This window comes from Staurois parvus, unplaced genomic scaffold (assembly GCF_062004578.1).
Source record: "Staurois parvus isolate SC_StPar_1 unplaced genomic scaffold, SC_StPar_1.0 ptg000132l, whole genome shotgun sequence".
In the NCBI taxonomy this organism is placed as follows: Eukaryota; Metazoa; Chordata; class Amphibia; order Anura; family Ranidae; genus Staurois; species Staurois parvus.
This window is the reverse complement of record NW_028317928.1, coordinates 4,066,988-4,175,000: the sequence shown is the minus strand read 5'-3', so window position 1 is coordinate 4,175,000 and position 108,013 is coordinate 4,066,988. Positions and strand designations below refer to the sequence as shown.

General features: G+C 44.0%; 4 protein-coding genes across 6 annotated transcripts in view; 1 reads left to right on the top strand and 3 right to left on the bottom strand.

Annotated features, from left to right (window-relative positions):
• The window catches only part of MRPL16 (mitochondrial ribosomal protein L16), an 11,820-nt gene extending 7,224 nt beyond the window's left edge, over positions 1-4,596 (bottom strand). The window contains exons 1-2 of the mRNA XM_089672879.1: positions 4,453-4,596; positions 1,774-1,845 (exon numbers count right to left, since the gene is read on the bottom strand). Of these exons, the coding sequence (XP_089529005.1) occupies positions 1,774-1,845; positions 4,453-4,507 (127 nt within the window). The 5' untranslated portion in view covers positions 4,508-4,596. The remainder of the gene's footprint in view (positions 1-1,773; positions 1,846-4,452) is intronic.
• Positions 4,597-6,790: 2,194 nt separating this feature from the next.
• On the top strand, positions 6,791-19,142 carry LOC149466200 (uncharacterized). Its single transcript, XM_089672759.1, has 5 exons — positions 6,791-6,847; positions 9,032-9,177; positions 10,539-10,727; positions 10,814-10,937; positions 12,257-19,142. The coding sequence occupies exons 2-5, from the start codon at positions 9,100-9,102 to the stop codon at positions 13,969-13,971; spliced, it is 2,106 nt and encodes a 701-aa protein (XP_089528885.1). The 5' UTR covers positions 6,791-6,847; positions 9,032-9,099; the 3' UTR covers positions 13,972-19,142.
• Positions 19,143-25,233: 6,091 nt separating this feature from the next.
• LOC149466199 (uncharacterized) lies at positions 25,234-53,217 on the bottom strand. Its single transcript, XM_089672752.1, has 5 exons — positions 52,655-53,217; positions 42,152-42,275; positions 35,918-36,100; positions 35,708-35,831; positions 25,234-33,606 (listed from the first exon to the last, which is right to left on the bottom strand). Exons 2-5 carry the CDS (start codon positions 42,227-42,229, stop codon positions 31,643-31,645), a joined length of 2,349 nt encoding a protein of 782 aa, XP_089528878.1. The 5' UTR covers positions 42,230-42,275; positions 52,655-53,217; the 3' UTR covers positions 25,234-31,642.
• Positions 53,218-62,636: 9,419 nt separating this feature from the next.
• Positions 62,637-103,930, bottom strand: LOC149466198 (uncharacterized). 3 transcript variants are annotated; one of them, XM_089672741.1, is made up of 7 exons: positions 103,794-103,930; positions 89,605-90,315; positions 75,866-76,009; positions 75,289-75,426; positions 75,079-75,202; positions 72,210-72,617; positions 62,637-65,407 (listed from the first exon to the last, which is right to left on the bottom strand). In XM_089672741.1, exons 2-7 carry the CDS (start codon positions 90,307-90,309, stop codon positions 64,086-64,088), a joined length of 2,841 nt encoding a protein of 946 aa, XP_089528867.1. In that variant the 5' UTR covers positions 90,310-90,315; positions 103,794-103,930; the 3' UTR covers positions 62,637-64,085. The 3 variants fall into 3 exon arrangements, with proteins under 3 accessions (XP_089528867.1, XP_089528869.1, XP_089528868.1); XM_089672743.1 differs by having other exon boundaries at positions 72,303-72,617; XM_089672742.1 differs by having other exon boundaries at positions 72,210-72,614.
• Between the last annotated feature and the right edge of the window lie 4,083 nt (positions 103,931-108,013).

The following is a 108,013-nucleotide window of genomic DNA, read 5'->3' as shown; positions in this document are numbered from 1 at the left end:
TGCTCCCGGAACAACCCTCTTCAACCTTCACTTTGGGGAGAGTTCTTCTCATTTCCTGTTGCATCTTCGGGACAAGAAATGAAGGGAAATCTCCCCAGTGGAACAGAGACTGAAAAATATAATATCTAAAAATTAAGGTGGACTTTTTTTTTTTACTTCTCTGCATTTAAAGTGTCACTAAACCCACAACAGTACAATCAGTCTCTATATGCAGTAAAGCATGCTGGTTATACCCACTGTTGAACCTCAGGGGTTAATCCTCCACATTGTGTAAAAACACTGTTTGATCCTGTCTTCTCTGATCGTCCCCTTCTTCCAGTGTCCCTCTCTCATCTCCTGATAAGACATATCGTGTGGAGTCACTCTGCACATGCTCAGTTTGGTGTATATTGCTAGAGAGGTTTTTTTTTTTTACTTGGAAGAGTGCATATGATCAGCACAGGGCCAATCAGCACTACCCAAACAGAGGGTCAGGGGTCCTGCATCCTCCAGCAGCAGAATAAAAACTCCTCCTACAAGCTTTAACCAGTGCTCTTCCGGACGCTGATAGAAGTCCGGGACCCACAACAATTGGCGCCCTCCCAGAACTGGCCGGCCGCAGTGAAGCCGTCATTCGGCTATCTGCGGTCGGCCAGTGGTTAAATACCACTCAAAAGAAATCTCCATTTGTGTGGAAAAAAAATGCTAAAAATGTCATATGTGTACAGTGTTGCATGACTGCGCAATTGTAATTCAAATTGCAACAGCGCTGAAAATTGGCCTAGGCAGGAAGGGGGTGAAAGTGCCCGGTAGGCGAGGGGTTAAAACATCAATAGTGGGATAAACATACATATGTAACTGTATCTTTGCTACAGTACATATGTTAAAGGTTATAATTTGTACTCTTCCTCTTTTATTTTGATTATGTTATTATTATGATTTTAAGGACAAAATGAAAAGTGCAATAAAAATATAAAAAAAAAAAAGAAAGAAAAAAAAAAAAAAGTGGTTGTAAACCTCAGACATAAAATATGAACAAAGCATATCCCTCTATAATGTGTATTTGTCTCAATCCAGAGCACTTATCCAGTGTCATCTCTGTCTGCTGCCTCCTTCCTCTGCTACCAGCATGAGTCACAAGATTTCCTGACACCAAGAAAAGAGTGGTGACAGTGGAGGGTCCTCCAGCACACCGCCTGTGATTGACAACCCCAGGTTTGTTCCTGTGAGCTGAGTGGAGGGGGGCGGTTCCCTTCCCTCCAATCAGCTCTCAGAGCTCTCCTCACTGAGCTCTGCAGAGTGTAATTGCAGCTCTCAGGGCCCCCCCCCCCCCACTGTTTCTGAGCTCTCAGAAAAGCTTTATAAATACTGCACTCTGAACAGATGTAGAGAAGAGAAGGCTGCAGATGAGTCACTTTTGACACCAAGAAAAAAGTGGTGACAGTGGAGGGATCTCCAGCACTCAGCCTGTGATTGACAGCCTCAGGTCTGTTCCTGTGAGCTGTGCAGAGGAGGGGGGTGGGTGGAGTCCCTTTCCTCCAATCAGCTCCCAGAGCTCTCCTCATTGGGCTCTGCAGTGTGTAATTTCAGCTTTCCGCCCCTTTTTTTCTGAACTCCCAGAAAAGCTTTATAAATACTACACTCTGAACAGATGTAGAGAACAGAAGACTGCAGATGAGTCACTTCTGACAAGTTTTCCTGACACCAAGAAAAAAGGATAAATTTAAAAAAAGAAAAAAACAAAAACAAAACAAAACAAAAAAAAAGCAAAACATATTTTAGTTGCTTCAATACCTCTAAAATCCGGTGGCGGGTCATATGACTTCAGTCCGGCTGTGACAGCTCTGTATGTGTTGGGCACACGACCTGGGCGGGGAAAAAGATCAAATTGGTTTGTTAGTGACTACAGAAGATCTTCTCCGATTACAACGCAGCAGGTTATCAGAGACACGCTTAACCGATTCCCCGCCACCCTACGGCACAAATACTGCTACAGGGCGGCAGGGCTGTGCAAAATCATGTGATTGTGCATTTCCGGGTAGGGGGCGTGCGCGCACCCTACACGCACCGCCATTGGCAGTTACAGCTGTCAATCACCGAGTCCTGGCCAGGAGATTCCCCGCCGCCATCCGGTGATCGCCGACTATCACTGACGGGAGAGAGGTCTGTATGTAAACAATACACATCTCTCTCCTGCCAGCAAGGACATGTTGCTGTGTATCTCTCTGCACAGCACATCTCCCTAGTAAAACAGCACACAGTTATCCCTTTGATTGCCCCCAGATGTTAACCCCTTCCTGTCCAGTACAGTGTCAGTGCTTTTTATTAGCACTGATCACTGTATTGGTGTCACTGGGGATGTCAATGACACCAAGTCAGTTCTCCCCAGTGTCAGAAAGTCCACCGCAGTCCCGCTATAAGTCTCTGATCACCGCCATTACTAGTAAAAAAAAAAAGAAATCCCAGTATCTATACCGCCATTTGTAGACGCTATAACTTTCACGTGATTTACACGTATTGGGATTTTTTTTAACAAAGACACTGAGTGGGATACATTTTGGCTGAAATTTATGATGAAATTAGATTTTTTTTATTTTTTTACTGGATATATTTTATAGTAAAAAGGCAAAAATATTGAGTTTTTTTTTTTTTTTTAAATTGTAGGTCTTTTTTGTTTAGAGCGCAAAAAATAAAAACCGCACAGGCGATCAAATACCAACGAAAGAAAGCTCTATTTATGGGGAAAAAAAGGACGTAAATTTAATTTTGGTGCAACTTTGCATGACTGCGCAGTTGTCAGGTATTGGGATTTTTTTTAGCAAAGACATGGCGCAAAATACATTTTGTCCTAAATTTATAAAGAAATGTTTTTTTTTTAATTTTTTTACTGGAAATGTTTAATAGCAAAAAGTCAAAAATATTGTTTTTTTCTCAAAATTATCTTTTTATTTGTTTATAGCGCAAAAAAATAAAAAACGCACAGGCGATCAAATACCACCAAAAGAAAGCTCTATTCGTGGGGAAAAAAAGAACAGAAATTTCATCCGGGTGCAGCGTTGCATGACCGCACAATTATCAGTTAAAGTAACGCAGTGCAGTATCGCAAAAAATGGTCTGGTCAAGAAGGGGGGGAAATCCTCTGGAGGGCACGTGGTTAAAAAAAAAAGATCATTGTATTGGTGTCACTGGGGATGTCAGTGACACCAAGTCAGTTCCCCCCCCAGTGTCAGAACGCTATAACTTTCACGTAAACCAATTAATTTACACGGATTGGGATTTTTTTTTTTAGCAAAGACATGGAGCGGGATACATTTTGGCTGAAATTTATGACGGAATTAGATTTTTTTTTAATTTTTTTACTGGACGTTTAATAGCAAAAAGTCAAAAATATTGTTTTTTTCTCAAAATACATATTTTTTTAATAGCACAAAAAAATGAAAAAACGCACAGGCGATCAAATACCACCAAAAGAAAGCTCTATTCGTGGGAAAAAAAAAAAAAAGGATGGAAATTTAATCCGCGTACAGCGTTGCATGACCGCGCAATTGTCAGTTAAAGTAACGCAGCGCCGTATCGCAAAAACTGGCCTGGTCAGGAAGGGGGGGGGGGGGGAATCCTCTGGAGGGCGAGGGGTTAAAGTGGGCCACCGCCAATAAATATGACCCTCCCCTTCCCTTACCCTCGGTTCACGCACCAGCGTTTTCTGCAGCGTTTTTCAGAAACACAGTACAGTCAATGTAATATGATCTCCTATGGGACAGGCTCACATCTCCGCGTTTTCACCCGGTGCGTTTTTTGGAAAGGGGCGGGGACTATTTTCAAGGCAAAACGTTGCGTTTTTGGTTCTATAGACTTCAATGGAGACGCTGCAGAAAAGCATGTATTGCGTTTTTGATTTGTTTTCGATGTGTTTTGCGTTTTTAATCTGCCTAGCAACAAGAAAAAAAAATGCAAATGTATCAGATGCGTGGCAAAAAACGCAAAACGCACTGCAGAAACAGATCGAATGCAAACTGCAGAGGGGATCATTGGGCTGCAATGAGGGCAGCACAGGGCTCTTTGGACTAGTAAACAGGGATTTTTATTAGCAATTACCAGGGAAAAGAAAAAAAAAAGAAGATAATGGGTGGGGTTCCTCTTTAACTGCCACTGAGATGTTGCCATAGGCAGGACAGCACCAAGAGGGCCTCCAGCACATTTCCAGCAAGCCAACAAGAAACACTCATCTAATCTGTTCCAACTACTCAGCTTTTTTGTTGCAGATCAGTATATAAAGCAAGCTATACATTTCTGTCCCCTGTAAAGGAGCCATTTTCCTATACTTCATAACTTAATACAGAGCTACAAGAAAATGGCGGCTATCATACAGAGAAAGCAGGAAAGTGGAGACAAACCAACAAGCAACCCTGCCTTGTAGTGGACTGGTTCTGTCCATGTGCAGTCATTTAAACTCGCGGGCCGGGTGTTCCATACCTGTCAGCAGGAGACCTCGGAGCCCCGACAGGCGGCTCCATAGCGGTAGCGCCATCCTCCCGCCACACGGACACACAACGTACACAGGCCTCCGGCAGGCAACCAGGCTACCCTGGATGTGACGTCATTAGTGTGGGTGGTGCGAACAGGTCAAGGTCAAAACTGGGCGCTCCGCCTACTGCGCCTGCGCAATACGTGTGAAATGATGGAGATGTATGCCAGCTTCTGACCCATTAGGGACAAGAGGAGGGAGCGGGGCCAGAATAGGAGAGGGGAGGAGATACAGTAATTTTCCTGTATATTGAATTAAAATTCAGGGAGATGCGGTCACTAAAATCTTCTGTGTAAGGTCTAGAAATAAATGTCCTCATTAGTGTTCCCCCTCCAGTGTGATTTATTACATTGGGTGCCACTGTCAGAGTACCCCCATAAATCAGTTGCCACCATCAAAGTACCCCCTTATGGCAGGCGTTCCTATCAGAGCACCCTCTTAAGTAATGTGTTCTTATCAGACTGCCCCCTTACATTGGGCAGTCCCATCAGAGTGCCCCCATACATCGAGCATTCCAATCAGAGTGACCCCTTACATCGAGCATTCCCATCAGAGTGACCCCTTACATCGAGCATTCCAATCAGAGTGACCCCTTACATCGAGCATTCCAATCAGAGTGACCCCTTACATCGAGCATTCCCATCAGAGTGACCCCTTACATCGAGCATTCCAATCAGAGTGCCCCCGTACATTGAGCATTCCAATCAGAGTACCCCCTTACATCATGCATTCCAATCAGAGTTCCCCTTTACATCGGGCATTGCCATTAGAGTACCCCCATACATTAGGCATTCCCATCAGAGTGCCCCCATACATCAGGAATTCCTATCAGAGTTCCACCATACATCAGGCATTTCCATCAGAGTGCCCCCATACATCAGGCATTCCCATCAGAGTACCCCCGTACATCAGGCATTCCCATCAGAGTCCCCCCATACATCAGGCCTTCCCATCAGAGTGCCCCCATACATTGGTGATTTCCATCAGAGTGCCCCCATACATCAGGCATTCCCATCAGAGTGCCCCCATACATCAGGCATTTCCATCAGAGTGCCTCCATACATCAGGCATTCCCATCAGAGTGCCCCCGTACATCAGGCATTCTCATCAGAGTCCCCCCATACATCAGGCATTCCCATCAGAGTGCCCCCATACATTGGTGATTTCCATCAGAGTGCCCCCATACATCAGGCATTCCTATCAGAGTGCCCCCATACATCAGGAATTCCTATCAGAGTTCCCCCATACATCAGGCATTTCCATCAGAGTGCCCTTATACATAGGTATTCCCATCAGAGTGCCCCGTACATCAGGCATTCCCATCAGAGTCCCCCCATACATCAGGCATTCCCATCAGAGTGCCCCCATACATTGGTGATTTCCATCAGAGTCCCCCCATACATCAGGCATTCCCATCAGAGTGCCCCCATACATCAGGCATTTCCATCAGAGTGCCCCCATACATCAGGCATTCCCATCAGAGTGCCCCCGTACATCAGGCATTCCCATCAGAGTCCCCCCATACATCAGGCATTCCCATCAGAGTGCCTGAAGAAATACATTATTATTATTATTATTATTATTATTAATAATAATAGTTAAACTCCTGAACAAAAAAATGCATTATTGATGATAAAAATAAAAATACATTTTAGTTATTATTAAGGTTATGGGTTAATTATTAATTTATTATTACAAGTATTTATTTATGATTATTTGTGTATTTATTTTAAATGTATTTATTATTATTATTATTATTTTATTTTTTGTTCAGGTTTAGGTGTTTATTTTGTTTATATTTGTTTAATATATTTTTTACGGGTTGGGGGTTAAGGTTAGGGGTTAATTATTATTTATTTATTATTACATAGTATTTATGATTATTTTAATTTACTTGTGTATTTATTTAACATTTCTTTATTCATTTATTAATTATTATTATTATTACCCTAATGAAAAATGATAAATAAATAATACATTAATAATATAATAATGCGTTATTATTATTATTATTAGGCCAGAGCATGTGCCTTTCCCATGCAATCAGAGCTGCAGACAGGGCTCCCTATGTCACCTATCAGGAGAAAGAGCCCTGAAAGCGGTATAAAACTACAACTCCCAGAGTGCTCCTGGGCAGCAGAGCACGTGATGCCACGCTTCTCCAATCCCCGCGCGGGGATTTCGGCTATGCTAAAAGATGCTTGAAACGCACAGCTGTGCTAAGGATGTTTGGAACGCACGACTGCGGAAGCGGCCTGTGAAACGCAAGCTCTGCACTTCCGTCGAGCGACTTCCGGCCAGTCTGCAAATAGAAGAGCTTAGGCTGGGAGGAAGCAGCTGCAGGTCAGTGATGGATGGATGGATGGTGGGGGGCGGTGCAGGAGGGATGGATGTGTTTGTAGGATGGAGGATGCTGTCAATGTTTATATCCTACTGATTCTATCAATAATGACACCAACAGGGCTATACTAAGAGGGACAATGTGCAGCAGCCAATCAGGTTTCATTTTGCTGAAGTCAGAGCTGAGTTTTGATTGGCTGTTATCGGTTTTTGCCATCTTTTGATATAAAATGAAGCCATGCAAGGTACTGCGATGGCCTCGCTTAATAGCAGTCCCATTCCTCGCCTCCTCTTCACCCTCCGCCATTCAATTGCGGCTTTGCGGAAGGTCCAAGTTGGGTCTGTGACTCTTCCCCACCCTCCCATGTGACAACCATTGACACCAAAGCAGCCAATCAGCAAGCACTTGTGCTGTCATGTGGACGGAAGTGGAGGGGGTCACAGGCATCCCCATACCTGGAAGTGCTGGGTGTGTCGTTCCACTTCCCAAGGTGGACAGACCAGCAGGGGGCCCTAATGAAAGATATGTGCTGCCCTCAGGATAGATTTTGGAAGAGAGTTCCCATAGATGGGAGAGGCTCTGAAGAAGTCCTGGAGGCAATGATATGCCTCTCTCTAAAGTGAAGGGTTTTTCGGGATCGCCTAAAAGGAGACAGAGTAGAAGATAGTCGAACAGATTGGGGTAGGGAGTAACAAAGGATGCAGGCAGCTCAGGAGACATCCTGGAGATAGTCTACTCTAAACAGAAGGTTTTCAGGGATCACCTAAACATCGGCAGAGTAGGAGATGATTGAACAGATTGTGGTAGAGAGTTTCAAAGGATGGGAGAGACTCTGGAGAAGTCCTGGAGGCAATGATAGGTCTCTCTAAAGAGGAAGGTTTTCAGGGATCGCCTAAATGTGGACAGACTAGGAGATAGTAGGACAGATTGTGGTAGAGAGTTCCAGAGGATGGGAGAGGTTTGGGAGAAGTCCTGGAGGTGAGGATAGGCTTTTCTAAAGAGAAGTGTTTTCAGGGATCACCTTAAACTGGATAGAGTAAGAGATAGTTGGACAGATTGTGGTTGAGAGTTCCAAATGATGGGAGAAGCTCTGGAGAAGTCCTGGAGGCAATGATATGCTTCTCTAAAGAGAAGGGATTTCAGGGATTGCCAGAGTAGCAGATAGCTGGACAGATTGTGGTAGAGAGTTCCAAAGCATGGGACAGACCCTGGAAAGACTCTTAAGAAGTCCCGGAGGTGAGGATAGGCTTTTCTAAAGAGAAGGGTTTTCAGGAATCATCTTAAACTAGACAAAGTAGGAAATGTTTGGACAGTTTAGGGTAGTGAGTTCCAAAGGATGGGAGAGACTCTTGAGAAGTCCTGGAGATGAGGATAGGCTTCTCTAAAGAGAAAGGTTTTCAGGGATTGTCTAAAACTGGACAGAGTAGGAGATAGTCAGACAGATTGGGGTAGGGAGTTCCAGAGAATAAGAGAGGCTTGGGAGAAGTCCTGGAGGTGAGCATGGAAGGAGGTGACAAAGGAACTAGAGAGCAGGATGTGGAATGAAATGAGTTCTGAGTTGCGGTTTTACCAACCTCCAACACTAACATACAGCTGCTCATGGCTGTTCATATGTCGCAGCAAAACTTGTCACTTCTGTCGGGAGGGTGCTGCAGCTAAACACTAATGCAAGTCTGTGGGGCTGCACTGCAGCGGGGTGGGCGGAGTCATTTAGAGTGGGGAGTTCAAGAAGAACAAGTGCACTTTGTCTGAAAATGCTTTATGGAATTCCCCTTAACCAATGAATGGCCCTAAAATCAAGTCTGTAAAAATGCAGACTAGCATGTTTCCTGGTTCCAGCTCCACCCCCTCTCTTGGCAGCCACTCCCACACACACTAAAACAAAAAAAAAAAAACAATGGGCAGCACAAAAACATGTGACAAGAGCTTGAGTGCCGTCTCATACATGTGACAGGCTTGCTGAATCTGAATACCCTGGTTTTAGCTCAGCAGCAGTGCTTTCTGAGGTGGGGGGATTCTGTTTTATTTTTTGCTTTCAGTTGCTTTTCTTTTGTTTCACTGAGAAATGTTTTACAGGAATTACAAATAAAGTTATTTTTTCTTGCATATTGGGAATTGTTGTTTTTTTTTTTTGTACCTGAACTGATTCAGTCCAATTATTTGCTTATGTGCTTATTTCATACTAGTACGTTGTGCATCGTCCTCATGGTGTCATTGGGATACGGGGCCCCAACATTGCCGGCATCATCCAAGGATGGAGAAAGATAGGAGTCACATGACCAAGGAAATATTAAACCTCACCCTGGAGATCATCTACCTGCTGACCGGAGAGGTGAGGAGGATTCTGGGAGGTCACATGACATCACTCTTATCTCTATTAATAAAACACAGAGCTGACTGGAGAGGTGAGGAGGATTCTGGGAGGTCACATGACATCACTTCTATCTCTATTAATAAAACACAGACATGACCGGACAGGGGAGGAGGATTCTGGGAGGTCACATGACATCACTCTTCTCTTAATTAATAAAACACAGACCTGACCGGAGAGGTGAAGAGTATTCTGGGAGGTCACATGACATCACTGCTATCTCTATTAATAAAACACAGACCTGACCGGAGAGGTGAGGAGGATTCTGGGAGGTCACATGACGTCTCTCTTATCTCTATTAATAAAACACAGACCTGACTGGAGAGGTGAGGAGGATTCTGGGAGGTCACATGACATCACTCTTCTCTTAATTAATAAAACACAGACCTGACCGGAGAGGTGAAGAGTATTCTGGGAGGTCACATGACATCACTGTTATCTCTATTAATAAAACACAGACCTGACCGGAGAGGTGAGGAGGATTCTGGGAGGTCACATGACGTCTCTCTTATCTCTATTAATAAAACACAGACCTGACCGGAGAGGTGAGGAGGATTCTGGGAGGTCACATGACATCACTCCTGTCTCTTAATAAAACACAGACCTGACTGGAGAGCTGAGGAGGATTCTGGGAGGTCACATGACATCACTCTTATCTCCATTAATAAAACACAGACCTGACCGGAGAGGTGAGGAGGATTCTGGGAGGTCACATGACATCCCTCTTATCTCTATTAATAAAACACAGACCTGACCGGAGAGGTGAGGAGGATTCTGGGAGGTCACATGACGTCTCTCTTATCTCTATTAAACAAACACAAAGCTGGCCATACACTGATCAAAATTTGGTTGGTTCAGCAGGGACTGGCCAAATTTCAATAATTGCGTGGCAGTCCCCGCTTAACAGAAACCAATTGTTCGACCAACGTCTGTCTAAGGGACATGTTGGAATTTGTTTCTCGATCAGCGACTGCAGCCAGTGATCAGCGTCAGGTGCAGTTGTCAGAATACAGTGTTCAGTTAGGGGGATTCCCCCATCCTCTCCAGGAACCATTAGAAAGCCTTCTGTAGACACAGCTATGTTCAGATCAGGGGCGGACTGACAACTCATGGGGCCCTGGGGCAATAGGGTTCATGGGGCCCCTGTGTCCTTGCCCAGACTCAAAAAAGCCTATGAAAAAGGTACCAGGGGCATCTCATGGGGCTCCCTACTGACCCCAGGCCCTCGGGCAGTGCCCAAGTTTCTAAATGGTCAGTTCGCCCCTGGTTCAGATTTGATATGTTCTAACCGCTGGAACATTTCTATACATTTCTTTATGCAGGATTATGTACCTTTGAGCAGATCTGATGTGCATATCACAAGAAGCATTAGTTCACGTGTGTCAGGAAGATGCAGCAGAAGTCACAGTCCCATCATGGAGCTTCCATCTCTCTCCCCGATAACTAAGAATAACAAAAACCAGAAGATTCTAGAAGTCATCCAGAAGATCATGGAGCTGCTGACAGGAGAGGTGAGCAGTGCCGGGAATTCTGGGACATTATCCAGTAACAGACAAGGGATGTGTCTGGATGGTGACTGTATCATTGTGTGTGTCAGGTTCCTATAAGGTGTCAGGATGTCACTGTCTATTTCTCCTTGGAGGAGTGGGAGTTTATAGAAGGACACAAGGATCTCTACAAGAACGTCATGATGGAGAACCGGCCACTTCCCAAAATAGAAGGTGAGACAACTCCCAGTAAGTATGCTTTGGTTTAAATTAGGGTCAGGCACCAGGCGAATATAAAAACCCACCCTGTGGTCCGGCTGAGAATTCATCCAAATTAAAGAAAAATTAAGCGTGAGGGACCATCGGGCACCCCATCTGTGTGTCTCGGCCAAACAGTGCCTCCTGCCCTCCAAACCCTTCCAGAAGACCCATCACTAATAACAGCCCTTTACCCCAAACATCGTACACAGACAAGATGTTGAGGTAAAACCAAAGGAATTACTTTACTGAAGAGAAATACAGGCTTTTAAACACTTGAAAAATAGGGGCAGTCCCCTCATGAGCAATAAAAACAAATATTGAGATAAACATCCCACAATGGTCAGGTAATGAGGTAAAGTTGACACAAGACTAATCACATCCTGTAGGAACCTCCAGGAGGACCAGTGACCAGACAGAAACAATAGGTGACTCAATTAGCAATTCACACCTAGAAGGCACACAATTGGGAAATTACACAATGGGAGAAACTTGGTACTCTTAACTGAGACAAGTACACACTAGAGCAGGGGTGTCAAACTGTCGGCCCTCCAGCTGTTGCCAAACTACGATTCCCATTATGCCTCTGCCTTTGGGAGTCATGCTTGAAACTGTCAATCTTGCAATGCCTCATGGGACTTGTAGTCTGGCTGGAGGGCTGCCAGTTTGACACCTGTGCACTAGAGGGATATGCTTTGTTCATATTTCACGTCTGAGGTTTACAACCACTTTAAGAGCCATTCAACCCAAATTTACAATGTTCGTTTGATGCCGGAGAGCTGAACCTGTTGACATTTTCCTCTCTTACTCTTGGGGATGCTACTGGTGAGACCTCTTGGCTGAGTTGCCAAGTCTGACCACCTGCTGTACCCATTATTAGGTGTTCCCACCATGCTGGAAGCTGAAACACAAAGTTGAGCAAGAACACCCAATCTCACACTGAAATTGGAAGTTTCGGAAACACAAGCCAATTGGGCTGTCAAGATCACATGACTCGGGTGGCTTTGATTTGGAAAGGGGGTTGGTTTGGACAGCTTATGTTTTGAGGAGGTCACCATTGTGGTCATGCCTATTAATTGTAGGGTGACCATGCAGGCACCAGGGAGGGGACTAAATGGTGGTGTTACCCTGCTCTAGGCAGCCTAGGAGGGATTGCAAATCCTACTTTATTAAAAACTTTAGATAGATAGATATGAATATACAGTATTTATACATTTACACCCACACTCAGTAGTGGCTTCTACACTGGGCTGTCATTCTTTGACATAAAATTGTGCCGATTTTCTTTCTCATAGACTTGATCCCGAAGAAGGATTGTGAAGTAGAGAGTTGTGCATCGTCATTGATATCGCCGAATGTAAACAGCAATAAAACTCCTGTGCCCAATAAAACAACCAGCCTAAAAAGCTGTAGAAAGAAATGGCCCAGAAAACGGAAGCTCAGGTGGGTAAGAAAAGCCAAAGCAAGACCCTCCGCTGGTGGAAAAATGTCAGCATTGTTGACTCACGAGTGGTCACAATATGCATCTCCAACGAAGGAAGCTTCTCCTGCTTGTTGTACCGATGATAACTCTCCAGCAAATAGAAGCCTGCCCACCCCATGCAAGGTTGAAAATTTGGCCCAGAAGAACATCAATAGTTGTGCCCAGACACAACCAGTAGGTAAAAAAATTAAAGCAGAGTCCTCCTCTGCCGCCGCTGCTGGCCTCCCGACCTCTGATGTCTTTGAACCTACAGAATACATTGAAGCCAAGGTTCCATCTGGAGATAATGAAGACTTTGGGTCATACTTGACATCTTGTTACACAGATATTTATGTTCCAAATGACCATCCACAGTGCACCCCCCATATTATAAAGGAGGAGCCTGTGTCATGTGACGAAGATGGACAGATTGTCTCCCTATCAGCAGCTGACCATTGTGCAGCTACTTATTATACACCAGTTGAGTCCAATGGTATTAAAGAGGAACCAAGTTTATTTTCCATAGGACATATGGATGTTTATGACCCTGTAGACCCTGAACCATACAGATCTGGTTTTGTTAGGATGGAGCCTGCCTCATGTGAAGAAGGTTCTACACCTACAGATTGTTTGCAAAGACCATGTACAACCATGGAACCTACACCAAAACAATGTGCCACCTCTAATTCTAGTAGGACCACAAATCTTATAGCCAGAGAGTGTCAAACCTTAGCTACATCTCCAAGACATTATATAAACGAAGAGTTTTCACTAACGCAGTGCACAGCCATAAGTCATACACCAAGATATTGTCCAAACACAGATCTCACACAAAGACATCTTACAAAGGAAGAAGCCTTCTCCGATAAAGAAAGCTGTGATGATAGTACCTCTATGGAATATTCACAAGCACATTATGCGTTCGTTCCGGGGAGTCTGAATGAGAGAGATAAGAAACATATCCAGAAGAAGACCAAAAAGTTGTCTATAGCCAATGGACGCAGTTACAACAAAACGCACTGTGAAAAGGTGACTCCTTTGATCCACCAAACCTCCCTACTCTCCCAGACTAGCTACGTCTGCTCCGTATGCAAGAAAAGTTTCACCTCTAGCTTCGGCTTAGTCAGACACCAAACAGTCCACAACGGGAACAAGGTGGCCTGTCCGCAGTGCGGAAAGCTGTTCTTCTACAAGTCAAGCCTACTCATCCACCAGCGCATTCACACCGGCGAAAAGCTTTTCGGTTGTCCCGTTTGCGGGAAATGCTTCACCAATAACTCGAACCTTATTGTTCATCAACGTATCCACACTGGAGAGAAGCCGTTTTCCTGTCTGGTGTGCGGGAAACGGTTTGGCCATAAAGGCCACCTCAACAGGCACATGAGGACTCACGCCACTGACAAAGCAATGGAAAGCATTGGGGATGATGAGCCGAACAGTTGGGTGGCTTGTAAGGTGAACCAGCAGGCTCTCAAAATATACGACACCAGCTCATATTCTGCTTACAACAAAAGGTATCAGAGTGTAGATTCACCACCACGATGGTAAAGCCATCAATTTTCTAAGCTTTTGTTGAAAAGAGAATAAAAAAATAGAGGGCGCCACCACACGGTTTTTCATTTTATGATCTAATAAATATCTACACTTAGATGGTGGCGCTCTCTGTCCTTTTGTTCTCTTTTCAATACAGGAGAAAATGAGGACTTATCCAATACTATGATTCAGAGGAGCTGAAGTCATTTCAGGAGTGACTATACAGTGAAGGAAATGCGTATTTGATCCCCTGCTGATTTTGAATGTTTGCCCACTCACAAAGAAATGATCGGTCTAAAAATTGAATAGTAGGTGTATTGTAACACTGAGAGACAGAATAGCTTAAAAAAATTCAGCAGAAATGCTTGTCTACCAAATTGTGCACTGATTTGCATGTTCATGAGGGAAATAAGTATTTGATCGCCTATCATTTAGCAGGATTTCTGGCTACCAGGTGTCTTTCATACAGGTAACAAGCTGAGATTAGAAGCAGTCTCTTAAAGGGAGTGTTGATAATCTCATTTTGTTACCTCTATAAAAGACACCTGTCCACAAGAGCAATCAAACAATCAGATTCCAAACTCTCCACCATGGAAAAGACCAAGAGCTGTCCAAGGATGTCAGGGACAAGATTGTAAACCTACACAAGGCTGGCCTGGGCTAGCAAACTATCGCCAAGCAGCTTGGTGAGAAGGTGACAACAGTTGGTGCAATCATTCACAAATGGAAGAAACACAAAACAACAGTCAGTCTCCCTAGGTCTGGTGCACCATGGAAGATCTCACCTCGTGGAGTATCAATGATCATGAGAACAGTGAGGAATCATCCCAGAACTACACGTGAGGATCTTGTCAATGATCTCCAGGCAGCTGGGACCACAGTCACCAAGAAAACAATTGGTAACACTATGCCGACAAGAATTGAAATCCTGCAGTGCCCGCAAGGTCCCTCTGCTCAAGAAAGCACGTGTCCAGGCCCGTCTGAAATTTGCCACTGAAGATCTGAATAAGGCAGAGGAGGACTGGTTGAAAGTGTTGTGGTCAGATGAGACCAAAATCGAGCTCTTTGGCATCAACTCAACTCGCCGTGTTTGGAGGAGGAGGAATGCTGCCTATGACCCCAAGTACACCATCCCAACTGTCAAACATATTGGTGGAAACATTCTGCTTTGGTGGTGTTTTTCTGCTAAGGGGACAGGACAACTGCACCGCATCAAAGGGACGATGGACGGGGCAATCTACCATCAAATCTTGGGTGAGAACCTTCTTCCCTGAGCCAGGGCATTGAAAATGGGTCATGGATGGGTGTTCCAGCATGACAGTGACCCAAAACACACAGTCAAGGCAACAAAGGAGTGGCTCAAGAAGAAACATATTAAGGTCCTGGAGTGGCCTAGCCAGTCTCCAAACATTAATCTGATTGAAAATCTGTGGAGGGAGCTGAAAGTTCGATTTGCCAAACGTCAGCCACCAAACCTTAATGACTTGGAGAGGATCTGCCAAGAGGAGTGGGCCAAAATCCCTCCTGAGATGTGTGCAAACCTGGTGGCCAACTACAGGAAACGTCTGACCTCTGCGATTGCCAAGAAGTGATTTGCCACCAAGTACTAAGTCATGTTTTGTGAAGGGGATCAAATACTTATTTCCCTCATGAACATACAAATCAGTCATCATTTGTTAGACATGCATTTCTGCTGAATTTTTTGAAGCTATTCTGTCTCTCAGTGTTACAATACACCAAACATTCGATTTTTAGACTCATCATTTCTTTATGAGTGGGCAAACAATCAAAATCAGCAGGGGAGTAAATACGCATTTCCTTCACTGTATAATATCGGACTTTTTAATATTGGACTTATCCAGTGGACTATCATTAGAAGATTCCCCCTTTCCTGCCCTCACTATTTCTCCCCCCTCTCGTTACTCTGTTTCTTTGTGCCATAAACTTGCATTTTTTCTAAGCTTTTATTACCTAATGAGGGAACTAGCTACCTTGGGATTTTTTTTTTTCTATAAGAAGGATTACAACAGACAATCGGGTACCATAGTACCCAATTGGTGGCCCAAGGACTGCAAGTGGCCCCTTGGTACTTATTTTGTGTCCCTCAGACCCCATCAACCAGAGGTCAGTGGTTTCCCACCCAGCTATTCACTAAACAGAATGTCACCTAGTATTAGGCGCAACGTCCCCCTTTGTCACGTGATACGTAGGGACAGCAAGCAAGGAAGTGTTGCTTTGCCAAGAAGCCAACAGTGTCATTGTAACTTGAGACTCACGTCACCAATCTCTTACCATCTGCAGCACGTGCCCGGTGATCAACCACTTATATCATGTCTTCAGTCTCCGGCAATCTCCAGTAGCATATCAGTATTCTAAAAACCATGACTGTATCATAACAGTCTCTTATCATCTTCTGTGGTATATCCTCAGTAGCACCTCTGCAGTACCAAACCATAGTTTTAGCATGCTGTAGTCCTTTACCATCTCCAGTTGGATGTCTGAAGGCTCCAACCATCTTCTATAATATTTTCTGTATCTGACCTGTCCAGTCTAAAACCATACCTGTATCATGCAGCAGTGTCTTATCTCCTGTTGTATCTCTGCAGTGTATGTTTCAATAGGTAGAGGAAAAGTCGGAACCACTGTAAGGTTTTTATCCCTGACTTTGTCCCCACTGGGAAGACATTCTCTCACTTCCATTTCTGGTGACCATCTAAGAAGTGAAGGGAAATCTCCACAGTAGAGGAAAAGATGGCAATGCAAAACCTAACCAAAGTCCTGCCCTTTCCCTACTCTACTGGAAAGCTGAAGTTGGGCTTGAGACTCCTCCTAGGCTGAGATCACATGACTTGTGCCTAGGTATCTGATCATTGGACCTGCTGCCTTGGAAAGCCACATCAGCAGTTTCTCCAGACCAGGTCAACATGACAAGTCATTACTGTAACAGAAGGAAATAAAAAACATGGTAGATCACTTGTTCCACCTGTAATGTTTGAGGTGTCTTCTGCTATCTATTTACATGACGATTAGTGTAACTTTTGATTTACAGTTGTGATCCCGCACAAAAAAGCACGGTTACAATATTCCTGACAACACTTTGACGTGCCTCACCGGGCTTTTTCGTGGCATTGGCACAGTAAAGACTTCTTTATGGCAACTTGACCATGGAGCTAATTTTTGTTCAAATATCGTCATATTGTGCTCCTTAAAAACAACCATACCATCTTTTTACAGAGCAGCCTGTATTTCTCTTAAGATTACCTGTGGGTTTTTCTCTGTATTCTGAACAATTATTTTGGCAGTTGTGGTTGCAATTTTTCTTGGTCTACCTGACCTTTGCTTGGTATCAAGATATCCCCAAATTTTCCACATCTTAATAAGTGATTGCACAGTACTGAATGGCACATTCAAGGCTTTGAATATCTTTGTATATCCTTTTCCAACTTTATAAAGTTCCATTACCTTGTTACGCAGGTCTTTTTGACAGTTCTTTTCTGCTCCCCATGGCTCAGTATCTAGCCTGCTTCGTGCATCCACATGAGAGCTAACAAACTCATTGACTATTTATACACTGACACTAATTGCAATTTTAAAAGCCACAGATATACATCGCTAGGCACCAAACTATTGGGGATCATTACTTCTTTTCCAATGATCAGAGGGAATATGTTTCATCTTTCATGAGATTTAAAATACGAGGGTTGAATCAAAAGTAGTGCTCAAGTGGACATAACTTATTACCTTACATAGGTTGTTCAGATTTCACAAGCTGGTAGAAACTCTTCCTTTATAGCAGGGGTCTCCAGACTTTATAAACAAAGAGCCAGCTTACTGTCCTTCAGTCTTTAGGGGAGCTGGACTGTGGTCAGTGGGAAGGGATATCTCAGGCTTGGTGGTCAGTGGGTGTGAAAAAAATACACAGCACCCTTGTGATTAGAAAGAGGAATAGTGCCACACCATTGGTCTTAGCAGGAGGAATAGAGCCCCATTGTTAGTTTTAGTAGGAGGAATAGTGCCCCATGGTTGATATTAATGGGAGGAATAGTGCCTCATCGATGGTGTCAGTGGGAGGAGTAATGCCCCACTATTGGTCTTAGCAGGAGAAATAGTGCCTCATTGGTAGTTTTAGCAGGAGGAATAGTGCCCCATGGTTGGTATCAATGGGAGGAATACTGCCTCTTTGACGGTATCAGTGGGAGGAATAGTGCTCCACCATTGGTCTTAGCAGGAGGAATAGTGCCCCATGGTTGGTATCAATGGGAGTAATACTGCCTCTTTGACAGTATCAGTGGGAGGAATAGTGCTCCACCATTGGTCTTAGCAGGAGGAATAGTACCCCATGGTTGATATTAATGGGAGGAATACTGCCTCATTGATGGTGTCAGTGGGAGGAGTAATGCCCCATCATTGGTCTTAGCAGGAGGAATAGTGCCCCATTGTTAGTTTTTGCAGGAGGAATAGTGCCCCATGGTTGATATTAATGGGAGGAATACTGCCTCTTTGACAGTATCAGTGGGAGGAATAGTGCTCCACCATTGGTCTTAGAAGGAGGAATAGTGCCCCATGGTTGATATCAATGGGAGGAATACTGCCTCATTGATGGTGTCAGTGGGAGGAGTAATACCCCATCATTGGTCTTAGCAGGAGGAATAGTGCCCCATTGTTAGTTTTAGCAGGAGGAATAGTGCCCCATTGATGGTGTCAGTGGGAGGAATAGTGCCTCATCATTGGTGTCAGTTGGAAGAATAAGTGTCCCAAGGGCCAGATATAGTCAAGCAAAGGGCCTCCTCTGACCCCTCGGGCCGTAGTTTGGAGACCACTGCTTTAACCCAACCATCAGAACTGGTCCATATAATCAACAGCCACTTCAAAAGCAAGAACGTCATTTACACATGGCAGGGAACCACCCCTAAAGGTGTTTGGTCAAACGTAAAGAGTCCATCCCACATCCAAATGAAGAATGTCATTGGCCTGGGGCTTGTTCTGGCCAAGGTGGCTTTTCCCTTTTTCTCCCACCAACCGGATTAAACAATACTGCCCAAACAGAAAAGTCTACGTCAATTTTTTTCTCCCATTTTTAATATATAGCGATTGGCTAATATGTCTGTATGTCTTGCCTTTTGTAACTGTTACTTCTGTACATATCCGCAATTTTGGAATATGAAATATAAAGTGAATAAGTTGGTCCTACTGTGTGCTTATTTTCAGCTGGAACGCGGGGGGGGACGCAGTTCTGGTACCTCCAGCACTTAATGTATGTAATGATAAGGGGTGCTGAGGTGTGCTGAAGGGTCTATGGATGCTGGCTGCTGGAGGATCTATTGTTGATGGGGGGGTCAACTGTTGCTGGGAGGGATGTACGATTGAGGGAGGGGTCTATTGATGCTGGCTGCTGGGAGGTCTATTGTTGCTGGGGGTCAATTTTTGCTGGGAGAGATGTACGATTGAGGGAGAGGTCTATTGATGCTGGCTGCTGGGAGATCTATTGTTGCTGGGAGTTGTGGGGGGGCAATTTTTGCTGGGAGGGATGTACGATTGAGGGGGAGTCTACTGATGCTGGCTGCTGGGAGATCTATTGTTGCTGGGGATTGGGGGTATAATTTTGCTGGGAGGGATGTACGATTGAGGGAAGGGTCTACTGATGCTGGGAGATCTATTGTTGCTGGGGGTTGGCGGTCAATGTTTGCTGGGAGGGAAGTACGATTGAGGGAGGGGTCTACTGATGCTAGCTGCTGGGAGATCTATTGTTGCTGATGAGGTCTGTTGCTGCTGCTGGGAGGAAATATTATTGAAAGGGGGTGTACTGTTCCTGGCTGCAGGGGATATATTTTACATTTTAGCAATAACAAATTACACACAAATGATGTAGCACCATAAAACGATCCTTGGTTCTGTAGTCTCTAAATGAACCGTACTTGGCTGCTGGGGGTTGGGGTAAATTTTTGCAGGGGGGATGTACGATTGAGGGAGGGGGCTATTGATGTTGGGAGATCTATTGTTGCTGGGGGTTGGGGGGTCAGTTTTTGCTGGGAGGGATGTACGATTGAGGGAGGGGTCTATTGATGCTGGCTGCTGGGAGATCTATTGTTACTGGGAGTTGGGGTACATTTTTGCTGGGAGGAATGTAGGATTGAGGGAGGGGTCTATTGATGCTGGCTGCTGGGAGATCTATTGTTGCTGGGGTCAATTTTTGCTGGGAGGGATGTATGATTGAAGGAGGGGTCTATTGATGCTGGGAGATCTATTGTTGCTGGGGGGTACATTTTTGCTGGGAGGGATGTACGATTGAGAGAGGGATCTATTGATGCTGGCTGCTGGGAGATCTATTGTTGCTGGGGGTTAGGGTAGCTTTTTGCCGAGAGGGATGTAGGATTGAGGGAGGGGTCTATTGATGCTGGCTTCTGGGAGATCTATTGTTGCTGGGGATTGGCGGTCAATTTTTGCTGGGAGGGATGTACAATTGAGAGAGGGTTCTATTGATGCTGGCTGCTGGGAGATCTATTGTTGCTGGGGATTGGAGGTAACATTTTGCTGGGAAGGATGTACGATCGAGGGAGGGGTCTATTGATGCTGGCTGCCAGGAGATCTATTGTTGCTGGGGGTTGGGGGGTCCATTTTTGCTGGGAGGGATGTACGATTGAGGGAGGGGTCTAGTGATGCTGGGAGATCTATTGTTGCTGGGGGTTGGTGTACAATTTTTGCTGGGAGGGATATACGATTGAGGGAGGGGTCTATTGATGCTGGCTGCTGAGAGATCTATTGTTGCTGATGAGGTCTTTTTGTTGCTGGGGGAAATATTATTGAAAGGGGGTGTACTGTTCCTGGCTGCAGGGGATAAATTTTACATTTTAGCAATAACAAATTACACACAAATGATGTAGCACCACAAAATGACCCTTGGTTCTGTAGTCTCTAAATGAACAGTACTTGGCTGCTGTGAGATCTATTGTTGCTGGGGGTTGGGGGTAAATTTTTGCTGGGAAGGATGTACGATTGAGGGAGGGGTCTATTGATACTGGGAGATCTATTGTTTTTGGGGGTTGGGGGGTCAATGTTTGCTGGGAGGGATGTACGATTGAGGGAGGGGTCTATTGATGCTGGCTTCTGGGAGAACTATTGTTGATGGGGGTTGAGGGTCATTTTTTGCTGGGAGGGATGTACGATTGAGGGAGGGGTCTATTAATGCTGGCTGCTGGGAGATCTATTGTTGCTGGGGGTCAATTTTTGCTGGGAGGGATGTACGATTGAGGGAGGGGTCTACCGATGCTGGCTGCTGGGAGATCTATTGTTGCTGGGAGTTGGGGGTCAATTTTTGCTTGGAGGGATGTACGATTGAGGGAGGGGTCTATTAATGCTGGCTGCTGGGAGATCTATTGTTTTTGGGGGTCAATTTTTGCTGGGAGGGATGTATGATTGAGGGTTGGGTCTATTGATGCTGGCTACTGGGAGATCTATTGTTGCTGGGGGTTGGGGGGGGTAATTTTTGCTGGGAGGGATGTATGACTGAGGAAGGGGTCTACTGATGCTGGGAGATCTATTGTTGCTGGCGGTTGGGGAGACAATTTTTGCTGGGAGGGATGTACGATTGAGGGGGGAGTCTACTGATGCTGGTAGTTGGGAGATCTATTGTTGCTGGGGGTTGGGGGTCAATTTTTGCTGGGAGGGATGTACGATTGAGGGAGGGGTCTATTGATGCTGGCTACTGGGAGATCTATTGTTGCTGGGGGTCAATTTTTGCTATCGTATTTATGTTTTCTGTTGCTTTCTGCATACAGATTGTGATACTTTAGGTGTTATGTGATAATTTGCCAGCATGCTGGTCAATTTTTGTGATGAACTGCATCATCCAGTATCCTGAGTATCCTGATTTCTGACAGCATTTTATCCAACCAGTATCCACTTGATTAAGTCTTCCTGCAGTGTAACTCTGTCATCAGAAAGGTGTGGGGACTATTATTAGGCAAGAAAACCCAACTTGCCCCATTAAGGGGGATTCTCCTCTTACTTCCTGTCCTGTAGATTCAACAGGAAGTGAGACAAAATCTCTCCAAAGGGAGGGTAATGCCCTCTTAGTTGTCACCAGAACATGTGCTCCTGTTGGAAGATTTCCCTTCTAATCTTGTTTTGGTGACAACTCAAAATTTGGGATTTTCACTCCTTTTCAGGCACCTGTAGTCTCCAAGACAGATGGAGTGAATTTTTTAAACCATTAACCACTCTATCCAAAACTAAAAAAAAGTTGTAACAAGAACCATCAGGGTCCCCCCTGACCCCCAGCTGCCCCCCCAACCTACCCCCACTTTGGCGAAACACCAGGTCCCGGTCACAATTGCAACCTTTGCAAACATGGTAGTTCTGCCACTGGTGTTGGAACTCCATTGCCTGTGCATGCTCCCTGGAAGCGCACGGCACTGCGTACAGATTGCTGTACGGGATCTCTGTGTGAGGTCCCGATTCATGTGATCACTGATTGGCCAGTGATCACATAAATAGTAGTAAGCAAGATGTCACTTGTGACATCATTGCTTACTACGTGTGAAATCTGTGAATGATCGCAGAGATCACATGGTACAGGGCTATTCACAACAGGCTTGTACCATGTGACAAGCTGTGACCAATCACAGCTCTCACAGTATTTCTCAATGGCTGCAAGAATGCAGCCAGAGAGAAGGAGAAATGATTGTTTTTGCAGCCTTTATGAGCGTAAAAGCAATCAGTGTAAAAAAAAGAAAAAAAAATCTTCATCACCCCCCACAAGTAGAACAGTGTCACTATGGTGACACTGTACTGCTAGGGTGACAGTATGTAAAAAAACATAAATAATAGTGTAAAAAAAATAAAAAATGTAAAAAGTTTTTTTTTTTAATTATATTTTTTGGTTATAAACTAATTTGGGTTATTTTTTTTTATTTTTTTTGCTAAAAAGATAACTGAATACATTTTGGCCAAGATTTATGAAGAAAAATTATTTATTTGCAAAGTTTTATGAGAAAAACACTTTTTTTTCCAAAATGTTTCGTCTTTTTCATTTATATAGCAAAAAAATAAAAATCCCAGCGGTGAATACATACCAGCAAAATAAAGCTTTATCTGTCTCAAAAAAATGCTAAGCAAATTCATATGGGTACAGTGTTGCATGACCGTGCAATTGTCATTCAATGTGTGATAGCGGGGCGTGAGTGGTGAGGCCGAGCCGGCTGCTGATCAGGCATCTGGATGGATCCCAACACGGGCAGAGCCTGGACTGATTCTGCAACTTGTGAATCTAGGTCACAGGACTGACCCGCAGATGTATGGCCAAAAATCCTTGTCCTCTAAAGCAGGGGCAGACTGAGAACTCATGGGGCCCCCGGGCAATAGGGGATCATGGGGCCCCTGTGTCCTCACCCACACCCAAAAAAGCCTATGAAAAAGCCAATGAAAGGTAGCAGGGGCATCTCATGGGGCCCCCTACTGACCCTGGGCCCTCGGACAGTGCCCGAGTGCTCGAATGGTCAGTCCGCCCCTGCTCTAAAGCCAGACTAGGCAAATATAAATGGCACAAATGACCGCGACCCTTTATTCATGAATTCATCATTAAATGAATCAATTTATATACAAGCGCTGCAAGTACCTGATTTGGTATCAAGCCTCTGTACAGCAGAGCTCAGAGCGGGAGATGGAGAAGATGCACGAGGAGCCAATCACAGGCTGGGACAAGGACACGACCTGGTAGAAATCCTTTGACAGGCCCAGAAAGTAATGAAGATTATATTTTAAAAATTCTTTCATTGAAAAATGTTACAATTGACTCCTTCAAGAGCTATACAAAGCAGCATGTCTCCCTAGTAAAGCACACAGGTTAACCCTCTGATTGCCCCAGATGTTACCCCCTTCCTGCCCAGTGCCATTAGTACAGTGTCAGTGCTTTTTATTAGCACTGATCACTGTATTGGTGTCACTGGGGATGTCAGTGAAACCAAGTCAGTTCCCCCCCCAGTATCAAAATGCCCGCCGCAGTCCTGCTGTAAGTTGCTGATCGCTGCCATTACTAGTATAAAAAGATACAAATCCCAGTATCTATACCGCCATTTGTAGACGCTATAACTTTCACGTAAACCAGTTGATTTAACGCGTATTGGGATTTCTTTTAGCAAAGACATGGAGCAGAATACATTTTGGTTGAAATTTATGACGAAATTTGATTTTTTAAATTTTTTTACTGGACATGTTTAATAGCAAAAAGTCCAAAATATTGTTTTTTTTTTTTCAAAATTGTCGGTATTTTTTTGTTTACAGTGCAAAAAATAAAAACCGCAGAGGTGACCAAATACCACCGAAAGAAAGCTCTATTTGTGGGGGAAAAAAGGTCATAAATTTCATTTGGGTGCAGGGTTACATGACCGCGCAATTGCCAGTTAAAGTAATGCAGCACCATAACACAAAAAATGGCCTGGTCAGGAAGGGGGGAAAATCCTCTGGAGGACAAGGGGTTAATGGAGATAAGAGTGATGTCATGTGACCTCCCAGAATCCTCCTCACCTCTCCGGCCAGGTCTGCGTTTTATCAATAGCGATAGGAGCGATGTCATGTGACCTCCCAGAATCCTCCTCACCTCTCCGGTCAGGTGTGTGTTTTAAGCGAAGAGTGATGTCATGTGACCTCCCAGAATCCCCCTCACCTCTCCGGTCAGGTCTGTGTTTTATTAAGAGATAAGAGTGATGTCATGTGACCTCCCAGAATCCTCCTCACCTCTCCGGTCAGGTCTTTTATTAATAGAGTGACGTCATGTGACCTCCCATAATCCTCCTCACCTCTCCGGTCAGGTCTGTGTTTTATTTAGAGATAAGAGTGATGTCATGTGACCTCCCAGAATCCTCCTCACCTCTCCAGTCAGGTCTCTGTTTTATTAATAGAGATAAGAGTGATGTCATGTGACCTCCCAGAATCCTCCTCACCTCTCCAGTCAGGTCTGTGTTTTATTAATAGAGATGAGAGTGATGTCATGTGACCTCCCAGAATCCTCACCTCTCCGGTCAGGTCTTTTATTAATAGAGTGACGTCATGTGACCTCCCATAATCCTCCTCACCTCTCCGGTCAGTCAATAGAGATAGGAGCGATGTCATGTGACCTCCCAGAATCCTCCTCACCTCTCCGGTCAGGTCTGTGTTTTATTACGAGATGAGAGTGGTGTCATGTGACCTCCCAGAATCATCTTCACTTCTCCGGTCACGTTCTTTGTGTATCTCTAGTCGATTCACAAGTCAAGGACGAAAAAGAAAAATGGAAGCGCAGTATACATTTAACTGGTTTTATTTCAAGGTTATTCATTGTAAATCAGTCATCTATTTCTCCAGCAAACCATTTATCACACACAACATACAGAGAGGGGCTCTGCCATACCCAGAACCCCAAACCTCAATTTTTGCCTGCGAACCTTAAATAAATACCACCAAACATAACGAAGGTCAGGCTACGTCCACCTCCTCCATTGTCGATGAATTACCTCTCCATCACGTCCATATAATTTGTATTCAGGACAGTTTCATCACTGGTCTGCAGTGCAAAATTTGTAGCGTATCCCATGGCAGCGGGATTTGTCGATTCATTACAGTATAAGTTCGTTGTAGCCAAAAAAAAGGGGGATATTTTGGGTTTGCTTGGTGGCTACTGTATAGTTCGGAAACTTGGTTAAGAATAATGACAAGGGTTCAAGGCTCGGTTAGTTAGGTTGAGGTCCAAGAGTTAGGCTTCAGTTCCAGGGTTAGTATTTTGTTTCAGAGTGAATGGTTCAGCTGACCATAAACTGAGCGAATTCCCGCAAGCTCCTGATGAACCGGCTGAAATTTGCTTCCTGCGTTGCCCTGTTGGCGTCCTCCTTCCCATCATCATCAGATTGAAAAATCGAATGGCTGGACAGCAGCTGCATCCAATTAAATGCAAGCACTGTTCCGTTATACTGACAGCCGACAGAGCTTCAGATTTGTCCACCAGCACTATGTAGCATAGATCAGGGTTCTCCAAACTGGGAGGTCGGAATGTGGCCAGTGAGAGTAGAAAATGCCCTGGCATTGGTGGATGTAAAGTGGCCTGGTGGTCAGTGGGAAAAAAAAATTGCCCTATGGTTGGTGTCATTGGGAGGTATAGTGCCCCAACGCTGGTATCGATGGGAGGTATAGTGCCCCACCGCTGGTGTTGACGGGAGGTATAGTGCCCCATTGCTGGTGTTGACGGGAGGTATAGTGCTCCATCGCTGGTGTTGACGGGAGGTATAGTGCCCCATCGCTGGTGTCGACGGGAGGTATAGTGCCCCATCGTTGGTGTCATTGGAAGGTATAGTGCTCCATCGGTGTCATTGGGAGGTATAGTGCCCCATCGCAGGTGTCATTGGGAGGTATAGTGCCCCATCGTTGGTGCCATTGGGAGGTATAGTGCCCCATCGTTGGTGCCATTGGGAGGTATAATGCCCCATCATTGGTGTCATTGGGAGGTATTTTTCCCCATCGTTGGTGTCAGTGGGAGGAATAGTGCTCCATCGTTGGTGTCATTGGGAGGTATAGTGCCCCATCGTTGGTGTCATTGGGAGGTATAGTACCCCATTGTTGGTGTCAGAGGGAGGAATAGTGACCCATAATTGGTGCCAGTGGAAAAATTATTTCCCCATCTCCCGTGTCAGTGGAAGGAATAGTGTCCCTTTATTGGGGTCAGTGGCAGGAATAATGCCTCTCATCAGTGGAAGGAATAGTGTTCCAAGGGTCGGATAAAGGCAAGCAAAGGGCCACATTCGGCCCGCGGGCCACAGTTTGGAGACCCCTGGCATAGATAGAGGTATAGGGGCAAGCCAGGATGGTGAAACGCGTCAGTGAAGGTTGTTTTTTTGGGTGGAGATATTACTGCACATTGTCAATTATTTTTAGAAAAATACTGTAAGAGGAGCTAAGTGGAGTCAGGCTGACATACATTCATATTCTTCATGAAGAGTGGAGACAGACTACAATGGCCAACACCCAGGATGTCCATGTAGAGAGACAAAGAGACACCAGTATTGAGCAGGGCTATGGCTCTAAGAGAAAGGTAAGTTTTGACTACAGTAAAGTGAGGCAGGTATTTAATTGTTGCTCAATTGAGCCCCCTCCTTTTGTTTATAGTTTTCCTGCATGTTGGAGGGCAGGCAATTCAGGTAAGAGTCCATTCAGTAGTGTTAAGATGACCATTCAGCAGCAAAACACGACGAAAACTGCATGCATTAATGTCTCCACCCGAAACCACCTTCCTTGACGCGTTTCATCACTCAGACTTCCTCTATCCTTGTGAGCAAGCCAGCAGTGTTGAAAGGCGTAGAGGAAGGTGGTTTTCAGGTGGAGACATTATTGTATGCAGTTTCCAACTTTTGAGGAATTAAATAGAAAGAAGAGACAATTTTTGGAGCGCAGCTTTATATTTACTTTTGACAGAGTGGAAACGAGCCAGGACCTGGGTCATCCATGTGGTTTAAAAGCAGCATGTCTGGAGCTGTGATAGCCAGCACCTGGGTTGTCCGTGACGATTGAAAGGAGCAAGTGTGGAGCACAGCCATGGGTTTGGGTATATTTCTGGCTAAACACGATACTATCTCTTACAGTAATATTTCAGAATTGCTGTTCATAAGAAACTCTTAACCTGTAGAACATCAAGTGGGTCCCCAGTATGTAATTTATTTGCATCGACCTAAAGTGGAGGCCCGGTCTAAACCTTTCTAACCTTAAACCTGTTCCCACCCCCGTTCTAAGTCCTATACTAACTAGCCTGTAGAGGAAAGTGTAGACTTACTGATTCAGAGGTCACTCCGGTCAAGTGATCGGCTCCCAGTGCCAGCTTCAGGGGAGATGATGGACAGCCGACAACAGATGCCCTGTAGTAAGCCTATGGCAGACATTGTTGACGATCTCTCCTCTCCCCTGAAGCAGGTGCTGGGAGTCAATCACCAGACCAGACCTAAACCTGCTCCCACCCCCATTCTAAGTCCTATACTAACTAGCCTGTAGAGGAAAGAAGTGTAGACTTACTGATTCACAGGGCACTCCGGTCAAGTGATCGGCTCCCAGTGCCAGCTTCAGGGGAGAGGATGGACAGCCGACAACAGATGCCTATGGGTGATGTCAGCTCCCAGACACTGCAGCCGTTGTTGGCGTTCTCCCCTGAAGTAGTCACAGTTGATCACCGGACTGGACCTAAACCTGCTCCCACCCCCATTCTAAGTCCTATACTAACTAGCCTACGGAGAAAAGATGTCTATACCTACCTATTCTATGGGCACTCCGGTCCGGTCACGTGATCGGCTCCCTGCGCTGACTTCAGGGGAGAGGAGAGATCGTCACAACAATGGCTGCAGTGCCTAGGGGCTGATGTCACCCATAGGCTTACTAGGGGCATCTGTTGTCAGCTGTCCATCCTATTCCCTGAATCCAGCACTGGGAGTCAATCACTTGACTGGACCGGAGAGCCGTGTGAATCAGTAAGTATAGACATCTTTCCTCTGCAGCACTGGGTCATCAAACTTTTCAAACAAAGGGCCAGTATACTGTCCTTCAGACTTTAGGAGGGCCAGGTTAGGGCCAGTGAGAATGTCCTGGTCGTAGCATCAGTGAGAATAAACATGGCCTCAGGGTTGATGGTCAGTAGGAGGAGTAGTGCTCCATCATTGGTATAAGTGGGAAGAATAGTACACCATCAATCATCGGTTTCATGGGAAGAAGTACTGCCCCATTGTTGGTCTCAGTGGAAGGAATAGTGCTCCAAGGACCAGATAAAAAAGGTAGCAAAGGGCCACATCCAGCCCTCGAACCGCAGTTTAGAGACCCCTGCTCTACAGGCTAGTTAGTATAGGACTTTGAATGGAGGTAGGGACAGGTTTAGGTTTACATTAGGTTTAGAATGGACCTCCACTGTTTGAAAACAGCATGCCCAAGGCTGGGATACCCCCCATACACTATAACAGGCACTTCACCAAATACTCATTTTTATTGTTTTGGAGTTAAGAAAATAAAAACAACTCTGAGTATTTTCCAAGCGGCAATTCCTAGGCCTGCAAACCTGTGGTGGCTATTACAAAGTTGACCTTACATTATGGCAGGAATGGTGCCAGAAGCAGATTTGTGACTTTGGCTAACAGACTCTGCAACTGGTGGACTGACCTTGTTCTTTAGCTTCCTAGTTACATTGGCACATACATCTCCCAGCTCTCTTTCTTGCACATACAGAAAAAGAAGCAACTTAGAGATGGCTTCAGTAAGGCCTACTGGAGTTCTAACATGGCCATATAGCAAGTAGCTTGCCATAATTAGAAAGAAAAGTCTAAATACTTCAGGCCCCAAACCCTTGCTTGTGTCAGTCAGTTACTCCTAGAAACCATGCAAAGTGTCCCTAAAATTGCATATGCTCAACCCCGGGCCCTATCATTGCTGACACAAGCGTGAGGGTGGGGTAGACATGGCCCAGCTGCCATAAAACCTGTGATTAGCAATGGCATTGCAATTTCCCCTGTGACTGATTGGCTAACAAGTGGTCTATGCCCTCTCTCCCAACACTTTGTCTGGCCAAACTTTTTAAATGACGGCAGGCTCTTGCTGATATTGTGACGCCTGATGCTCTATTGGATCAGTTACCCAAAAAGAAGAGGTTTACGGTCACACCTGACACATATTAGAAGATTTTCTCATTTGCATCAACCACAAGGTTACAGAACAAATGGAACATGAACTAGTCAATACTTTCTTTCCTCTTTGAGCTATTGCTAATATACCGGACCAATGTAAATTTCTCTGTCGACGCACTGTAATTTGTTGCCCATCAGCAGGAGTAGCCAACACCACCCCATGGGCAAGCATGCGGATTTGACAACTTGACATGGAAAACTTGTCAAGAGACAGCTTGCAGCCCTTTGAAGAGACAACTTAGCAGAATGCAAGAGATGTCCACACCTCTATGAGGAGTATTTGAAGACACAAGGCTGTCTTATTGGCCCAAGACTTGCATTATCTATATTTTGTCAGTTGTCCCTAGAATACAGGTGCTTCCAACCAAAGATGAATTAAGGCAGAATAGGACCCTAGGCAAGGTAGCAGCTTTGGCCTTCCCATCTCAACAGAGATTGATAAGGATTGCAATACACAGACAAACTTCCCCATCTACACTGTCTTCTCCTGGCATGGTCCCTCACTATCACACACAAACGGCCTACAACTGCACTCCTTGTAAAGTAGCAAACAAGTGATGTTCTCCAGTTGCACAAACCCTCTAGTTTCCTGAAGGTGGTAACTGGACCCCCGGACATCTACCAGGCCCTAGGTGTCTTGAAAGTGCTAACTGGGCCCATGGACATCTACCAAGCCCTAGGTGAGCTGAAGGTGGTAACTGGGCCCCTGGACATCTACCAGGTCCTAGGCATGCTGAAGGTGGTAACTGGGCCCCTGGACAGCTACCAAACCCTAGGTGTCTTGAAGGTTGTAACTGGGCCCCTGGACAGCTACCAGGCCAGAGGCGTCCTGAAGGTGGTAACTGGGCCCCTGGACAGCTACCAGGCCCTAGGCATGCTGAGGGTGGTAACTGGCCTTTGGACATCAACCAGGCCCTAGGTGTCCTGAAGGTGATAACTGGTCCCCTGGACAGCTACTATGCCCTAGGCCTCCTGAAGGTGGTAACTCGGCCCCTGGACAGCTACCAGGCCCTAGGCATCCTGAAGGTGATAACTGGACCCCTGAACAGTTACCAGGCCCTAGACATGCTGAAGGTGGTAATTGGGCCCCTGGACATCTACCAGGCCCCAGGCGTCCTGAAGGTGGTAACTGGGCCCCTGGACATCTACCAGGCCCTAGGCGTCCTGAAGGTGGTAACTGGACCCCTGGACATCTACCAGGCCCTAGGCATGCTGAAGGTGGTAACTGGGCCCCTGGACAGCTACCAGGCCCTAGACATGCTGAAAGTGGTAACTAGGACCCTGGACATCTACTAGGCCCTAGGTGTCCTGAAGGTGGTACCTGAACCCCTAGACAGCTACCAGGCCCTAGGCGTCCTGAAGGTAATAACTGGGCCCCTGGACAGCTACCAGGCCCTAGATGCCTGAAGGTGGTAACTGGGCCCCTGGACAGCTACCAGGCCTAGGCATCCTGAAGGTGGTAACTGGGCCCCTGGACATCTACCAGGCTCTAGGTGTCCTGAATGTGGTAACTGGGCCCCTGGACAGCTACCAGGTCTTGGGTGTGCTGAAGGTGGTAACTGGGCCCCTGGACAGCTACCAGGCCCTAGGCATCCTGAAGGTGGTAACTGGGCCCCTGGACAGCTACCAGGCCCTAGGCATCCTAAAGTTGGTAACTGGGCTCCTGGACAGCTACCAGGCCCTAGGCAACCTGAAGGAGGTAACTAGCCCCTGGATATCTACCAGGCCCTAGGCATCCTGAAGGTGGTAACTGGGTCCCTGGACAGCTACCGGGCCCTAGGCATCCTGAAGGTGGTAACTGTGCCCCTGGACATCTACAAAGCCCTAGCCTTCTACCTAGGGTGCTTTGTGAATGCTCCTGCTCTGCTCCCACCCAATCAGCTAAACTGTACCATTGCTGTCTAGACCTCCTCTATGGCCACCAATTGGCTTTCCAATTGACATTCAGTTTCCCCCGGCATGCACATTGAACTCATTCAGCAAATGCCTTTAGAGTGTCCCTTACCCACCCATCACACATGAGACTCCAAGTGCTTCATTAGATAACCCTTCAGCACAAAACATTCCCCACATTTTGTACATTTATAGGGTTTCTCTTCTGAATGTTGCTGTTCATGAGCCATAAGACTTGTAAGATCAGAAAAGCTCTGACTGCACTGGGAACACGAATGCGGTCCATCTGCTTCCTGAGCATTTTGATTGGCAAATGGACTTGATGGTTGGTCTTCTGACTGATGGTAAAGCTCACCAGTAGCAATTTCCTGCTGTGGCTCAGAGAAACTTTTTGTCTGACTTATCTGGTGAGTTCTTATGTGTAGATAAAGAACAGATGGATCTTCAAAGCTTTTCCCACACTCCGGACACAAAAACAACTGGGGTGTTTCCTGGTTTTGACTGGAAAACAAATGTGGAGGGTAGCTTTTCGCTCCCGCAACTTGTGACAGCTGAGCAAAATGAGTCCGGTGATGCAAAGCAAAGGCTGCGACATCCAGGAAGACCTGGTCACATTGTGGACAGTTGAAGACCTTCTCCTCGGCATGGACGCTCTTGTGGTGCTCAAGACGCGTCCGGTTGTGAAAACACTTCCCACACTGGAGGCATTTGTATGGCTGCTCACCAGTATGCGTTCTTTGGTGGACCACGAGTCCTGATCGGTCTCTGAACCGTTTCCCACAGTCATCGCAAGAATATGGCTTCTCCCCCGTGTGAATCCTCTGATGTATGACCAAGCCCGAGCGGTCAGTGAACCGTCTGTTGCATTCCGAGCAAGAAAATGGTTTCTCCCCGGTATGAACACGCTGGTGCCTGTCGAGGTGGCAGCGGCTTGGGAAGCATTTCCCACATTCGGGGCACGAAAATGATCTCTTCCGTGTGTAGCCGCTGTAGGGAAAGCATTTGTTGGCCCCTTCGGAGGAGGGAATCCGCTTTCCCCCGTTGTGAATTTTTTTATGGTTACTAAGATGTCCTTTCCTGCTGAAGCTTTTACCACAAACAGGACACACAAAAGCCTTCTCTTGACGGTGAACTTTTTGATGCTCCTCAAAGGCGGAGCTGTTGACAAAAGTCAACCCGCATTCCGAACATACAATAAGGCCCTCCCCGGAGGAATGCTCTCTCATAGGCGCTCGAAGCTTAGCGTGAACCATCTGATGCGCAATGACATTTGCGCGATCAGCAAACTGTTTACCACATTCGGGGCAAGCGAACGGTTTTTCTGTGGCGTGCAGGCGATGGTGCTCCACCAGCTGTGAATTTTTGTGAAAACAATCGCCACATTCATTACACACAAATGGTTTCTCTCCATTAAAACTCGTCTCCTGCAGCTTAAACACAATCACGTCATTGAAAGAGGATTGAGCAAACCTTGGATCTTCATAAGGGTCTGCTAGGCCTTGAACATCCTCATCTGTTTCCACATCTTCGTACTCCGCAACGGCATGGTCTGGGGACACCTTAATGTTGTTCTCCATCAGATTCATGTGATTAAAAGGGTCGGTTTTACTGAGTAACTTGTTTTTAACCAGGGTTGGGCACATATCGGCATCAACGACATTTTGACTCTCTTCTAACTCAGATTTACTATTTTGGTTCGTAGATTCTGTTTTTGGATATAAATTCAAGTCTGCTAATTTTTCCTCAATACAGTTTTGGTCAATCTCATCTGCAGCCTTAAATGTGACATTGTTGAGCAACAACGACTCTTCTCTTGATTGAAAAGATGCCGGTTCCTTAACACAAGTATTACTTCTCTCCCTGGTCGGGGAATTGGAATCCCCCAAGGCTAGAGGTAGGCTTTGGCCTTGCGATGCATTCTTCCTATGCCTATAAACTCTTTCCAGACAGTCCACTATAGGGGCTATATCTTTACCAACACCCTGGAAATTTTCAAAGCGGAAAGCCTTGGAAGAGCCTTTGTCAAGTCCTCCATTTTCTGATAACATAATATCAGCATGGCCTCTGTCTGGTTTTTCATTCCCTGTGGGAAAGACAGAAAGCTAAAGATTATTATGTTGCAATTAAAACATCAATGCCTACATGAGAAAAGGGCAAAAATAAAACCAGCAGCTAGCAAGAAGTGTGTGCGTGGGTGTAAGGTACGAAAAAAATAGCTGCTCAGCCGAGTAATCATCAGGAGTAGGACAAACCCAACAAAACACGTGCACTGGCTCAAGCATCTCTGTGCTCCAACAAAAAATTAAGCCGGAATCCAGGTGTCATCCACAAATATGAATGCTTTATTGATTATATCACAGGTGTGAAAATGACTGCCCTCCAGCTGTTACCAAACTACAAGTCCCATGAGGCAATCCAAGATTGACAGTTACAAGCATGACTCCCAAAGGCAGAGGCATGATGGGACTTGTAGTTTACAACAGCTGGAGGGCCGCCAGTTTGACAACGCTGGACTATATGGTGGATATACAGTGTGGACAGCTGACGTGTTTCAGGTAAAATGTGTTGGCCTTCCGTGCTGTACATGTACCATGTAGACCAGGGGTCTCCAAACTTTTCAAGAAAGAGCCAGTATACTATACGGTTCTTCAGACTTTAGGAGAGCCGGATTAAGGCCAGTGAGGATAGAAAATGTCCTGGCCCCAACATCAGTGAGAATAAACATGGCCTCAGAGTTGTTGGTCAGTAGGAGTGCCCCATCATTGGTATCAGTGGGAGGAATAGTACACCATCATTGGTATCAGTGGGAGGAATAGTGCCCCATCATTGGTATCAGTGGGTGGAATAGTGCCACATCATTGGTATCAGTGGGAAGAATAGTGCCCCATCATTGGTATCAGTGGGAAGAATAGTGCCCCATCATTGGTATCAGTGGGAAGAATAGTGCCCCATCATTGGTATCAGTGGGAGGAATAGTGCCCCATCATTGGTATCAGTGGAAGGAATAGTGCCCCATCATTGGTATCAGTGGGAGGAATAGTGCCCCATCATTGGTATCAGTGGGAGGAATAGTGCCCCATCATTGGTATCAGTGGGAAGAATATTGCCCCATCATTGGTATCAGTGGGAGGAATAGTGCCCCATCATTGGTATCAGTGAGAGGAATAGTGCCCCATCATTGGTATCAGTGGGAGGAATAGTGCCCCATCATTGGTATCAGTGGGAGGAATAGTGCCCCATCATTGGTATCAGTGGGAGGTATAGTGCCCCATCATTGGTGTCAGTGGGAGGAATAGTGCCCCATCATTGGTATCAGTGGGAGGAATAGTGCCCCATCATTGGTATCAGTGGAAGGAATAGTGCCCCATCATTGGCATCAGTGGGAGGAATAGTGCCCCATCATTGGTATCAGTGGGAGGTATAGTGCCCCACCATTGGCATTAGTGGGAGGAAGATTGCCCCATCATTGGTATCAGTGGGAGGAATAGTGCCCCATCATTGGTTTCATGGGAAGAAGTACTGCCCCATTGTTGGTATCAGTGGGAGGAATAGTGCCCAGATAAAGGGTAACAAAGGGCCACATCTGGCCCTCGGGCTGCAGATTGGAGACCCCTGATGTAGACAAAGTGCATGTAAGCCTTTATTGGCTGGAGTACCATAGAACTGTAGCCTCCTCTATCCAAACCGAGACCTACTAGGTCTGTAGGTTATTAGTACCTACTTACTGGAGCTTCACAGTCTACTTAAAGGCTCAGTCAAGAAAAAACTGAAAATGCAGTTAGAGGTGGAGCCTTGTGGTCAGAGTCATCCCCTAGCGGTCTTAGATACTGTGGGATCTTCTTGCCGTAATTCCCACCTCCGTTCCTTTTCACCTGGGAGTTAGGAGTGTTTCCACCCAGCTTTGTGTGTTACAGCTCCTTCTTTACCTTTTCCAGAACAAAAGATATATAAAATCCAGCAGGGATGGCGGAAGCCCCTCATAATGGATGCAGCAAGTGTGTAGACCCAAAAACTCAGCACTGAGAGCACACCAATAGATCAAATGCTACTGCATAGGGATTTAGAAGTGTCAAATATTGTACAAATTTCAACCCGCAATTTGTGATACACAACAAAAACGATCAGTCATAGAGGAAAAGCAAGCAGCTAATGTCTTCTAATTCACATATATGGCCTCCACTTACCCTTTTTTCTAGGAGTCTCTTCATCCTCCATCATGACGTCCTCATAGACGTCCTTATGTCCTTCTAGATACTCCCACTCCTCCATGGAGAAATAGACAGTGACATCCTGACACCTTATAGGAACCTGACACACACAATGATACAGTCATCATCCAGACACATCCCTTGTCTGTTACTGGAGAATGTCCCAGAATTCCCGGCACCGCTCACCTCATCCGTCAGCAGCTCCATGATCTTCTGGGTGACTTCCAGAATCTTTTTGTTTCTCTCAGGTCTCAGGGAGGGGGGTGGAGGCTCCATAATGGGAGTTTGACTTCTGCTCCATTCTGACACGCTGGTAAGGCTGCTAGGTGTCGTATGCCGATTGGATGACTTCTGTACAGGTCCATAGTCCTGAAGAATAATGTCAGTATTATATCTCAAAATGCTCTGCAGGTGATGTCATGTGACCTCCCAGAATCCTCCTCACCTCTCCGGTCAGGTCCGTGTTTTATTAATAGAGATAAGAGTGATGTCATGTGACCTCCCAGAATCCTCCTCACCTCTCCGGTCAGGTCTGTGTTTTATTAATAGGCAAATAAAGGAAGGATAGTGCTGCGCTAAAATACCAATAAAAACTTTAAGAATGAAAATTCATGTGTTGTGTACAGCTATATGCTGACAAGCCCCTCAATTAGTATGAAGAGTGCTGATAAGTTAAAGGTAGATGTGACAGTTCTGTTATGAACTCCAGTGAGGTATCCAGTGAGAAAATTATAAGACTGCCCACTAACCAGAAGCGCAATCTTAATGCTTATATAGAAATCCAAAAACTGCCGGGAGTCTTATAGGGGTACAGCCAGGTGGAGTGATGATGTCCTCCAGGGGGTCCCTCTGTTGGGTGGTTAGTACAGGTCTGGTCTATCACTTCCTTCCTCTGGTCCAAATGGATCGCCTGGGGTCCTGGGCTGGGGTTAAATGCTCAATGCAGAGCAACAAATGTATGGATACCCAGAGTGTAGTAAGTCAAGTATTTATTGAGCATAAAAAGTATAGGTGATGTACATACATAAGTATATCTAAGCACAGGATGACTGTGGGTATAGGCAGAAGCGCAGCAAGAAAACTGCTGAATACACTGACCAGTATATAAATAGTGGGGGCTGCCGGACCTCCTTGATCCGGCAGCGTGACGTCAAGGCGTGCAAGGGCTCCTCCTAGACGCGTTTCGTATAACCATACGTCTGCTGTAGGGGTGATGCCGTGGCCCCCTGACGTCTTATGATTCTACCTATAGGCAGATGCGCGCGTAAATGAGCGTACGCCATCTTGCTTGAGATTCGCGCCACTGCGCATGCGCCATATTATTGGAGATCGTAGACATGGCCGGCGCGCATAGACCTGCGCATGCACGAGTGTCGTGATCGCCATTTTACTAGAGATGAAAATTGTGTGCGGACATAGGCACAAGCAGTTACAACAAAGCAAGTGAACATATAAAGTAAAACTCTACACTTCTCCTGTATGCAGTCTATACATAATGAAGGCAGGTTATATTAATAAAAATTGACATTGACATATATATATATGCATCAGCCCAAATGACTGGTGAATAATACCTCATACAAAAGTAAAAACTGAGTCCAATATAGGTAAATAAATGCTGACATATGCTAATTTACTAAACCTTCTGAGAAATGGTATCAGTAGTATAAAACCTCATAAAAGATATATGAAAGTCCTAGTAATATATATATACCACAATATAAATGTAAAATTTAAAAATTTATATTCACAATATAAAAAATTGTACATAAATTATACACATGAATACATAAAATAAATATTCTTAGACATAAGAATGGTACAACCAGGCTGCTGTACCCATCGTAGAGGTGGTACTTATGAAATAAATGGTGTTCATAATGTGTAAACCATCATAATATATAGAGTTGACCATTGACAATTTCAACTGTTATCAATAAAACAATTTACAGTGAGGAACAGAAGTATTTGAACACCCTGCGATTTTGCAAGTTCTCCCACTTAGAAATCATGGAGGGGTCTGAAATTCACATTGTAGGTGCATTCCCACTCTGAGAGACAGAATTTAAAAAAATTTCAGAAAATCACATTGTATGATTTTTAAATAATTTATTTGTCTTGCACTGCTGAACATAAGTATTTGAACACGTAAGAAACAGCAAGAATTCTGGCTCTCAAAGACCTATTACTGTGCCTTTAAAAAGTCCACCTCTACTCCACTCATTAATCTAACTTAGTAGCACCTGTCTGAGCTCTTTAAAGACACCTGTCCACCCCACAGTCAGTCAGACGCCAACTACTACTATGGGCAAGACCAAAGAGCTGTCAAAAGAAACCAGAGACAAAATTGTGGATCTCCACAAGGCTGGAAAGGGCTACGGGGCAATTGCCAAGCAGCTTGGTGAAAATAGATCAACTGTTGGAGCAATTGTTAGAAAATGGAAGAGGCTAAAGACAACTGTCAGTCTCCCTCGGACTGGGGCTCCATGCAAGATCTCACCTCGTGGGGTATCACTGATGATAAGAAAGGTGAGGAGTCAGCCCAGAACTACAAGGGAGGAGCTGGTCAATGACATGAAGAGAGCTGGGACCACTGTTTCAAAGGTCACTGTCGGTAGAACACTACGCCGTTATGGTTTCAAATCATGCATTGCACGGAAGGTTCCCATGCTCAAGTCATCACATGTCCAGGCCCGTCTGAAGTTTGCCAACGACCATCTAGATGATCCAGAAGAGGCATGGGAGAAAGTCATGTGGTCAGATGAGACCAAAGTAGAACTTTTTGGTCTAAACTTCACTCGTCGTGTTTGGAGGAAAAAGAAGGATGAGTTGCATCCCAAGAACACTGTCCCTACTGTGAAGCATGGGGGTGCTAACATCATGCTTTGGGGGTGCTTTTCTGCGAAGGAGACAGGACCACTGCACTGTATTAAGGATAGGATGAATGGGGCCATTTATTGTGAGATTTTGAGCAACAACCTCCTTCCCTCAGTCAGAGCATTGAAGATGGGTCGTGGCTGGGTCTTCCAACATGACAACGACCCGAAGCACACAGCCAGGATAACCAAGGAGTGGCTCCGTAAGAAGCATATCAAGGTTCTGGAGTGGCCTAGCCAGTCTCCAGACCTAAATCCAATAGAACATCTTTGGAGGGAGCTGAAACTCCGTGTTGCTCAGCGACAGCCCCGAAACCTGACAGATCTAGAGGAGATCTGTGTGGAGGAGTGGGCCAAAATCCCTGTTGCAGTGTGTGCAAACCTGGTCAAGAACTACAGGAAATGTTTGACCTCTGCAATTGTAAACAAAGGCTTCTGTACCAAATATTAACACTGATTTTCTCAGGTGTTCAAATACTTATGTTCAGCAGTGCAAGACAAATACATTCTTTAAAAATCATACAATGTGATTTCCTGAATTTTTTTTTTAATTCTGTCTCTCAGAGTGGGAATGCACCTACAATGTGAATTTCAGACCCCTCCATGATTTCTAAGTGGGAGAACTTGCAAAATCGCAGGGTGTTCAAATACTTCTGTTCCTCACTGTATGTCGATCTCGACATTGTGGCCTGCAGGGGTCAGGGTCTTCATTTCAAAAATCCACTTGGTTTCCATATGGGAGACCTGTCTGCATCTATTTGAACCACGCCAGTGGTGTTGTGCTACGTCTATCCCTACAAATTTGAGGGAAGACGGGTCTCTGTGGTGAAAATATCTAAAATCTTTCAATAATGAATGCTCACGAAAGCCTCTCTTGAGGTTATATATGTGATCACGAAATCGATCTCTTAATCTGGTTGTCCGGCCAATATATTGCTTCTGGCACAGGCATTCCAGAAAATATACTGCATAGCGGGTGTTGCAAGTAATAAAGGTAGGTATGTCATAAGATTTCCCCGTTGTGGATGAGGTGAATGTTTCAATTTTCTTTTTTGACATGTTGCTATGTTGGCCAATTCGACATTTCTTACACAGAAAAAAGCCCTTGAGAGGAGGGGGGTCGATCACATTAGGAGCAATTTGGTTCCTCAGTGATTGTGCCTTCTCGGGTAAGGCTTGAGAGAGGATTGGGTCAGAATTGAGCACATCTCAGTAATTAAGAAAAACTGGGATGTGCTCAAAGCTGACCCAATCCTCTCTCAAGCCTTAGCCGAGAAGCCCAAAATTGTTTTTAGGAAGGCACAATCACTGAGGAACCAAATTGCTCCTAATGTGATCGACCCCCCCTCCTCGTCCTAGCCTATTTTCTAATCTCAAGGGCTTTTTTCCATGTAAGAAATGTCAAATTTGGCAACATGTCAAAAAAGAAAATTGAAACATTCTCCTCATCCAAAACAGGGAAATCTTATGACATACCTACCTTTATTACTTGCAACACCCGCTATGCAGTATATCTTCTGGAATGCCCGAACATCAAGAGAGGCTTTCGTGAGCATTCATTATCGAAACATTTTAGATATTTTCACCACAGAGACCCGTCTTCCCTCAAATTTGTAAGGATAGACGTAGCACAACACCACTGGCGTGGTTCAAATAGATGCAAGTAGGTCTCCTGTATGGAAACCAAGTGGATTTTTGAAATGAAGACCCTGACCCCTGCAGGCCACAATGTCGAGATCGACATAAATTGTTTCATTAATAACAGTTGAAATTGTCAATGGTCAATTCTATATATTATGATGGTTTACACATTACGAACACCATTTATTCCATAAGTACCACCTCTACGATGGGTACAGCAGCCTGGTTGTACTATTCTTACGCCTAGGAATATTTATTTTATGTATTCATGTATATAATTTATGTACAATTTTTTTTATTGTGAATATTAATTTTTAAATCTAAAATTTTTTCATATTGTGGTATATATATTACTAGGACTTTCATATATCTTTAATGAGGTTTTATACTACTGATACTATTTCTCAGATGGTTTAGTAAATTAGCATATGTCAGCATTTATTTACCTATATTGGACGCAGTTTTTACTTATGTATGTGGTATTATTCACCAGTCATTTGGGACGATGCACATATCTATATGTAAATTTTTATTAATATAACCTGCCTTCCTTATGTATGCGGTGTATAGACTGCATACAGGAGAAGTGTAGAGTTTTACTTTATATGTTCACTTGCTTTGTCGTAACTGCTTGTGCCTATGTCCGCACACAATTTTCATCACCAGTAAAATGGCGATCGCAACACTCGCGCATGCGCAGTTCTATGTGCGCCGGTCATGTCTACGATCTCCAATAATATGGCGCCCGCGAAGCTCGCACATGCGCAGTGGCGCGAAGCTCAAGCAAGATGGCGCACGCTCATTTGCGCGTGCATCTGCCTATAAATAGAATCATAAGACGTCAGGCATTTAGGAGGAGCCCTTACACGCCTTGACGTCACACCGCCGGATCAAGAAGGTCCGGCGGCCCCCACTATTTATATACTGGTCAGTGTATTCAGCAGTTTTCTTGCTGCGCTTCTGCCTATACCCACAGTCACCCTGTGCTTAGATATACTTATGTATGTACATCACCTATACTTTTTATGCTCAATAAACACTTGACTTGCTACACTCTGGGTATCCATACATTTGTTGCTCTGCATTGAGCATTTAACCCCAGCCCAGGACCCCAGGCGATCCATTTGGACCAGAGGAAGGAAGTGATAGACCAGACCTGTACTAACCACCCAACAGAGGGACCCCCTGGAGGACATCATCACTCCACCTGGCTGTACCCCTATAAGACTCCCGGCAGTTTTGGGATTCCTATATGCGCATTAAGATTGCGCTTCTGGTTAGTGGGCAATCTTATAATTTTCTCACTGGATACCTCACTGGAGTTCATAACAGAACTGTCACAACTACCTTTAACTTATCAGCACTCTTCATACTAACTGAAGGGCTCGTCAGCATATAGCTGTACACAACACATGAATTTTCATTTTTAAAGTTTTTATTGGTATTTTAGCGCTGCACTATACTTCCTTTATTTGCTTGCTATTTGAAAGGTTTTGTGGTTCCTTTTTTGGTGCACTTAGCTGCTTATATATGCGCTCGCAAGGCCTCTATATATTTGATTCTGTGTTTTATTAAAAGAGATAGGAGTGATGTCATGTGACCTTCCGGAATCCTCCTCACCTCTCCGGTCAGGTCTGTGTTTTATTAATAGAGATGAGAGTGATGTCATGTAACCTCCCAGAATCCTCGTCACATCTCCAGTCAGGTCTGTGTTTTATTAACAGTGATGTCATGTGACCTCCCAGAATCCTCCTCACCTCTCCGGTCAGGTCTGTGTTTTATTAATGGAGATAAGAGTGATGTCATGTGACCTCCCAGAATCCTCCTCACCTCTCTGGTCAGCTCTGTGTTTTATTAATGGAGATAAGAATGATGTCATGTGACCTCCCAGAATCCTCCTCACCTCTCCGGTCAGCAGGTAGATGATCTCCAGGGTGAGGTTCAGTATCATCTCAGTAATACATCTCGGGTCTTTATCCATCCTCAGTCAATCAGGATTTTCTCAGTATGTAAAAATGGCAATGACCCTTAAGTGAAACACAAAAAAAAAAATTAACACACGTGTCATAATAATCGATAGAGGTGTATTCCTTGTTGTCTTCTCAGCCGGGGGATTATAATTTATCATATTTTCACATGATAAGAACCATTATAGAATATTTTCCGGCCTGGGTATTCTATGCATAGTTACACTGAACCAGGTGATTGGACGAGCTGGAGTGCGTGACGTCACCGCCCGCCTCTCCACCTCATCCAGTCAGAGAAAGCTTTGCATTTTTTCTTTATTCATAAATGAGCCAAGCGGTCGACTTTCTGTGTTCAGTAAGCAGAGGTTCGGCCACTCAGCACTGGACCTGGAAGTAAGTAGCGGTGTCTACTTCAGTGGCAGCTGAACGTCCTCCACCTGAGCCAAGTAACTCGGAATTTAGCCTCTCTATTGTACAAAGCAGCAGTCAATTTTTCCATCCTCCTAATTTTGTTGATTTTGGCAAACCACTGACCAACGGAAGGGGGCGCGGTTTACTTCCACAGGTCTGGAATACATACTTGGGCCTTATTCAGCAAGTGAGCAGTCGGAGAGGTCCAATAGCATGTCATAGGTAACCAATGGGGCCTGAACCTAGGTCTACAGATGTCAACTGGAGGATTAGTTTGAGAACCTTAGAAGATGTACAAAAGGGAGTTCCAGGTTGCTTTTGGCATCACTAGCAAACCTTAGGCCTTGTGGATAGTTTTGTTTAACATCACTGGAACTCAGTACTAGTGGTGCACCGAAATGAAAATTCTGGTGCCGAAACTGAAACTTCAAAATGCACTTGGCTGAAAACCGAAGCACACAGTTTTTTAAAAATGAATATATATTTCTTGGAAAAAATACACTTTGATTTAATAGAAAAAAAAAAAAAAAACAATGTAGACCGCAATTTTTTTTTTAATATGAAAGAGGATGTTACAGCGAGTAAATAGATACCAAACACGTCACTCTTTAAAATTGCGCACGCTTGTGAAATGGCGTGAAACTGCGGTACTTAAAAATCTCCATGGGTGACGCTTAAAAAAGTTCTACAGGATAGCAGTGTAACGTTACAGAGGTGGTCTACTGCGAGAATTACTGTTCTTGCTCCGACGTTCATAGCGATACCTCACGTGTGTGGTTTGAACACCGTTTACATATGTGGGTGTGGCCTACGTATGCGTTCACCACTACGTGCCAGCACGGGGGGACAGGGGCACTTTCAACTTTTTTTAAATTTATTTAATTTTTTTTGCACTGTTCCTTTAAAAAAAATTGTAATCACTTTGATTGTTATCACAAGAAATGCATACATCCCTTGTGATAGAAACAATTAGTGACAGGTCCTCTTTATGGAGAGATGTGGGGCAATGAGACCCCACATCTCTCCTCTGCAATGTAAAGCATTTGATAAAAAAAAAGCATTGATCTAGTGCTTTAAAAAAAATAATAATAATAATAACTGGAAGTGACATCGCTCCGGTCCTCCATGGGCATAGAGATGAGTGGAGGCCATCTTTCCTTCACTCATCTCTATGCCCAGCGCCGGGATCGCTCGATGGTTTCTCAGGTAAGGCTACCAAGTGGCATCGACGGGTGGGCGGCGGCAAGGTTTATTTCGGCACCTGTATCAGTGCTTTTTTTAATTTCAGCCGACTGCCAAAAGGGGTGTTTTTGGCCGAAACGTTTCAGACACCAACATTTCGGTGCATCCCTACACAGTACAACCGAGAAAGTCGTTTGTACCCCTTTTCCTAAAGAGCGATTAGCAATGGAAGACGTGTCTGATAGAGGAAGAAGGTCCATCAAACTGAGCTTCTGAAAGTGTCACCTGAAGATCGGATTCTCATTTTCAGATATATGGAGGAACATCATCCTCAGCTGGAGCCCTCAGATGTTTACAGAGAAGTGATGGGTTGTGAGGAACGTGGCTTCCATATGAATATTTATCAAACGGACATAGGGATCCGGTGTAAAGTCTATGGTCAGGTATGGGGTTTAGGAAATATCTACCTTGGCAGGCTGTCCAAAAGGAGGGTGGAGCAGATTTTGTAATTTCTGCTCTTTCATCCAACCATTTCGAGTCACCAATATGGAGACAATGGGATTTACCTATTTACCTCAGGAGGTGTAAAACGTAGTGATGCACCGAAATGAAAAATTCTGGCCTGAAACCAAAAATCAAGGAGGCATTTGGCCGAAAACCGAAACAGAGTTTTTCTTTTTTATTTATATTATATATATACAGTCAGGTCCATAAATATTGGGACATCAATACAATTCTAACATTTTTGGCTCTATACACCACCACAATGGATTTGAAATGAAACGAACAAGATGTGCTTTAACTGCAGACTGTCAGCTTTAATTTGAGGGTATTTACATCCAAATCAGGTAAACGGTGTAGGAATTACAACAGTTTGCATACGTGCCTCCCACTTGTTAAGGGACCAAAAGTAATGGGACAATTGGCTTCTCAGCTGTTCCATGGCCAGGTGTGTGTTATTCCCTCATTATCCCAATTACAGTGAGCAGATAAAAGGTCCAGAGTTCATTTCAAGTGTGCTATTTGCATTTGGAATCTGTTGCTGTTAACTCTCAAGATGAGATCCAAAGAGCTGTCACTATCAGTGAAGCAAGCCATCATTAGGCTGAAAAAACAAAACAAACCCATCAGAGAGATAGCAAAAACATTAGGAGTGGCCAAAACAACTGTTTGGAACATTCCTAAAAAGAAGGAACGCACCGGTGAGCTCAGCAACACCAAAAGACCCGGAAGACCACAGAAAACAACTGTGGTGGATGACCGAAGAATTCTTTCCCTGGTGAAGAAAACACCCTTCACAACAGTTGGCCAGATCAAGAACACTCTCCAGGAGGTAGGTGTATGTGTGTCAAAGTCACCAATCAAGAGAAGACTTCACCAGAGTGAATACAGAGGGTTCACCACAAGATGTAAACCATTGGTGAGCCTCAAAAACAGGAAGGCCAGATTAGAGGTTGCCAAACGACATCTAAAAAAGCCTTCACAGTTCTGGAACAACATCCTATGGACAGATGAGACCAAGATCAACTTGTACCAGAGTGATGGGAAGAGAAGAGTATGGAGAAGGAAAGGAACTGCTCATGATCCTAAGCATACCACCTCATCAGTGAAGCATGGTGGTGGTAGTGTCATGACGTGGGCATGTATGGCTGCCAATGGAACTGGTTCTCTTGTATTTATTGATGATGTGACTGCTGACAAAAGCAGCAGGATGAATTCTGAAGTGTTTCGGGCAATATTATCTGCTCATATTCAGCCAAATGCTTCAGAACTCATTGGACGCCGCTTCACAGTGCAGATGGACAATGACCCAAAGCAGACTGCAAAAGCAACCAAAGCGTTTTTAAAGGGAAAGAAGTGGAATGTTATGCAATGGCCAAGTCAATCACCTGACCTGAATCCGATTGAGCATGCATTTCACTTGCTGAAGACAAAACTGAAGGGAAAATGCCCCAAGAACAAGCAGGAAATGAAGACAGTTGCAGTAGAGGCCTGGCAGAGCATCACCAGGGATGAAACCCAGCGTCTGGTGATGTCTATGCGTTCCACACTTCAGGCTGTCATTGACTGCAAAGGATTTGCAACCAAGTATTAAAAAGTGAAAGTTTGATTTATGATTATTATTCTGTCCCATTATTTTTGGTCCCTTAACAAGTGGGAGGCACATATGCAAACTGTTGTAATTCCTACACCGTTCACCTGATTTGGATGTAAATACCCTCAAATTAAAGCTGACAATCTGCAGTTAAAGCACATCTTGTTTGTTTCATTTCAAATCCATTGTGGTGGTGTATAGAGCCAAAAATGTTAGAATTGTGTCCATGTCCCAATATTTATGGACCTGACTGTGTATATATATATATATATATATAATTGTGTTGCATTTAACTTGGGACATAAAATAAAATATATATATAAAAACATTTAAAAAAAACTTCAATAGATTCATTTTAGGGTAGTTAAAAAATCTGGAAAAAAGTGGGACTCAGCAAGCGTTTACAAACAGCACTAAAAAAGGAACCACAAACCTTCTCAATAAACAATAACATAGAAAGTGCAGCGCTAAAAGCAATAAGATTCAATATGTAAATAGTAAACGCACAACTGCAATATGGTAAATGCAGTATAAAACAAGGACGTAAATGTCACTACCAATAAATAAGATATAATAATAAAAGGTGACAACCCAAAGTTAAGAGATGACTTAAGCAATTAAATGGTTATGCCAATAAACATGCTCTGTGTAGGAAAAAACGTCCAAATAAAGTGCAAAAGTTGTTATATATCCCAAATAAGGGACTATATACCAAAAAATGGTAATAATATCAGTAGTTCAAAATGGATGTATCCAGATGAGTAACTTTACAATCCCAGTGTGAGAAGATAATACTCCGGTGACATGCGATAAATAGTAAGATTGCACACTCACCAGAAGCGCAATCTTAATCCGCATTTGTCATATAAATCAGCCAGAGGTCTCCTCTGTTGAAGGGTAGAATACAGCCTGGTGTGGAATCACCTCCTCTGTGGATCTGGGAATTTAGATGTCAATCAGAGGTCCCCTTTAAGGGTTAGCTGTGATGGGGTCTGGTCACAAATCTCCCTCCTCTGGTCTGGGATGATCACCTGGGGTCATGTAAAAAGTATCCTAACATGGATCTCCTTAAGTAGATGTAAACATTATAGTGGTAGACATGCAGGTTAAAAGCTGCTTGATACACTGACCAGCTGCTGGTGAAAGATGGCCGCCGGACCTCCGTGATCCGGCGGCGTGATGTCACGGCGTACAAGGCTCCTCCCATTTTAGCAATGAAGTTAATAGGGGATGTTTTTGCATTGAAGTCAATGGGACGCGATTCTAGTTCCTCCCTGACTCGTGATGGAAGGCACTGGCATGCCAGAGGACCTTATATAAGAATCAAAGTAGATCAAGAGGAGGATGGCATGTAAATACACTGCTCAAAAAAATGAAAGGAAGACTTTGAAAACCCATCAGATCTCAATGGGGAGGAATCTCCTGCTGGATCTCTATACTGACATGGACGGGGTAATGTGTGAGGAACGTAAGGACGCCCCATCGTTTGATGGAAATGAAAATGATCGACCTACAGAGGACTGAATTCAAAGACACCCCGAAAATCAGAGTGAACAAAATGATGCAGCAGGTGAGTCCATTTTGCTGAAATGTCATTGCAACAACTCAGAATGGTCCTCAGTAGTTTGTATGGCCCCCATGTGCTTGTATGCATGCCTGACAACGTCGGCGGAGGCTCCTAATGAGACCACGGATGGTGTCCTGGGGGATTTCCTCCCAGATCTGGACCAGGACATCACTGATCTCCTGGACAGTCTGAGGTGCAACCTGGCGGCGTCGGCTAGACCAAAACATGACATCCCAGAGGTGGTCTATTGGATTTAGGTCAGGTGAGTGTGGGGGCCATTCAATGGTGTCAAATCCTTCATCCTCCAGGAACTGCATGCATACTTTCCCCACATGAGGCCGGGAACCCCGGACCCACTACCAGTGTAGGGTCTGACAATGGGTCCAAAGATTTCATCCCGATACCTAATGACAGTCAGGGTGTCATTGTCTAGCCTGTAGAGGTCTGTGAGTCCCTCCATAGATATGTCTCCCCAGACCATCACTGACCCACCACCAAAACGGTCCTGCTGAACGATGTAACAGGCAGCAGAACGTTCTCCACAGCTTCTCCAGACCCTTTCACGTCTGTCACATGTGCTCAGGGTGAACCTGTTCTCATCTGTGAAAAGCACAGGGTGCCAGTGGTGGACCTGCCAATTCTGGTGTTCAATGGCAAATGCCAATCCAGCTCTATGGTGCCGGGCAGTGAGCACAGGGCCCACTAGAGGACGTCAGGCCCTCAGGCCACTCTCATGAAGTCTGTTTCTGATTGTTTGTTCAGAGACATTCACACCAGTGGCCTGCTGGAGGTCATTTTGTAGGGCTCTGGCCGTGCTCATCCTATTCCTCCTTGCACAAAGGAGCAGATACCGGTCCTGCTGATGGGTTAAGGACCTTCTACAGCCCTGTCCAGCTCTCCTAGAGTAACTGCCTGTCTCCTGGAATCTCCTCCATACTCTTGAGACTGTGCTGGTAGACACAGCAAACTCTCTAGAAATGACACGTATTGGTGTACCATCCTGGAGGAGTTGGACTGCCTGTGCAACCTCTGTAGGGTCCAGGTATGGCCATGTGCTACCAGTAGTGACACTGACCCTAGCCAAATGCAAAACTAGTGAGAAAAGATGAGTAGGGAAACAAATGTCAGTGGCCTCCACCTGTAAGACCATTCCTGTTTTGGGGGTCGTCTCATTGTTGCCCATCTACTGCACCTGTTGTTAATTTCATTACCACCAAAGCAGCTGAAACTGATGAACAACCCCCTCTGCGACTTACCTGACCAGATTGATATCCCAGGAGTGTCATGGACTTGATGCTAGACTCTGATTACAAAGCCTTCCTTTCATTTTTTTGAAATGTGTAGCTTCTGTAAGGCTCCATTCACACTTCCAAGTTGAGCGATTTCCATTGCAACTTTGATGAAACTTTGAACGTTGAGAACATTAACCACTTCCCATCCGGCTGCTGTATATAAACAACCAGAGGGTGGCAGTGCAGGGTCGGGTGGCCGTTTATAAATGGCCTCCCTGCACCCTGCTTGTGTGCGCTCCCAGGGAGTGTGCAGCACCGCGATCTGGTACCCGCTGTGTCCTTCACGCACAGTGGAACACCGATCGTCGTACGGGACCTCTGTGCGAGGTCCCGATCATGTGATCACTGATTGGCCAATTGTCACTTCCTGACATCATTGCTTACTACGTGTGAAATCTGTGCTATTCACAACAGCCTTGTACCATGTGACAAGCTGTGACCAATCACAGCTCTCACAGTATTTCTCAATGGCTGCAGGAATGCAGCCAGAGAGAAGGAGAAATGATTGCTTTTAAAGCCTTTATGGGTGTAAAAGCAATCAGTGTAAAAAAAAATATATATATATTCATCACCCCCCACAAGTAGTACAGTGTCACCATGGTGACACTGTACTGCTAGGGTGACAGTATGTAAAAAAAAAACAAATAGTAATATAAAAAAAAAAAAAAAAAATGTAAAAAAAGTTTAAAAATTATAATTTTTGGTTATAAACTAATTTGGGTTATTTATTTTTTTTACTAAAAAGATAGCTGAATACATTTTGGCCAAGATTTATGATCAAATACTATTTATTTGCAAAATTTTATAAGAAAAACACTTCTTTTCAAAATTTTTGGACTTTTTCATTTATGTAGCAAAAAAAAAAAAATCCCAGTGGTGAATAAATACCACCAAAATAAAGTTTTATCTGTCTCAAAAAAATGCTAAAAAATTCATATGGGTACAGTGTTGCATGACCGCGCAATTGTCATTCAAAGCGTGATAGCGCTGAAAGCTGAAAATTGGCCTGGACAGGAAGGGGGTGAAAGTGTCCGGACTGGAAGGGGGTGAAAGTGTCTGGACTGGAAGGGGGTGAAAGTGTCTGGACTGGAAGGGGGTGAAAGTGTCCGGACTGGAAGGGGGTGAAAGTGTCCGGACTGGAAGGGGGTGAAAGTGTCCGGACTGGAAGGGGGTGAAAGTGTCTGGACTGGAAGGGGGTGAAAGTGTCCGGACTGGAAGGGGGTGAAAGTGTCCGGACTGGAAGGGGGTGAAAGTGTCCGGACTGGAAGGGGGTGAAAGTGTCCGGACTGGAAGGGGGTGAAAGTGTCCGGACTGGAAGGGGGTGAAAGTGTTCGGACTGGAAGGGGATGAAAGGGTCCGTTACTACATGCGTATGAGGAGCCATCACATTTCCGTGGTCTGACCTCACGGTAAAGTAGAAGGTGAAGCCTTTCCTGGAAGAACCCATCATTCCTGTTGTGTAGCTCCAGCATTCTAGTGGTTTGAGCCACCGAGAGTTACGGTCCTCTTTTTGACCTTGCCATGTTGGATCTCGTGGGCCAGAATCAATACACCTGTGTGCAAAAGCCCTCATACCATTCACTGCCCGGTCCAAACGCGGTACGGACCAGACACCGAAGAGGGGAGGGTTTACACACAATCCAGTGGCTGTAGCAGAGGCCCTACACCAGGGTCCTCAAACATTGTAAACAGAGGGCCGGGTTACTGTCCTTCAGACTTTAGGGGGGGGGGCTGTGATAATCAGGAATAGAAAATATCCCATCATCAGCTGGAGCAAACAATGACCAATCTTTGGTGTCAGTGAGAGGACCATTGCTTCATCATTGGCGTCATTGGACCCCATTGTTGGTCTCATTGGGAGGAATTGTGGCCCATCATTGGTGTCAGTGAATGAAATAGCGCCCCAAGCTGCAGATAAAAGCAAGCAAAGGACCACGTCTACCCCCGGGCCGTAGTTTGGAGACCATTTTTCTACATCAGGGGTGTCAAACTGGCGGCCCTCCAGCTGTGGCCAAGCTACAAGTCCCATCTGCCTTTGGGAGTCATGCTTGTAACTGTCACTCTTGCAATGCCTCATTTTATGCTGTCCCTTTAATTCTAAATTGTATTATTTTATTCATTATTAAAGGGACAATGTAAATTGTCCCTTTAATATTTTTTTTTATTATTATTATATTGTTTTTACACTGTCCCTTTAAATTTTTTAATCTTATTTTGTTTTTACACTGTCCTTTTCTTTTATTTATTTATTTTACACTGTCCATTTCATTTTTTTTAGTTTATTTTTACGCTGTCCCTTTAGTTTTTTATTATATTATCCATATCATTTTTTTATTATTATTTTCACATTGCCCCTTTATTTTTATTTTATGCAATTCCTTTTAATTTTAATTTTTTTAATCTATTTTATGCTGTCCCTTTTTTAAATTTTTTTATTTTTCATGCTGTTGCTTTAATTGTATTATCTTTTTTTTTTTTAATTTTCACACTGCCCCTTTATTTTTATGCTGTTCCCTTTAATTTTTTTTAATCTATTTTGATGCTGTTCCTTTTATTTATTTTTTTAAATGGTTTTATTATTTATTTTTCACGCTATCGCTTTAATTCTATTATCTTTTTTTTTTATTATCACACTGTCCTTTTATGTATATGCTGTTCTCTTTCATTTTTTTTAATCTATTTTTATGCTGTCCCTTTTATTCATTTTTTTATTATTTCTTTTTCACGCTGTCGCTTTAATTTCTTTAATTTTATCTATTTTTTTTTATTTTCACACTGTCCCTTTATTTATATGCTGTTCCCTTTATTTATTTATTTTTAAATCTATTTTTATGCTGTCCCTTTTATTTATTTTATTTTATTATTTCTTTTTCAAGCTTTTGCTTTAATTTTTGTATTTTATCAATTTTTTTTTTTTCACACTGTCCCTTTATTTATATGCTGTTCCCTTTCATTTTTATCTATTTTTATGCTGTCCCTGTTATTTATTTTAAATGTTATTTCTTTTTCAAGCTGTTGCTTTAATTTGTGTATTTTATCTATTTTTTTTTTATTTTCACACTGTGTCTTTATCTGCTGTTCCCTTTAATTTTTGTAAATCTAATTTTATGCTGTCCCTTATTTATTTTAAATGTTATTATTTCTTTTTCACGCTGGCGCTGTAATTTATCTTATTATCTATTTTTTTTTATTTTCACACTGTCTCTTTTGTTTTATTTTACGCTACATCTTTAATTTTTTTAACTTAATTTTTCTTTATACGCTATATCTTTAATTTTTATTAACTTAAATTTTGTTTTTTTAAGCTGTCTCTTCAGTTTTTTTTTTCATCATCACTTTTATTGCTATCACAAGGGATGAACAACACTCCGATGACAGCATTGGCCGTGACAGGCCCCCTTTACTGAGACGTCTGGGGTCCATTCGATGTCTCCTCTGCCCTTATAGGCATCTCACCAATCTGAGATCGTGTCGATCAGATGCTTTCACGGGTTCAGACCGAATCCGGAAGTGACCAAAGGGGGTAAGGTGCCACCGTAGAGCACCCTCCTGCGCCCCTCCGACCCCCCCCCCCCCCAAGTTCTGGGAATGAATGAACTACAACTACCATCTGCCATCACAGCTGACGGCTTGTAGCTCCCAATGACCTGAGAGGGCGCTGGTGAGCGCTGCATGTCCCCGAGCAGGCAGTGGGTGCTGAATAGGTGATGGGGACACAGACTTTCCCTCCATGGAGAGTGATGGATGCACAGGGGGGCCTTCTGCTGGGAGAGGTCACCAGGATGGGTCCCCCCCTTCCCACACATCCTATGGGGTGCGCTCTGGAGACACAGGAGGGCTGATCAGACATCATATACCCAACACACCCACCATCCCATCCTTCTCCACTAACCTGCCAACAGCCCCTCTGCCCTCCTTTCTTCAGGATGAGCCCTCCATAGCCGGAAGTCACACGGTGCTGCCCCTGCCAGCCAATCACATAGCTGGGAGGGGGCATTCCAGAGCCTCGCTTCCTGTTTCCGGGTTCCAAGCCTCGTTCTCGCTCCCAGCGCTCGTGTGACACCTCAAGGAGCTCTGGGAATTGTAGTTTTGCGACATATAAAGGGCCAGTAGCCTAAAGTTAAAAAGGAAAAAAAAAAAAGTTCTACCATGAGAAGCGGCAATGAGGATGAAAGGTGGGAGTCCTAGAACCAGGAGCTGGTAACAACGTCTCTGCTGGAGGGTTTTTCTGGGGCCCTTGGCCCAGGACGAGGAAATCAAACAATTTTTTATAGTAGTGTATGGACACGCCGACCGTTAACTTGTTTTTTTTTCTAATTTGTTCATTTTTGGCGTCTCATATATCGTTGGAAATTTTTCATTTATTTTTTTTAATTTGTTCGTTTTTCACGCCTCATATACTGCTGGACTTTTTTTTTTTTTAATTTGTTGATTTTTGGCGTTTCATATACCGTTAGACTTTTTTTTTTCTTCTTTTTTCTTTTTTTTTTTTAAATTTGTTCGCTTTTGGCATCTCATATACCGTTTTATTTATTTTTTTTAATTTGTTCATTTTTGGCGTCTCATATACCATTGGACTTTTTTTTTCTTTTTTTTTTTTTATTTGTTCATTTTTGGCGTCTCATATATTGTTTTACTTTTTTTTTTAATCTGTTCGTTTTTGGCGTCTCATATACCGTTGGACATTTTTTATTTATTTTTTAATTTGTTCGTTTTTCGCATCTCATATACCATTGGACTGTTTTTTTCTTTTTTTTTTTAATTTGTTTGTTTTTGGCGTCTCATATACCGTTGGACATTTTTTATTTATTTATTTTTTAATTTGTTTGTTTTTCGCATCTTATATACCGTTTGACTTTTTTTTTTAAATTTGTTTGTTTTTGGCGTCTCATATATCGTTTGACTTTTTTTAAAAAATTTGTTCGTTTATGGTGTCTCATATACCGTTGGACTTTTTTTTTTCTTCTTTTTTTTCTTTTTTAATTTGTTCGCTTTTGGCGTCTCATATACCGTTTGATTTTTTTTTTTTTTTAATTTGTTCATTTTTGGTGTCTCATATACCATTGGACTTTTTTTTCTTTTTTTTTTTTTATTTGTTCATTTTTGGCGTCTCATATATCGTTTGACTTTTTTTTTTTTTAATCTGTTCGTTTTTGGCGTCTCATATACCGTTGGACCTTTTTGTATTTATTTTTTAATTTGTTCGTTTTTCACATCTCATATACCATTGGACTTTTTTTTTCTTTTTTTTTTTATTTGTTCATTTTTGGCGTCTCATATACCGTTTGACTTATTTTTTTAATCTGTTCGTTTTTGGCGTCTCATATACCGTTGGACATTTTTTATTTCTTTTTTAATTTGTTTGTTTTTGGCGTCTCATATATCGTTGGACATTTTTTTATTTATTTATTTTTTCATTTGTTCATTTTTGGCATCTCATATACCGTTGGACTTTTTTTTTTTTTTTTTTTTTTTAATTTGTTCGTTTTGGCGTCTCATATACCATTGGACTTTTTCTTTTTTTTTTTTTATTTGTTCATTTTTGGCGTCTCATATATCGTTTGACTTTTTTTTTTTAATCTGTTCGTTTTTGGCGTCTCATATACCGTTGGACATTTTTTATTTATTTTTTAATTTGTTAGTTTTTCGCATCTCATATACCGTTAGATTTTTTTTTTTTTTTTAATTTTTTCATTTTTGGTGTCTCATATACCTTTGGACTTTTTTTTTAAAATCTGCGTCAAATACGCACCAGAAATCACCAAAACACATCAAACACGCAACCGGAACATACATGTCTCTATTTAAATTGAAGAAAAAGAGGGGGAAAAAACGCACTGGAAAGCATCAAAAACGCACCGGAACGCATTAAAAAATGCACCGTAACTCACCAAAACACATCAAAAACGCACCGGAACATACATGTCTCTATTTAAATTGAAGAAAAAGAGAGGGGGAAAAAGCACACCGGAAAGCATCAAAAATGCACCGGAACGCATATAAAATGCACCAGACCGTGTCAAAAACGTGCCAGAACATACATGTCTCTATATAAATTGAAGAAAAAGAGGGGAAAAAACGCACCGGAAAGCATCAAAAACGCACCAGACACGTCAAAAACACCGGAAAGCATCAAAAACTTACCGGAACTTATAAAAAACGCACAGGAATGCGTCAAAAACGCACCGGAACTCACCAAAACGCATCAAAAACGCAACCGGAACATACATGTCTCCATTTAAATTGAAGAAAAAGAGAGGGAAAAAACGCACTGTAAAGCATCAAAAACGCATAAAAATGCACTGGAACGCATAAAAAATGCACCGGAACTCACCAAAACGCATCAAAAACGCACCGAAACATACATGTCTCCATTTAAATTGAAGAAAAAGAGGGGAAAAAAAAACGCACTGGAAAGCATCAAAAACGCATAAAAACGCGCCGGAACGCATAAAAAATGCACCGGAACTCACCAAAACGCATCAAAAACGCACCAGAACATACATGTCTCTATTTAAATTGAAGAAAAAGAGAGAGGGAAAAAGCACACCGGAACGCATCAAAAATGCACCGGAACGCATCAAAAACACACTGGAACATACATGTCTCTATTTAAATTGAAGAAAAAGAGAGGGGGGGAAAAACACCCCGGAAAGCATCAAAAACGCACCGGAACAGGTCAAAAACGCACCGGAACATACATGTCTCTATTTAAATTGAAGAAAAAGAGAGGGGGAAAAAACACACCGGAAAGCATCAAAAATGCACCGGACATGTCAAAAACGCACCGAAAAGCATCAAAAACACACTGCAACGTGTCAACAACGTACAGGAACACTCATGTCCCTATTTAAATTGATGAAAAAGAAAGGAGGGGGGGGGGGGAATGATCTGGAGAGCTTCAAAAATGCACCGGAACACATCAAAAACGCGCATGCAGAAACACATCCGGAACACATCTGGACTGCGTTTCTATGCTGTGAACCGGCTCTAAGACTCGGCTCACACCTCTGCAGTTTGCATTTGATCCGTTTCTGCAGTGCTTTTTGCGGGGGGTTTTTACACGTGCGTTTTTGATGCGTTTTGCATTTTATCTTCCAACTTGTTGGGCGGCTTAAAACGCAAAACACATAAAAAAACGCACTACATGCATTTCTGCAAGTCCATAGAACCAAAAACACAAGGTTTTGCTTTTCCAAAAAGTCCCCGACCCCTTCCGAAAAACGCATCGGGTGAAAATGCAGAACTGTGAACCTGTCCCATAGGAAATCATGGTAAATGGACTTCTGTGCGTTTCTAAAAAAAAATGCTTAGGTGTGAACCCAGACTAAGGGCTGCTTCCCACCAGGAGTTGCACAGGAATGCACTCGTGCGACTCCTGTGTGATTCGAGCGCAGTGAGATTCCAGCTCATTCACATGATTGGTCTTAAATCGCACCAACAGCAGTGTATGTGCTGTAACTCCACCCAGTACGGGAAAACGCACTGCATTTGCCACCTGCGTTTAGGGTAGCATCAGCTTAACCCCTTGGCGTCGGTGCCTCCCGGCCCTTTAAGGGGTTTTAGGTGTCGGGAGGCGGGGTTCCTGATCGTGATTGGCTATCACAGTGGTCACGTGACCGGAAAGCTCCCGATTGTAAGTAAAGATCGGGAGCTTTCCGTTAGCCGCCCAGAGCGGTCTCGGGACCGGTGCATTTTCCTTTAGGTACGCATATATGCGACCTCTCGGCGTTAAGGCCCGCCCACCGCGAGGCCCCATATATGGGTTCAGCCGGCGCCAAGGAGTTAACATTGACCCCACACTGCAGGTCGCAGGGGCACTGCATTTTGAACGCGGTGCGCGACATTCTCTGCAGGTGAATCTTCCAGGTACATGCGTTTTAAACGACAATGGGGAATTCTCCATCAGAGAACGTCTGGTGAATGTTACATTCATTGCATTATAGACTCCTATGGGCTTGTGTACATTTGCAATCGGGGGGGTGGTAAACCATGAAGTTGAGCCGTGGTTTCCTGCGACGGGAAGTAAATGAAATGAAGTGTGCAGGATTGGCTGCCTAGAAATGGCGCTCCAGAAATAGCCGCCTCCCTGTAGCCCCCCACACCCCCCTTGCTGCTGACTCTTGGCAGCCCCCTATGTGAGTGGTAATGCTGGGAGGCAGAGGCAGCTTCCCATCACATGCCTGCTGTGATTGGCTGTCACAGTGCTCACATGGCTTCCAATTACAATCAGTGACCAAGAGCTGTCAGTGACAGCTCAGTCAGTGTGCAGAGAATGCACAGGGGGTGTGTTTTCAGCCAGGGGCCCAATAGATGCGATATGTGGGGGGGAGGGGGGGTTAGGTCTTACTCTCCCTGACAACATATTTATGTGTTACACTGGAGGGGAGGGTCGAGCCAATAATAACATCCTCTGCTACCCCCCCCCCCCAAACATCATGGGACTTGTAGTCTGCTCTCCAGCTAATACCCTTCAATACTCCACGCCCCCCCAGTAGTGTCCTCCTCCTCCCCCCCTAGAAGTGTCCTCAACGCCCCCCAGGAAGTGTCCTCCAAGCAGAAGTGTCCTCCACCCCCCAGAAGTGTCTTCCACCCCCCACAACAGTGTCCTTCACCCTCCACAACAGAGTCCTCCACCCCCAACAGTGTCCTTCACTCTCTTACCTTCCACAGGTGTACAGCCGAGTGGGGAGGATGCGGTAGCACAGTACTACAGGAGAGCTGCCAGAGCTAGCTTTTCATATTAACAACCTGGTGATTGGTTGCTAGGGCCACCCTGCATCCTAGCAACCAATCACCTGCTGGTTAACTTGAAATGTTAACTCCTGCCCTCCATCCAGATCTGTGTTGCCTCCTGCTCTCCAGATGAGAACAGCAGAGGCCGGGGGAAGGAGAGGAAGGACCACCACCTAAGTGGTGCATCCACAGCGGTCCGGATGAGACAGTGACCCGAACCGCGGTCTGAAATGTGGTCATCCTGAGGGTCGGCAAAGTAAGGACGTGTTTATGATCTACCCATCACCTGCGCAGGGGTCACGGGTAGATCACGATGGACGGGTTGCTGATCCCCGATCTAAAGGCAAGGGTAAGTCTGCCTTGTCTACCTATAGGTGGCCATGCTATACATCCACAGGTAGGTCATCAGGTGGCTGACAAAGCCTTCCTCTTCTCCCACCACTCAGGTGCAGAGCAGCCAGTTGTTTGTACCCTCTTCCTCCGCTTCTGCTAATCCAGCAAACCAACTATGAAGAGTTGGTGGGCCGCTGAATTGTTTGATCACATGACCACTGGCTTGCTGCAGAAGGATCATCTTGGTGATGTCCAAACCTCCTGAGGATGGAGAAGCAAGCTCCAGGAGCATAGAGGGACGAGAGGGTTTGGCCACACCATAGATTCCTGGCTGTGGCTGATTGCAGGCACCTATGATCCCTGATGGAGATATGTGCTGATTCCTGGCGGTGTATGGCCTTGATAAGTTGAATGAAGCCTTAAGACTACATGTGTGTAAATGTCCCCTCACCCTTCAGGAACTGAGTAACCATGTTCCCACTTGTGGGTTTTTTTTTGTTTACTGTTTTGGAGCATTTCCGCTCGTCACACATTCACTTGAATGGACTGCCCTATGTGCGCCAAGAAACCAAGAAAAATGGTGGTGATCCAATAAGAGCTGTGGGAGATAGTCTTCAAAGGGGAGGGATGGGGTATGCCAAGAGGAGGAATGGTGGTGCTCTAACAGGAGCTGTGGGGAGTTGTCTTCAAAGGGGAGGTATGGGGGTATACCAAGAGGAAGAATGGTGGTGTTCCAATGGGAGCTGTGGGGGTGGTCTTCAAAGGGGAGGGATGGGGGGTATACCATGAGGAGGAATGGTGGTGCTCCAATAGGAGCTGTGGGGGTGGTCTTCAAAGGGGAGGGATGGGGTATACCAAGAAGAGGAATGGTGGTGTTCCAATGGGATCTGTGGGGAGTGGTCTTCAAAGGGGAGTGATGGGGTATACTAAGAGAATGAATGCTGGTGCTCTATGGGAGCTTTCAAGGTGGTCTTCAAAGAGGAGGGATAGGGTATACCAAGAGGAGGAATGGTGGTGTTCCAATGGGAGCTGTGGAGGTGGTCTTTCAAGGGAAGGGATGTGGTATACCAAGAGAAGGAATGGTGGTGCTCCAACAGGAGCTGTGGGGAGTTGTCTTCAAAGGGGAGGGATGGGGGTATACCAAGAGGAGGCATAGTGGTGCTCCAATGGGAGCTGTGGGGGTGGTCTTCCAAGGGAAGGGATGGGGTATACCAAGTGGAGGAATGGTTTTATTCCAATAGCAGCTGTGGAGGTGGTCTTCAAAGAGGAGGGATAGGGTATACCAAGAGGAGGAATGGTTTTATTCCAATAGGAGCTGTGGAGGTGGTCTTCAAAGGAGAAGGATGGGGGTATACCAAGAGGAGGAATGGTGGTGCTCCATAGGAGCTTTGAGGGGGGGGGGTCTTCAAAGGGGAGGGATGGGGTATACCAAGAGGAGGAATGGTGGTGCTCCAATGGGAGCTGTGGGGGGTGGTCTTCAAAGGGGAAGGATGGGGTATACCAAAAGGAGGAATGGTGGTGCTCCAATGGGAGCTGTGGGGGGTGTTCTTCAAAGGGGAGTGATGGGGGTATACCAAGAGGAGGAATGTTGGTGTTCCAATGGGAGCTGTGGGAGGGGTCTTCAAAGGGGAGGGATAAGGGTTTACCAAGAGGAGGCATAGTGGTGCTCCAATGGGAGCTGTGGCGGTGGTCTTCCAAGGGAAGGGATGGGGTATACCAAGAGGAGGAATGGTGGTGTTCCAATGGGGGCTGTTGGGGGTGGTATTCCAAGGGGAAGGATGGTGTATACCAAGAGGACGCATAGTGGTGCTCCAATGGGAGCTGTGGGGGTGGTCTTCCAAGGGGAGGGAGGGGGTATACCAAGAGGAGGAATGGTGGTGCTCCAATAGGAGCTGTGGGGGGTGCTCTTCAAAGGGGAGGGACTGGGGATTTACCAAGAGAGGAATGGTGGTGCTCCAGTAGGAGCTGTGGGGGGTGGTCTTCAAAGGGGAGGGATGGGGTATACCAAGAGGAGAAATGGTGGTGCTCCAATAGGAGCTGTGGGGTCTTCAAAGTGGAGGGATTTGGTATACCAAGAGGAGGATTGATGATGTTCCAATGGGAACTTTTGGAGGTGGTCTTCAAAGAGGAGGGATAGGGTATACCAAGAGGAGGAATGGTTTTGTTCCAATAAGCTGTGGAGGTGGTCTTTAAAGGGGAAGGATGGGGGTATACCAAGAGGAGGAATGGTGGTGCTCCAATGGGAGCTGTGGGGGGTGGTCTTCAAAGGGGAGTGATGGGGGTATACCAAGAGGAGGAATGTTGGTGTTGCAATGGGAGCTGTGGGGGTGGTCTTCAAAGGGGAGGGATAAGGGTTTATCAAGAGGAGGAATGGTGGTGCTCCAATGGGATCTGTGGGGTGGTCTTCAAAGGGGAGTGATGGGGGTATACCAAAAGGAGGAATGGTTTTGTTCCAACAGGATCTGTGGGGGTGATCTTCAAAAGGGAAGGATGGGGGTATACCAAGAGGAGGAATGGTGGTGTTCCATAGGAGCTTTGGGGGGGTGGTCTTCAAAGAGGAGGAATGGTGGTGCTCCAATGGGAGCTGTGAGGGTAGTCTTCAAGGGGGAGGGATGGGGGTGCTCTAATAGGAGCTGTGGGGGGTGTTCTTCAAAGGGGAGGGACTGGGGGTATACCAAAAGGAGGAATGGTGGTGCTCCAATGGGTTCTGTGGGGGGTGGTCTTCAAAGGGGAGGGATGGGGTATACCAAGAGGGGGAATGGTGGTGCTCCAATGGGAACTGTGGGGGTGGTCTTCTATGGGGAGGGATGGGGTATAGCTGAACAGTATACATACAGTAAAAGATGTGTTTTCTGGTAGTCACCCGGAGATGTACCATCACTATATACAAGATTAAATAAAATAAACATAATTTCTGCCGCCACTTTTGTGGGTTTTATTAATAACTATATAAAATATTTTTTTATTATCCTAATTTAGAAGACTTGGACCGTCATGAAATCAGATGTGAACTGATCGTTTTAGGATCCATCTGGAATTGGACAGGTCTGGTAACTTTTACGCAAGTTGTGACTCTCCTGGGAATGGCGTATGTGGCAAACCACGATGCCTACGAATCCCAACCGGCAACTGTAGACTGTGCAACTAGAAGCAGATCAAATCATCGCTCTACATCAATTATAGGACATGTAACAATAGAGTATTGAGGATGCTAATCGCTGACCTCTCCATCTGGAAATACCTGTTACCTGGCTAAAATGTGAAAAAAATGTAGCGCTAATCACTAAAAGAAAAATCAAAATAAAGCAATGTGCAAATAGGTCCCCCCAATTATAAGTGAATAAACGTGTCTACTAAAATAGCCTCGTGCTTATAAACACACAAAAAACAAACTCCTATAGTGATGGTGGAAGAAACAGTCCTATTGACTGATAACAGTGCGTGTTTTAACAAATATACATAGACACACAAAGTGCACTTAATATATGTATATATATATATATATATATATATACACACACCTACACAGATCTCATAAAGTGAATAAAAACAGCCTCATGTGCAAATGTGAACTCAAATTAGTACAATAATATACACACAATAATCTATTTTCATGCGTTTTTTTAAAGTCCAACTTTCAATAATCATACTCCAGTGAACAAAATAACTCGTGCTGATATCCGTGTGAAAATGTGGGTTGATAGCTGTATAAAAAATCATCCGATCACCGGCTGAATTAGCCTCTCACTTTACAGACTCGACCCTTGCGAGTCAAAGCGTTTTTATAGGATCCCTCTCACAGATCCTCCAGGTTAGTATCACTCCAAACGACAGCTCCCAATATGTGCAGATCTCCCTCTAGGGATCAGGACTCGCAAGGGTCGAGTCTGTAAAGTGAGAGGCTAATTCAGCCGGTGATCGGATGATTTTTTATACAGCTATCAACCCACGTTTTCACACGGATATCAGCACGAGTTATTTTGTTCACTGGAGTATGATTATTGAAAGTTGGACTTTAAAAAACGCATGAAAATAGATTATTGTGTGTATATTATTGCACTAATTTGAGTTCACATTTGCACATGAGGTTGTTTTTATTCACTTTATGAGATCTGTGTAGGTGTGTGTATATATATATATATATATATATATATATATATATATATATATATATTAAGTGCACTTTGTGTGTCTATGTATATTTGTTAAAACACGCACTGTTATCAGTCAATAGGACTGTTTCTTCCACCATCACTATAGGAGTTTGTTTTTTGTGTGTTTATAAGCACGAGGCTATTTTAGTAGACACGTTTATTCACTTATAATTGGGGGGACCTATTTGCACATTGCTTTATTTTGATTTTTCTTTTAGTGATTAGCGCTACATTTTTTTCACATTTTAGTTTTGAGGATCATTGGATATATGATTTAATGTTGGCAGCTTTTTGCTTTTAATATTATTGTTTAATATTATTGTGAGCGCAGGAGGCTCACACCACTGTTACCTGGCTGTCATGCTGCTCCAGTGGGCCAGTACACACCATAGTAACACAGCCCTGAAGTGTTTCTGCATGCACGTTTTTGATGCATTCTCTTGCATTTTTTTTGCCTCTTTTTACTTCACTTTAACCACTTCAAGTCCGGACACTTTCACCCCCTTCCTGTCCAGACCAAGTTTCAGCGCTGTCACACTTTGAATGATAATTGCGCGGTCATGCAACACTGTACCCATATGAATTTTTTAGCATTTTTGGAGACAGATAAAACTTTCTTTTGGTTGTATTTATTTTTATTTTTTTTCTATATAAATGAAAAGATCCCAAATGTTGAAAAAAAGTGTTTTTCTTACAAAATTTTGCAAATAAATAATCTTTCTTCATAAATCTTGGCCAAAATGTATTCATCTATTATTTTAGTAAAAAAAAAATAACCCAAATTAGTTTATAACCATAAATTATAATTTTTCTAAAACATTTTTTAATTTTTTTTTAAAATATTATTATTTGGGTTTTTCTTACATACTGTCACCCTAGAAGTACAGTGTCACCGTAGTGACACTGTACTACTTGTGGGGGGTGATAAAGATTTCTTTTTTTACACTGATTGCTTTTATATCCATATAGGCTGTAAAAGCAATAATTTCTCCTTCTCTCTGGCTGCATTCCTGCAGCCATTGAGAAATACTGTGTGAGCTGTGATTGGTCACAGATTGTCACATGGTACAAGGCTGTTGTGAATATATATATATATACACACACGTACACACACACACACACATATATAATATATATTTATTCATTGAAATATACTTTGATATATATTGAATATTGCTAAAATTGTAGCATTTCAAATATATGTCAACATATTTGGTAAGAATATTAAAAAAATATATTTCAAACATATTTTTCTTCCATATGGGTATCTAAACTGGTAACCTGTAAAGGCTTTTAAAGTGTCACCAATGGATAGTAAAATTTACGTTGCACGGGCGACATGTTTAGTATCTATTTACTCGGTGTAACATCATCTTTTATATTTTACAAAAGAATTGGGTTATGTGTTTTTTTTTTTTCATTAAAATTCAAAAAAGGGTATTTTGTCCCCAACAGTTGCATTTAAAAAAAAAAACAAAAAACAAAAAACACTGCGCTGTGTGACATTAAAAATGGCAAAACCCACCATTATATTTTCTAGGACCTCTGCTTTAAAAATATATGTTTGGGGGTTCTAACCAATTTTCTAACAAAAAACCTGATTGTTTTAAAAAAATTCCAGAAAAAGCTTGGTCCTTATTTTTCACTTGCTGTCCCAATTGGTCACCAAAAAAATAGAGATGAAGAATCACCCTAGTGGGAACACAAGAAACAATAATATTTGAAGGGTCTAACCCAGGGTTTCTCCAGATGTTGCTAGGGGTTCCTTGAGCCGTGAACAATTTCGGCCTCTTAGATAAGTTCCCACTTGACACCATTGACCTGTAAGGGGTTCATTCTTCCTAATGTCCACATGTTGAAGGATCATTCTTCCCACCGACCATCATGAGTTGTGGAGATAGTGAGCTTTAGCCAGGGTTCCCCAAGACCAGAAAGTTATTTCAAGGGTTCCTGTGTGTTGAAAAGGCTGATGTAACTCTTCCCCCACTCTACCCAAAAAAAGAAAAAAGTTTGGGATGGGAAGATATCACATCTGCCCGATCGGAAGTGAACTGATCAGTTGACCTCTAAAGGTGACGTTCCTCCACGGGTTCAAGACGCTCATGTGTTTTCCATCACTCGGTCATGTGTCCTCTTATGGACGACAAGGCCGGAGAGATCGGTGAAGCACCTTCCGCATACCAGGCAAGAATACGGCTTTTCCCCCGTGTGAATCCGTTGGTGAACTGCAACAGAAGAGCGGTTGGCAAACTTTTTGTTGCAGTAAGAACACGAGAAGGGTTTCTCCCCCGTATGGATTCGTTCGTGGCGCTCAAGATGAGAGCGGCTTGGGAAACACTTACTACAATATGGACATGGCAGTTGCTGCTTTTCTCGGTGGGTTTTCTGGTGCAAAAGTAGAGAGGAACTTAACACAAAACACTTCCCACACTCAAGACACAAATAAGGCTTCTCCACCGGTAGAGTTCTACAGGGGAGGGTTAGATCCTCCGGGCTGGCCAATGCCTCACCTTCCAAGCAATGATATGGCTCCTCTTGGGCTTGAACCTTCACCCGACCAACAAAACATGGGCCACTATCAACGCCTTTCTCACAATCTGAACTCGAAGCCTGTATCTTTGCCGAGTGAATCACCTGATGCCTCGCAAAACGGGATCTGGAAGAAAAACATCTCCCGCAATCAGAACACCGAAACAGCCGCTCTCGAGAGTGGACCTTCTCATGGGCGCACAGGCCGGCAATTCTCATAAAACTCTTACCACACTTTGAACACAAGAACGGTTTTTCACCAGTGTGGATGCGGCTGTGGGTTTCAAGAGCTGAATTGCAAGCGAAAGATTTGCCACAGTAACTGCAGGCGAATGGATTTCCTGCTTTGGAAGCCCTTTGGTGCGTCTTGGACCACCCTGTACAGTCTCGGGACTTTATCTCTGGAAGACCTGACAACCTTTTGGTACCTCTAGAACATTTCGGGATAGAGTCAGAGACCTTCTCTAGAGGACTTGTCATACATTCTGTCGGATCTGTGACTGTACCACCATCGCTGTGGTCATCATCTTCCTCCAAAGTTGACTCCTTTTTTATATAGGTAACCGTACCATCTGCATTGATAATAGACATGGTGTCCATATGCGTGGACTTCTCTGCCGAGCAAGGGTTCACTTCCATCAGAGTTAGGTCCTCCTTAACTTGTACAGCTATGGTCTCAAAATGTTCATCGTCAGAGGAAGATGGCTCCTTCTTGATGACCACCAAAGTATCTGGACTTAGATATTGGTCTGGATCACCTTCCACAGAGCGTTCCGGAGATCCTAGTCTTGTCTTGGAACGGTCTCTGCTTGTACCGTCTCCAGCATGTTCACTGTCACTGCGATCTCCACTTCTACGGCCGGCCGCTGAGAATTCTACATCATAGCCCTCCACTGGAAGAAATGATATATAAATTACAGAAGAACTAAAACCGCAGATGGAAACATTTCACTGACCAAACGTTCTATTTACCTAATGCTCTACAAAGCCCAATGGATTCCCCCTCCCCCCCTTCTTGACCAGGACATTGTTCGCATTACTTTGCCAATTGCGCGGTCATGCAGCCTGCACCCAAATGAAATTTACGTACTTTTGTTCCCACAAATTGAGTTTTTGTTCAGTTTGGAAGGTTTGTTATTTGTTTGAGGAACAATAATACAGGACAGCGGTATGGTCAACATGACCATCTTCCTCCACCACAGGGTCCTTTTGAAGAATTACAGATTGATTTTACACACATGCTTAACAATTGGTATTTGATCACCTGTGCGGTTTTTTTTTTTTTTATTATTTTTTAAAATTATTTTTTATTTATTTTTTTTAATTTATTATTTCTTGCGCTATAAAAAAAAAAAAAACAATTTTGAGGGAAAAAAAACAATATTTTTGACTTTTTGCTATTAACCATTTCCCGTCCGGCCCATGTACAGTGGGGCAAAAAAGTATTTAGTCAGCCACCAATTGTGCAAGTTCTCCCACTTAAAAAGATGAGAGAGGCCTGTAAGTGGCATCATAGGTAGACCTCAACTATGAGAGACAAAATGAGAAAAAAAATCCAGACAATCACATTGGCTGATTTGGAAAGAATTTATTTGCAAAATATGGTGGAAAATAAGTATTTGGTCAATATCAAAAGTTCATGTCAATACTTTGTTATATATCCTTTGTTGGCAATGACAGAGGTCAAACGTTTCCTGTAAGTCTTCACAAGGTTGGCACACACTGTTGCTGGCATGTTGGCCCATTCCTCCATGCAGATCTCCTCTAGAGCAGTGATGTTTTGGGGCTGTCGCTGGGCAACACGGACTTTCAACTCCCTCCAAAGGTTTTCTATGGGGTTGAGATCTGGAGACTGGCTAGGCCACTCCAGGACCTTGAAATGCTTCTTACGAAGCCACTACTTCATTGCCAGGGCAGTATGTTTGGGATAATTGTCATGTTGGAAAACCCAGCCACGTTTCATCTTCAATGCCCTTGCTGATGGAAGGAGGTTTGCACTCAAAATCTCACGATACATGGCCCCATTCATTCTGTCCTGTACATGGATCAGTTGTCCTGGTCCCTTTGCGGAGAAACAGCCCCAAAGCATGATGTTGCCACCCCCATGCTTCACAGTAGGTATGGTGTTCTTTGGATGCAACTCAGCATTCTCTCTCCTCCAAACACGACAAGTTGTGTTTCTACCAAACAGTTCTATTTTGGTTTCATCTGACCATATGACATTCTCCCAATCCTCTTCTGGATCATCCAAATGCTCTCTAGCAAACTTCAGACGGGCCCGGACATGTACTGGCTTAAGCAGGGGGACACGTCTGGCACTGCAGGATCTGAGCCCCTGGTGGCATAGTGTGTTACTGATGGTAGCCTTTGCTACGTTGGTCCCAGCTCTCTGCAGGTCATTCACTATGTCCCCCCGTGTGATCCTGGGATTTTTGCTCACCGTTCTTGTGATCATTTTGACCCCACGGGGTGAGATCTTGCGTGGAGCCCCAGATCGAGGGAGATTATCAGTGGTCTTGTATGTCTTCCATTTTCTAAAATTGCTCCCGCAGTTGATTTGTTCACACCAAGCTGCTTGCCTATTGCAGATTCAGTCTTCCCAGCCTGGTGCAGGTCTACAATTTTGTTTCTGGTGTCCTTCGACAGCTTGTGGACAGGTGTCTTTTATACTGATAACAAGTTCAAACAGGTGCCATTGATACAGGTAATGAGTGCAGGACAGAGGAGCCTCTTAAAGAAGAAGGTACAGGTCTGTGAGAGCCAGAAATCTTGCTTGTTTGTAGGTGACCAAATACTTATTTTCCACCATATTTTGCAAATAAATTCTTTCCAAATCAGCCAATGTGATTGTCTGGATTTTTTTTCTCATTTTGTCTCTCATAGTTGAGGTCTATCTATGATGCCAATTACATGCCTCTCTCATTTTTTTAATTGGGAGAACTTGCACAATTGGTGGCTGACTAAATACTTTTTTGCCCCACTGTATATAAATGGCCGGACGGGAGCAGTGCAGGGGCGGGTTGCCATTCATAAACGGCGCCCGACATTGTAGCCTGTGCGCGCTACCTGGGAGCGTGCGGCACCACGATCCGGTCTTCGCTGTACAGGACCTCTGTGTGAGGTCCCGGTCATGTAATCACTTATTGGCCAATCAGTGATCACATGAAGAGTAGTAAGCAAGATGTCACTTCTGACATCATTGCTTACTACGTGTGAAACTGTGACAAACTGTGACCAATCACAGCTCTCACAGTATTTCTCAATGGCTGCAGGAATGCAGCCAGAGAGAAGGAGAAATGAATGCTTTTACATCCTTTATGGGTGTAAAAGCAATCAGTGTAAAAAAAAAAAAATCTTCATCACCCCCCACAAGTAGTACAGTGTTACTATGGTGACACTGTACTGCTAGGGTGACAGTATGTTAAAAAAAAACAAATAATAATATAAAAAAATAAAATAAAAAAGTAAAAAAATTTTTTTGAAAAAGTATAATTTTTGGTTATAAATTAATTTGGGTTTTTTTTTACTAAAAAGATAACTGAATACATTTTGGCCAAGATTTATGAAGAAAAATTATTTATTTGCAAACTTTTATAAGAAAAACACTTTCTTCAAAATTTTTGGACTTTTTCATTTATATAGCAAAAAAAAAATAAAAAAATCCCAGTGGTGAATAAATACCACCATAATAAAGTTTTATCTGTCTCAAAAAAATACTAAAAAATTTGTGTTGCACAACTGCACAATTGTCATTCAAAGTGTTATAGCACTGAAAGCTGAAAATTGGTCTGGGCAGGAAGGGGGTGAAAGTGTCCGGACTTGAAGTGGTTAAACGTGTCCAGTAAAAAATTTTAAAAAATCAAATTTCATTATAAATTTACGCCAAAATGTATTCTGCGATATGTGTTTACGAAACAAATCCCAATACGTGTAAATTAATTGGTTTGCGTGAACATTATAGCATTTACAAATGGCGGTATACTGTAGATACTGGGATTTTTTTTTTTTTTCATTTTTACTAGTAATAGCGGCGATCAGCGACTTATAGCGGGACTGCGGCAGGCATTCTGACACTGGGGGGAACTGACTTGGTGTCACCGACATACCCAGTGACACCAATACAGTGATCAGTGCTAAAAAACAGCACTGACACTGTACTAATGGCACTGGGCAGGAAGGAGTTAAAGCAGGAATTCAGCAACTTTGTAAAAAGTGAAGACACTCTACAAGTTAAGTCCAACAAGATGCCTGCCACCTCCTGGGCATATCTCTATCATTTATATCCGACAGGTTCATTGTTCTTTAGCAGCATAGCTTCTTGAGATCGGCTGCTGGACTCAGCCCCTTCAAGTGTAGAGTCAGTGCAGCTACTATGCCTGCTCCTCAACTCCTCCTGCCCAATCACAGAAGCCTTTGTATTGTGTGAACTCATTCACACAATACAAAGGCTTCTGTGAATGGGCAGTAGAACGGTGGAGCAGGCATAGCTGCTCTGTGTGCTTCTCTACTCTCTCACAGACTCCGGTGTGGAGTGTATCCTCCTGCAGAGCCATAAACCTGTCAGAGATAACCCCTGGCTATTAGGACTTCATTCATGGTGTGCCTGCACTTTTCACAAAGTTGATGAAGTAGTGGAATTCAGCTAAGTAGTCATAATATCCTCAAGCTTCCTATTAATTTTCACTACTCTTCAATGTAGCCAGTCCTTTTTTTTTTTTTTACCTCGTTCTCTAAGCCGGGAAAAATTTAGCTCGATTCCACCTGCTGACCTAGGTCTGAACTCTGTTTGCCGCCTAGACCTTCCTCAGCAAAAACAGAAAGGGGGACTTGTCACCACTGGGCCACCTATACACAATGCAGACAGGCTTCATAATTATCCTTCCAGTGTGGTGAAGCTCCTCCTCTTCGCCGCTCCATGGCTACTCCGTGTATTCCATAGTTTCGATTGTGTGGAAGACCTGCTCCCAAGCCAAACGCTTTGGTTCTTTCTGTTGGCTCATACGTCACTATAGGATATATAAGCCGGCAGAAAGAGCCACAACCTGCTAACAAATAGGCATTCGACATACCCAAAGGGCTGAATGCCTGCCACGGCCGGGGGAGCAGAGTTTGGAAACTCTTTCTGCCAGCCTTTATGTCCTATAGTGACGTAGGAGCCAACAGAAAGAACCAAGGAAAGGTACGTATAGACTTCTTTCAGAGCCTGGGCATTGCGTATTAGTGACCCTGTGGTGATAGGGTCACTGGAACCATCATCTGTAGCCATGCAAAGGAACTCAAGAGGATGCTTGCCATCATCCAGAAACCCAGGCAGTGAAAAGTTGATAGGGAACAGAAACCACCAATAAAGAAGGATATACCATCATGTTGCCATCATCCAGAAACCCAGGCAGTGAAAAGACGATAGGGAGCAGAACCCACCAATAAAGAAGGATACACCACCACGTTGCCCTCATCCAGAAACCCAGGCAGTGCAAACATGATAGGGAACAGACACCACCAATAAAAAAATTTATACCATCACGTTATCATCCAGAAACCCAGGCGGTAAAAAGATGATATGGAGCAGAAACCACCAATAAAGAAAGATACACCATCACGTTGTCATCATCCAGAAACCCAGACAGTGCAAACTTGGTAGGGAACAGAAACCACCAATAAAGAAGGATATACCATCACGTTGCCCTCATCCAGAAGCCCAGGCAGTGAAAAGACGATAGGGAGCAGAAACTGCCAATAAAGAAAGATACACCATCAGGTTGCCCTCATCCAGAAACCACGGCACTGCAAATATGGTAGGGAACAGAAACCACCAATAAAGAAGGATACACCATCACGTTGCCCTCATCCAGAAACCCAGGCAGTGCAAATATGGTAGGGAACAGAAACCACCAATAAAAAAAGGTATATCATCACGTTGCCATCATCCAGAAACCCAGGCAGTGAAAAGACGATAGGGAGCAGAAACCACCAATAAAGAAGGATACACCATCACGTTGTCATCATCCAGAAACCCAGGCAGTGAAAAGATGATATGGAGCAGAAACTACCAATAAGGAAGGATACACCATCACGTTGCCCTCATCCAGAAACCCAGGCAGTGAAAAGACGATTGGGAGCTGAAACCACCAATAAAGAAGGATACACCATCACGTTGTCATCATCCAGAAACCCAGGCAGTGCAAATATGGTAGGGAACAGAAACCACCAAAAAAAAAAGAATATACCATCATGAAACCCAGGCAATGCAAATATGATATGGAACAGAAACCACCAATAAAGAAGGCTACACCATCATGTTGCCCTCATCCAGAAACCCAGGCAGTGAAAAGACGATAGGGAGCAGAAACCACCAATAAAGAAGGATATACCACCACGAAACCCAGGCAATGCAAATATGATATGGAACAGAAACCACCAATAAAGAAGGATACACCATCACGTTGCCCTCATCCAGAAACCCAGGCAGTGAAAAGATGATATGGAGCAGAAACCACCAATAAAGGATACACCATCACGTTGTCATCATCCAGTAACCCAGGCAGTGAAAAGTCGATAGAGAACAGAAACCACCAATAAAGAAGGATATACCATCTCGAAACCCAGGCAATGCAAATATGATATGGAACAGAAACAACCAATAAAAAAAGGATACACCATAACGTTGCCCTCATCCAGAAACCCAGGCAGTGAAAAGATGATAGGGAGCAGAAACCACCAATAGGAGAGGATATACAAGCTCTGGAGCTGACAACATGGGAACCTGGCTGATGATGTCACACACCGAGAGGTGTGAAGGGGGCATGGCTACGTGTAGCAGGGGCTTAAGTAAGAGGTATTACCACTTTGATACGTGTAGCCACATCCCCTTCATGGCTCCCGGCCAAGTTCCCATGCTGCCAGATCGGCTCCAGAGCTTGTATATCCTCTCCTATTGGTGGTTTCTGCTCCCTATCATCTTTTCACTGCCTGGGTTTCTGAATGACGCCAACAGAGATAATAACTTGCGCTTTTTATTCTACTACGTGTGAGTGCTTTATTTGCTTTTTAATGAAAAATTGATCTTCCATACTGCACCTAAAAGCGCCCTCTTTTGTTTATTTGCATTTCTACAGGCTATTTCTTCCATCTGCTGAGGTCTTATTGAAGCCAGCTGATTTTATCATTTATATAGCCTATGTGGTCATTATAAACGTTTCAGCTTGGACTTTACCGCTCCAGAGTTTAATGGCTTGTTTTGCGCAGTAACAGATTTGTTTTGCAGGATCCACAATTGTCTGCCTCTGGGTTGGTGGAGCAGACAACTCCAGGACCCTACTGGTGATTTCCCTTGTTTTCTAGGGTTCCATATGAGCTCTAATATGGAACGTTGTTGCTTGGTCTGTCCCCTCCTCTATCACAGGATTTGTAAGTGAGGGCGCTATTCACAATGGTGAGCCAACACTAAGGGATGGGGGGAACTGGGCTTAGCACCAACTTCTTAACCGGGTATCAAGGCTTCCAAATGACACTTTGTCAAGGCATGTGCATACTGTATGTCTGCTAAACCAGCTTACAGGTGGTTGACTGTGGATCCTATGAGAACATATACCCACCCAGATCCATGATGAACTTGGTAAGGGGCAAGGAAGTTTGCATGCAACCATGAACCCCTCATTTGGGGATTTACTAAAGTTACATGCATAAATGTCTCACCATCTTTGCCCTTTGATGGTCTAATGCCCTTGTCTGTCATTTGACATCGTGACCTGCAGTTGCAGATATTCCCGAATTGATGGCCTTCATCACCTGTGTCACTGTCAGAGTCCATAAGATCTGGTGATTTGTAGGATGGAAGGTCGTCACGATATGTATGGTGATATAAGTCGAAATTGTGGTTGGTGAGAATCTCCATAAATTCCATCTCTGGTTCCTCCACCACCATCACCTTGGTCTCCTCTTCATCCAATGCCTCCTCCTTTATAAATATGGATTTAAAGTTGCCATCATTAGGGAAGTCATCTGACCTACGTCTGTCTACACTGCGGGCTCTGTATCGCTCCTCATCATCATCTGAAAAATGGTCTCCTTCTGAGGTATCCGCTTCAGGGTCATCTCCTTCTGCTGTAACAAAAACATACTGGGTAAAAAACAACAGGTAGAAGACCCGCAAAGCTTTTTTTTCTAAGCTTTTGGATAGATCAGGTTTTCAATGCTATCTGTATCCCCATCAGGGGGAATTCTCGCCACTTCCTGTCCTACAGATATGACAGGAAATGGAAATCTTCCAAAAGTAAAGGAAATGGCCCCTTTGACAATTGTCTCTGGAACAGATGTCCCCATTACAGAATGTCCCCTTTTCTCATGTTCCAGTGATAAAGCATAGGGAGAACATGCAAACTCCATGCAGGTAGTGTCCTGGTTGGGATTGTAACCAAAGACCCCATGCAGAAGTGGAAGACACTAAGCCACCATACTGCCATGATGACAACGGTCTTTTGTGACAAAAAGTCAGAGTGTATCTTGTCAGTAACCCAAATGTGATGTCTTAGGTGAGCACTGATCTGTGTAGTCAATGAATAGACTCATAACTCTGAACTTGATTTCTTAGCTCCACCCACTTGGACATGACAAGGTCAAATCCCACCAATGCTGTTGGCATGGAGTTTGTATGTCCTGAAACAATCTAACTAGATTTCACCCAAGCTATACCAGGGACTTATGCTACACCAGCATTTCTCAACTGGGGTGCTAATTGAGTTTCCCTGGGGTGCCATGAACATGGGACGCAGTTTGCCTAGGATCAGCATAATGTACTGCCATGGTTCGGGCCAGACACCAGCAAAACAATAACCAATGAAGCTCTAGGGCCAGGATGTATGGTTTCCCACCCACTCCATGGCAAATCATGACAATGATCCAGGGCAGGTGGCATTCAAGATCATACCCAGAATTCAAGTGAGGATGGAGTGTACCTCTGTCTAGACCTGCTCCCCCTTCTGCCCTCTGCCATGCTGCTGAAATGGGGTAGGGCTCTGATGGGAAGAGGGGGCTCTGTTATGGGGGGGACTCAGACGGGCTGGGGGAAAAAGGGGGTCCGTGAAGTGATGGGGGGCTTTTAATGTGAACTGGAGCTTCACATATAGTTGATTTCATAAAGGTGGTTGTGTGCATCAAAGGCTCCAGTTTTCCATTGATTGTAAGTAACATTTACGTCAGGAGTGCCTCAAGATTTTGCATGGTTTTGAAGGACACTAAAGAAGACATGTGACCACAACACGAATTTTGATGACACTCTTTATCATGGTCTTCTTGTAGATATTCAATGTCCTATTGTGATGTTATCTATACATAGCTTGGTGTCATCAGCAAAAACTGAGATCGAGCTACTTATTCCCACCTTCAATTCCACAAGTCAGCAACATCCATTGGCCTTACTCTCTATATTGTTACTCACTTCCTCATACAATGTTAGTAGATTGATCTGACAAGAAAGGTCCTTCATAAATCCATGACGGGTGTTACTTATGATACCATTTTCATCTGCAAATTTTTTAATATAGTCCCTTATCTTTCCTTCTCATACCTTGCATACTACTGATGTAAGGCTGACTGGTCTGAAGTTCCTGGCATACATCTCAATCCTTGTTCACTTCCTCATACAACATTAGTAGGTTGGTCTGACAAGAAAGGTCCTTCATAAATCCACGCTGGGTGTTACTTAGGATAACATTTTCATAAGAAAATCCTTTAATATAGTCCCTTACCTTTCCTTCCCATAACTTGCATACTATTGATGTAAGGCTGAATAGTCTAACGTTCCTGTCATACATCTCAATCCTTGTTCACTTCCTTATACAATGTTAGTAGGTTGATCTGACAAGAAAGATCCTTCATAAATCTATGCTGGGTGTTACTTATGATACCATTTTCATATGCAAATTTTTGAATATAGTCCCTTATCTTTCCTTCCCATAACTTGCATACTACTGATGTAAGGCTGACTGGCCTGAAGTTCCTGGCATACATCTCAATCCTTGTTCATTTCCTCATACAATGTTAGTAGGTTGATCTGACAAGAAAGGTCCTTCATGAATCCACGCTGGGTGTTACTTAGGATAACATTTTATTAACAAAATCCTTTAATATAGTCCCTTACCTTTCCTTCTCATAACTTGCATACTACTGATGTAAGGCTGACTGGTCTGACGTTCCTGTCATACATCTCAATCCTTGTTAGGCACCAGTACGACATTTGCTTTGGCCAATTGGTTGGTACCATTCCAGTCAATAGAATCTACTTAATAAAAAGGAACAATGATCTAGCTATATAATAAATATCAGACCAAAGGAATGGTATGAAGGTCCACCACCAGACACATGAAGCTGAAGCTAATTTCAGGAAAGGACCCTCAGGAGGGTTCTATGACTAACTAACCTATAACTATCCTTTATACAAACAAATGAAAGATGGTGGCTACGTTTTAATGATTTTGCTTCAGTGAAGGTCGAGACAACCGCTATGACAGGACACCTTATTATACCAAAGTGAGAATAAATAACAGTTCATCAATCTTCCACTTACCAAAAGAATTGAGGGATTTGTCATTGTACACAATGACGTCCTTGTAGAGGTCCTTGTGTCCTTCTAGATACTCCCACTCCTCCATGGAGAAATAGACAGTGACATCCTGACACCTTATAGGAACCTGACACACACAATGATACAGTCACCATCCAGACACATCCCTTGTCTGTTACTGGATAATGTCCCAGAATTCCCGGAACCGCTCACCTCTCCTGTCAGCAGCTCAATGATCTGCTGAGTGACTTCTAGAATCTTCTTGTCATGGTTTCTGCTCCATCTTCTGGAAACATGGGGATGTAAATTGGGTGTCAGTCGCTCACCAGATTTTTTTAAAATGGTAAAATCCTAATTAAGGGACGAAAACATTAGTTACAAGACCTTGCTGGACTACCTTACAGCAAAAAGTTGAACAGAATCCTTCTCACCTCTCCAGTCAGGTCTGTGTTTTATTAATAGAGATAAGAGTGATGTCAGTGACCTCCCAGAATCCTCCTCACCTCTCCGGTCAGGTCTGTGTTTTATTAATAGAGATCAGAGTGATGTCATGTGATCTCCCAGAATCCTCCTCACCTCTCCGGTCTGTGTTTTATTAATAGAGATCAGAGTGATGTCATGTGACCTCCCAGAATCCTCCTCACCTCTCTGTTCAGGTCTGTGTTTTATTAAAAGAGATGAGAGTGATGTCATGTGACCTCCCAGAATCCTCCTCACCTCTCCAGTCAGGTCTGTGTTTTATTAATAGAGATAAGAGTAATGTCAAGTGACCTCCCAGAATCCTCCTCACCTCTCCGGTCAGCAGGTAGATGATCTCCAGGGTGAGGTTTAATATAATCTCAGTCATGTGACTCCCATCCGTCTTCATTCTTATCAGATGATGCTGACATTTTGAAAATGGATGCTGGAGGTTGTCATGTTGACCACAGAAGCCCTGTGTGAGGTGATAAAATCTGAAATTATTAGATCAAAATTAAAGTGCAATTGAAGAAACTGAAAAAGTCCACTAATAAGGGACCATGCTAGGTTTAAATTGAACTTTTAGAAGTCCTTATGTACATACTTGCTGTAAGAAAGTGAAGCAAGGTATTGTCATGGAAATTTTGTATTGTTGGTCGAACTTTAAATGTGTCATGTATTCGTGTTATTCATATGTCTCTCGTGTGGCTTAATTAAAGCTCTGAAGGCTGCAATTGGGCCATGCGCATGTACAATGTATGTATTACAGTACTCGGCTTGGTAATGGATGAGATGGCAGATCTGCGCTTATAGACCGGCGTGTATACCACCACGGCATTCCATGCGAATGCCGCTGTCAGTAGACCGTGGGCCTGTATCCACATATCAGCAGCATGGTACCACGTGGGCTTCATAACGCAATGCGCAAGCGGTGTGAACTCCACGTGTAGGCTTATGCATATCTTACAACCCATTACTAACTTGAAACTGTATCTGGGATGGATGTGTTTTAATAAAGATCGTATCGGGCCCATCCAGGTACAGACTGATATTTTTAGAGAGTGCTTGTACAGAGAATGTACATACCAATAGAAGATAGTAGGACAGGAAATATGACCTCAGATGGCTCATAGGGGGGAAGGGGAGGAAGTCTGCTGACCTCAGAAGGTTCATGGGGGAGGACCAGTGATAGATAATAGCAAAGGCTATGCTCCAATTGGAATGTACATCCTCTGTATAAGCAATCCCCATTGTATTGTTCGGTGGGAGGGATTGACTTTATTCATGTGGGGGGCATGTGTGTATTCTTAATAAAACAGAGAGCTGAGCCTAAAATCAGCCCCTTATGTGAGTTGCAACCAGCCTTAGAGTGTCGTGTGATCATTCCAGGGTAACGGAGCTCCATCACCCACAAATTCAACAGAACCAAAGTATTTGGATGGGCAGGAATCGTGTAGTTTAGCTGCAGTCGTGGTAAGCGAGATTCGCACAGCTTTATGGGGGATTTCTGCGCATCCAACTGCGAGTACTCACGGTAAGGAGAAATTCGTTAAAGCGAATTTCCAAGACAGTTTGGCGAGCCTGGTGGATACTAACGCGTATTCTTGCGTAGCTAACCTAGAACGAGGGGGGAATGGCCATCATGAACTAGCAAAAAGTATGCCGGCACATTTCAGGTCTCTCTGCCATTAAGAGGATCGCTTTTTGCGTGTTCGTGTGGCTGATTTCGCTCTCTGTTAGCTAACAAGAAATACCGCTTAACAAGGACCTCGTTTTTTGTCCTAAACTCTTGATTTGTGGGTGAAAAGACGAGGGTTTGTCTCTGCTGAGAGCAGCAGGGGGGGTGGGTTTTGGTTGGCTGGATTTGGTCAAGTTTAAAAATCTTCCAACCAAAAATTAAACGGGTATATGTTTTAGTGGGTAAAAGTTGTTGCATAGTGTTAGGTAAGTATTTGTGGGCTGTAGGTACTGTGGTGATTGCTTTACCCCCCTCCACGTGAGGTAATTATTACAGTGCTGAAAGGCTTAGGTTAATTGTTAACTGTTGTAAGATCTCTGTGTGTATGTGATCTGTACAATGTTTTGTGGTATTACTGCTCCCAGCAAGCATGCAGCAGGGGGTCCTTTTTGTTACATGTGCATGTTAGTGTGATATGTTGGTGTTTTATGTCCGTTCTGTGATTGTGCCCAAATTGTGTTGTATGTGTGCTTCATATTGTTGTGTAATTGTCCAGTGTATGTTCTGTCCAAACGTCTGTTTTATGTAAGAGGCAATTTTGAGGCTAGAGGCTGCCGTGTGCTTCCCTGTGGGGGGCCATTCTAGCGTTACCATGTGCTTCCCTGTGGGGGGTCATTCTAGTATCTGCCATGTGCTCCTCTGTGGGGGGTCATTTTCTTGACTAAACCACATGGACTCCTTTTGTTTGGTGGCCATTTTGTTGGCTACCAAATGTGCAGTAATCTCTATGCAATGTGCATGAAGTTTCCTATATGCATTTGACCCATATTGTGTTTTTAATCCAAATTTTTTACAGTTTCATTTGTTTGCTTTTAGCTTTAAATTTGCGTATTGCCAGCCAATTTAAAGTGTATTAAGCGAGTTTTCCCTTCACGTGTTCCACATTTAATGAGCGCGGTGAAGTCTGGGTTTTTGCACATAGATTTCTTGTATAGTGATTATGTTTTTCTTGTGTTTTTCCTGTTAAAAGTAGTTCCTTATTGTAAAGCGGGTTTGTTTTAAGCTGCTGTGTCGCGTGTTTCACGTCCAGCAGACTTTTTGTGTAAACGGTTCTAGGTGGTTGCAGTAAAGATTGCGTGTATAACGTGGATCGTTTAGCGGTGCTGATAGGAGTGATTTTTGAGTCAGCAACAAGGTTACTTTTGGCGCAGTTTTTCGGTTTACCTCGGTGTAATTGTTTTACTGTGAAACGTCCCGTGTTTTTCATAAGGATCCACTTTGTCCTTTTTAACAGTTTTTCAGGTTGAAAAAGGGTTTTTCTGTGTGTATTAGGAAAGTTTTTTTTCTTTTTACACAAATTTCCTAAAGGTCAGTTAGCAGGTTTCTGCCCAACCAGTGACCCCTAAGTAACATCCAAGAACCCCTCTTTTTGTTTTGACTTGTGTTAGCTACTGTGTGCAGGGAGAGAAAAGCCACTTTCATCATTGTGCGGTGTGGCCTGCCAAACACAGTGGGTGATGAGAACCACATAAATTACGCTGTGTGAGTGGGCGGTCCAGGGAAATCCTGGTCACCACAAACACTTCGGGTGGTCAGGATCACACAAATTGCGCTGTGGGAGTGGGAGGTGTGCTCTCAGTCTGACCGCCACTTGATGCGCTTCGGGTGATCGATAAGTATCACATAAATTACGCTGTGCTGGGAAAGTGGTGGAATCAGGCCTCTCGGTAGGATCCCACCGAGTGCTCCAGGGGGTAAACAGGTACCCGGACGCGGGATATATACCAGTGACTAGTCACGATGGGCAGTAGTCAGTCCATGAAGAGAGAGGGGGAACCAGCCCTCTTCAGGGTAAGGACAGCTGCACAACTGATGAAGGTGAGTTTGGGGGGGAAGTCTACAGAACCCCTCAAAAGGTGGAATAAATGGTCGAAGGGTACCAGATGGGAAATTCCCCGGGAAGGTACATTTGACGCATGGAGGTGGGAAAAATTCATCTCTGAATTTGAACCACGGATGCAGGCGTCAGAACTAGAGATCGCACAGCTATGGCTTCACAGGTCAATCCAATTAGGGAAGCAAGGCATACATAAACTGGTGTCTGTCCGGAAGAACCAGGTGATGTATACCTGGCCTCCAGAGGGAATAAAACAGGAGGATCCAGTGTCAGAGGTGGAGGAAGCTCTTTCAGGGCTGACTCTACTAAGGCAGGCAGGATCAGGGTCTACTGGGGTTCCCCAACAACCAACAGTGGCTGAGATAAGTATAACTGCACCTGTCTCTTCTGTTAGTGACGTCACTCTTGACATACCTTCTGTGTCTTCTGTCTCTATGCCTCAGCCTCTGCCTCTACTTCTCCCTTCTCCCTGCTTCACCCCAGCTCCTTCTGTTTCCAACTATGAAGCCTACTCAACAACCGATTTGCAGACTATCTGTGAATCAAGGGGAATAGACACCCGGTTAAAAAAACAGGGCGGATTGCATCAAAGCGCTACGAACCACTGATCAGACCCCTGCCCCCCAGCTATACCCTGATCTGAGGGACCTCAAACCTGAAGGTGCAGTAAGCGAGGTGGTTAATCTAAGCCCACCGATGATGCTGGGTCAGCCCTTGCACTCTTCCCGGACCGAGGCCTATCCAGTCAGGGTGCAGCAATTTGAAGGTCCTCCCAATGCACGGGGGGAACGGACTTTAGGGGAACGGGTAGTTTGGCATGTCCCCTTCACCCCGGCAGAGATCCGCACTATTCTGGCTGAGCTCCCGGACTATCGAGTCAATCCGAGAGGATTTGCTCGAATGTTTGGACAAAACCAGTTCAGCTATGGTATGAGCGGGTCAGATTGTGCACAGATCCTACGGGCAAAGGTGGGCATGGAAGTGGCCAGTACAGTGATTGCAGGGTGCTCTATAACCACGCATGAGGAGATGACTTCAGGGGGCAAAGAGTTCTGTACACAGCTAAAGGCAAAGCTTCCAGAAATGTATGGTGCTACCTCTACTACGGACATGATGAAGCTCACCCAGGGTCCTAATGAGGAAAGCGCCTGCTTCTGGCGCCGTCTCAAGCAGGCGGCACTGGATGCGGATCTGGAAGTTGGACCTGATGCTCCAACTGAAGGGGTAAAGGTGACCGCGACGCACATTCTGTTGCGGGCCAAATTTTTGGAAGGCATCAATATTAAAATTCGGGAAAGGCTGGTTCTGGCCCGACCCGAATATAATGAGATGTCTATCCCTGCTATCCTTTCCACTCTTGCGGCAATAGAGAGGGAAATGGATAGAAGAAAACAAGACAAGGCCAAAGTTCTTATGTCCCAGACCCCACACGAAAAACCAAGGGATCTGGGTCACAGGAAGGATAGGCCCCCACCCAGGTGCTTCCAGTGCCACCAAACGGGGCACATGAGGAGGAGCTGTCCCCAATTACCTAAAGGTCGGTGGCAGTTCATTCCTGATGAGTCCCCCGCCCCTATGACCACCATGGTAAGTAACTCCTATGAATCCTCATAGGAAGTTGGCAAATCGGTGTCGGCCCAGATCCATCTTTTTCTCGAGGAATTAAAATATCCCCTCCCTTGCCTCATCGACACCGGTGCAGCCAGAACAGTCTTGCGAAAACAGGACATCCAAGGCAAGGTACCCCTCTCAGGGGCAAACACACCGACGGTAGGTCTCACAGGTCAAACAGTGTCTCTACAGTCCACCAAACCACTCCATTTCAGGTTAGGTCTGCACACTGAGGCTGTCAGGTCAGTGCTGGTCTCAGATGACGTCCCCATCAATCTTTTGGGAGCGGACATCTTGTCAGACATTCAAGCTGTCATTGAGTTCACCCCATCGGGTGTTGTGGTGAGTAGTGCCCTGTCGGAAGAAAGACTGTGCACATTGTTGGCCCTACCTTATCTCACCGAGGCTACATATTGTCTGGAGTTGGACGTATTGGCTGAAGTTGACCCCAAAGTTTGGGCAGCAGATAAATATGATGTGGGTCTCTTGCCGGTACCTCCAACTACAGTCAACATCAGACCAGGAAGCGTGTTACCACAACTACCACAATATCCTTTAAGTGTAGCTCAAATGGACAGCCTAAAAACCCAGATCGACCATTATCTACAGATAAAGGTCCTCACCCCAACCCAGTCGCCATGTAACACACCATTATTCCCAGTAGCAAAAAAGACAGCACCTGGTCAACCGACCACCTACCGGCTGGTACATGACCTGAGAGCGGTAAACAAAATCATCATCAGTGATGCCCCTTTGGTGCCCAATCCACACACCCTGCTGGCAACCGTACCACCCAATGCAAAATTTTTTACCGTCATTGATCTGTCAAACGCGTTTTTCTCGGTACCCCTGGATCCCCAGTGTCAGTACCTTTTTGCCTTCTCCTTCCAGGGCCGACAACTTACCTGGACCCGTCTCCCCCAGGGAGCAGTAACCAGTCCCTCGGAATACAGCTGCAAGCTGAAAATCGTGTTAGATCAGTGGACCCCAATGAATCCAGAGGTGGTGTTGTTACAGTATGTTGATGACTTGCTCCTCTGCTGTCCCACTAAAAAGGATTGTTATCAACATACTGTTTCATTACTCAACCATCTGGCGTCAACGGGCAACAAGGCCAGCAAGGAGAAATTACAACTCTGCCAGGAAAAAGTCATCTTCTTGGGGCATTGTATTTCTCAGGGCACCAGGCACCTAACAACCCAAAGAGTGCAGACATTGCAAGACCTAAAGAGACCCAAAAACCACCGTCAGCTGAGAGCCGTCCTCGGCCTTATCAACTACTGCAGAGATTGGGTCCCCAACATCTCGGACAAACTTGGTCCCCTGTATGAGCTGACATCCAAAACACCATTTCAAATGTCAGATGACGACTGGTCAACTCTTCAAGATTTGACTCAGGAACTCTCAATAGCACCAGCCCTAGGTCTACCCAACTATGACCTACCTTTCTACCTTTTCTGTCATGAAAGTCAGGGCCATGCAACCGGAGTACTAACCCAACTTCACGGAACCAAATACCGCCCCATCATGTACCTATCGACCGCTCTGGACCCAGTCATCAAAGGGTCCCCGGGTTGTGTGAGGGCAGTGGCTGCTTGTGCTGTCCTTGTCCAAAAAGTGGGTGACATCGTTTTGGATTCACCCCTCACACTCTACACTCCGCACTCGGTGCAAGAGATCCTAAACCAGGTCCAAACTAAACATCTCTCTGCAGCAAGATTGACCAAATACGAGGTAGCCCTCCTAACTCCTACTAACCTCTCTATCAAACGATGCACTATTCTTAACCCAGCTTCTCTTCTTCCTGTGTTGGAAGACGAGAAAGGGGGGGAGGACAACAACGACGGTGCTGAATTTTGCAACCCGACTAACAATACTAACACCTCTTCTACTAACATGTCTTCTTTGTCCACTACTAACCTCTCTTCCAAAGGACACAACTGCATTTCTTTGATGGAACTGGAGTCAGCGGCGATCAGCCCAGTGAAGGAAACGCCAATATCGGAAGCGAAAAATCTTTTTGTCGATGGGTCCAGGTACTACACCCAAGACGGTAAGCCACACACTGGTTACGCGGTCACGACGGAAAGTGACGTTGTGGAAAAGGGCTCTCTGAACGCACATATGTCAGCTCAGGAAGCTGAGCTGTGGGCACTGGCCAGGGCATGTGAGTTACATGAAGGTCAGAGGATTAATGTTTATACGGATTCGAGGTACGCGTTTGGTATTGCACATGACTTTGGTCCCATCTGGAAAGCGAGGGGATTTCTCACAAGTTCAGGTAAACCGGTGAAGCATGCAGAACTGATTGACAGGTTGTTCATTGCCTTCGGCCTGCCACGGGAGATTGCTGTTCTTAAGGTGAAAGCTCATACCACTGAGACTAGTGTGGAGGCATGTGGAAACGCTTTGGCAGATCGGTCCGCAAAGGCCGGTGCACTGGTTCAGGAAACGGGGGTTCTGATGCTGGCCATCCCTTCAGAGGTTTCATTAGACGAGTTTAAAAAACTGCAATCACAGGCGGGTTTGCAGGAGAAGGCTAGATGGACAGCAGCAGGAGCCTCCCAAGGGTCGAATGACATTTGGTGCCTGAACAAAAGATGGTGTTTGCCAAAGTCCCTTTTCCCCATGATGGCCCACTTGGCTCACTACCCTGGGCACCAATCTAAGACGGCTATGTGTGCGTTGGTAGACGAGCATTGGATTGCACCTGGGTTCAGTACTGCTGCAGCTACCTTTGCAGCTTCTTGCCTAGTCTGTGCCCTACACAACCCTGGCAGAACGGTAGTAATACCCCAAAGGCACTCACCAAAACCTGAACGCCCCTTCCAACGCATCCAGATCGATTACATCTCGTTACCAAAGAGTGGGCCGTACGAATACGCCTTGGTCTGTGTAGATATGTTTTCAGGCTGGCCTGAAGCGTGGCCCGTCACATGTGCCAACGCTAGTACCACGGCGAAGAAAATCCTGTCTGAGGTTGTGTGCCGCTGGGGTCTACCTGAAACCATCGAGTCCGATAGGGGGTCACACTTCACTGGACAGATCTTTGCAGAGGTATGTAAAGCCCTTCACATCAACCAAGGGCTACACACCCCGTATCACCCCGAGAGTAGCGGTAAGGTTGAACGTCTCAACGGAATCCTTAAAAACAGGATCTCCAAAATCATGGCCGATACCAAAAAACCTTGGCCTGAGTGTCTCCCCATTGCCCTCTATTCCATCCGGAATGCCCCTCGGCAACCACATGGGCTGTCACCCTACGAGGTGTTGTTTGGGGGACCTCCCAAAACAGGGTTGTACTTTCCTCAACAGTTGTCGTCTTTGCATTCACAGCTTACAGGTTATGTGCAATCTCTGCAACGGGAGCTGCAGAAGATACACCATCGGGTTCGCGAATCGCTCCCCGATCCAAATACAATAACAGGTGTTCTTTCTATTGAGCCAGGTGATTGGGTCGTCCTAAAGAAACATCAAAGAACCGGACTCGAGCCACGGTTCACCGGACCATACCAAGTCCAGCTGACGACACCTACCTCACTCAAACTCGAGGGACGAGACAACTGGGTGCACGCAAGCCACTGCAAGAAGCTTTTCAGCTACACCAGAGAATGAGGGGTGTCATTTTCCTTTTTCTTTTTGTTTGTATGTCATACATGTGTGTGAACGGAGGAAAAGACGGCAGATACCCCAACCTTTTATTTAAAATGCACCTGCGTTTAGCCAGAACCGCCAACAAAACCAACTGTTGGGTATGCTCTAAGCCCCCACCCAGTCATCACATGTCCGCAATGGCCGCTGTTCATGCCCTATATGACATCCGCGTCGGCATGAAAAAGCAAGGGACCCCTGGTCAGCCCCCACGTAGACATTTGTCGGTAGAACTTAATGACACATTTTTAGCAGGTAACATCAGTTTCAGCACCAATATTAGCTCTAGCTCCTGTAGGGCCCTCACCAGTCCATTATGGGTAACTGGGCAGCTAGGCAGCCCTCAGGTGTGCTTTAACATCAGCTTTGGCACAGGTAACAAGTTTGTTGGGACTACCACCTGCGAGGGAGGTATAACTGTCAATCTGACTAACCAGACTTCCTTTCTGAGTAACCACACTGACCGACCAGACCACGTGTGTTGGAAGGACGGATGTGATGTGCAGACTGAGGGAGCAATCCCCCAGTCTGTGCAACTGTTGCTCAGTACCAGAGGCCGAACGAGGAACTCCTCCTGTTCTGCTCTGACAGGTCCATACTATTTTCTGTGTGGTTCGGCAGCCTATAGAACATTTCCCCAGAACGCGAAAGGTTCGTGTGCCCTCATAAAGCTAGTCCCCGCATCCTATGTAGTGATGGACCATGAAGAGTTGATGGTCCACAAGAAGGTAAGGATGGCAGGGAGAGTTCGCAGGGAGCTGTTCTCTGAGGGCGACCAGGCATGGGCTTGGTTCCCCTCATGGACAGGATGGGGAATAGAACTTATGAAGCGCCTGAACAATTTTTCTGTCATCGTGGATAGTATGTTTAACGAGACCGTAGAGGCTGTCAGAGAAATTGCCCAAGAACAACGGCAGATGGGAATTTTAGTGCTTCAGGAGAAGATGGCCCTTGATTATCTTTTAGCCGCCAAAGGGGGGTTCTGTGAGTTCATCGGAGAGGATTGTTGTACTTGGATAGAAGACACCGATGACAAGGTCCAGGCCCATATGGACAAAGTTAGTGAACTACAGGGAAAAGCTAGAGCTATAGCTAGTGAGGGTTGGAATCCGTTCAAGGGTTTGGGAGGATTGGGAGATTTCCTGTTCTCCATCGGATCTTGGTTGAAGGAAGTGGGAGTGTATATCCTGATGCTTCTCTTTTTCATCTGCCTTTTATATGCCGCGGTGAGATGTTCCTGTTGCCTCATCGACCGTGTAAACCAAGCTCGGGCAGACGACCACATCTCCATGCCCGCTCCTGGGATCCCACTCCAACCACTGATCGGAGGAAGACCTCACCAACCATCCACCTTCTCTACAGATTACGTCCTGGCTTCCCTCTAATTTATCTCTCTGAAGACCACATTCTCCAAGACCTTCAAGCAAGCTTCAAGCCTCATCATTGTTTGTGTCTGCGATTTGGAAAACTGTCTGGGTCGAGACCAGCCTTGTGTGGCCCCGTCTGCAGGGGCAATTTGAGAATCTATTGCTGGATCTCCCCAGACCACCGTGGGATCACAAGCTTTATTCATACCACAAGTCTGTTTGTGGTTTTTGCAAGAGCCTTCCTGTAGTGAAGGTTCCAACGCTCTTGAGGATCATCGCTTCAATCAAGCCTGTTTGCGTCGAGTCTGCGTCGGGTCTTGTTGTTTCAGGTACCCCGTGGAGCTTTATTCTCAGGGACAACTACAGGAACTCTTTGAAGTTTGAGACTACACCCATCAAGCTGAAGAAGATCAAGAAGGGACACGAGGAGAATATGATAAAACAGGAGGGAATGTCATGGAAATTTTGTATTGTTGGTCGAACTTTAAATGTGTCATGTATTCGTGTTATTCATATGTCTCTCGTGTGGCTTAATTAAAGCTCTGAAGGCTGCAATTGGGCCATGCGCATGTACAATGTATGTATTACAGTACTCGGCTTGGTAATGGATGAGATGGCAGATCTGCGCTTATAGACCGGCGTGTATACCACCACGGCATTCCATGCGAATGCCGCTGTCAGTAGACCGTGGGCCTGTATCCACATATCAGCAGCATGGTACCACGTGGGCTTCATAACGCAATGCGCAAGCGGTGTGAACTCCACGTGTAGGCTTATGCATATCTTACAACCCATTACTAACTTGAAACTGTATCTGGGATGGATGTGTTTTAATAAAGATCGTATCGGGCCCATCCAGGTACAGACTGATATTTTTAGAGAGTGCTTGTACAGAGAATGTACATACCAATAGAAGATAGTAGGACAGGAAATATGACCTCAGATGGCTCATAGGGGGGAAGGGGAGGAAGTCTGCTGACCTCAGAAGGTTCATGGGGGAGGACCAGTGATAGATAATAGCAAAGGCTATGCTCCAATTGGAATGTACATCCTCTGTATAAGCAATCCCCATTGTATTGTTCGGTGGGAGGGATTGACTTTATTCATGTGGGGGGCATGTGTGTATTCTTAATAAAACAGAGAGCTGAGCCTAAAATCAGCCCCTTATGTGAGTTGCAACCAGCCTTAGAGTGTCGTGTGATCATTCCAGGGTAACGGAGCTCCATCACCCACAAATTCAACAGAACCAAAGTATTTGGATGGGCAGGAATCGTGTAGTTTAGCTGCAGTCGTGGTAAGCGAGATTCGCACAGCTTTATGGGGGATTTCTGCGCATCCAACTGCGAGTACTCACGGTAAGGAGAAATTCGTTAAAGCGAATTTCCAAGACAGTATTTAAAGGGTCATTATGGTGGACAGGGATCCAACATTTTCTAAAACGGCCTCCATGTTTTTCCTGTGACGATCCCCTTTAAGTGCAGATTAAATGTACTTTTATATGTTACACGAGGACTAAAATTCCCGACACCACCCACCTGCCATGGCCAGGTCCAAAAGGCTATTTGGTCTCTCTATGATTTTTAAGCTTCTCTTAGATTAATGAAAATGCAGCAGGAAAACCTGAGACTTTGGGGAGGGGGGGGAGGGTGCAGACCTTGAAGGACCTAGGCATAGAGAAGCATAGATGAAGTCATGGAAGGTTCAGTCCACCAATGATCTAAAAATTCATTGTGGTGTTGTTGACCCACGGATGTAAGGGGAAAGGGGGAGGAGGGCAAAGTTAGAAACTACAGAAGGCTGACCTTGAAGGACCTAGGCATAGAGAAGCACAGAAGAAGTCATGGAAGGTTCAGTCCACCAAAGTTCTAACATACATTGTGGTGTTGTTGACCCACAGATGTAAGAGGAAAGGGGGAGAGGGGCAAACTTAGAAACTACAGAAGGCTGACCTTGAAGATACTGAGGTACTTGAACCATAGATGAAGCCACTAAAGATTCAATACACTGCTGTAAACCATTTCTGAGAGCCAAGGGTAACACCGATCACCAAAAAAGACCCTAACAGGTTGCCCAACAGATGTAATCCTTTGATGGCTACTTAGCTCTGAGGACTTCTACAGCTCGAGGATGATTAAGACCCCCAAAGAGAACCAAAAAGCTCTGCCAAATTACCTGACCTCTTGTCTGCTCACAACTATCTATTAAGTTACGTTCAGAACCAGCTCTAAGCACTCTTCAGAACGTGCGGTTTATATCCAGAGCCATTCTTGGAGAAAACGTATTGGTTATTCTAAGGCTTGGAGTTCATGCAGATAGCCCTTAGATTGGAACTACCCTTCCTGCACCGAGAAGAGCCTATTGGCCAACTACTGCCAGGGTTCTTTCCAGGTCGGAGATGTTGACCAAAACCTAAAAGAAAAGCAAGAGGCTTTGCCAATTTACCTGACCACTTGTCTGCTCATGACCATCCTCAAAGCTACGAACAAAACCAGCTCTGAGCACTCTTCAGAAAGTATAGTATCCAGAGCTATTCTTGGAGGCTTTCAATTGGAACTACCCTTCCTGGACCAAGAAGAGACTACAAACGTATTTTTCAGCCTATTGACCAACTAGTGCTGAGGATTTTTCCAGGTCGGAGATGTTCACCAAAACCTAAAAGAAAAACAGGAGGCTTTGCTGATTAACCTGACCACTTGTCTCCTCACGACCATCCTCGAAGCTACGATCAAAACCAGCTCTAAGCACTCTTCTCCAGACAGTATGGTATCCAGAGCCATTCTTGGAGGCAATCTGTTGGTTATTCTACGGTTTCGAGTTTATGCAGATAACCCTTTCATTTGGAACTACCCTTCCTGAACCAAGAAGAGCCTATTGGCCAACAACTGCCAGGGATCTTTCCAGGTCGGAAATTTTGACAAAAACCTAAAAGAAAAGCAAGAGGCTTTGCTGATTAACCTGACCACTTGTCTCCTCATGACCATCCTCAAACCTACGATCAAAACCAGCTCTAAGCACTCTTCAGACAGTATGGTATCCAGAGCCATTCTTGGAGGCAATCTGTTGGTTATTCTACGGTTTCGAGTTTATGCAGATAACCCTTTCATTTGGAACTACCCTTCCTGAACCAAGAAGAGCCTATTGGCCAACAACTGCCAGGGATCTTTCCAGGTCGGAAATTTTGACAAAAACCTAAAAGAAAAGCAAGAGGCTTTGCTGATTAACCTGACCACTTGTCTCCTCATGACCATCCTCAAACCTACGATCAAAACCAGCTCTAAGCACTCTTCAGACAGTATGGTATCCAGAGCCATTTCATGGAGGCAACCTGTTGGTTATTCTATGGTTTCGAGTTCATGCAGATAACCCTTTAATATGGAACTACCCTTCCTGGACCAAGAAGAGCCTATTGGCCAACTACTGCCAGGGATCTTTCCAGGTTGAAGATGTTGACCAAAACCTAAAAGAAAAGCAAGAGGCTTTCCCGATTTACCTGACCACTTATCTCCTCATGACCATCCTCGAAGCTACGATCAAAACCAGCTATAAGCACTCTTCAGACAGTATGGTATCCAGAGCCATTCTTGGAGGCAACCTATTGGTTATTCTATGGTTTCTAGTTCACGCAGATAACCCTTTCATTTGGAACTACCCTTCCTGGACCGAGAAGAGTCTATTGGCAAATCTGTTGGTTATTCTATGGTTTCAAGTTCATGGAGATAACCCTTTCATTTGGAACTACCCTTCCTAGACCAAGAAGAGCCTATTAACGTATTTTTCAGCCTATTGATCAACTAGTGCTGAGGCTTTTTTCAGGTCGGGGATGTTCACCAAAACCTAAAGGAAAAACAAGAGGCTTTGCCAATTACCTGACCACTAGTCTCCTCGTGACCATCTATGAAGCCACTGTCAAAACCATCTCTGTCCTCGCCTTGCTCCGACCTGAATGATTTATATTCTGAATCAAATTTGGAGGAAAGTGGTTGGTCATTCAGGGGACCCAAGTCCATGCAGATAATCTTCAGTTTGGAGCCGCCCTTCCCAAGCCGAGAACTAGCGGTGGTGGGGGTCGGAGTATGGTAGACATGGTCATGCTGAATCTTCCACGGTTCTCCGCCTTCATTAAACTCAAACTCTGGCCACTGGACCCCTTTGTCCTCCATGTTCTCGTGACAGTCTGTGGAAGTGCTAGCGTGCACCATGCTCACGGTGTTGTGCTGGAACACTGCCTCTGCCGAAATGTTGGACCAGTTTGGTTTCTCGTTGTCAGCGGTGAACACCGTTGGCATGGCATCGTGTCGGAGAGACCTCCTCTTCTCTTTCGTTGAGACATAACACTCCGGAGCAAAGTGACTGGAGCAGATGCGAAATGAGCTGTTGTTGCCGCCGTGCAGTATGAGCTGCGCCACGGCATCCAAATCTTCCACGTCTTGCCGGATACGATGTCTACCAATGCAGCGCAGCCACTGTTTTATCCGGTGCAGCTTCCTAGGGAAAGTGTGCATGACTACACCTTCCAGCATTTTGTTCTTGCCCGTCTGGTTATGGCAGTTGTTGACGCTGCAGTATGGCATCTTGTCCTAATGGAGAAAAGTACAAAATATTTAAAGGAGAGCTCCACTTTTACCATAAGATTGGCACAATTCCTCCCAATTTGTCCAATTGTCCCATGCTACCTTTGAAAATGAAAGATAGAAGCTGATTGGTTGCCATAAACACCTGGCTAATCAGAATTTGAAAAATTCCTCTTGATAGGCTCAGCTAATACACCAGGATACTGATACTTTTTTTTTTTTTTCAAATAAAAACAACTGTTATTTTCAGTGTAATATAAAATTACAGTTACTTACAGTCCATTTTTTTAAAATGACAGTTATTTTCAGCCCAATAAAAAACTGACAGTTGTTTTCTGTCTAATAAAAACATTTTTTATATTCAGGCCAATAAAAAAAAATAACTATTTTAAGGCCATTTGAAAAAAAAGTTATTTCTGTTCATTTAAAAAAAAATGACAGGTATTTTCAGTTTAAAAACAAATAATGACAGTTATTTTCAAACCAATAAAAATGACATTTTGTAGGTCAATTAAAAAAATTATTAATTTCAGGCCACTTGAAAAAAAAACATAATTATTTTCAGGCCATTTGAAAAAATGTGTTATTTTCGGTTCATTTTAAAAAAAATGACAGGTATTTTCAGTCTAATAAAAATAAAGACAGTTATTTTCAAGCCAATAAAAAAATTATTTTCAGGCCATTTGAAAAAAATTATAATCATTTTCAGACCATTTGAAAAAAATGATAGTTATTTTCAGGCCATTTGAAAAAAATAGTTATTTTCAATTAATTTAAAAAAATGATAGGTATTTTTAGTTAATTTAATAAATTGACAAGTATTTTCAGTCTGATTAAAAAAAAAAGAAAATGAAAGTTATTTTCAGGCCAATAAAAACATTAATTATTTTCAGGCAATTTGAAAAAAATGATAATTATTTTCAGGCCATTTGAAAAACATTTGTTATTTTCAGTTTGTTTAAAAAAAAATACTTATTTTCAGGCCAATAAAAAAATAATTTTCAGGAAATTTGAAAAAAATGTGTTATTTTCAGTCCCTTTAATAAATGAAAGTTATTTTCAATTCAATAAAAATGAGTTATTTTCAGTCTAATAAAAAGAAGACAATTATTTCTAGTCCGTTAAAATTGACAGTTATTTTTAGTCCAATAAAAAATTAGACATTTTCCATCTAATAAAAAAATTAAAGTTATTTTCAGTCTAATAAAAAAAAAGAAAATGACAGCTATTTTCAAGCCAATAAAAATTACAGTTATTTTCAGGCCAATAAAAAAAAATATTTTAAGGGCATTTGAAAAAATATGACAGTTATTTTCAGTCCATTTAAAAAATGACAGTTATTTTCAGTCCAATAAAAATGACAGTTATTTTCAGTCTAATAAAAAAGACAATTATTTTTAGTCCAATAAAAATTTGTATTTTCCATCTAATAAAAAAATTGGTTATTTTTAGTTCATTTAAAAAAAATGACAGAATATCACAGAATCGCCTAACAACCTGTAACCATTTAAATCAGTCCAGAGCGTTGTCCGGGTCAAACTATTCACCTTGTAAAGAGGACTGTCTGTGCTGCTCATAGCAAGTTACCTCTTTTATGTCCTCACATGCCAGCATGAAACAGAGATGCTGATTGGCTGCTTCAGTCCAGGAATCAGATGGTAAGAACCGACCACCTGTGGCACAGCGCACACTAGTGTGGTCAGTTCCAGTGCAGAAGAAAAAAACAAATACGACATGCTGCAATTTTTTCTGCGCAGAACTGAACTGGAACGCAGCAAAAAGGCACCGGAACGCATCTAAGGGCAGGTTCATACCACAGAATCATTTTTGATGCTTTCCGGGGCATTTTTCTCCTTTTTTTTTTCTTCACCTTAATGTCCAGTTCACACCACAGAAATGCAGTCTGGATGTGCCTCCGTGGGTGTGTTTTTGATGTGTTCTCTGCATTTTCCTCTTTTTTTCTTCTTCTGAAACATGGTCATGTGCGTTCAGTTACGTTTTTGATGCGTTTCGGTGCATTTTACCGCATTCCAGTACGATCCAGTGCAAGAAAAATGCAGCATGTTCTACTTTTTTTTTTTCTCTTGTGCACTGGAACTGCCCACATTAGTGTGCGCTGTGCCACAGGTGGTCGGTTCTGTCTCTCTGATTCCTGGACTGAAGCAGCCAATCAGCATCTCTGTTTCATGCTGGCATGTGAAAAAAGTATTCATACCCCTTAAAATTTCCCGCACACAACCAAAACCGCCAATGTATTTTATTGGGATTTGATGCCCAGGGGTGTCAAACTGGCGGCCCTTCAGCTGTTGCCAAACTACAAGTCCCATCATGCCTCTGGCTTTGGGAGTCATGCTTGTAACTATCAATCCTGCAATGCCTCATGGGACTTGTAGTTTGGCAACAGCTGGAGGGCCGCCAGTTTGACACCCGTGTGATAGACCAACACAAAATGGCACATGATTGTAAAGTGGAAATGATAAAATGGTTTTCAAAATGCTTTCCAAGTAAATATTTGAAAAGTGTGGCATGCGTTTGTATTCAGCCCCCTTTACTCTGATACCCCTAACTAAAATCTAGTGGAACCAATTGCCTTCAGAAGTCACCTGATTAGTAAATAGAGTCCCCCTGTGTGTCGTGATCTCAGTATAAATCCAGCTGTTCTGTGAAGCCCTCAGAGGTTTGTTAGAGAACATTAGTGAACAAACAGCATCATGAAGGCCAAGTAACACACCAGACAGGTCAAGGATAAAGTTGTGGAGATGTTTAGAGCAGGGTTAGGTTATAAAAAAATCTCCCAAGCTTTGACCATCTCACGGAGTACTGTTCAATCCATCATCCAAAAATGGAAAGAGTATGGCACAACTGCAAACCTATGAAGACATGGCCGTCCACCTAAACCAAGGGTTTCCAAACCATGGCCCTCCAGCTGTTGAAGGACTACAAGTCCCATCATGCCTGTGGGAGTCTTGCCTGTGGCTGTCAGAGTCTTGCAAGGCCTCATGGGACTTGTAGTTCCTCAGCACCTGGAGGGCCATAGTTTGGAGACCTATGACCTAAACTGGCTGAGCAAGGAGAGCATTCATCAGAGAAGCAGCCAAGAAGCTCATGGGAACTCTGGAGGAGCTGCAGAGATCCACAGCTCAGGTCCGGGAATCTGTCCACAGGACAACTATTAGTCATCCACAAATCTGCCTGTATGGAAGAGTGGCAAGAAGAAAGCCATTGTTGAAAGAAAACCGTAAGAAGTCCCGTTTGCAGTTTGCGAGAAGCCATGTGGGGGGACACAGCAAACATGTGGAAGAAGGGGCTCTGGTCAGAGGAAACCAAAATGGAACTTTTTGGCCTAAAAGCAAAACGCTATATGTGGGGGAAAACTAACACTGCCTATCACCCTGAACACACCATCCCCATTGTGAAACATGGTGGTGGCAGCATCATGTGGTGGGGATGCTTTTCTTCAGCAGGGACAGGGAAGCTGGTTAGAGTTGATGGGAAGATGGATGGAGCCAAATACAGGGCAATCTTAGAAGAAAACCTGTTAGAGTCTGCAGAAGACTTGAGACCGGGCGGAGGTTCCCCTTCCAGCAGGACAACGACCTGAAACATCCAGCCAGAGCTACAATGGAATGGTTTAGATCAAAGCATATTCATGTGTTAGAATTGCCCAGTCACAGTCCAGACCCAAATCCAATGGAGAATCTGTGGCCAGACCTGAAAATTGCTGTTCACAGACGCCCTCTATCCAATCTGAGAGAGCTTAAGTGATTCTGCAAAGAAGAATGGGCAGAAATGTCCCTCTCTAGATGTGCAGAGACATCCCCAAAAAGACTTGCAGCTGGCATTGCAGCCAAAGGTGGTCCTACAAAGTATTGACTCCGGGGGGCTGAATACAAATGTACGCCACACTGTTCACAGATTTATTGGTCACAAATGTTGAAAACCATTTCTCATTTTCCTTCCACTTCACAATCATGTGCCACTTTGTGTTGGTCTATCACAGTGGTTCTCAACCTTTCTAATGCCGCGACCCCTTAATACAGTTCCTCATGTTGTGGTGACCCCCAACCATAAAATTATTTTCATTGCTACTTCATAACTGTCATTTTGCAGTGGGAGGAGTAGTGCCATGTCATTGGTGTCAGTGGAAGGAGTAGTGCCCCATCACTGATGTCAGTGGGATGAATAGTGCCCCATCATTGGTATCAGTGGGAGGAATAGTGCCCCATCGTTGGTATCAGTGGGAGGAATAGTGCCCCATCGTTGGTGTCAGTGGGATGAATAGTGCCCCATCACTGATGTCAGTGGGATGAATAGTGCCCCATCACTGGTGTCAGTGGGAGGAATAGTGCCCCATCACTGGTGTCAGTGGGAGGAATAGTGCCCCATCACTGATGTCAGTGGGATGCATAGTGCCCCACCGTTGGTATCAGTGGGAGGAATAGTGCCCCATCACTGGTGTCAGTGGGAGGAATAGTGCCCCATCACTGGTGTCAGTGGGAGGAATAGTGCCCCATCGTTGGTGTCAGTGGGAGAAATAGTGCCCCATCGTTGGTGTCAGTGGGAGGAATAGTGCCCCATCGTTGGTGTCAGTGGGAGGAATAGTGCCCCATCGTTGGTATCAGTGGGAGGAATAGTGCCCCATCGTTGGTGTCAGTGGGAGGAATAGTGCCCCATCGTTGGTGTCAGTGGGAGGAATAGTGCCCCATCGTTGGTGTCAGTGGGAGGAATAGTGCCCCATCGTTGGTGTCAGTGGGAGGAATAGTGCCCCATCGTTGGTATCAGTGGGAGGAATAGTGCCCCATTGTTGGTATCAGTGGGAGGAATAGTGCCCCATCGTTGGTATCAGTGGGAGGAATAGTGCCCCATCGTTGGAGTCAGTGGGAGGAATAGTGCCCCATCATTGGTGTCAGTGGGAGGAATAGTGCCCCATCATTGGTGTCAGTGGGAGGAGTAGTGCCCCATCATTGGTGTCAGTGGGGGGAGTAGTGCCCCATCATTGGTGTCAGTGGGAGGAGTAGTGCCCCATCATTGGTGTCAGTGGGGGGAGTAGTGCCCCATCATTGGTGTCAGTGGGGGGAGTAGTGTTCCATCACTGGTGTCAGTGGGGGGAGTAGTGCCCCATCACTGGTGTCAGTAGGAGGAGTAGTGCTCCATCACTGGTGTCAGTGGGAGGAATAGTGCCACATCATTGGTGTCAGTGGGAGGAATAGTGCCCCATCATTGGTGTCAGTGGGGGGAGTAGTGCCCCATCATTGGTGTCAGTGGGGGGAGTAGTGCCCCATCATTGGTGTCAGTGGGAGGAATAGTGCCCCATCACTGGTGTCAGTGGGGGGAGTAGTGCCCCATCACTGGTGTCAGTGGGGGGAGTAGTGCCCCATCACTGGTGTCAATGGGAGTAGTGCCCCATCACTGGTGTCAGTGGGAGGAATAGTGCCACATCATTGGTGTCAGTGGGAGGAATAGTGCCCCATCATTGGTGTCAGTGGGAGGAATAGTGCCCCATCATTGATGTCAGTGTGGTGGAGGGGAGAATAGTGCCCCATCATTGGGGTCAGGGGGGGGGGAAATAGTGCCCCATCGTTGGTGTCAGTGGGGGGAGGAATAGTGCCCCATCGTTGGTGTCAGTGGGGGGAGGAATAGTGCCCCATCGTTGGTGTCAGTGGGGGGAGGAATAGTGCCCCATCGTTGGTGTCAGTGGGGGGAGGAATAGTGCCCCATCGTTGGTGTCAGTGGGGGGAGGAATAGTGCCCCATCGTTGGTGTCAGTGGGGGGAGGAATAGTGCCCCATCGTTGGTGTCAGTGGGGGGAGGAATAGTGCCCCATCGTTGGTGTCAGTGGGGGGAGGAATAGTGCCATATCGTTGGTGTCAGTGGGGGGAGGAATAGTGCCACATCGTTGGTGTCAGTGGGGGGAGGAATAGTGCCCCATCGTTGGTGTCAGTGGGGGGAGGAATAGTGCCCCATCGTTGGTGTCAGTGGGGGGAGGAATACTGCCCCATCGTTGGTGTCAGTGGGGGGAGGAATACTGCCCCATCGTTGGTGTCAGTGGGGGGAGGAATACTGTCCCATCGTTGGTGTCAGTGGGGGGAGGAATAGTGCCCCATCGTTGGTGTCAGTGGGGGGAGGAATAGTGCCACATCGTTGGTGTCAGTGGGGGGAGGAATAGTGCCACATCGTTGGTGTCAGTGGGGGGAGGAATAGTGCCACATCGTTGGTGTCAGTGGGGGGAGGAATAGTGCCCCATCGTTGGTGTCAGTGGGGGGAGGAATAGTGCCCCATCGTTGGTGTCAGTGGGGAGAGGAATAGTGCCCCATCGTTGGTGTCAGTGGGGGGAGGAATAGTGCCCCATCGTTGGTATTAGTGACACAAATGATGGGGCACTATTCCTCCCACTGACACCAATGATACTTACTTTGCTGACCCCTGCTCCAGCCTGGGCTCGCTCTCTCACTTACCTGTCAGCTGTCTTCCTTCTCTGGCCGCTCTCCTCTTCACTCGCTCCGGCAGCTCCCTCGGTCTTCTTTGATGTACGCGCGCTGCCGCTCGGCTCCTCCTCTCCAAGCTCCACCTCCTCGCCGGTGATTGGCCGCCTGTGTGCCTCTCCTGAGCTACAGTTCCGGTGGCCAATCAGCGGCGAGGAGGCGGAGCTGCTGAGCGATCCCGGAGGTGTGGCCAGGTGACAGGAGCAGCGTATCATCCCGCCCACACATCGCCGGAGACAGCAGCGGTGTCTCGGTTCCTAAGACCATCGGAAATATGTGTTTTCCATGGTCTTAGGCGACCCCTGGGAAATGGTCGTTCGACCCCCAAAGGGGTCGCGACCCCCAGGTTGAGAACAGCTGGTCTATCACATCCAATCCCAATAAATACATTGTAACATGACAACATGGGGTCATTTCAAGGGGTGTGAAGACTTTTTCAAGGCGTTGTATACATACATAGGGGGACCTACACATGAAGACATCAATTGTGATAGACATGTCACGTATCGCCACGCACGCCGCAGTGAGAGCAATAAATCTAGCACCAGACCTTCTCCGTGTAGCCAAACTGATGGCCTATAGGGGGCTTTTACAGCGTCACCTATGGGAAACACAGGGTACTGTCACTAAATTGTAAGGTTTGACATGTTGGGTATCGATTTACTCGTCTTTTATATTTTATTATTGTGCACTTCTAAGCGAAGTCATGGACCCATTGGACAGAAAGGTGAGGCAGCACAAAATTGAGCTCATCTCTCTGCTGTCTCCTCCTATCAGAGTGCTTCTTCCCAGCACATAAACGGATTGGCTCCTTGTGCTGCTTCTTTCTCTCTCGTCTCTCTGCCATCTCCTCCTATCAGAGTGCTTCTTCCCAGCACATGAACTGACTGGCTCCTTGTGCTGCTTCTTCCTCTCTCGTCTCTCCGCCGTCTCCTCTTATCAGAGTGCTTCTTCCCAGCACAGGAACTGATTGGCTCCTTGTGCTGCTTTTTCCTCTCTCGTCTCTCAGCCGTCTCCTCCTATCAGAGTGCTTCTTCCCAGCACATGAACTGATTGGCTCCTTGTGCTGCTTCTTCCTCTCTCGTCTCTCCGCCGTCTCCTCCTATCAGAGTGCTTCTTCCCAGCACATGAACTGATTGGCTCATTGTGCTGCTTCTTTCTCTCTCGTCTCTCTGCCGTCTCCTCCTATCAGAGTGCTTCTTCCCAGCACATGAACTGATTGGCTCCTTGTGCTGCTTCTTCCTCTCTCGTCTCTCTGCCGTCTCCTCCTATCAGAGTGCTTCTTCCCAGCACAGGAACAGATTGGCTCCTTGTGCTGCTTCTTCCTCTCCAGCCCTGCATCTAAAATCACCAATCTTGGTGTTGTGAATGCAGAGGAGTGATTTGGGGTCTTATCTAAATTAAAAGCAACAGTGTAAACATTTTACTAATTAATTCATTAAAAAAAAAATAGGCACCAGTGTAAAAGTAAAAAAATAAATTCATTCATTCATAAAATTAAATAAAATTAAAAAAAATTAAAGCAACAGTGTGAAAATAAAAAAACAGAATAATTCATTTATTTTTTTAACCGCTTCCATACCGGGCACTTTTACCCCCTTCCTGCCCTGGCCATTTTTCAGGTTTCAACACTCTCACACTTTGAATGACAATTGCGCGGTCATACAACATTGTACCCAAACTAAAATGTTATTACTTTCTTCACACAACTAGAGCTTTCTTTTGGTGGTATTTAATCACCGCTAGGGTTTTTATTTTTTGCTAAATTAACAAAAAAACACCGCAAAATTATGAAAAAGAAACATGTTTTCTTTGTTTCTGTTATAAAAGTTTGCAAATAAATAATTGTTCTTCATAAATTTAGGCCGAGATGTATTCTGCTACATGTCTTTGGTGAAAATAACCCAAATTAGGATGTATTATTCAGTCTGTAGGAAAGTTATAGAGTTCACAAACTATGGGATATATCTGAAAATTGATCAATCCTGGAGTACTGACAGCCAATCTAATTCCTTGAGGTCCAGGAATGTCAGAACAGTACAGATATCCCCCCAAATGTCAGGACGGTACAGATATCCCCCAAATGTCAGGATGGTACAGATATCCCCCCAAATGTCAGAGCAGTACAGATATCCCCCCAAATGTCAGGACGGGACAGATATCCCCCAAATGTCAGAACGGGACAGATATCCCCCAAATGTCAGGACGGGACAGATATCCCCCAAATGTCAGAACAGTATAGATATCCCCCCAAATGTCAAGACAGTACAGATATCCGCCAAATGTCAGAATGGTACAGATATCCCCAAAATGTCAGAACAGTACAGATATCCCCCCAAATGTCAGGACGGTACAGATATCCCCCAAATGTCAGAACGGTACAGATATCCCCCAAATGTCATAATGGTACAGATATCCCCCAAATGTCAGGACAGTACAGATATCCGCCAAATGTCAGAACAGTACAGATATTCCCCAAATGTCAGAACAGTACAGATATCCCCCCAAATGTCAGAACAGTACAGATATCCCCCAAATGTCAGAACAGTACAGATATCCCCCCAAATGTCAGAACAGTACAGTTATCCCCCAAATGTCAGAACAGTACAGATATCCCCCCAAATGTCAGAACAGTACAGATATCCCCCAAATGTCAGAACGGGACAGATATCCCCCAAATGTCAGGACGGGACAGATATCCCCCAAATGTCAGAACAGTATAGATATCCCCCCCAAATGTCAAGACAGTACAGATATCCGCCAAATGTCAGAACAGTACAGATATTCCCCAAATGTCAGAACAGTACAGATATCCCCCCAAATGTCAGAACAGTACAGATATCCCCCAAATGTCAGAACAGTACAGATATCCCCCCAAATGTCAGAACAGTACAGATATCCCCCAAATGTCAGAACAGTAGAGATATCCCCCCAAATGTCAGGACAGTACAGATATCCCCCAAATGTCAGAACAGTACAGATATCCCCCCAAATGTCAGGATGGTACAGATATTCCCCAAATGTCAGGACGGTACAGATATCCCCCAAATGTCAGAACGGTACAGATACCCCCCAAATGTCAGAACAGTACAGATATCCCCCAAATGTCAGAACGGTACAGATACCCCCCAAATGTCAGAACAGTACAGATATCCCCCAAATGTCAGAACAGTACAGATATCCCCCCAAATGTCAGAACGGTACAGATATCCCCAAAATGTCAGAACAGTACAGATATCCCCCCAAATGTCAGGACGGTACAGATATCCCCCAAATGTCAGGACGGTACAGATATCCCCCAAATGTCATAATGGTACAGATATCCCCCAAATGTCAGGACAGTACAGATATCCGCCAAATGTCAGAACAGTACAGATATTCCCCAAATGTCAGAACAGTACAGATATCCCCCCAAATGTCAGAACAGTACAGATATCCCCCAAATGTCAGAACAGTACAGATATCCCCCCAAATGTCAGAACAGTACAGATATCCCCCAAATGTCAGAACAGTACAGATATCCCCCCAAATGTCAAGACAGTACAGATATCCGCCAAATGTCAGAACAGTACAGATATTCCCCAAATGTCAGAACAGTACAGATATCCCCCCAAATGTCAGAACAGTACAGATATCCCCCAAATGTCAGAACAGTACAGATATCCCCCAAATGTCAGAACAGTACAGATATCCCCCCAAATGTCAGAACAGTACAGATATCCCCCAAATGTCAGAACAGTAGAGATATCCCCCCAAATGTCAGGACAGTACAGATATCCCCCAAATGTCAGAACAGTACAGATATCCCCCCAAATGTCAGGACGGTACAGATATTCCCCAAATGTCAGGACGGTACAGATATCCCCCAAATGTCAGAACGGTACAGATACCCCCCAAATGTCAGAACAGTACAGATATCCCCCAAATGTCAGAACGGTACAGATACCCCCCAAATGTCAGAACAGTACAGATATCCCCCAAATGTCAGAACAGTACAGATATCCCCCCAAATGTCAGAACGGTACAGATATCCCCAAAATGTCAGAACAGTACAGATATCCCCCCAAATGTCAGGACGGTACAGATATCCCCCAAATGTCAGAACGGTACAGATATCCGCCAAATGTCATAATGGTACAGATATCCCCCAAATGTCAGGACAGTACAGATATCCGCCAAATGTCAGAACAGTACAGATATTCTCCAAATGTCAGACCAGTACAGATATCCCCCCAAATGTCAGAACAGTACAGATATCCCCCAAATGTCAGAACAGTACAGATATCCCCCCAAATGTCAGAACAGTACAGATATCCCCCAAATGTCAGAACAGTACAGATATCCCCCCAAATGTCAGAACAGTACAGATATCCCCCAAATGTCAGAACAGTAGAGATATCCCCCCAAATGTCAGGACAGTACAGATATCCCCCAAATGTCAGAACAGTACAGATATCCCCCCAAATGTCAGGACGGTACAGATATTCCCCAAATGTCAGAACGGTACAGATACCCCCCAAATGTCAGAACGGTACAGATACCCCCCAAATGTCAGAACAGTACAGATATCCCCCAAATGTCAGAACAGTACAGATATCCCCCCAAATGTCAGAACGGTACAGATATCCCCCAAATGTCAGAACAGTACAGATATCCCCCCAAATGTCAGGATGGTACAGATATCCCCCAAATGTCAGAACGGTACAGATATCCCCCAAATGTCAGAACGGTACAGATATCCCCCAAATGTCATAACGGTACAGATATCCCCCAAATGTCAGGACAGTACAGATACCCCCCAAATGTCAGAACAGTACAGATACCCCCCAAATGTCAGAACATTACAGATACCCCCCAAATGACCCCTTTTACAAAGTAGACAGTCCGACGTATTTCATAAGAGGCATGGCGAGTTTTTTGAAGTTGTAATTTTTTTGTCAAAATATTTTCGGAAAATGAAAACTGAAAAAAATTATTTTTACTATTTTTTTTTTACATCCTGTCACCAGTGCAGTACAGTGTCATCATATAACTGGTGTGGCGGTGATCAGGGACACTGACTGGTGACAGTACGAAAAAAAAAAATTATAATCATTCAGGGTTTTTTTTTTTTGTGTTTAGCTGTGATTGGCCACGGATAATCCCGATACAGATGGGCTGTGATTGGCCCAGCTTGTGCATGTGATCGCTGTGACCATTCACAGCTAGACACACTTGTATACAATGGATGGCATGAAAGGAAGCCACCCATTGTATACAACTGTCATGTGACCTGCTGTGATTGGTCACAGCAGGTCACATGGTACTGGCAATGGGTCGGTACTCATATCTGTCATCAGCCCTGTCCGAGGTACACGGCCGGTGACAGATCATACCGCAGGGCGGCCCTGCGGGCAGGCGCAATGCCCATGCCTGGAATGACGCCATCTGGCGTCCACCCGAAGGGACAAGCTGCTCGCCCGGCTGCCTTTGTGATATTGGCCGGGCTGCAACTGGTTAAAGCAACAATGTAAAAAAAAAAAATGTAATAAATTTGTAATGAAAGAAAAAACTAATTTAAAGCAGCAGTGTAAAAAAAAAATATTGCTATAAATTAAAAAAAAAATTAAAAGCAGCAGTGTAAAAAAAAATTTAAAAATTAATGAAAGTAAAAAAAAAAATTAAAGCACCAGTGTAAAATTAAATAAAAAAAAACTTAAAAGCAACCTTGAAAATAATAAAATAAATGAATAACTACAAAAAAAAAATGTAAGCAACAGTGTGAAAATAATAAAATAAATGAATAACAAAAAGAAAAAAGTAAGCAACAGTGTAAAAATAATAAAATAAATAACTACAATAAAAATGTAAACAACAGTGTGAACATATTAAAATAAATGAATACCTAAAAAAATGTAAGCAACGGTGAGAAAATAATAAGATAAATGAATAACTAACAATAAAAATTTAAGCAACAGTATGAAAATATTAAAATAAATTAATAACTAAAAAAAAGTAAGCAAAAGAGTGAAAATAAATAAAATAAATTCATAATTAAAGAAAAAAATCAAGTAACAGTGTAAAAAATAAATTACGAATTATAAAAAAAAACTATTAACGTGTCCCCATCCCCCCTATGCGCGCGCGTGCAAAGGTGAATACACGTGTTGGTCCCGCACACACACAAACAGCAATCGTCCCACACATGTAAGGTATTACAGCGAACATCCAATCCTGGGCAGTAATTCTACCTTCAGCCCTCCTCTGTAAATCTGAAGTGGTGACCTGTAAAGGCTTTCAAAGCGTCGCCTGTGGATAGTAAAATTTAAGTCGCTTGTCGCTGTTGGACGGTCGCAATTTTAAAGTGCGACATGTTTGGTATCTATTTACTCTGCGTAACATCCTCTTTTATATTTTACAAAAATGGGTTATGCATTGGGTTGTTTTTTTGGGTTTTTTTGCATAAAAATGAAAAAAAATATTTTTTTCCCAAAAGCATTAAAATGAAAAAAAAAAATTTATTTTTTTTCCCCAAAAATTGTGTTTGAAAAACTGCTGCGCAAATACCGCATGACATTAAAAAATGGTAAAAACCCGGCAATTTATTGTCTCATGTTTGGGGCTTTTAACTAATTTTTTTTTTAAATATTAAAAATATTTTTAAAGAAATATTGATTTTTGTAAACAAAAAAGTGTCAAAGGAAGGCCTGGGGGGCGAAGTGGTTGATGCAGCATCACTGGTTGCCATCGGCAACAGCTCTGCTTCTGCTCCAGACACACCGCAGCCTATACTGAACTGTGCCACCCACAGCAACCAGTCATCTCCCCCCATTCATGTTCCAAAATGCATCGACAGAACAAAGGGAAGACTCTGACTGGCTTCCCCTGACAGCACAGACAGTTCTCCTTTCAGGCTGTGAGGGCACAAAGCTCATGATACTAAACACAGCCGGCTGTGACCCTCCACAGAGCCCAGCAGGGTCCTGTCCGCCATGACAGAGGAGAAAAAAAAGGGGGAGCCTACCTGTCACCCCAGGAACCAGGACTAGGCAAACCCCGCCCACTCAGCCCCTGTCCTGCTACCTCCCTCTGACCGGAAGTGACCCTTTGGAACCGCCTTCCAAACCCAGGCTGAGCTTCCCTGGGTGTACTGGGCGTGGCTTCCCGGATGCTTCCGTGTTGTACTTCAACCCTCCTTACAGATCAGAAGGCTCAATGGTGTGATTGGCCAGCGGAAGACAGCTGTACAGGGGAGGGGTTGTAGGTGGAGTTCCGCACTGTATGCAATAGATCGATAGTTATTAGTGATTACAATGATTGAAACAAAAGCCCCGCCCCCCCATAGAAATGATGGCATGACAGCGAGTTTATGTTGTGTTTATACTCCATTCTAATCCTTCTATTCATTATAAACCACATAATACAATGAATGGCAGAGAAAGCATTACTGGGTCCTGTAACGGATGCAATTCTTTCTTCGTATACTGATAATTAGCTATAAAACTGACATTTTTAATCATATATTATTTATTAGTATTTAATGTAATATTTATATTTAGTAACAGAGATGAGGTTGTCACTGATGGCGGTAAGTTTGTTGTATCATTATTTTTGTTTATTGTATCATTTATGTTATTATTTTGATGTATTATCATTTTATTTTATGTTATTTATTATTATTTATGTTATTATTTATTTATTTTATTCTTAATTATTTTATTATCATTTTTATTTTATATTTATTCTGTATAAAAGTGTGAAAACTTAACTTTTTTAAAACACACACATATATATATATATATATATATATATAAAAGTGCAAAAACGTTTTGAAGACCCCTCATATTTTCTTTGCTTTATTATAATTTTATTTTATTTTTATTTATATTATTATGAGGGGTCTTCAAAAGTTGCTGCACTTTTTAAAAACATATATATATATATATATAAGAATGGCATATATATATATGTATGTGTGTGCAAAAATGTTTTGAAGACCCTTCATATTATTTTCTTTATTTCTTTCATTACCTTTTTATTTTATTTTTATTTCTTTTATGTTATTACGAGGGTCCGTCAAAAAGTTTCCAGACTTTTTTAAAAACATATATATGTATTAAAAGTGCAAAAACTTTTTGAAGACCATTTGTATTTTCTTTGTTTTTTTTATTTATTTGATAATATTATGAGGGTTCTTCAAAAGTTTTCGCACTTTTTAAAAACATATATATGTCACTTACTGTATTATTATTTTTGTTTGTTGTATCATTTATGTTATTATTTTGATGTATTATCATTCTGTTATCATTTTATTTTGTTATTTATTATTATTTATTTTTATTCTTAATTACTTTATTATAATTTTTATTTTATATTTATTTTGTATAAAAGTGCAAAAACTTCACTTTAAAAAAAAAAAAAAAAATTATATATATATATACAGTTGTTTTCAAAATAATAGCAGTGTGTTGAAAAAAGTGAATAAAGCTCAAAATCCTTCTAATAGCTTTTATTTCCATACACACAAATGCATTGGGAACACTACACATTCTATTCCAAATCAAAACCTGAAGAAAAATAGATCAAATTTGTGTTGTTCCTCTAAAAAAATTGAAGAAAAGTGAATATTAGACTGTTCAAAAAAATTGCAGTGTTTGTATTCTTCTTTACAAACTCAAACATTCACTATATAAACTGAAAAATGTTTGAAGATTTTTGCTTTCCTTTGAATCACTTAATGAATATTTCGTTGTATAAGCACTGTTTCTGAGAACTGCTGTACATCTGTGTTGCATGGAGTCAACCAACTTCTGGCACCTGTGAACAGGTATTCCAGCCCAGGATGATTGGACTACATTCCACAGTTCTTCTCTATTTCTTGGTTTTGCCTCAGAAACTGCATTTTTGATGTCACCCCACAAGTTTTCTATTGGATTAAGATCCGGGGATTGGGCTGGCCACTCCATAACATCAATCTTGTTGGTCTGGAACCAAGATGTTGCACGTTTACTGGTGTGTTTGGGGTCGTTGTCTTGTTGGAACACCCATTTCAAGGGCATTTCCTCTTCAGCATAAGGCAGCATGACCTCTTCAAGTATTCTGATGTATTCAAACTGATCCATGATCCCTGGTATGCGATAAATAGGCCCAACACCGTAGTATGAGAAACATTCCCATATCATGATGCTTGCACCACCATGCTTCACTGTCTTCACAGTGTACTGTGGCTTGAATTCAGTGTTTGGGGGTCGTCTGACAAACTGTCTCCGGCCACTAGACCCAAAAAGAACAATCTTACTTTCATCAGTCCACAAAATGTTGCACCATTTCTCTTTAGGCCAGTCAATGTGCTCTTTGGCAAACTGTAACCTCTTCAGCACGTCTTTTTTTCAACAGTGGAACTTTGCGGGGGCTTCTTGCAGATAGCTTGGCTTCACATAGGTGTCTTCTAATTGTAAAAGTACTCACAGATACCTTTTTAGACCTTCTTTGATCTTCCTGGAGCTGATTGTTGGCTGAGTCCTTGCCATTTTGGCTATTCTTCTATCCATTTGAATGGTAGTTTTTCGCTTTCTTCCACGTCTTTCAGGTTTTGGTTGCCAATTTAAAGCATTTGCGATCATTTTAGCTGAGCAGCCTATCATTTTCTGTACTTCTTTATATGTTTTCCCCTCTTCAATCAACTTTTTAATCAAGGTATGCTGTTCTTCTGAACAATGTCTGGAACAACCCATTTTCCTCAGCATTTCAGAGGGAAATGCACTGTAACCAGCATGTACAACATTTGCTGCCTTCCTTCCTTAAATAAGGGCAATAATTGCCACCTGTTTTTCAAAGAATGAATGACCTCACTAATAGAACTCCACACTGCTATTATTTTGAACATGCCCCTTTCAATGAGTGATTCAATTACACAGAATCAGCAGCATGCATGTCATGACTGTTGGGTCTGTTGGATTTCTATTACTCTACTACACCTGCTAGTAAATTATTTGCCATGTAGAAATATCATTTCTACCAAAAACAGTGATTGATCAGGTTAGTGATGTCTGACTGCTATTATTTTTAACACAACTGTATATATGTGTGTGTGTGTGCGAAAACATTTTGATTTTGATATTTATTTGTTTTATGTTATTACAAGAGTTCTTCAAAAAGTTTCTGCACTTTTTTTAAAACATATACTGTATATGTATAAAAGTGTGAAAACTTTTTGAAGACCACTCGTATTTTCTTTGTTCTTTTGATTTTTATTTATTTGATATTATTATGAGGGTTCTTCAAAAGTTGCCGCACTTTTTAAAAACATATATATATATTTATAATTAGTAACAATGATGAGGTTGTTGTCACTGATGGCGGTAAGTTTATTGTATTATTATTTTTGTTTATTGTATCCTTTATGTTATTATTTTGATGTGTTATCACTTTGTTTATTATCATTTTATTTTATGTTATCTATTATTATTTAGGTTATTATTTATTTATTTTATTCTTAATTATTTTATTATCATTTTTATTTTATATTTATTTTGTATAAAAGATATTATTTTCTATCTTTATTTGATTACCTTTTTATTTTATTATTATTATTATTATAATACAAGATTTATATAGTGCCAACAGTTTGCTCAGCACTTTACAATATAATGGGAGACAATACAGCAACAATACAGTTCAATACAAGAGGGTTAGGAGGGCCTGATCCTGTGAGCTTACAACCTATTTTATTGTTATTTGTTTTATGTTGTTACGAGGGTTCTTCACAAAGTTTCTGCACTTTTTTTAAAAACCTATATATGTATAAAAGTGCGAAAACTTTTTGAAGACCCCTCGTATTTTCTTTGTTTTTTTATTTATTTGATATTATTATGTATCATGCAGTGGTAAATGACCACTGCTCAGTTCTCATGTGAATGCCTTTTTATGAAGCGGTGAAGATCAGTTCTCCGAATGAAGGGAGAACGATCTACAAATGCTGGAAACCGGCTGCTTTTACTATGATCTCGCGAGATTACAGTAAGAGATCAGCCAAACACCGTTTACCAAGCAGAGGTAAATTATCGCTGCTTCGTTTGGGCTGGAGGATCTGGAGGGAGAACACAGATCTCCAGTGAAGGGCTGACATCACTCCTTCATATACTGGCCATCTGTGTGCTGAGATGATCAGTGGTGAACATGTTCTCTGCTGATCATCTCTGTTTCCTAAACCACAAATGATCGGAGATCAGCAACGATCCTCAG

What these genes read in the sequence shown, in the direction of transcription:
- LOC149466199 (XM_089672752.1), bottom strand. Translation starts at nt 42,229, where the DNA reads ATGGATAAAGACCCGAGATGTATTACTGAGATGATACTGAACCTCACC. An exon ending in TCTACCTGCTGACCGGAGAG is followed by an intron (nt 36,101 to 42,151) that starts GTGAGGAGGATT and finishes ATTATTCTTCAG; the next exon opens with GACTATGGACCTGTACAGAA. An exon ending in TGGAGCTGCTGACGGATGAG is followed by an intron (nt 35,832 to 35,917) that starts GTGAGCGGTGCC and finishes TGTGTGTGTCAG; the next exon opens with GTTCCTATAAGGTGTCAGGA.
- LOC149466200 (XM_089672759.1), top strand. Translation starts at nt 9,100, where the DNA reads ATGGAGAAAGATAGGAGTCACATGACCAAGGAAATATTAAACCTCACC. An exon ending in TGGAGCTGCTGACAGGAGAG is followed by an intron (nt 10,728 to 10,813) that starts GTGAGCAGTGCC and finishes TGTGTGTGTCAG; the next exon opens with GTTCCTATAAGGTGTCAGGA. An exon ending in GCCACTTCCCAAAATAGAAG is followed by an intron (nt 10,938 to 12,256) that starts GTGAGACAACTC and finishes TCTTTCTCATAG; the next exon opens with ACTTGATCCCGAAGAAGGAT.
- LOC149466198 (XM_089672741.1), bottom strand. Translation starts at nt 90,309, where the DNA reads ATGCCATACTGCAGCGTCAACAACTGCCATAACCAGACGGGCAAGAAC. An exon ending in CAAATCCCTCAATTCTTTTG is followed by an intron (nt 72,618 to 75,078) that starts GTAAGTGGAAGA and finishes TTTTTGTTACAG; the next exon opens with CAGAAGGAGATGACCCTGAA. An exon ending in ACCATCAAAGGGCAAAGATG is followed by an intron (nt 65,408 to 72,209) that starts GTGAGACATTTA and finishes CATTTCTTCCAG; the next exon opens with TGGAGGGCTATGATGTAGAA.